The sequence below is a fragment of the Notamacropus eugenii genome, chromosome 5 (assembly GCF_028372415.1).
Source record: "Notamacropus eugenii isolate mMacEug1 chromosome 5, mMacEug1.pri_v2, whole genome shotgun sequence".
NCBI lineage: Eukaryota > Metazoa > Chordata > Mammalia > Diprotodontia > Macropodidae > Notamacropus > Notamacropus eugenii.
This window is the reverse complement of record NC_092876.1, coordinates 416,412,448-416,533,179: the sequence shown is the minus strand read 5'-3', so window position 1 is coordinate 416,533,179 and position 120,732 is coordinate 416,412,448. Positions and strand designations below refer to the sequence as shown.

The 120,732-nt window shown below is 36.3% G+C and overlaps 1 protein-coding gene and 3 pseudogenes across 1 annotated transcript; all 4 read left to right on the top strand.

The window, feature by feature from the left end:
* The first annotated feature begins 6,446 nt into the window (after positions 1-6,446).
* On the top strand, positions 6,447-114,450 carry UBASH3A (ubiquitin associated and SH3 domain containing A). Its single transcript, XM_072614879.1, has 14 exons — positions 6,447-6,680; positions 10,606-10,659; positions 30,356-30,542; positions 36,893-37,091; positions 62,499-62,668; positions 70,290-70,498; positions 80,939-81,062; positions 85,010-85,109; positions 93,235-93,357; positions 95,394-95,486; positions 102,370-102,514; positions 107,706-107,806; positions 108,591-108,700; positions 112,994-114,450. Exons 1-14 carry the CDS (start codon positions 6,568-6,570, stop codon positions 113,126-113,128), a joined length of 1,863 nt encoding a protein of 620 aa, XP_072470980.1. The 5' UTR covers positions 6,447-6,567; the 3' UTR covers positions 113,129-114,450.
* Positions 37,157-39,416, top strand: LOC140507025 (ubiquitin-associated protein 2-like pseudogene; annotated as a pseudogene).
* On the top strand, positions 39,276-40,199 carry LOC140503908 (ubiquitin-associated protein 2-like pseudogene; annotated as a pseudogene).
* Positions 114,451-119,622: 5,172 nt separating the features above from the next.
* LOC140503083 (iron-sulfur clusters transporter ABCB7, mitochondrial pseudogene) overlaps positions 119,623-120,732 on the top strand; it is a 2,057-nt pseudogene continuing 947 nt past the window's right edge.

Below are 120,732 nucleotides of genomic sequence, written 5' to 3'. Positions count from 1 at the left end.
TATGTGAAACTTGATAAAGCAAATTACGTGCAGGTATGGTTCAATCTCTTGCCTCATATAGGCTTAAGTTCCTCTTGATTTAGTCTTCCCTATCTGTGACTATATTGGAAAGAGGTGGTGTTTTGAACTGGAAAGAATATCAGACTAAGAATAAAGAGACTCAAACTTGATGTTCAGCCTCCTGTTGGATTGTGAAATGGAGAGGTGAGTCCCTTATGACCATATTCTGTCTCCTACTTTGTATGAATCCTCCTGTGGGAAAGAGAAGAACCATCATTCCATCATCAAGTTTCTGGCCTGGTCTATTGCCTTTGGGAAGGAGAATATCATCCCTCTTTCTGTTCCAAGTTTTTATTTCCTTTACTTGAAATGCCCATGACTCTGAAAGGAGTCCATCCTGAGGTCATAATGTCTTTGACTGTAAAAATCTCTTTAATGTTTCACTTAAAGATTGACCAATAACATCTCTACAGCCTTTCTTGACATCTCTGCAGGCTTTGAAACTTTCAATCATCCTCTTCTCCTTGATACTTTCTTCTGACCGGTTTTCATGACATTTCTCTCTCCTAGTTCTTCACCTACCTATTTCATAACTCTTCAGTCTTGTTTGTTCACGTTATTCTTAATAATCATATATGTCACACAGGGTTAAGTCCTGGACCCTCTGTATTATTTCACTTGATCTCATTGGCTCCTATCGATTCAATTATGACTTCTGTGCCAATTATTGTCAAATCTATTTTTCTATTCCCAACCTCTCTGCTGACCTCCAGTCTCACACTTCCTTTCAGATACCTTGAACCATATGTCCAGCAGACATCTTAAACTCACCATGTCCCAAATGTAACTGATTATCTTTTCCCCTAACCTATCTACCTTAAATGCCCTATTACACCTTAGGGTACCAAAATTCTCAGACTCACAATCTTTTTGTCATCCTCTTCTCACTCTCTCTCACTCTTCTCCCCATATCCAATCTGTTGCCATTGCCTGTTAATTTCACCTTTGCAACATCTCTCAAATATACCCTCTTCTCTTCTCCAATACTGCCACTACTCTATTATAGACCCTTATCCCTTCATGTCTAGACTACTACAATAACCAGTTAGTTGGGGCCTGCCACAAGTGTCTTCCCATGATAGTCTATCCTCCATTAAGCCACCAAAGTGATTTTGCTAAAGCATGGGTCAACAGATTCCAGTGGTCAGACCTGCATTTTAGGAAAAATCATTTTGGCAGCTGAATAGCCAGGCAATAGGTGCTTGAAGCAAGATGGTAAGACACATCTCTACTTCCTACTCCTAATAGAATCCTACTGGTGGATAGTCTGACACTTATGATGCCTCACCTCAGATGTTTTTTCCCCTCATCTGGTAGGATTCTGAGTGCCTAGCATGTAGCATGTGGTACCTACAAAAATGCTTATTGATTGACTGATTCTGTCTTTGTGGCATATTAAGAGCAGTGGGCCTTTTCTTTATCTAGAGGTAGTCATTAGCCTCTCTCAACTTGGTATTGGGTAAAATACTGATTCTTCATAGAGATTAACTTTCATAACACATTCACATAGTTCTGACCACCATAGAAGAGGATAAAATTGGACTCTCACTTGTTCTTATAGCTATTTCTTGTTCCATTATTATAACTGATCACAATTACACAGCAGCTAAAAAAATTCACTTGGCATTCATTAACACATCATTTTTTAATTTAATTTTTACAATCACATACTCTTTTTTCCTACCAAAAATCAAATTAGGATCAAGTGCAATATTCGTAAAAGTATTTAGTACAATACCTCGCACATAGTAGGTACATAATAGATGTCCTCTCTCCTTTCTTCTCTTACTCTTCTCTTTCTCTCCTCTTTCCTTCCCTTCCCCTTCCTTTCCTTTTCCCAGAAGCAATTACAGGCACATGGTAGTATGGTTTTCAGAGCTATAATGCATGCCTTATCCTTTCCCCATTGGTTCATCTGTAGTTTATATCCAACATAATTATTTAAATACGATGAAGTGGTAGTTCTTGCTTTAAGAGTGAAAAATAGAATATAATTATTTTAATAATAATAACTAGCTGATTTATAAATATGGTCTTATTTTACTCTCACAACAACCCTGTGAGATGGATGCTACTTTGATCCCAATTTTACAGGTGAAAGAGACTAAGGTAGGCAGAGATTAAAATGACCTGCCAAGGGTCACACAGCCAATAAATATCCAAGGTTAGATATGAACACAGGTCAATCCTGACTGCAACTCTACTGCTTTATCCACTATGCCACCTAGTTGCTCAGTGATGTTTTATCTGTATGTAATTTACCATCATGCAAGCTGCAATTGTGGGAATGGGAGAGGAGTGGGAGCAGCCCAGATGGAAGGCTCTCTTCAGGAGACAAACTTTAAGCCAAAGATTTTTCCCTGGCTAGATAAAGGTAAGGTCATTTTAACAGCTTCCTAAGTTTGTGTTTTTGCTATATATGGAGAGGAAGAGAAACCTGTGAAAAAGCTAAATTTAACTGGATGTAAGATCACTCTCCTGGCTTGTCAACCAACAAATTGCCTGGGGGATAGAAGCATTTTCTATTTGTATGTTCAAGTATTTGAGGTTTTGTTGCTGTTAGTTGTGTGTGTATGTGTGTGTGTATGTGTGTATGTGTGTGTGTGTGTGTGTGTGGGTGTGTGTTTCAAGTTTTACCCAAAAAAAGAAGCCGGAGAAGAACTAGGACTTAGATTGAAACCACCACCTGAACTAGTTTCATTTTCTCCTAGATGACAGCTGGCTTTGCACTAGGAACCTTTGGGTTTTCCTCTACCAACCTAAGAAGGGGTAAAGGGAGTAGAGATCTCAAGCAAAGGTCACACCCTGGACAATCACAATGACTTCTGATGGTAAACATTCTATCAGGAGGAAGTATCTATAGAAAGGAAAAAGTACAAAATTTATGCAAAGTATATAAAAGTAAATTCCAGAGAATGGGGAAGGCACTAGAAAGGAAGGAAGGCGATATCAAGATAGGCTTCCTGTAAGAGATGCAGCAAAGTTAAGCTTTGAAGGAAACTAGAGTTTCTCTAACAGAACTAAGTATGAAGGGTCTATCAGGCACTAGGGATGCCTGTACAAAAGTCCATTAGGTATGAGGTTTGTGTACAGGGAACAAGGAAGTAAGTTTTGCTGTAAATAGGGTGCTAGAAGGAGGAATTTAGTGTATCTAAATCTGAAGGAGAGCTGAAGAAGTCCACTGCTACACTTGTTTTCCATAGGATGAATGAAATGTTTTGGGATGAAGTGGCTGGGAAAGAGCAAACATCGAGCTTTAGGACAGGAATTTTTAAAAGGGGGGGGGCAAAAAATTGAATGAGCAGAATGAAGTAATATCCCTTATACAAATTAATTTTTTGGTATCATTTTCCAAAGAAATAAACAGAATTTTAACCCCTTTAGAAACAATTTCATATATAATTTTTTTGGTCATCGAAAATCTGTCTTCTTTTCTTCCCAACACCCCACCTCCAAGTGAGAATGAAAGAAAATCCCTGTTGTAGATATGTATAGGTAAGCAAAACAAATCTTCACATGACACATTCACGTCTCACTCTACGTACTTTCACCTCTCTCTAAGACCGTGGGTAGCATGTTGTTGAATCAGCACTCCAGAAAGTTATGCTCATTAGAGTTCCTAATTCTTTCATGTTGTCTTTAAAATATTTTGGTTATATAACTCTTTTCTTTCCCTCCAGTTCCCTTTTCCTCTTCAACCTTTTCTCTACTATTTCTATGTGAAGTAAAATGTATTTCTGTACCCAACTGTGTGTGCATTTCCTTTTTCCCTTTAAACAGTTCAGATGAGAGTGCAGTTCAAAAGGCAGTCACTTCCCCAACCCCTTCCTCATTGTTAGTACAGACTTCTACCTGTGCACCCATCGTGGGTGAGAAAATTTTCCTTAATCTTTCTTTTCCTTCTTTCTTTAGCGTATTCCTCTTCCTTCCCCATTCTTCTCTTAATGTCATTAAGATATAATCAATTGCCTCTTAAGTCTGTTCTAATTAGACTCTCACTATGACCCCTGATGATAATAGGGTTCAGGGGAGACATATTATGTTCTTCTCATAATTGAATATAAGCAGTTATGCCTTGTTCAATCTCTTATTACTGTTCATTCATGTTTACCTTTTTATTTTTCTCTTCACTCCTGTGTTTGAACTTCAAAGTTTCTGTGCATCTCTTATCTTTTCATCAAGAGTGCTTGGAAGAACTCTATTTCATTAAAAATCTATTTTCCCCTGTGGCGTTATACTCCATTTTTCTGGAAAGATTTGTTTTTGCTGTTGTTGTTTTAACCGTGAACCTCCTTTCCCCATATTCCAAACTCTTTGTTCCTTCATTATGGGGGCTGCAAAATCATACATGTTTCTGAATGGCTTCTCAGTGCTTAAACTCTTTCTGTTTGCTTGCAGTATTTTATCTCTGAACTGGAAGCTCTGGACTTTGACTATAATGTTCTTAGAAGTTTTCATTTTGGTATTTCTTTCAGCAGGTAACCGGTGGATTCTTTCTATTTCCCACTTTGCCCTCTGGCTCTAAGACATCTGGGCAGTTTTATGATCCTTTGAAATACAATGTTTAAATTCTGGTTTTGGTCAGGATATTCAGATAATCCAATAATTCTTATTTTTTTTTCTCCTTGATCTGTTTTCTAGGTCATTGGTTTTGCTCTAATATATGTTAAATATTCCTTTTCTTGTCAGTCTTTTGTCTTTATTTTAGTGTTTCTTGTTGATTGACTTCTTATTTCGTCCATTCTAATTTTCAGGGAGTTTGTTTCTTGCTTAAGTCTTTGTATTTCTTACGTCAAGCTGTTAATTCCCTTTCTGATTCTTTCTTCCATGGAAATGCTTTTTTTCTTCAACTCTGTTGTTTCATTTATATTTTTTAAAAATTTGACTTTTTTTAACTCTTGCTTCATCTCTTTCAAGAACTCTTGTTTAATTTGTGCACACATGGTATTTTCCTTTGAGACTTCGCTTGTAGAAGATTTAGAGTCATTGTCTTCTCATTTTGTGTCTGGAGGATTTTTGTCATTTTTTTGTCTGTTTGTTCATTCTTTTTTATAATTCTTTTTTGTCTGTTTAATTCTTTTTTGTGTAATTCATTTTTGTCTGTTTATTTGTTCATTTTTCCAACCTACCTGACTTTCAACTTGATGTTAAGACTGGGCTCTGCAGCACTTCAAGATCCGTGTCGTTCCTGCTGCTGTTTTCTTTTAGTCTGATCCAGGGCAAAGTATAATTGCTACACACCCTGGTTTGAGCACTGCAAGTCCTTAAACTGTAGTTAGGTCTGAGAGACAGTAGAGTGCTAAAGAATTCAGCCACTATCATCTAGCTGGAAAGCTCTGCTGGTTCACAGTGACAGATCTCTTGTCTTCTGTTTTGTTTGGGATCCCTGCCCTGCTTAATCTTCTGTGGGTTTCAGGCAGGGCAGAATCTGGACTGAAAATACTGCTAAGCTCCTGGAGTCGGTCATCCAGCTGCTTCTTGGCTCTAAAATTATTCCTTTTAGGACACAGTTTAAGGCTTGCAACTGTTCTTTACCCCAGAATACCACCCATGGGTGATGCCTCCTCCTCAATCTGCCCTGGGTCTTTGACCTAGAACTGTGTAGGAGATGATACATTAGTCAGTTAGCAAGTGTTCTCACACCCTCCATAGGTTTCAGACCCTGCATCTGGGGACGCTTTTTGGCCTGGTACATTGCCTCACCCTGTACTACAACGCTCTGTACATTTTGGTTCTGACCAAACTTTGTCACCAGAGACCACAGACCTCTCTGGATATCTTCTATGCTGCCCTGAAAAGTAGAAATGGCCCACTGTAATTTTTTCTAGAATTTCCTAATCAAGACTTTGCCTGGTGCATTTTCTTGATCTGTTTGGAGGAGGTTGGGGAGGAGGTAGCTCACTGTACTTCTTTTTACTACTCTGCCATCTTGGATCCACTCCAGAATCTTAACTTCTAAGGTGAAATGCAATGTACATTAATTCAATCTCTCTTAAAGGTGAAAGTACTTCGTTAACAAAAGAAAATATATTTAATAAAAGATTGAATCTTAGACCTCAAATTTGTTTCATGCTGTGGGGAACTGACATTTATTTTCATTGTAGCAAGGCCAATTTAAAGCAACTGGCTATGAGATGATTTCCAAAAAATAAAAAATAAAAGTCATACCATAAACATGCAAGAAACAAATCTGGAGACGATTACTGCAGTCATTCAGTTTTCTTCCTTCCACATAGCGTTCCCTGACATGAGTGTGACTTAATAGCGAGAGTCTCTATAGACTTGTTCAAGTAAAAGCATGTAGTGGGAAGAAAAAAAAAAATGAGAATTCATGTTACTTAAATGCCTAGAGGAAACCACCATCCTGCAAACAGGATGTCAGCTTTGTCAGAGAGATCACAAGTAGATGTAAGGTTGGGACTTAACCTCAATCTCTCTCCTCTTATAAAACTAAATATACTGATTTTAGTCTCCCAGGCATACCTATTTAATTTGAGGTAGCAAAGTATGGCTGCTAGAGAAACTCAGGTCTACACAAAGATCTCTAAGAAGCCTAAGGACCAAACCACCTTCACTTTTTTGGAAGCACTTCTGGCCATGGGGTTCCCAGCACATACAGCGTGAGTACTCTTTTCTAGAAATTTTGTTTTTGATACGCCTGCAAGTTTGCCTTGGAGAACCTGTAACTTTGAGCTCTTTGAAATTCAAGCCACAGGCATCTGTTACTAGCACTGTCTCTTTCTTGGCTTATATCTAAGGCTTGAAACTCTTCCCCCAGAAGTTTAACTGAATGTTAGACTCTTCGTTTTCTTTAAAAAGAAAACAATATTCTTTAACTTTTTTTGGAGGTAAATATTTTCAATATGTATTCCAGGTAGCTCAGAACCTTAGAGAAATACTTTGCTTAATGAAGATCATCACATGGAAATTTTTCTGTCAAGAAGTGCTCCATCAATCAATAAACAATAATTTATTCATTATGCCTTAGTAGTTTTGGAAATGCTAACTCTTTTTACCTACCAAGGTAAAGTAGGAAATAAGTTTTTATAGAGCTATGTTCTCTTGTGAATGGATCTATCGCATGTTTTTTGGGTTCCTCCTTTACCATCTGCCATGTTAACATATTTTCTGTCAAAAAGTTATAAATGATTAACTCTCATTTTACAGGAAAGAAAACTGAAGCACTATTATCATTGATAATTCATTATTTAATGTGAATCATTTAAATTAAGGCTTCTCTGTTAAGCTGACTTCAGAACTTGTTAGAAAGAATATGCTTCAGATTCATAACTACCAAGATAAAAGTTCTACAAATTGTATTACTAGGGTACAAGGAGGTTTTGAGGTTTGGGTTAGAGGCAAATTTTTTTTAAATTAAATCTTGACATTAAAACAGGGTAAGTTGAATGAAATAACCTTTGGTGCTCACACTTTTCTCTGTAAACTGGATTATCATCATTATCAACTCAATCATCCAAAAACTGTTTTCTGTTTAAGTATGGATAGATGCTAGAAAGCATGCTAAAAAAAAAAAAAAAGTAATTCATTTCAACAACATTTCCCATTTGGACCACAAATAAGCCTCCTATTTTCGTTTTGGTTTGTAGTTGGGGTAATGTAATTTGGCAAAGAATGGTTTCCAACATGGATGATCTTTTTCTGTACCTCAGTAACAAATATCCTGACTTCTGCCTTAGAAAGAAGCAACATTATATGTAGTACACAGAATGTTGACTTGGAGTAAGAAAGACCTCGGGTTCAAATTCTGCCTGATTTCCAGAAGCTGTTTGACCTCAGGCAAGAGTTACCTAACTTCAATGAATAAACGAATTAGCTAGGTAGGTAGGTTGTTGTCCTTCATTCTCAAAGAGGACCAAAATGGTATCACTACGTTAGAGTTGTTACAGTGTGTTCAACTGTGGCCAATCAGACCAATATGGACTCAGAATGTTCTACCACAGGTCAAGCACAAAAAGTCCATGTGATCATTTGGGGTGGATTCTCTAAATTTGTGCATCTTGTATTTTTTTGAGCGGCTTCAAATCTGCTTTGCTCATAAAGTACAGGACCTTCTCTGATGAGGGCATGCCATACTGAGTGATCTTGTGCCAGTATGTATCATGTCATACAATCAATTCCAAAGTTCTTAAGAGAGACCTTGAGAGTATTCTTGTATCACTTCTGACCACCATGTGAACACTTGCCCTGTGTGAATTCCCATAAAATAGTCTTTTGGCAATCAGCATTTATTTATATGCACGTTTATCTTTCCATCCCACTGTACCTTCTCTCCCTATCTCCAGCAAAACAAATTCACATATTGGCCAGGACCAGAAATGCATGTCTTATTTATTATTTTAAGTCAGTGCTAATAAACACTTAATAAGCATCTACTGGTGTGGAGTTCAAAGTATTTCTTACAGAAAATATTAAAATAAACACAATATTTCAAACTCAACTTGCCCAAAATAAAACTTTTTTTAATTAATTAACTAATATGTTTTCAGTTTTCAACAATCACTTCCATAAGTCTTGAATTCTCTCCCCCTCCCTGAGATGAGATGCAATCTTACATGAGTTCTACACATACATTCTTATTAAACACATTTTCACATTAGTCATGTTGCATAGAAGGAAATAATATGAATGGGAGAAACCATGAGAAAAAAACAAAACATAACACGAGAGAAAATAGTCTGCTTCATTCTGCGTTCCAAGTTCTTTCTCTGGAAGTAGACGGCATTTTGCCTCAAGTCCTTTAGGAATGTTTCAGGTCCTTGCATTGCTGTGAAGTACTAAGTCTATTCAGAACAGTCCTCACACACTGTGGCTAATAAAACTCATCTTTCCCCCTCCCACAAAAAAATGCCTTCTCTGAAATTTCTTCTTTCTGCCAAGATCACCACCATTCTTCTAGTTTTCTTCGGTGTTATTCCTTATTCCATTTTCTTTTATCCCTCCCCTCTCCTAACTCTTTCACTCCATCCAGTTAATTGCAAAACATTGTCCCTTTGAGCTCCCCAGGGATTCTCACATATATCCCTTTATCTCTGCTCTCATAGGCAATACCCTAATGCAGACTTTCATCATCTCTGACCTAGACGAAATTATTATTAATTATTGAATTAAATAATTAATAATATAATATAATCATTAAATTAAATAATTAATAAAATGATTATTGAATTGAATAATTAACAAATTAATTAATTATTATCTCTCCCCAGTCCTATGCATTCTCTAACCAGTTGTCAAAGTGATTTTCTGACAGCACAAATTCAACCATGTCACACTTATGATTAATAAATTCCAGGGCCTTTAGGATAAAGCATAGACTCCTCTGATTGGCCTTTAGAGCACTTCACAACCAGAATCCAACCACCAACATTTTCCCATCTTGTATACATTATCCTCCTTCTCTCACCACATATTCTAGCCACACTTTGGAAAAAATGATTTGAAATAACTAAAGATTAATTCTAAACTAAATCTAACTCCAAATCTCCAAGAAATATGGTCTAACATAATTCAGAAGGCATTAGTGCCATTCTAGACCCATATCCACATCCATCCCTATGACTAGAAGAAAATTATATAAGTTTCCAGAGGAAAAAAAAGGAAGGTTTTTGTAATTCACTCAGCAACTGAGTTTCCTAAAGAAAAACTCTTCTTGGAATATTTATTAGCACAAGTCCTACTTGCTTTTGAAGAGATGTTGGTGTCAGATCAAAATGTTATTAAGGATGGCTATATGTTGTTATTTGTGAAGCAATATTCCCTCTTTGAACAAAATATTTCTATAGATATAATAAACACATTTTCATGAGTTTTTATGAAAAAGAGTTGGGTCAAAAATCAACGAGTCCTTGGTATCATAATTGTATAGACTTTTATAATAGTATGAACATTATAGATTTTGTGATCTTTATAATAAAAAAATTCATTACTTATCATCATTTATACACCACCTTCACTCTACCATCTGCCTCACAGTTATTACATCTGCATTATATAGATTATTCTAATACTATATGCATTATAAAACATGTATACATATATATGGGTGAGTATAGATGTATTTTCATGAGTAATCATACCATTTTTTAACTTATGATTCTTCATCTCATGTTACTCTCAATTTTTGTGACATATTTTATAATGCTTACTAATTTGATTTGTTCAAGAATTTGGTGAAATATTAGAATTTCTATGAAATTCCAATAACTAATGGGAATGATTATAGAATATTTGAAAGCTAGATTGTTCTGGAAAATGCATAACATATAGACTATGTAAGTCTAAATGTGGTCATGGTTTCCATTTAGTTCTATCTCATTTTCTGAATTTTTAAACTTAGTTCTTAAAAAAAAAAAACCTTGGATTGGGGCCAAGATTTGATAAATATGTGACTTTCTGGTTCCATTTTGTTTATGTCTTTAAAAGACTTAGTGACAACTGTAAAACATCATTAGGATGTTCCTTAATGTCCTTTTCAGTGGTGTGGCTTTAAGTCTTTAGCTATATTCTATGTTACATTTTCCACAGACAAAAAGCACTGGCAGCTACAGGAAGAAAGACAGTAGAAGAGGCATCAGAATGGTGAGTAATCTGGGTTTTGTGCTGAATTTATGACAGTTCAAATGATTCTTCTCGCCCCCCTCAGAACTCCTGTCTTTCAACATAGTATTATTATCTCAGTTACATATGGTGCTAGTATATGGTATTCAGAGGTAAAAATAAAATAAACTACCTATCCACTAAGAGGTAATACATTATTAAATAGTAGATAGGTTAGAAAAAAAATTAAGTCACTGTATTTTTTAAAGAACAGTCACTTATATAGCAAAAGGAATATTTAACACATATTAGAGCAAAACCAATGACCTAGAAAACAGATCAAGGAGAAAAAAAATAAGAATTATTGGATTATCTGAATATCCTGACCAAAACCAGAATTTAAACATTGTATTTCAAAGGATCATAAAACTGCCCAGATGTCTTAGAGCCAGAGGGCAAAGTGGGAAATAGAAAGAATCCACCGGTTACCTGCTGAAAGAAATACCAAAATGAAAACTTCTAAGAACATTATAGTCAAAGTCCAGAGCTTCCAGTTCAGAGATAAAATACTGCAAGCAAACAGAAAGAGTTTAAGCACTGAGAAGCCATTCAGAAACATGTATGATTTTGCAGCCCCCATAATGAAGGAACAAAGAGTTTGGAATATGGGGAAAGGAGGTTCACGGTTAAAACAACAACAGCAAAAACAAATCTTTCCAGAAAAATGGAGTATAATGCCACAGGGGAAAATAGATTTTTAATGAAATAGAGTTCTTCCAAGCACTCTTGATGAAAAGATAAGAGATGCACAGAAACTTTGAAGTTCAAACACAGCAGTGAAGAGAAAATTATATTCAACTTTTATTCTATAAGGAAGGAAAATGTTTATATGTTTCTTTTAGAATAGTTTTTTTTACATCTAAATACATTAAAAGATGTAGAGTTGTAGTTTTCTTGCTAAAGCTAATCAGCTTCAAGAAGATTTATATATCCTAAATTGCGCCCTCACTGCTATTTTAAGCATTTGTGAAAAATTACTTTCTGTCATTTTTATTATGCAATTTTATTATTAAAAAAGCATATGTGTGCCTACATACATGCTTTTAATCATAATAAAGAAGAGTACATAAATGTTTATTATACATATATGTATGTGTATATGTTATACATATGTGTGTATACATGTATGTGTGTGTATATATATTCTTTTTGTGAATTTTTCTCTCTCATTTCTATTCTGAAGCTATTAATCAGTTCAATTAGTTCATTTGCTGATTCTCTAGTATTTTCTAAATATGCCACCACATTGCCTGAAAGCGGGAATAATTTTGTTCTTGCTTTACTCATGTCTTCATTGAAAAAACTTCTAGCTTCTAGTATCTTTATCACAAATAGTGCTAGGAACATAAACATATACATATACGTATGTATATATTATGCATATAATGTATATATATACATATGTTGGTGCATATATGCATAAACACTTATTGATTGATTTGGAAGTAATATCTTCAAAAGGATGAGGATAAAAATTTTCACAGAGTTTATTTGGTATTGTATTATTAATAGCATTATTTACAAATGGGAAATACTAGAAATTTTCCTATTATATGCACAGAAAAATAAGTATATCCCCTCTCCTGTCTTTTATTAAAAGTTCTAGAAATGTTAATTATAGTAATAAGACGAGAGTTGAAATTAAAAGTATAAACATGAATATGGAGATAAAATTGTCTCTATCTAGAGAATCAGCAAAGAAACTAATTGACATAATTAATAGATTCAGAATAGAAGCAGAATACAAAATAAATCCACAAAAACATTCGCATACAATTTTAATATTAGCTGGGAGGAAATGATGCTAAGAAAAATCAGTCCCCAAAAATACAGAATTCATAAAATACCATGAAAGATTCTTATAAGTGCAACTGTAAAGAAATAAAGAAAAACTAAAATAGTTGAAATAATAGCCAATGCTTGTAGTTGAGACATATCAATATCATAAAATGATGATAATACAGTACCTAGATTAATTTACGGATTTTTTGCCATGGCAATCAAGTTACAGTATAGGATTAGATAAATTGAGAACAAAATTCATTTGGAAGAAAAATAGGTTGAGATTCTACAGTGGAATGATAAAAAGTGAGAATGAAGGGAGCATTCCCTTACCGAGTTTCACACTATGCCATAAAGTAGTGATCATTGAAACAATTTGATATTTAGGTTTCAATCCATACTACAAATACACAGTCATCAAAACAATTTGGTACTGGGTAAGAAATAGAGAGGCTGATCAACAAAATGTATTAGGTACAAAATATATGGAAGCAAATGTGCACAGTAACTTAGAGTTTGAAAACTCAAAGATGTCAGCTGTTGGGACAAGTACTTACTGTCTGACAAAAACTATTGAGAAAACTAGAAAGCAGTCTGGCAGAAACTGGATATAGACTAACATCACATAAAATGTAACAAAATAGGCTTCAAATGGGCACATGATTTAGTTATATAGGGTGACATCATAAACAAATTAGAGAATGGAAGAAATTAATTTTCAGATGTATGGATAGGAGAAAAGTTCATGACCAAACAAAGGACAGAGGGGTCACAGGAGATAACATGGACAATTGTGATTACATAAAATTAAAAAACTTTTAGATAAATAAAAATAATTAGAAGAGAAGCAGGAAAAAAATATTTGAAGCAAGCTTATCTAACAAAGGTCTCATTTCTAAGATATACAGGGAACTGATTCAAATTTATAAGAATAAGAGTCATTCCCCAATTGAAAAATGGTCAAAGGATACAAATAGGCAGTTTTCAGAGGAAGAAATTCAAATTATGAAAGACCATATGAAAAATGTTCTAAATTATTTATCATTAGAAAGTTGAAAATTAAAGTAACTCTAAGGTACCATATCATGCTCATCAGATTGACAAAGAAGACAGAAAAAGAAAATGACAAATGTTAGAGGGTCTGTGGGAAAACAGGTATATTAATGCAATGTTGGTGGAGTTGTGAACTGATCTGTCTTTTTGTGGAAAACAATTTGCAACTATACTCTAAATGTTATGAAATGGCACCTACCATTTGACCCAGTTATACTACCTCTGTACCCAAAAGAGATGAAAGCAAGAGGAAAAGAACCCATATGTACAAACGTATTTATAGCAGTTCTTTTGTGGTAGCAAAGAATTGGAAACTCTGGTTTCCCCCTAAATAAGGAAGTGACTGAATGAGTTATGATAGAAAGTTGATGAAATACTATCGTTCTGTAGAGAAATGATGAAGGGGATAGTTTCAAAGAAAGCTGGGAACATTTGTTTGAAGTGATAGAAGCGAAGTGAGCAGAACCAGGAGAATGCTTTTTACAATAATAACAATATTGTAAAGACAAATTTTAAACAATTAAGAACTCCATCCCTTTGTTTGACTATACATGGATGGTGTTTTATTTTTCTTGTTTAATCAATAGTTGGAGAAGAAGGAGAGAGAATCTGAAGCTGAAAATAAAATAAAATAAATTTTAAAAATATTCAATCCTATTTTAAAAAATAGAAAAATCAAGGAACAGGCTAGATAATAAGAACTGGGGGTGGAGGTGGAGAGGCTTAAAGCACACTAATCCAGTGACTGATGAACTCCAAAAGTTAATTTATTGAGAAATTTAGCTTGAATTTCTGAGGAAGCTGGAAAGCAGTTTGGCGAAAATTGTATACCACATACCACAATAAGCTCTGAGGAGTGCAACCTTAATATAAATGGTTATATTAGAAAACAGGAGGAGATATGTTCATATATACATGTATGTGTGTATATACGTATATGTACATATGTATATGGCAGGTTTGCTTTCTTCAGAGATGATTAAGACAAACTCTTATGAAGGCTTTGAAAAGATTAAGGAGTGGTACTTTGTTTTTTACTGATATATACGAAGCAAAATTGTCTTTTCAAAACTTGTTATGGGGATGGGTATTTGAGAAAGGAAACCTGTCAATTAAGAGGCAGTGAAAGCATTTAAATTGGACATTATAGAGAACATTTTGATTCTACTGGTTACCAATTCATATGAGTGAGGGAAATTTCCCTGTGATACTCCCACTTAGTATTCCCTGGCTAATCAGGTATTCTCTTTAAATACACGGCAGGATGATAACAGGATATGAAATATGACAGGATATGAAATCTATTTCCTGACAGACCTCTGAGAGATCCCCTCTGTCTTCTGTGAGAACTGAGTAGAAAAGTTCACTTTTCCCCTTGCTACCAAATAACAAGTCTCTCCAAACAATGGCATCCATTGTTTCCTTCCAGTCTTCACTGGGTATTCTGTTGGCAGTAATGTGGAGAGGCCAATCAGTGCTAGATTACAATAAGCCATAACAGACAGCTGATCTGCCTTTTGCTACTATCCACATGAGTGCTAATTCTTCTGTTGAGGTACTGTTGGCACTGGCACCAATTTTGCTCTCCACTCTCCTGGAACCTGCTTCTCTCAGTAAAGCCTTCATCTCTGCCTGCCAGCTGCTGCTGCTGGGGTCCATAGCAGACTGGGACCTAATCTTCCAGAATTAACTGCTGCTCCTCTGTACCATGGCCCTTATGCTGTCTTGGGTACAGCTAGCGTTCCCCTTGAGTCTTTCATCCTACACTGGGGTCAGAAGCTACAGAACAGAATGTCACTGTGACTTTCTAGTCCTCCATAGTTGGAGTATATTATAAAATGTATGGCCTCTTCCTCTAATTGGCTGATTCCTCTAAGAACTTTCATTTTGAGAAAAAAATCCCTGGTCAGAAATGCTTTTACTCCTCTCCAGGATCTACTCCTGACTCCTTAATCCTGGAAGTGCTCTCAGCTCCTGGACTTCACACTGGAAGTATACTGCCTGCAGCCCTTTGTTTTGATTGGCTGGTTCCTATCAGAATCTCCATTTTAAGGAAAAAGCCCAACTATGTCATCATTCCTCTCTAGGCTCCACTCTTCACTCTCCAGGCTTTCTCTACCATGCCCATATAAGTATCTCTCTCTCTCTCAGTTTCTCAGTCTTTGTCCGTCTCTGTCTGTTTTTCTCTATCTCTGTCTCTCTGTCCATTTATGGTAAGAAAGGACTTCCTAATAATTAAGAGTTCTCCAAGAAATAAAACAGGATATCTCAGGAGACAGGGTATCTCTTTTAACTTGAGGTTTTAAGTGAAAGCTGGATTACCTTTTGTTATAGATTCTTTAGTGGAGATTCCTGGTTTGATTAGATGACCTCTGAGGTTCCCTTCAGCTGTAGGAGGCCCAGTCACGTATCCAGGAGAGATTCTTAATCTTATTCCTGTGAATTAGGGAATGGTTTTGCTGTTCACATATATCTTCTCAAAAGAAACACTTTTTTAGCTCAATTGTCTTGAATTCACAAAAGTAAGTTTACTGTTGTCATCATGTGTGATCAAGAATCAACCCATCTACAAAATAGCAAATGAGAGTCTACTTGGTTGAGTGGGAAGAGCCAGGGACACTGAGCCAGGAGACCTGGAGATGAGTCGCATTACTGCCACTAATGAGATACATAATGGCCTCTATGGGCTTCAGTTTCCTTTTCTATACAAACGAGGAGACTGGACTTGGTAGTGTCTAAGGACTCTTCCAGCTGTTAAATGTGTGTATGCACTCCCACATACACTCACAGAAATCTTGGTCAGGTACGGGTTGGGCTGGTAGGCTACTGAAGGATTTTCTTGACTCTTAAATTCTCTACTTCTCTTGCCTTCAAATAGAGCTCTTCTCAATATTTTCTGGCCATTGAGATCATTAGTATTCTGCCCCAACTCAAGCAGAGCAGCCTTGTAAGTCTGAGTTCTCCTGTCTTTGCAAGTCCCAGGTTTTTAATTGGACCCCCTTCTGATAGCTCTAACCCTCAGCACTTGCCTCTCTTACTTAATCCATTTCTGTTTTCTTCCTTATCTTAATGTACATATCTATCTTCTTCCTCCTTATTGATCAGCTGGGGCCTCAATCCTCTGAAGGAAGTCACTAAACTCCTCTTATTCCCAGAACTACTGAAGGAATATCACAGAATGTTAAAGCCGGAAAGAACTTTAAACATCTGCAGGCAGCCCAGTGGATATAGCACTGGACACTTACTAGCTTTGTTACCCTAGGCAAGTCACTCAACCTCTTTCTAGGACAAATGTTATTATCCCCTTTTCATAGAGGATAGTGATGCTTGGAGATATGAAATGACTCACCTAAGATTACATAGTTAATGACAATCAGGATACAGACCTGGATCTCTTGACTCCAAGCTGAGTATGCTTATCATATCAAGGATGTTGTAGAGTATATAAATTCATGTTACAGAAGTTAGACTAAATTGCTTCTAAGATCCTTTAGACTTCTAAGAACCTACGATTCTATATTTAAACCAAAATCATTATTATCAAATTATTATTAAAATCCAGTACAATTCACAGAGTTACTGAAACTTTAAATTTTAAGGGATCTCAAAAGTCATAGAATCTTAATTTATTCCTGATTAGGAATTCCTTCAATTTAAGCATCCCTGACAAGTAAGCATTGAAAACCTCTGGCAATAGGTGTCAGTGAGTTAGGGGAATGTCAACCCCAAGCCTGTGAAGACTTTCCCTAGTGGGAAATGGGCAGATAAGAACAATTTGTTCCAACAGCTATGAAGGCAGCTGAAACAGACACTGTGTAGTGCTTAGAGTTTGGTCAAGCATCGAAGACTCTACAGTCATCCACTGCATCCTGGGCCATCACCAGTCACCCTGACTCACTCAAAACAAAGTCAAGTGCAAGTCATATCATCACTTCTCCAATGGTATGGTCCTCTTCAGCAAGGAAGGACAAACACGATCCAGTGATAAAAACCTTTCTAATGCAAAAAATTCTTCTTCCTACCAGTAGGTGGTCCCTAGTGCACCCAGGAACACCTGATATATGGATGTTGAAAGTAGACTTCCAAAACTAGGAATATCTAGCTCAATATTACCTATATAGGAAACAAAAAAGGCACAAAACTAGAGATTTCTCTAGGCCAGGGTTGGCAAACTAATTCTTGGGGACCAAATTCAGTCCATTGCCTATTATTGTATTGTCCCATGAGCTAAGAATAGTTGTTACATTTTAAAATAAAATTTTATTGGAACATAGCCATGTTCATCCACTTAGGTATTATTTGCTTTCCTGAAACAATAGTGAAGTTGAGTATCACAGGTGGTGGTCTCTTCACTTATGTTCAGCTCATTACAAATTAGAGTGACACAATTATAATTGAACATATCACATATATTGTTATATCATACCATTTTGGTTTTTTATTACCAATTTATACCTATCATAGCAAAACAAGAAAAGCAGAGAGAAAATGTTTTATTATGATTTTTTGAGCTCAGAGTCAATACTGGAATTTTGGACAAAGAATGACTTTGGAAACTAGCTTTTGCTGCAGAGTTGATAAAGTTTCTTAATGAGTTTAACCCAAAATTACAAGGCAAATCAATGCTTGTGTGTAAAATTTACATTGCAATAAAGGTATTTCAATGACAACTAAGTCTTTGAATCACAAGTAATATTAAGTTGCTTTATACTCATCTTTTGCTATAAAAAGCAGAATCAAGAAGCAAGATTTCTATTCCTACACAAATCTGTAGTGGATATATATTCTGATGTCAAAATTTCCAAGAGCAAATTTTTTGGACCTCACTCCAAGTGAAAAACAAATTTTCATATATCAAAATCCATTAGCTGTGCGTTTGAGAAATTTCCATCCAACCGTCAATTGAAAGTGATTAATCTGCAATGTAATGACATGCTAAAAGGCAAACATCAAAATAAGAATCTAATTAAATTCTATAAATGAATATTGTACTCATTTTGACATTAGGAAACATTAACTTTAAATTAAGCAAAATGTTATTCCCTCCCCAGAAAAAGAATCGAATTCTTTTCTTTACCAGATGAGTGGCAAAAAAAGTCTAATAATTATTCTTATTATATTTTGACTTTTGCAAATTTGTGGAAATTTGTTTTTTCTCTGGTTATATGAGTACTTATATGATAACTTTAATTTTGTCTCAACTCACAAAACCACCATATGAACTATATGAACCTATTTACTATCTGGCCCTTTACAGAAAACTTTACTGACTTTTGCTCTAGAATAATATATGTACTCTGTTTATGATGTGCAAACATTAGCTATTTCTGTTAAGATAGGGGAGGGAACATAGGACCCAAATCCTGGAGGTGCTGTCCACTGGAAGTTCTTGAGATAGATTAAAAAATCAGAGTTCACAGTTCAGAGTGAGTGAGTCAATTAACAAATATTCCCAAGTGCCTCCTATGTGTCAGATGCTGGAGTAAAAATAGAAATTTTTTTCTTTTAAAAATATTTTATTTGCTTTGATTAAGTAAAATCTGCCTTCTTACCCTCCATACCAAACCCTCCCAAATAAGAACCCAAAAAATCCCAAACCCATTACAAACTTGTATTGTTAATCAAAGCAAATTTTCACTTTGGCCATGTCTTAAAAAAAAAAAATGTCTCACTGTGTGTTCTTCACTTACTCTGTCAGGAGCTGGATAGCATGTTTCATCATTAATCTTCTGGCTTCATGGTTGATCATTATGCTAAAAGAGTTCAGCATAACAGTATTCCATCATATTTATATACCATAACTTTTTCATTCTCCAATTTCTGGACACTCCTCCAGATTCCCATTATTTGCCACTTCAAAAAAGAGCTATAAATATTTTTGCTTGCTTAGAATTTTTTTTTGCTTAAAACTAATCTCCTTTAATCTACCTTTACTCCTCCCCCTTCCCATTTCCCCTTTCCATCCAGTTTTTCTATTATTTCTTTACCCAGTTCTGTTTGTGCAAGTATATTCTTCCTTCTTTTGACCAGTTCATATAAGAATGAGGTTAAAGTATCAGCTGCTTCCTCCTCCTCTCTTTCTTGTATGTCTAGATGTCCACTCGTACGCTCTGATTATGTGAGATTATTTTCTCTAACATTCCTTTCACTTCCCCTTCTCTCCCCACCTCCCCACCATGTGTTCTCTTCTCTTTCAACTCTTAAGATCATCAGGACATAATAGAACCACTCCCTTTGTTCAATTTTCAGTTCTGTCCAATTCTTCATGACCCCATTTGGGGTTTTCTTGCTAGGATACTGGAGTGGTTTGCCCTTTCCTTCTCCAGATCCTTTTATAGATGAGAAAGCTGAAGAAAATTGATTTAGGTGAGTGTCTGCGGTCAGATTTGAATTCATGAAAATGAGTCTCCTTCATTCTATCCACTGACCCAACTAACTGGCCCTTCAACTTTGTTAAGGTACTACTCCATGTCTAACTCCATGAAATCAGGGACAATGTCAAAATATCTTTTCTTTAAATAGGAGGTGCTTAGCAAATATTTATTGAATTTGTTGATATCAGTTTATTAGGCAGAAAGTTTCCTGGCTTCCATAGGCATTATACTACTTAAATTAACCCCTCAAGTTTCTGGGAAAATACAGTTGCCTGAGTTATTGTGTCTAGTTTCTAATGCTCACATACTCAAATGTCATTTAACTGATGTAGATGTTCTCTCCAGTAATACTGACTGACCATCTCTTCTCATACGTTCATCAAAAAGAAAGTAGTCTGAGTGATTTTAGGGACCAAATAAATGTTTTTAAAAAGAAGACAAACTTTTCTATACTCTAAAAGAGCTTGGTCCAGTAGGTTGGCATTCTGGAGTTTTGAATAAATACTGTACCCTTGAGGGTGCTTAAACACTTAGTACTTAGTTTTTACTTAATTAATAATAGGCACTTAAGCATGAAACCTCTATTTGCTTTGATGGTCCTAATGTGCATGTAATCAGTTTCTAGCTCAAATTATTCACATCTACCTCTCTTCATTTCTAGATTTCAAAATCCTTGAGCATTTTATTCATCTTTATACTCTCCTACAGCTGTAGTAAGTGCTTCATCAATATTTGTTCAATCAAAATCCTATGCCTAAATTTTATATTTTAAATGCCAGTTACAGGCTACGTTTAGATTTTGTACATCAGATGTGGAGAACAAAATAGGGCTTCAAATGGAATCAATATGTACAAAAATATTGGGGGGTTTTTTTTCAAAGAATTATCCTTTCCCTAAGATTTGTTACCACTGTTGATCATCCAGCTGCCAGCCAATCAGATAGCAAGCCAGAGAAAGTTAGTGATAAGATAGGAAGATATGGAAAGATTGCCTTCAAAAAGCCAGAGAATGTTGGCTCTGGAACCATTCCTTTAAGAATATAATCTTGTCAGCCAAGATGGCACAGTAGAAAGACACATATATGCACAGAAAGACACATATATGTGGGGGTCTCCCCACACAGGCCATAAAATACCTGTAGAGAGGGACTCGCAACAAATTTTGGGCAAGCAGAAGTGGAGAGCAACAGAGTGGAGGAGATTTCCAGCCCAGGGTGAGCTGAAAGACTCACAGGAAACATCAGTTGCACCAGACACGGAGCAGAGCCCAGCCCAGCCCTGGCCTAGCAGCTCATGGCTCATGAACAGCCCTCCAGGGCAGAATCTCCAGTCTCAGAATCCCTAGTTGCAGCAGCAGAGGGTCCACAGATCCCTCAACCCACAGGGGCCAAAGGTGAGTGATGGGGGTTTTTCAGCTGGTCAGGAAGGGAGAATGGCCTTCACATCAGGCAGCTGGCAGGAGTTCTCATGGCAGCCCCTACAGCAGCCTGAAACCATTGCTGAATCGTAAAAACCCCTGGGGGCTCTGAGAGAGCTGGTCTTTGTCTCAAACTGAATGGTGGCCCTGCCCCCACAGCTTGACTGAATCCCACCACCACCACCCCCAGTGCTAGCTTGGCAGAACTGGAGGTCAGATGCCTGTGGAGAGGAAAAGCTGCTAAGATTCTGGGCACAAAAATCCTTCTATGCACCCAGAGCAGTACACACTTGATTGTGCCACCTTGGAGGAACTGACATCTTACAGGTCCCCAGAGTATACCCTACTCTTGACAAAGGACCCAAAAGTCAAGTAACTGGTTGGGAAAATGCCCAAAAAAGGGGAAAAAAATAAGACAATAGAAAGTTACTTTCTTGGTGAACAGATATCTCCTCCCATCCTTTCAGATGAGGAAGAACAATGCTTACCATCAGGGAAAGACATAAGAGTCAAGGCTTCTGTATCCCAAACATCCAAAATAAATATTCAATGGTCTCAGGCCATGGAAGAGCTCAAAAAGGATTTTGAAAATCAAATAAAAGAGGTGGAGGAAAAACTGGGAAGAGAAATGAGAGAGATGCAAGAAAAGCATGAAAAGCAGGTCAACATCTTGCTAAAGGAGACCCAAAAAAATGCTGAAGAAAATAACACCTTTAAAAATAGTCTAACTCGATTGGCAAAAGAGGTTCAAAAAGCCAATGAGAAGAATGCTTTCAAAAGCAGAATTAGCCAAATGGAAAAGGAGGTTCAAAAGCTCACTGAAGAAAATGATTCTTTCAAAATTAGAATGGAACAGATGGAGACTAATGACTTTATGAGAAACCAAGAAATCACAAAACAAAACCAAAAGAATGAAAAAATGGAAGGTAATGTGAAATATCTCATTGGAAAAACAATTGACCTGGAAAATAGATTCAGGAGAGACAATTTAAAAATTATGGGCCTACCTGGAAGCCATGATCAAAAAAAGAGCCTAGACATCATCTTTCATGAAATTATCAAGGAAAAGTGCCCTAATATTCTAGAACCAGAGGACAAAATAAATATTGAAAGAATCCACTGATCACCACCTGAAAGAGATCCAAAAAGAGAAACTCCTAGGAACATTGTGACCAAATTCCAGAGTTCCCAGGTCAAGGAAAAAATATTGCAAGCAGCTAGAAAGAAACAATTCAAGTATTGTGGAAATACAATCAGGATAACACAAGATCTAGCAGCTTCCACATTAAGGGATCGAAGGGCGTGGAATAGGATATTCCAGAAGTCAAAGGAACTAGGACTAAAACCAAGAATCACCTACCCAGCAAAACTCAGTATAATACTTCAGGGGAAAAAATGGTCTTTCAATGAAATAGAGGATTTTCAAACATTCTTGATGAAAAGACCAGAGTTGAAAAGAAAATTTGACCTTCACAAGAATCAAGAGAAGCATGAAAAGGTAAACAGCAAAGAGAAATCATAAGGGACTTACTAAAGTTGAATTGTTTTCATTCCTACATGGAAAGACAATATTTGTAACTCTTGAAACTTTTTTCAGTATCTGGGTAGTTGGTGGGATTACACACACACACACACACACACACACACACACACACACACACACACACACAGCTCAGGGTGAATTGAATAGGATGGCATCATATCTTTAAAAAAATGAAATTAAGTGGTGAGAGAGAAATATCTTAGGAGAAGAAAGGGAGAAATGGAATGGGGCAGGTCATCTCTCATAAAAGAGGCAAATAAAAGTGGAGGGAAAAAGAGAGGAGGTGAGAGAAAAAACGAAGCTTACTCTCATCACATTCGACTAAAGGAAAGAATAAAATGCACACTCATTGTGGTATGAAAACCTATCTTACTATACAGGAAAGTGGGGGAGAAGGGGATAAGCAGAGTTGGGGGGAAGATGGAAGGGAGGGCAATGGGAGGAGGGAGCAATTTGAAGTCAACACTCTTGGGGAGGGACAGGGTCAAAAGAGAGAACAGAAGCAATGGGGGGCAGGATAGGATGGAGGGAAATATAGTTAGTCTTATACAATACGGTTATTATGGAAGCCATTTGCAAAACTACACAGATATGGCCCGAATTGAATTGCTTGCTTCCCAAAGGGAATGGGTGGGGAGGGAGGGATGAAGGGAAGTTGGAAGTCAAAGTTTTAGGAACAACTGTCAAGTACTGTTCTTACTACTAGCAAATAAGAAATACAGGTAATGGGGTATAGAAAGTTATCTGTCACTACAGGACAAAAGAGAAGATGGGGACAAGGGAAGGGAGGGATGTTAGAAGAGAGGGCAGTTTGGTGATAGGGGTACTTAGAACGCTCCACGTTTTGGGGTGGGGGAGGGGAGAAATGGGGAGAAAATTTGCAACCCAAAATTTGGTGGAAATGAATGCTGAAAAGTTAAATAAATTAATTAATTAAATATATATGTCTATCTAATTAATTAATTATATATATACATATATGTGTGTGTGTGTGTATACATATATATATATGTCTATCTAGAAAATTGGGGCCAAAATAGGTGAAATCACTTTCCAGAGTTGTCTAGTGAGTTCATTTGGAAATGAAGGTGCCAAAGTAACCATCTTCCACATTTTTGCATAGGACTGTTGAGCAAATCAGACTCTGATAAATGTTAAGGGACAGGAAACTGATTCTGGTAAAGGAAGAGTTCAAGCCCTGCCTCAGAAATGTATTGGCTGTGTGACCTTGAGCAAATCATTTCATCTTTTATACCCCAGGAAATTCTTTATGTCTTTAAATTGAGAAACAGTTATTGATTTTGCATTGGTAGAAAAAATTTAGGAAACTGAGAGTTGCTCAATAAAATCAGAAATCCAGGCCAAAAAAAGGAGTAGAAAGCTAGTTAACATTATCCTTCCTAGTCTCAGTAGCAGTTTCCTGTTACCTATTACTTGACCCTTCCATTCCTTACAGGTAGGGTTGGGCAGAAGTATTTGTCTGTAAATATTTGGTTTGGTAACTCACTATACAAACAGGCAGGTCACTTCATGATTCTGAAATTTAGCTTCCTTATTTGCCTAATGAGAGGAATGAATTAGATGATATTTAAAGTCCCACTTCTAAATTATGTGATCTTACAACATTCCATAGTTATATAATCTAAGTTGCTCTTATAGAGGACTGGGTGGAGAAGGTATTTATATCATGCCAAATGTGAAAACTCTTGGCCTGGTTTCATGGGAGTTTGCTAAGTCTGCTTTGTGAGGGCCATCTTGCTTTGCTCTAGTGATGAATTTATTTTCAAAACAAAGAGAAAAAAAGTGTTACATTTGAGTCATGAATCACTTTTCAGGGATTGCTGCCTCCTCTCTGGATAAAAGAGAAAATGTCTGAGTTAAATCTGCTTTAAATTTAAACTCTCAAGATAGAAGTAAACATACTGTTTAGATACAGTTTACTCAAAAATTATTTTCGTATGTCATATGAACAAGATGGAAGAGTAAACATTTTCTCTAATTCTCTACAACCTATCAAACTTCAAACAAATTTCCTGTCAAAGATAAAGCAACTTCAGCTGTCTCCATGTTCTAAGACATCCAGAAAATCCAAAATCCAAAAAAAATCCAAATTGGATTCCAAAAAAGAATCCAAAAAAAAATCTAAAAAAAAAAAAATAAACTGATACCTACTGACCCTCTTCCATATCCCATGCTACTGATAGTGCGGATGCACAAGGACAGACACAGACTTACAATAAAAACCCACACCTACATTCTAGTCCCTCCTTTTTTCTTTCAAATGCAGCGAAGATCCTGACCATGGAAATCTGCCCTAGCCATGACAGACAGAGGTGGTCACAGCTCCTTAAAAGTAAATGGCAGCTAAAGCTCAAAACCCTGTAACACTAGTGCTGCAAAGCTCTTGAACTTTGGTGTGGGAGCCAACAAGTCTGTAAAACCAGCAGAGTCTGAAGCAGGGCCAACCACCTTGTAAAGACAGGAGAGTCAGTGCCAGAACAGATAATCCTGTAGCAATAACATTGTAAATATCTGAATTTCTGGTACCAGGCCAGAAAGCTAAGGAATAGAGGGAGTAGGACAGGACAACAAGACAGGACATCACGTGTGGGAGGGTCTACACAGCACTCCATCAAGCCTGAGGGAAAGAGCACAGCATGGGACTGGAGTCAGCTATGGGGCAAAGCTGGGGCAAAGACCTAGGTTGGTGAACCTTGAATTACTTAGTATGAGAAAAAATTAAGATACTTTGAGATCCAGGCCCCAAGGAAGCCACATTTAGAGAGTCAGAAAATGAGTGACAGGGGAAATAAGCAGGGGTGGAGGAGAAGGAAGAGACAGAAATACCAAAGATATCAGGAAAAAAAGAAAACTCGAAGACCTTAAACATAAACAGATACATCAAGAGGAAAAGCAATATTAATAGAAGGATATAAATATGGCCTCCAGATCTAATAAAAAAAAAAGGTTTAGGCATATATTAATGGCATATGCACAATAAAGGAAAATGATTCAACACTTGTGACCCTGTAGAATTTGAGAAAAATACCGAACCATAATATGCTGTTCCTGAGTGGTTCAAAAGAGAAATGAGAATGATGAAACAGAATTTATGACACACACAACAATAACAAAAAGTGGACAGAGTGGAAAAATGAAATCTGCCATGGCAATTCTCAACAAAGAAATAAAAGAGAAAACAATCAATTTTGACCATAAATACATAGAAGTGAAGGACAATCTAGAAGAAAAGCAAAAAGCAGTAACATTAAAAAGAAAATTTTCTCCCTATGAAAGCACAAAAGTAGTGATCTCAAATATAGGATGTCTAGAGACAACCTAAGTTTCATAGGTTCTCTCATAATAACACAAAAGGACAAAAAAAAAAAACCTTAACACAATAATCCAGGAAATAATAGAAGAGAGCAATCCAGAACTTCTGAATATAGAAAATGAAATACCAATTGAAAGAATTCATAGATCATCTCCAGGGGAAAATAAAGGCTGCAAACTCTGAGACATACAGTGGATCAATTTAACAATTCAATTCAGAAATAAGTGCTGTGAGAGATCAGAGTGATCTTCAAATGCAAAGGAAATAACATTTGAAAAATGCAATTTTGCACCCCTTAGACAATGTAAGAAGAAGTAGAAAAATTTGTTCCAAAGAGTAAAGGAGCTCAGTATGCAGCCCAGAGTGAACTACCCCCCAAATCTGAGCTTAACTATACAGGAAAAACAAAAGATGGACATTCAAAAATAAAGAATTTGAAATATTTTTAGAAAGAAAACCAGAACTGAGGAGATTATTTGTGACTAGAACACCACAAGCAACAGAAATGCAGGAGAAGTGAATATATGAATAAGGCAAGGGCAGCAATAACAGCAGAAAGACAGTAGAGAGACAAGTAAGAGACTTCTTTCTAAAATATACACAAGAAGTCAGGGGTGAAGGTGGAAATCTGGTATAGGTAATAATGAAGAAGCATTCAAGGGGCATCAGAGATAGAACCTGGTGACACCCTGAGTACAGGTAAATTCATGTATTTCTGTGGGACTAAGATGAAACATGGAAGAGTACATGCAAGGAAAGTGCTGAGGGGGGGAGAGAAACAAGGGGTTAGAGAGGAGTGTGATGTGCTTGCTTCAAATTAAAGGCTAATAATGAAGGAAAATTCTCCTATGGTTTCGGAAAGAGAAGAGCCTGCCAGATTAAAAAGAAAGGAAGTATTGCAAGAATAGGAGAAGGAAAGGAGGCCTTAATTTGGAGGTGGGAAGGGATTTTACTGATGAATCTATGTAAATGATCTGTGATCACAGATGATCTGTGTAGGGAAGTGAGAACCTTACACTGAGTACAGTCTAAGGAATTTTATACTTGAAAAGTTTACTCACCCCATATTGGTAGAGGGAGGATTTAGAATGAGTGGGGACAACTGACACCTGGAAGAAATGGGAGGGCATAGACCCAGAGCCAAAATTTTGAGGTAAATGACAAAAAAAAATAACCAGAAGCAACATAGATCAGTGGTGGTATATATATATATATATATATATACATATATATATATATATATATATATACATATATATATAATTAGGGATTTGGTAGGGGAAAGGCCCTACCATGGAGCAATGTCCTCTCTAACAGCTACACTAATTGGGATTATTCTAGGGGTGAGTAAAATGGAACAGGGAAATCTACAGGGCAAATCCTTCAAGGCAGTGACAGAAAGTGCCTAGAGGGGACAGCTTAGAAGGAATACCTGGAAAGCTCTGATTACATGAGGAAAGTAGGAAAAAAAAAGAGGCAGACTAGGTAATTATAGGGGTCATGACTCAAAGAATGATGGTTTAGAGTAGATAGAATGGATAATGAAGACAGTAAAGACAGGAAGAGAGAATCAACTTAACTTGAAAGGAAAAAAAGACTGGGAGAGGAGAATATATAACCAGATAAAAGCAGAATAAAAGAATTAATAAACAAAATCCCAAAGGGGTAACAAATGAGAAGAGAAGAGAAAGGATAAAGGGAAGAGAGGCAATGGGAATGGAGCCATTTTAAAAACAAGATTAAAATAATAGAACAAAATACTGTATTTACAACAAAAGAAAGAAAAATCATAACTTTAAAAATAACCCCATAATAGAGACAGATGGAGGAAAATATAAACCTAACAGATAGCTTTCAATATGGATGGATTAAACACTTTAATACAATTTTTAAAAAAAGGAAGTGACCGAATGGATAAAAATAAAAATCTGTAATCTGTTACACACAAGAAAATCACACAAGAAACAAAGACATACACAAAACAAAATGGAGAGGATGGGGGGAAATTGCCATGTATCAAGTGAATCCAAAAAAAGCAGAAGTTGCCTTCTTGATATCAGATGATCAAAAATAAACATTCACAGAAAAATAAATAAACAAGGAAGCTATATCATGATGAAAAGAACCACAGGCAACAAACCATCATCAGTAATAACTGTAAGGTTTCAAATGTTTTAGCATTCAGTTCATAAAAGAAATATTATCTGAGCATCAAGAACACATAGTAACACAATGGTGTGTGTGTGTGTGGGTGTGTGTGTATGTGTTTGTCCTTTTTTGCCAAAGAAGACCATGCCATCAGAGAAATGATGACATGACTTGCACTTGACTTCGTTTTGAGTGAGGGAGGGCTGTGCCAGTCACGAGCCTCACTTCTCCTCCAGAGCCATCTGAATCCAGTAACCAGATATTCATCAGCATGACTGGAGATGACCCAGGATAAGGCAAATTGGGGTTAAGTGACTTGCCCAAGGTCACACAACTAGTGAGTGTCAAGTGTCTGAGGTGAGATTTGAACTCAGGTTCTCCTGACTCCTGCACTGATGCTCTATTCACTGCACCACCTAGATGCCCTAACACAATGGTGACAGAAGACTTCAATATCCCTCTCCCAGTTTTGCATGTCTAACAGAAAGGTAAAAGAAAAGGAAAAATATGGAATTGAGAGTCTACAGTTTCAAATTTTACACCATCTAATGCAACAACAAAGGATTATACATATTTCTCAGCACCATGTGGAACTTTTACAAAAATGGACCATGTATTAGGGTCCTAGAGATTTTATTATTAGAGATTTATAATATTTTTATTTGTAATTACAATGTTTATAATATTTATTTATTTATAATATTAGAGATGTTATAAACAAATGTAAAAAGATGGACAAGAAGTAGAGGTAATTACAAAAGATAAAACAGATTAAGTCTGATTACTTGAAACTGGAAAAACTTTTGCGCTGACAACATTAATACATCTAGGAGAAGAAAGGAAGTGATTGAATAGAGGGGAAAAATTTTCTCTAATAAGGATTTGGTGCCCAAGATATGTAAACAATAAATATATGCATAACTAATGGCATTTCTCATTCGATAAATGGCCAAGGATATGAACAGTTTTCAAAAGGATTGTAAATTATCCACAACCACACCAAAAAAATCCAATCACAAAGGGGAAATGAAAATTAAAACAACCCAGAGGTTTCATCTCATTCCCTGAAAACTGGAAAAATGACGCCCAAATGGCAATAGTTGTATCAGAAGAGTTATGGGGGTGGAGGAGGTACATGAATACAATGTTGGTAGAACTGTGAATTGGTACCATTTTGGGAAGCATCTAAGATTATATAAATAAAGTGACTAAAATGCCCATACCCTTTAAATCAGAGGCTCCATTACGAGGCTAATTGATAAGAAAGCCCTAGGTACCCCAAGATATTTATAGCAGTACTTTTGTGAGAGCTAAGAATTGGAAATAAAGTAGTTGCCCAGCTAAACAAATTGTGGTATATGAATATAATGGAATATGATTGTGCTGTAAGGAATCATATGTGTGATGAACACAGAAAAGCATGGAGATATATGTGTGTACGCGTGTGTGTGTGTGTGTGTGTGTGTGTGTGTGTGTGTGTGTGTGGAGAGAGAGCAAGAGAGATGCAAAATAGAGTGAAGTTAACAGACTCAAGAAAACAATGGAAAAGGAAAGAAAACAACAGAAAAATCAAAAATAAATGTAACAAAATTATGAAGTTCAAACACAACTCTAATGAAGAGATATAAGATGATACCACCAACATACCACTTCATGGAAGTAGGAGGTCCACACGTGTTACACGTTGCTTTTTCGGACTTTTTCAATGTATTGATTAGTTGTGCTGACTTTTTATTCCCTCAGACGAAAAATACTATTTGTAACGTAGGGTGGTTCTCTGGGAGAGAGGAGAAAGATCTGCAGAAGTTATAGCAAACTAAGAAACAAAATATCAGGAAAATGTTTTGTTAAAAAATAACTTTCAAATAGGACCTCAAAGGATTAAGGATGGAAAGCAACTATTAGAGCATTTAGAGACAATTTCAGAGTCAAATTTTGCTTTCTTTTCTTCTGATTTTGCATCAGACTGAATGAAAAGATCTCTCTCTGACTTGTAAATGACCAAATTATCCAATTCTTCCTTGTAGGTTGCATTTTCATTACAATGACCCTTCTTTAGATGACCCAATCCCTCAAGAATATGCCCTCTACCTATGTCCCACTGGACCTCTACTGGAAGAACTACAGGACTTTTGGAGAGAAAGTAAACGCCAGTGTGGCAAGAACAGAGCACACGAAATTTTCCCACATGTGACCCTCTGTGATTTCTTCACGGTAAGACAATTTCTTTTATTTCTTAAAATACAAACTCCCTAACTTGACGTTCAAGGTCTTCTATGGTATGTTTCTAACTTCCTTTTTTTGTGCCTTTTGTCTTATTACTTCCCTTTATGTAATTTGTGTACTAGCCAAGCTGGAATGCTACCAATACTAAATGCTCTATGACCTTCCTCCTACCTATGTGTATTTGTACACATTGCCCAACATTCCGAGGAATCCCTCCATATTATCCTTCAAGACGCAGATGAGGTGTCCCTTTCATCATGAAATCTCTAATGAGAAATGATTCTCTCCCTCCTTAAGTTGCTACTGACAGTTTGTTAGACTTCTTTTATTCACTAGATCATAGAATTATACCTATTTGTACATTCCCCTGATCTGCACGCTATTCTCATTCAACTATAACCTCAAGAGCAGTGATTGCATTGTTTACATCTCTAAATATTACTTGAATAAAAAAATAGGAACAGCCTCATGACAAATGAGCATGTCAAGGTTATGGTTTTAGTATTCCTTCAGTTGACAGGACCACAAGTCTTCTCTATTATAGAAAGAATCATAATAGGGTTAGGTTTAGGTTAGCTAGAGCTTTGTCCCAGTGTGCCATCATGTAGGGGGTGAACCTCTTCTCCATTTGGCAACTTTCCCTGAATCCATACCTTGGGTTCCTCTTTTGAGGTATCACTTCAAATGGTACCAACCCTTTCCAAGAGCCCACCTTATATTTTCTTCTGCTGCCTCTTTCTCAGAGGTTTCCATTGAAGTCAGGGAGCCCTCCATCTGACCATGCTTCTTCCAGTGTGCTATGAGCATCTCCTGTTGGAAGAAAAAAGGCTACCAGACTTCTAGCTCACAGAGTCTATTTCCTGCCTGATCTCCAGACTTCTGCAGAAGCCTAATTAAAAGAGGCAGTTGGCCTTACTTTTAGCCATGTGCATTCTATCATGCTGTATACATCTCCTGTCTGATCTCTAGCCTCCTCTGAAATTGTGAAGTGAAGAGGTGGACACCTTAGCATGGTGCCCACACATAACCTGCCTAATCTCCAGTCTCCTAGGGAAGAGAAATATTCCAGTCTCTTGTTTCTGAGATATTGGGAGAGACACCATTCCATCAAGTTTGCAGCCTTGTCTCTTGCCTTGGGGAAAGAGAGTATCATTTAAGTTATAATGCTTTTTACATTAATTGGTTTTTATTTTGCTACTGAAAAAAGTTTTAAGGAAAATATTTTCCAGTATTTTCTCTTTGTGATGCATAGAGTTCAGAGTAGGGGGCAGTTAGAAATTGAGAGAAGGGGAAAAAACCATCATAGCTTTTGATGTGGGGAAAATGAATGTGTGGTAAAATATAACAAATATGTGTAATGTTAAAAACAATGTATAGTATTCTTTTAGATCTCTCTGTATCCATTACATAGTCACCATAAGTTTAACTATAGTTTAGCGTAAGCTTGATGTGACTTAAGACCCTTTTTATTTCATATAGTTTTAGTGCCTGTGGGAACTCCATCTGTGAGAAGAAAGGATTCTCAGTCTTCTATTGTATGGGCCTCCAAGGAGGAAAAATCGTTTTCCTAGTTCTTGTGAACATGAATAAAACCCAAGCTTTCTAGTATTTTAGCTGATAAGACAAAAGATATAGTTTCTTTAAAGGAACTTTGCTGTCAAGGCATAAGATATTCCTTTCTCCTTTATATTATAAGCTTTGAAAATCAGTAATAACGAAAAGATAAATAGCATTTCCTTTGGACCATTCTGATGCATAGAACCCCACAAATAAATGAAACTGCAATTTCCTTCATTTTAATTTGTATAACTTGGACATTTTGGTTTGTATTCAGGGGATAGAGAGAGAGAGAAAGAGAGAGAGAGAGAGAGAGAGAGGGAATCAAAGGAGGGAAAATTAATAGATTACTTCACTCAGACTTTTTTGAGGTATTTTGAAATCGTGCTATATTGACTTGGTCATTTTTCTTCAAATACCCTCACTATGCATGTGCGGTCTTTGTTTACAGAGAAACAGTTAAAATGTGATTCTGTATAGTGAAATTTCATATATTTCCTCTCTGATATTCTGGCATCAGGAGATGCAGCTCACCCACCCTGTCCTCTAAGAAGGCAGATGTAATTCTGTCTTGGCTGACATTGCCTTTCGAAGTGCTACTAGGAAGTAGGGATATTCATTCACCATTCCCCCCCTACCTACTTCTTTATTCTTATCTATGTGCGTGTTCATCCTTTGTTGCCAAAGAAGACCACGCCTTCAGAGAAATAATGACATGACTTACACTTGACTTTGTTTTGAGTGAGGGAGGGCTGTGCAGGTCACCAGCCTCACTTCTCCTCCAGAAACATCTGAATCCAGTGACCAGATATTCATCAGGATGACTAGAGATGACCCAAGATGATCTGGATGAGGCAATTGGGGTTAAGTGACTTGCCCAAGGTGCAGTAGATAGAGCACCAGTGCAGCAGTCAGGAGGACCTGAGTTCAAATCTCACCTCAGACACTTGACACTCACTAGCTATGTGACCTTGGGCAAGTCACTTAACCCCAATTTGCCTTATCCTGGGTCATCTCCATTTTAATCTAATCTCAATTATATCTCAATGAAATATAGCAATTCTTGTATTCTTTCTTGATTCTCAAATCCCCAAAATCACTTCTTGCTGTTGATCAGTCATTTCAGTTGTATCCAACTCTTCATAACCCCATTTGGGGTTTTCTTGGCACAGATACTGGAGTGGTTTGTCATTTCCTTTCCAGATTATTTTATAGATGAGGAAACTGACACAGACGAGATTAAATGACTTCCTTAGATTCATACAGCTAGTAAGCATCTGAAGTCAAATTTGAACTCAGGTCTTCCTGACCCCAAGCCTTGTACTCTATCTACTACACCACCTAGTTGATCCCCCAACATCACTCCATGTCTCTTAATCTCAGCAAGTGTCCAATCAAGAACATCTGATATGAGTTCCCTAAACCTTTCTATTCTGTATCCCCAAATCTTTCACCTTCAATCATCCTCTCATCCTTTACTCTAAATCTGTGGAAGAGATGGCCCTTCTCTTTGTCAAGGTCAACCTCTCTATTTGTACCATTAACTCTGTCCACCTCTTTGCCTTCTAGAGATTGCTTCTTATCATTTCTCCTCTATCTTTTGTCTTCGGTCTTTCTCTATCTTTCTATTCCTTCCTTTCTCATTGCCTACAAATAATCGCAGGTAGACACCCACCTTAACAACTTTCACTTGGTTCTACCCTCTCCTCAAGGTATTATCCTACCCCTTTTACTATAAGCAGCAATGAGGGGGTGGATAGGGTAGGTGGAACAGGATCTGGAGTCAGGTAGGAATTCAGACATTTGCTAGCTGTGTGACTTGGGGCAAGTCACAACCCCTGTCTGCTTTAATTTCATTATTGGTAAAGCAAGGATAATAATACTTCTCAGGGATCAAATTATGCAATATTTCTAAAAGTCTTAGCACCATACTTGGAACATAATAGATACTATACAAATGTGAGCTGTTGTTATGATTTAGATTATGAAGGACATTATTATCTTGAGTACTTCTTTGGTATCCAGGTGAATCTTTGACCCACATATGAGAAAACTTAGGTTCTAAGTTATTCAGATATTTATCTAGAATAAACTTTGGATGAGTCCATAACAAGGCAAATTAAGGCATTTGGGGAGGGGAGTGGGAATTCATTCATAAAATGTAATCTGCGATCCAGCACTTTTGGTTAGCTAGCAGATCAATCAGGAAATAAGTATTCATTAAATGCCTATTATATTCCAGGCATTGTGCTAAGCACTAAAGATACAAAGGGAGAAACAGTTGTTGCCCTCAAGGAGCTTACAATTGAATGGCCAGAAGAGGCTAAGGTCCCACTATCCTAGGACTATCTATCCTATTACACAACCCCTGTATGATCGGAACTTAATCTGAATGATCTAGTTAGAATTGTCAGCTGAAAATCTTCTGCAAGCTGTTGACATGGGATTATTGTGTTTACACCTTCCTTATCCCAAGAAGGCCTTTGTAGTTCATTTTTTTTTTATCCTTCTCCCATTTTGTTACTAGTTCATCTACCTTGATCCCATAACTCCCAGCATCAGCATGGCAGCTACCATGGCAGACTTTTTGTCAGAAAATCCTGTGTAAATCTAGACTCCCAGCAACTCTGTGCATTTGACCAAAGAGCACATCTCACTCCTCATTTGGACCACATTCAACTCTCTTATTCACTGAATTACCGTACTTTCCCAGGCTGCACTCTAGTTTGAGTATCCATAAATCATTCTCACCTATCTCAGCATCACTTTGTGCCTTTCACCTTAACTCTGCCCTAAATTTTCATGACAGCATTCTAATGAGGAAGATAATATGAAAATAACTAGGTACAAACAAGATATATGTAGAGGAGATAGAGGGTAATCTCAAAAAGGAAAGCACTATTAGGTGGAAAATTGCAAAAGGCTATTGACAGAAAGTAAAATTTGATGTGAGTCTTGAAAGAAGCCAATAGAAGGCTTAAATGAGTAAGCAGATCACTCTAAACATGTCAGTTAGCCCATACAGAGACATCAGTGTAATGTTTTATGAATAGTAAGTAGGCAAATTTGCCTGGATCTTAGAGTGTGAAGGGAAGGAGAGAGAGGTTATTCAGAATTTTCAGTACCAAACAGAACACTTCATATTTTATCCAGGAGCTAATACAGACCTACTGTAGCTTACAGAGTGAGGAAGTCAGGTCTATGCTTTAGGAAACTCACTGAGAGCAGAATAGAGGAAGAAATGCAATGAGCAGAGACTTGAGATGGAATTAAGAAGCCTGTTGTAACAGTCCAGGTGATAAGAGCCTGAATTCAGGTGATAGTTGTATGGGTGGAGAGAAGGCAAATACAGTCTTGCAGTATAGCAAATTGATCAAGAAGTTCTCCAGGCAACCTCCTATGTTTGTTAAGGGAAAAATGCATTTCTTCTTTCAGCTGTAAGCTCTGTGAATACAGGGTCTATTTGATATATGTCTTTAAACCCCTAAAACCTAGTGTAGTGCTTAGTATGTATCAGGCATAGCACAAATGCTTGCTGAATTGAGTTGAGTATATAATAAAGAAATCTTGTCTATAAATTATTTATAAATAGTTGTTTGCCTATTTTTTCCCTCATTAAACTGGGAGCTCCTGGAGAGCGGAGACTGATTTTGTTAGTTTGATTACTTATTTTGCCTTTTTCTGTACCTCCAGGGTTTAGCCCTGAGCCTAGACTATAATAGGCATTTAATAAATTCCAGTTGACTAAAGGAGCAATGCGTACCAGGGGACTGAGGTCTTCCATTATCATCTCTTCTAGCTCAACTTTATTTTGATGCTAAGCAGGGAGAATGTTGTTTGCAAAGTGCACTCTGTAGCCTAATTCTCCGCACAGCTCTTATGACTATTTCATTGGAGTTCATGGAATATTCATGTTTTAGGGGCACAGAATCCCTGTTGAGGTTAAACAGAATTTCCAAAGAGATTTCTCAGCCTAGTCACTTAATTGCTATGGACCACGGACTTTGAATCAATATTAGATACAGACATTGAATTGAATAAACTTAATTGTAGCTGGGGATATACTGGCTGGCTTTTGTTGGCTGCCCTAAGATAGATGAAGGGGCATTTAACCTAAGGTAGGGACTAAAGACTTCTTTGCCTGCCTTTGCCAGGGAGAGATTTTCTAGTCACTCCACTGCAGTAGATGGGAACAAAGATCCCAGAAAATTTTCCTGAAGAGCTAAAGCACTTAAGGTGGAAGAAACTTGTCAGTGCAGATACCCAATAGAGATGACAGGAGATGCCATACTCAGTAAAGAACAAAGATGAAACACTGATAATGGATAACAGTAAAAAGTGTAATGGTACTGCCAGAAAACATTGGAAGTCTGGAAACACTAGAGGTGTATTACACTGGCCATACATCCTCATCTTTTTACATATGTGCACTCCAGGCATGTTTTATGGTCATTTGTATTCTTTACACATGAATTAACCTATGGGATAATATACTCAATAAAAAATAGCTTTTCTGGAAGCTAATATGTGAGAAGGAATGCTCCAGGTGCTCAAAATGAAAATTTAAAAAAAGAAAGGATCCTGACTTGTGGTATAAGGAAAATGGGTGGAAAGAGGAGCAGCTGCTTGTACTCCAAACTGTAAAATGAATCCACAGATGAAAGATTATTTAATAAGGGTCTCACTTTGATGGGAAACACCATACTTATCTATTAATTATATTCATAGCTTGTATGATTCCTCTCAGGGACAGTGCATTTTTTACTTGTTTTTTTTCTTAGTGTGAAGACCAGAAAGTGGAATATTTATATGAGGCCCTGAAGAGAGCTGGTGAAAAAATTTTGAGTTCTTTCCCTTCTACTATCCCTTTGAGCCTCCACTCTTCTATCAGTTACCTTGGATTCTTCATTAGTGATAGCTCCGCCGATGTTATTCGAGAATTTGCCATGAGTTTTGCAACGGAAGCATCTGTATTGTCAGGTAGGCCACCATTGTCCATTGAAACTACAGAGATTGTTCAATAAGAAAATTGTTCATTTGTGATATGAAGATGAACCATAGCCATGAAAAGGAATTCTAAAATCCAGAGGAAATTCACTTAATGGCAAAGGGGGAAGGGAGAATCTAAAGTATGAGTAATTCGGTTCAAGTGTATGGTTGAAGTAAACTGGAGACAGAGAGCAGTAGGGTGCGCTCAGGGTGATCGAAGCTGAAGGTAGTTAAAAAAAAACAAACTATGAGGCCAGGATGTTAAAAGAATAAGAAGGTAGGGGCAAAAAAAAAAAAAAGACAAATGTGAGACAGGTGCTGAATTTATTTTTGGAAGAAAAAATGACATGGAGGTCCATGAGGACAGCAATTAGAATCTGAACAGAATATACAGATTTAATTTTTAAAGAAAGAAAGCCGGCTAAGTGATGGTGGCAGGACTAACTGAATCAGAGAGAGGACAGCTACTAAATTATCATTTTGTTTCTGTTTTCCCTACTAAGGAGAATGACCTTTCCACTGGAAATGCAAAAAATAGCTAATAGGGAGTTGATACCCAAGATAATTGAGGAGATAACATGAGAGCCCCTACTTGCCCTAAATGAATTCAAGTGACTTGGCTCAGATAAAGTACATCCTCAGGTAGTAAAAGAGCTGGTTGAATATAATGACTGAACCATTATCAGTACTGTTCATGTGATTATGGAGAATGGGTGAGGCATTGTATGACCGAAGAAGGATAAATGTTTTCATGATTTTCAAAAAATGAAAAAGGATAAAGTTTGCAAACTAAATACTGGTGGGCTTAACTTTGATGCCTGGAAAAATTATATAATCGATTGTTGAAGAAATGGTTACTGAGCATCTAGCAAAGAGCCATCATGGTTTCATTAAGAAAGTGTCGTACCACACTAGCCCCATTTTCTCTTTTCGCAGATTACAGCTCTAGGAAACCCAAAACAATGCTCTAGATGTAGTTTAGCGTGCAATGTATAGCACAAAATGTGTATGGTAGCATAAATTTCTAGTACTCTGGGTAGGATCAGTTTTAGTCTAGTACTACATTCCATTGCACAGCTATAGTAAAATTCAGTAATTGCACAGCTCCAACTTCTGCCATTTTCTTAACAGCAAAAAGAGCAAGTGTCAAACTCAGAAGCTTGCTTTTAAACACTGTCCAAACCAGATTAAAGTACAATTGGGAAGGAGATTTGTGTGACAGAGCTAGTGTGGCTCAGGATGTCAGTGTGGAGGAAACTGAGCATTCTACCTTGCAAACACTGTTATTTGTATGTACTATAAAATGTTGACATCAGTGAGCACTGAGTCCAGGGAAACTGGGAGGAGACAAAGATGGAGAAGCAGATGTGGCACAAGAAGAGGCTACAAGTCACTGCAGAACAGATCAGACTTGCACACGTGATTTTGAACCTCAACAATGCTGACTTTGAGAAAGCGAGACAACTGATTGATACCACAGGCAAAATCCAGGATGAATATGTGATTGTTTTGTATGACTGTAATGGAAATGTCAATGGAATTATCAATGTCCTGCTGGAAGAGAGCCCAGATATGCATTCCTGGGAAATGGTTGGGAGAAAGAAGGGAGTTTGGGGCAGAAAGTGGTGCACAGATGGAAAGGCTAAGATAATCAAGACTGAAACAGAGACTCTAGTAGGAGACTTAGCTAGTCACCAAGCAGGGAAGAGGTATCAGTCACTGATGAGGGTTTTAGGGTCAGGAAAATGGACTAGATGGTGCTAAGACTGAAGGTCCATGTGGAAGAGGCACAGAAAGAGATCAAAGTGGACACAGATGAGGCATAGGTGACTCTGATAGGAGGGAAGGTTGGTCTTCTGCTCAACATATGGGAACTTTTCACCCAGTCAGTTATGCAGAATCAACCACACCAAAAGACAGCTAGGTATTACAGTGGATAAAGTGCCAGGCCTGAAGTCAGAAGACTCATCGTCATGAGTTCAAATGTGACCTCAGACACTTTCTATCTGTGCGACCCTCAGTAAATCACTTAACCCTGTTTGCCTCAGTTTCCTCATTTGTAAAATTGAGCTGGAAAAGGAAATAGCAAACCACTCCAGTATCTTTGCCAAGAAAACCCCAAATCAGGTTGCAAAGAGTAAAAATGACTAAAAAAATGACTAAACAATTAAAAAAAAACCCAACACCAATGAAAACTATGGCCATAGTAGTGGCAATATGGGGAACAATACTGGTCTTTTTGAGTCAAACGATGAGAGGAGCTGATGGAGCACTGTGACAGAGGAATAGAGGACAGAAGATTGGAAGGACTATCATCCTGAGACCAAGATCTTTACTAATATGTTTGCAGAGTCTCTGCCTGCAGAAAATGTGACAACCACCACTGGTCTGAAGAATGACCATGCTGACTTATTAGGGAAGCCATCTTTAATGGAGAATGAAAGGACCAACCAATCTGAATCCATCTCAGGCTCCTTCCTTTGCCCAGTCTCTGGTATTTGGTAACTTAGGAGAGAGCACCATGTCACAACTTGTAGAGGAAAGCACTTTCTTCCATTATAGCATGGTGAGCATGGTAGGAAAGGGGTCTAGTAATGTAACCAAAGCTAAAGTTGGTAGCCCCACAGGCTCTCAATTCTTGGAGCAGCCCAGCATTGTCAGGTGGGAGCACTACCACTTTCTTTTGCAACATGGACTCTACAACACAATTTCCAATGCTAATACAGCGTGATTTGAAGAACCCAACAGATTCAGTAGTCCACAGCCCTTTCACAAAGCACTAGGGCTTCATCTCATCTTCAGCCATGATGGAGGTGTTCCTGCAGGAAGAGCCACCTGCTATAACCACCTCCACAGCTGCATCTCTGCCACATTCCTCTCCATTGCCAAGCAAGTCCACCTCAGCTCCACTGATGTCCCCAGGGCCTTAAGACAACCATATCTCTTGCCTTCAGCCAGTTCAAAACCAGTGGCAAATGAAAAAGGCCTCTGACTTCAAAGATTCCTGCTCTGGCAGAGGAGATGCCTGGCTCAACAGATATATTAAATCTGGGTCATTATAGTTTGAGTTGGAGTCTATTCTCCTTTTTACTTCACTAAGACCACCCCTCAAGTCTAACTACAAGCAAACTACAACTACAAATCAACCATAATACTATCACTCCAGGTAAGTCTATATCCACAATTTCATCCAAAAAGAGTCAGACCTCTAGCTACTAGAGTAGCCCAATTCAGTCAACAAACCATACCTCCCAAAATAGATTCACACAGACTTAGAGATATCCCGAATCCATCTCCTCATCTCCTCAGAATAATCTGACTCACACCAAAAAAATAAAAAGGAAGAAGAAGAAGAAGAAGAAGAAGAAGAAGTCAGTTCTATGCAGGCCACAGAGTTATAGATCACAAAATCTATTGAAGGTGCTATTGGTTATGCAGTGAAATGTGATTCACCCTCTGCTCCCAGCACAACCCCTCTCGATGACACAACATCTACAGCTTTCTTGCTAACAGCCAATCAGCACACATATTCATTGGGTGATAAATACTACCACCTGTCCACACAGCGGCACGTTATCAACCCAATGGAACACGCTTGTCCTTCTCATCTTCTGGACACACTTCAACACCAATTCTTTTGCACACAAGCATTGAAAATGAGATTAGTCTTCATTCTTCCTCTAGCACAGATCTACACCAAAATGTAGAGGACCATTTTTCATGCGCCACCTGAAATCCTTTGGTATAAGCAGACTTCAGGCCACAGGTTGTACAGGTCTGCTCTAGCACTTTCTCTAGTGCATGCAGCAGATTCTCAGTCCCTCTTCCATGATCCATATTTCATTCTGCCTAAACAATGACAGTAGTCAAAATTTTGACACAAATATCCCACATTTCTTTCCTGTGGGTACAAGGACTTTTAAAGAAAAGTCCTATTACCACTATGAAGTAATATTATTTTCTATGAACTAGGGAAAATATATTAGCATATGTATCTTTTTCTGGTGTTTTAAAAGGCTTTTTTTATCCAAGTTATTTATTTTTAACATTTTTTTTTAAATTTTGATATTCAAATTCTCTCCCTCCCTTAAACTACTCTCTTATTCATTGAGAAGTCAAAAAATTTGATACCCATTGTACACATGTACATATTTCCATTTTACCCATGTTGCAAAGAACACAAAGGCAAGAAAAATAAAGTGAAAAAATATCCTCCAGGGTGCACTCAGAGTCTATGGAAATTGTTAACATGTTTACCACAAGTGCTTCGCAATGTCTTGGTTCATTGTACTGATGTGAATAACCAATCACAGCTGATCATCATGACAACATTGTAATTACCGGTTCTGCTCACTCACTTCAGTTTACATTAGTTCACACAAGTCTTCCTAGGCTTTTCTGAAACTATCTTCATCATTGTTTCTTATATTACAACAGTATTCCATCATCATTTGTTCAGATGTTCCCCAGTTGATGGGCATCCCTCAATTTCCATTTCTTTGCCATTATTAAAGGAGATTCTATAAATATTTTTGTATATTAAAAAGACTTTTTCTTATCTCTGGGACATAGATCTAGAAGTGATATTTCTGGGTCAAAGAGTATGCACAATTTGATATCCTTTTTTACCTATTTCCACATTGTTCTCCAAAATGATTGGACCAGTTCACAACTCCACCAGCAGTACATTAGTGTTCTACTTTTGCCATGTCTCCTCCAGTATTTATCATTTTTTCTATCATGTTTACCATTCTGATGGGTATTTAATGATACCTTGGAGTTGTTTTAATTTGCATTTCTTTAGTTATGAGTGATTAAAGCATTTTATTTGACTATGAATAATCTTGATTTCTTCTTCTAAAAACTGCCTGTTCATATCTTTTGATCATTTATCAAATGGGGGATAGCTATTCTTCTATTCTTGTGAAAGAGATGGATTTAGGCTAAATTACTTCAAATCTTCAATGTTGCAATATCAAATTGACAGTAAAAGTGTCCCAGGAATTTATGGTTGACCCTGTCTCATTTTTGTTCCAGTCTTCCACATTTTCAAACTTAGCTTTACTGTAAATTTTTCATTTTCTCTTACTCTATGTATTCAAACAGTTGTGAATTTTTTTATACACACACATTTCCTTTATTTTACACACATTGTTTGCCTGCCTTAATTCTCTCCCTACTCCAAATAACTCCCAAAGTGAGTTTCCTGAAACACAGATCTGATCTTATCAATCCCCTATTCAATAACCTCGAGTGTCCCGTTTCCCTCTAGGAGAAAATATAAATATAGGCATCACATGTGGCTAAATCCTTTCTCTCCTGATGGATTTTTCACAAAGCTCATCCCTGGATTTAGCATATCAGCTGGGTGGGTTGCTTGGCTTGTCTCCCAGAGTATACCCCTCTTCATGACTTGACTCTCAACTTTCAGGGCTAGCATTCTCTTGACTTCATAGCAGGCTCTTTCCTGCTACCAGATGTGCCCATGTCTTACTCCTAGAAACTGCTTTCGTCCTTAAGTGATTGACTCTGTATCTGTGTATACCTGGAGTGTGTGCTTGTGCTCTATCAATTATGTCTGGGATTCTTTTGAACTGACTTTTCACTGCTGTATGTGACTCTCCTTTTGAGAAAATAGCTCTGGGAAACTGCTCAAGTTTGTCTTTGATGTATAATATCTGTTTTGGAGAGGTTTTTGAAAAGTTGAGGAGATCAGACAAAATGTCTAGTCCTCCATCTTGTTTATCCTGTAACTAGACTGATTATTATATTTCCCTAGCACCTAGCACAGAGCTAGTTATAGAGCAAGCACTTAATATAAACTTCCTGATTGATTGATCTCAACATGTTGGACCACTATACTCCATATCTGGAGTATTGAATTCAGTCCTAGTTGTCAATGTTTTAGATGAACATTGATAACAATAGCTAACAATATCTATCATTTATATAGCACCTTAAGTTTGCAAAGTACTTTATAAATATTATCTCATTTTATTCTCACTACAATCCTTGGAGGTAGGTCCTATTATCATCCTTATCTTTGAAATGAAGACACAAAGAGGTGAAATGACTTGCATAAGATCACGTAGCTAGTAGGTGTCTGAGACTGCATTTGAAATCAAGTCTTCCTGACTCCAAGTCCAGTGGAATCACTGTGCCATCTAACTACCTAAAAAGCTAGAGGACAATCAGGGTGCACTGGCAAGTATTTAATAATCAACTCTCCAAAAACACATTACATACTTTTAAGCTTAACCTACAGTATTAACATTTTCTCCACCACTTTTTAAAGTCTAGACAATTGAAAAAATTATAGCCTTTACTGATTTCTAAGGTGTATAGGCCCACACTAAAAATTTAACAATAAAGAGTGAGTTTAAGCACAGCCTTTCAGCATAACCCTGAACATCCAAAGGAGGGCAACCAAGATGTAGTGGTACCTGTCTTCTCATGTTTAAAGGTGATATAGAAGAGGGTTTTCATTTAACCTCAGAAGGCAGATCCAGGAAAAAAGAGTAGAAGTTGTGAAGAGGCAAATTTGAGCTTAATATAAAGAACATTTTCCTAATAATTAGAACTATCCAAAAGTGGAATGAAAATAATGGGTTCACTCACATTGGAGAACTTCAAGTAGAATTTGGATGATCACTTGTGAATGTTGTAGTTGGGATTCTATTTGTACAAGGCTTAGAATAGATGATTGCTAAGATCCCCTCTACTCTAAAATTGTATGATTCTATGAAAACGGCAGCGGGAATCAAGACTTATCTGACAACCCCTCTTTCTCTTGTACCTGTTTATCAAAGAATCTGAAAAAGCAACCTATATTAAAGATGCTACTAAGAGATGGAGTGTTTTCAGGAACAATCTAAGCTACAGTGGAAACCAGAAGACAGAAATATTGTAAGAAGAAAATATATTGAACCATAAATTTATAGCTAGAAGAGATCTTAGAGTTTATCCAGTCTAATTCCTTTATTTTAAATATAAGAAAACTGAGGCTTAGAGAGGTGAAGTAATTTTCTACGGTCATACAGTAGTAGTATTTGAAATTGTAACTTCTAGACCAGTGGTCTTCATTTTTTTATTGTATACTTAATTTTTTTTATTGAATGCATCCCAATGTGTTTATTTATTTTAAAATTATATGTGTAATGCATGTGCTACTGTACTACTACATTAGGTTCATAATAAAAAATATCAAAAATAGAAGTTAAAAGAATAAGATAAAATTTAAAGAAATATCTTAAATTTAATAATATTTTAATGAGAACAATGTAGTTGAATATACTTTATTATTTTTTAAATCTTGGTATAATACTTTGTGTTACAGAGACGTGAAGTTCTAGTTTTAATTTCATTTCATTATGATGCTTCCCAAAGGAGAAAGAGCAGGGGTGGGAGGGGGGATTGAACAAAACTGATCAATACATTGAAAACTCAGACACTATATGTGATACCTTAAATACAAGGAATCCTGTCCCTACCCCAGTGTCTGCAAAGGAATAAGAGGAAGTGCCTCCACATAGCTCTTCTTTGGGGCCAACTTGTTCTTTATAATTTTACAATAGTCATTTTTGGTTATTTTCAGGAGTTTTTTCTACTTGCACAGCTATATTATGTGTATTATTTTCCTGGCTCTGCTTACTTCACTTTCATTCATGTAAGTTATTTTATACTTCTCTGTATTCATCATGTTTGTCTTACAGTAATATTCCATTACATTCACGTTCCACATTATTTAGAAGTGTTTCACATTTGAACCAGAAGCTTCAGTGTCTTGTATACATACTTTTAGCCTATAGAACCTGATAGTTGAAATTTTAAGTACAACTTCCTTCCAAAAATGTGAACCATTTTTGGTTCACAAAATGTCCAAAAAAAGGAACAATTCTCAGATTTAGTGGTGGTATATTTTAGGAATTTTAGGTTTTTTCATGTGTATTTTAAGAACTGATAGATATAGTATAAAAACCCAGGAAAAGTTGAAAATACATGTGCCCTAAGATCATATTTTGTGTCGGTTCTTGAATGGAAACAAGGTTGTTTTAGACAAATGAAATTGCAAGTGGATCAGACATTGTCTGGTCTCATGCCTTATCCTGGCATAATCTTCCACATCAGCTACTTGATTATATAGAGCAGCATTTTACATAAAAATGGAAACAAAACTTGTTTTATTTTTAATGTTTTTAAAAATAGAACTCAGGTCTTCTTAATGTGATTTCACATAGGAAATAAAGAGGTAGGAAGTAAAGAGGTAGACCTAGCTGTGGTGTAATGAAATGAGAACTGGATTTCAAGTCAAAAGAGTCACTTGAACGTATCTGTGTGACATCAGGCAAGTCACTTAATTTCTCTGACTCTTAGCTGCCTCGTTTGTATAATATGGAATAATCCTTAAATGACCTACTTCACAAGTTTGTTATGAAGTTTAAAAAATTTTTAGTGTTCTTGATATAGAGGTCAACAATTGTTGCTAATAATAAAGTGAATTATCATTTTCTATATAATATGACTCTGAGATTCTGTGCTTTCCCAAATTCAGTATAGGGTCTTCTGGGTAATCACAATTATGTAAAACCTCCATCCAGTACTCTACCTAGTAGAAACCACAAAGCAAATAGTAAAACATGTAATTGGAACTTACAAATAAATTAAATAACAAGAGAAAATCAAGTAGTATGATCATTCTCATCATTCTCTCCCTCCCTACATGAAGCAGTACAGTATTCCATAGATGTCCAGCCCTTTGAAAGATGGTACATTCCCCATATGCTTAATGGCCCCAGGGTCATATTATAGTGAGCCTGTTCTTTCTGCTTTGGTTTCTGTTTCACTCTATCTTTGCAGATGCTGTTTCTCTCTGCCTCCCACTAAGCTACTGCGCCATCTGCTGCTACTATCCTTTTATCCCTCAAAAGAAGTGTGTATCTATGTATCTCTATGTGTGTGTGTGAGAGAGACAGAGAGACAGATAGACAGAGACAGAAACAGAGAGAGAGGCAGAGAGACAGACAGACTAGGATACATGGAGAAAGAGACAGAGAGGATATGACTAGAAACTAATCAACATCTTTTTCTCTTTTGTTAATCATTCCCACATCCATGTTCAGCACCCATTTAAAATAAGCTCCTCATAGACTGTCTAGACCTTTTCCTAATTTTACTAGAGTCCCCTCAATAGAATTTTCCTAACCTCCTGTTTTCCATTCCCAGTTAAATTAGACCAAATGAAATTCCTGTCAACTCTCTTTATTCCCCTGGATATTAGGTCACATCCATACAAATAACGTCAAATTCAACAGCCTGTACTACTAAACCAAAGAGATCACAGAGAAAAAGGATGTGTGTGCATAAGTGTATGAAAAAAATATATTTATAACAGCTTCTTTTCCATACTAGCCTCAAACTGGAAACAAAGGGGGTGCCCACCTATGAGGGAATAATTAAACAAATTATAGTATATAATTGTAATGGAATATTATTGTACCACAAGAAATGTCAAAGTGAATAGTTTCAAAGGAAACTGGAAAGGGTTCTATGAACTGATGCAAAGTAAAGAGAATAGGGAGAACAATTTATACAATGAAGATATGATTATAGAGAAAAATAGCTTTGAACTATTTCAGAAATCTGATCAATTCAATGATAAATCACAACTCCAGAGGATCAAGATAAAACATACCACCCACCTTTTACCAGAGATATGATAGACTTAAAGACAGAATAAGTTATCTATTTTTGCAGATAACCAATGTGAGAATTTGTTTTTCACGGGTCATACATATTTGTTTTGGGGATTTTCTTTATTTTTTTTCTTTTTTGTTGTTTTATGGGGAGGTGAAAGGGAAAACTAAGTGTAAAAAAATAGATTTCATTTTTAAAGGAAATGAAGAGTTTAAAAATAAAAGCTACTGATAAAAAATAAAAACAAAAGATATTTTAAAACTCCACCCCCCACACCCCAAAAAAGAAAGATCAAGTAGTCACAAAGGGGCTTTAGTTGCATTTAGCAACACTAGAGGGCAGCTAAGTAGCACAGTAGATAAAATTGAGTCAGGAAGACTCATCTTCAGACACTTTATTGGCTGTGTGACCCTGAGCAAGTCGCTTAATTCTGTTTGCCTCAGTTTTCTTATCTGGAGAAGGAAATGTCAAACCACTCTAGTTTCTTTACCAAGATAGCCCCAAATAGGGTCATGAATAGTCAGTAACACTAAAAGGGTCAAAACAGTAGAACTGGACTGCATTCTTGCTCTAGCAGAGCTCCATGTTCCCCTTTACAAGCAGTGACCTATGACTTTCATTTATGATTCAAAGGCAAAGATCCCTCCTTTCCTTAAGTCTGCTAAACAGGAATTGTTTGGTTCATACCTTCCAAATAACTACAATGGAGAAAATTTTCTTGTTAAGTCCTGAATTCCTTGGTGCAACTATCAATGTGAATTAAATTTAATGGGTAATTATTCAGCAAAACAAAAAGTGTGCTTAAACTATAACTTAGAGTGTTAGAGCTCTTTAATCTAAAATGAATAGGTATAATAGGAGTGACCTTAGACTTTACACACCCACACCCCCAATCCTGAAGCATGTTCTTTCACATTCCCTTGTGAGACTCTTGATCCTGACCTAATTTAGAGTGAATTACTGGGCTTAGGGGCCATAGACCTTAGTATCCTTCCAGGGACCTAGCCTTTTCAATTTAAATAGCTTACCATTAGTCCAGTAGCTGACCTGGATGTCATTTTCATCCTCACTGAAGGTATCTGACATCATTGTGGAAAACATTATGGGAGCAAGCACATAGCCCTGGTTTATTCCATTGGTAACTGGAAAAGCATTAGAGCATTGTCCTTAAGACAGAGCCTGTGTGAGCATGCCATCATGAAACTGGCATACAGCACTGATGCACTTCTCCAGGCAATGAAATTTCACTATGATTTTCTAGGACTTGCTATGCAGAGCAAATTATTATACTGGTCTTGCCTCTTTCCTAGCTGTGATAGCAATGTCATCACTGGTTTGTTTAACTTAATTTAATTTTTTTTTAATCCTCAACTTTTATTTTTTCCAAAAATTTATATCCTTTTTTTAAAAATTTCAAGATTCACTTTATAAGATTTTGATTTCCAAATTTTTCCCCTCCTTACCTTCCCTCTCCCCTCCCCAAGACAGTAAGCAATCCAATATAGGCTATACATGTACAACCATATTTAACATATTTCTGCATCAGTCATGTTCTGAAAGAAGAATCAGAACACAAGGAAAAAAAATCGCAAAAAAGAAAATAATTTTAAAAGTAAAAATAGTACGCTTTGATCTGCATTCAAATTCCAGAGTTCTTTCTCTTTATATGGATAGCATTTTCCATTATGAGTCTTTTGGAATTGACTACCATTGCACTGCCAAGAAGAGCCAAGTCTATCATAGTCAGTCATCACATGATGTTGCTGCCATGGTGTACAATGCCCTCCTGGTTCTGCTCACTTCATTTAGCATCAGTTTATGTCTTTCCAGGTTTTTCTGAAATCTGCCTACTCATTATTTCTTATAGCACAACAGTACTCCACCACATTCACACACCACAACCTGCTCAGCCATTCTCCAACCAATAGGCATCCCCTCATCCTCCAATTCCTTGCCACCACAAAAAGAGTTGCCATAAATATCCTTATACATGTGGGTCTTTTTTCATTCTTCATGATTTCTTTAGAATATGTACCCAGCAGTGGCACTACTGGATCAAAGCCCCATAGCCTTTTGGACACAACTCCTAATTGCTCTCCAGAATGAACAGAGCATCCCACAACTCCACCAACAATGCACCAGCATTCCAATTTTCCCACACCTTCTCCAACATCCACCACTCTCCTTTTCTGTCATATTAGTCAATTTCATAGATGTGAGGTGGTACCTCAGAGTTGTTTTAACCTGGACTTCTCCAATTAATAGTGATTCAGAGCATTTTTTCACCTGACTATAAATAGCCTTAATTTCTTCATCTGAAAACTGCCTGTTCATATCCCCTGACCATTTATCAATTGGAGAATAACTTGTATTTTTGTAAATTTGATGCAGTTCATGCCCAAAGGGCTACAAAAATGTGCATACCCTTTGACCCAGCAATATCGCTACTAGGACTATATCCCCAAGAGATCATAAAAATGGGAAAGGGTCCCACATGTACAAAAATATTTATAGCAGCACTCTATGTAGTTGCCAAAAACTGGAAGTCAAGGGGATGTCCATCAATTGGGGAATGGCTGAATAAATTATGGTATATGAATGTAATGGAGTACTATTGTGCCATAAGAAATGATGAACAAGAAGACTTCAGAGAGGCCTGGAAGGACTTATATGACCTGATGCTGAGCGAAAGGAGCAGAACCAGGAGAACTTTATGCACAGCAACAACCACAGTGTGTGAGAGTTTTTTCTGGTAGACTTAGATTTTTGTAATAACACAAGAACTTCTTACCAAAAAAAAAAAAAAAAAAAATCCCAATGGAGGATCTCAAGGCAAAATGCCTGCCACACTCAGAGAGAGAAATATGGAAGTCACTCACATATTGTAGCAGATCATGTTTGTGTATGTGTATGTGTTTGTGTATCATGTTCTGATTTGTTATACGATTTCTTTCATTTATCTTAGTCTGACTACATAGCATGACTATAGTGAAAATATACTCAATAGGAAAGTATATGTAGAATCTATACAGAATTGTATGCAGTCGTGGGGAGGGAGGGGGGGAGTGGGGGGCAGGTGGGGGGGATAAAATCACAATTGTATGGCAGTGATTGTTAAACATTACAAAATAAAAAAAAAATTTGATGTAGTTCTCTACACATTTTAGAAATGAGATCTTTATCAGAAACACTGGCCATAAAAATTATTTCCCAGCTTTCTGCTTTTTTTCCAATCTTGGATGCATTGGTTCTGTCTATGCAAAAACTTCTCAATTTGATATAATCAAAATTATCCATTTTACATTTTACAAAGTTCTCTATCTCTTGTTTGGTCATAAATTCTTCCCTTCTCCATAGATCTGACAGCTACAATATTGCTTCCCCTCCTAATCTGCTTATGGTATCACCCTTTATGTCTAAATCATATACCCATTTTGGTCTTATCTTGGTATGTGGTATGAGATGTTGGTCTATGCTTAGTTTCTGCCGTACTATTTTCCAGTTTTCCCAGTAGTTTTTGTCAAATCATGAGTTCTTATTACAGAAGCTGGAGTCTTTGGTGTAGTCATTGTTTAAAAGAAGAAAAGCAAGAAAAAAAAGAGCTTAAGATTGATTCAGAAATCAAAGGTTTTCTCCTGTATAATAACTATCAAGGGAAATCTGTCCTTTCCCAAGTGTACTGATTTCTAATGTCTTACAGCCACCCCACCTTCATGGTTAGTGAATTATCATTTGGGATGTCTCCCAAAACTATAGTATTTTAATGGGTTGTATTTCTCACCTCTGGTGGTTCAGAGATTGCGCATAAACACTTGATATTTTCATACGTGACATTTATAGTGTATATATCTGACTCAGCTGTAGTGCTGTCTAATCTCTAAGTTGTTCAGTTGGATATTATTGTCATTCTTACTCCTTTACAGTTGGAGTTTGATTATGCAACCAAAAGGTGCCCTTCATAGGGCCATAGACCAGCCAACTTAAAAGTAAACTGTGAAATGCTAACTCACTCTCAAAACCCAATTCACTCTGATTATCAGGTAAATGCTGCCATCAAGACTTACTTTGTTAAAGGAGCCTCATGGGAAACTGTCTTAGGTCTCTTCATGTCAGATATTAAAGAGGGTTGACAGGAAAGTCAGCATAGTATACTAGCTAGAGAGCCAGTCTCAGATCAGGAACACCTGAGTCTAAGTCCTGCCTTTGAAGGAGCCAATCCTTAGTAGGAGTTTCCTCAACCTGGATTTCCAACTGTCAATAAAATGGTAAATACAATCCTTTTCCCAATCTCTATCACTGTGTGTTAATAGGAAAGTATCATAGCATAGTAAAAATACTCAAGGATTCAGATTCAGACAACGTAGGTTTGAATTCCACCTGAAAGACTTTGAGCAAGTCACTTAATCTCTGTTGTGTTTTGGCAATTTATTCATGCTTAGCTTCAAAAGCAACAGATGTGCTGAAACTACTTCAAAATAGATTCAAAACCATTCTAGATTTATTAGTGTAAAAATACAGCGAATAACCCCTCCACTCAGAGAAGAGCTGTCACCACTTCCTTCTCAGGTAAGGGAGTTCTCTCTTAAATCTGAACTCATTAACAAAAATAAGACAAGTTTTGTCCTGGGGAGACTAACCTCCAAAGAGAAAGGACTGTTTTTGTCTTATTGTTTGTGGTTTTTTATGCCCTTCACCTAAACCCCAGGGAGAATTATTTACTGTGAAATTTAGCTTATGTCTTCATTTTCCCCAAAAAACAAGGAGTAGAAAAGTATATAGTATTTAAGACAGATCAGTTTGTACATTCAGCAGTTAGAGACACATAGGAATGAGGATTTGGGGTTGTTGGGTTTTTTTAATATAATTATACCTGAAGGGCAGAGGGGCAGATTATGAATTTAGTCATAGCGTAGGTGAAAAGATGTTATTGATGCAAATAGAAGTCAATAGGATACATATGGGAAGCATGGTTTCTGGCCCAGAGTTCCCAGTGAAGAATGATAAGACCAGGGTTATAAAGCAATAGAATAAGAGCCAAAGTGTGAATGAGAATTGAGAATAGCCAGTGGTAAAATGGTCTTGGACTTCTCCTATCACTGTCTTCTAAGGGATGACGCCCTCCACTGGAAGGTCAGGTAGTGGGAAGACTTTCTCTAAGAGAAACTTTAGATTGATATAGAGAAAGGATTAAATAACAACTTACATTACACAGCAATCATTTTAACAATGATTAGTGAGCATGGTTTGATTCTACCGCCTGCAGAGTTCTATCAGTTAAATAAGTGTCTCAAATAAAGATCTTGTTTCCAAGAAATATAAGAAACTGAGTCAAATGTGAAGAAATGAGTCATTTCATGTATTTCTGCAAAGATTTTTCCCCCAGATATCTGGGAATTGCCTTCTAATTATCAACTGAATAGATCTGCTTCTTTCATTCATTCATGTGTGCTTCTTCGTCACTCCATGGATCACAGCATACTGAGCCCTTCTATCCACCACTATCTCAAAGTCTGTCCAAGTTCATGTTTATTGCTTCCATAACACTGTCTATCCATCTCATCCTGTGCCGTGCCCTTTTTCTATTGCCTTCAATATTTCCTTAGATGAGAGTCTTTTCCAATGAGTCCCATCTTCTTATCAGTTATCAAAAGTATTTCATCTTTAGCTTCAATATATGACTTTCTAGCCAATATCCTGAATTAATTTCTTTAAATATTGACTGATTTGATCTTCCTGCTGTCCAAGGGACTCTCAAAAGTCTTCTCCAACACCACAATTTAAAAGCATAGATTTCACAGTTCTCAGCTTTTCCTATAGCCCAACTCTCACAGGCATATATAGCTACTGGAAAAACCATGGCTTGGACTATAAAGACCTCTGTCAGCAAGGTGATATCTCTTCTTTTTAGTATACTGTCCAGATTCACCATAGCTTTCTTTTCCAGGAACAAGCATTGTCTGCAGTGATCTTTGAGCCCAAGAATATAAAATCTGATACTGCTTCACTTTCTTCTTCCTCTATTTGCCACGAAGTAATGGGACAAGTTGGCATAGTTGTTTTTTTTAATGATAAACTTCGTCAGCTTTTACACTGTCCTCTTTCACACTCATAAATAGATTCCTTAATTTCTCTTCACTTTCTGCTTCAAAATGATACTAACTGCATATCTGAGATAGTTTATATTTCTCCCAGCAACTTTAATTCCAGCTTTTAAATTATCCAGCCTGTCATTTTGCATGATGTACTCTGCATACAAATTAAATAAATAAGGTAACAATATACAGCCTTGTCATATCCCCTTTCCAATTTTAAACTAATTAGTTATTCTATGTTTGGTTCTAACTATTGCTTCCTACTGGATCTTCAAGAGATAAGTAAAATGACCTGATACTCCCATCTCTTTGAGGACTTGCCATATTTTGATGTGATCCACACAATCAAAGGCTTTAGTACAGTCAATGAAGCAGAAGTACATGTTTTTTTTTTTTTCTAGAAATCTCTTTTTTTCTCTATAATCCAGTGAATGTTGGCAATTTAGTCTTTATTGGTTGGCCAATAATGGGTCCCATCCCAAGCTTGACTTGCTCATTGTTTGGCTTTTGATGGCACAAGGTCAGTATAAATAGCAATTATTTCTATTCTAGCCAGAAACTCTGAGAGTCTTCCCTAACCAAACTGATTCTTTTATGATGGCAAACAAGGTCATCTTTTGCCTCAATTCTTACCTAGCCTTTAATTACTAAATGGGTATTGCCTCAGACAAACTGAGATCTGGGAAAGACCTTAGTATAAAAAGATAAAGGTCTCCTATTGCATCTGAGGTCATTGCCAGTTGCCTTGACCTCTTGGGGACAGAATGAGGCTGAGGACTTTGCACAATTCTGCCTCACTTAAATCAAATTCATTTGCAAGTCAAGACACCATCTTACTAAAGTCATTGGTCCTCTTCAGGAATGAAGGATGGACAAAATCAAGATGATCTTGCACTCCCTTTTCTTTGAGAATTTGACATATTTTGTTGTGATCTATACAAAGATTTGACTCTAGTCAATGAAACCGTAGATTACTTTTTCCTAGAATTCCCTTGCTTTTTCCATAATCCAGTGTATGTTGGCAATTTGGTCTCTAGTTCTTCTGCCTCTTGGAAAACCAACTTTCCCTTCCAGTAATTATTAGTTCACATATTGTTGAAGCCTACCTTGCAAAATCTTAAGCATAATGTTACTGGAATGTGAAATGAGTGCAATTGTTATGTAATTTGAACTTTCTGTGGCATTGCCCTTCTTTAGGATGAGGGTGTAAACTGATCTTTTCCAATCTGACGGCCACTGTATTTTTTTATTTTATCTGATCAAAATTGTCCATGTTATTTTCCGTGATTTTCTCTTTCCTGCATTTGGTCATGCATTCTTCTTCTATCCACAGATTTTAAAGATCACTTCTTCCTTGCGCCTTTGATTTGCTTGTGATGTTACCTTTTATGTCTATGTATTTGGAGTTTTATCTTTTTATACTATGAAATGTTGCCTAATTTCTGGCAAACTGCTTTCTAGTTTTTCCAGAAATTTTTTCAAATATTTAAGCCTTAACCTAGCCCACACCCCACCCCAAGAAATGAAATGGAGTTTATTGAACACAACACTTATTTTCTTCATTTTCTTCTTTATATTGAATATTGAATCTGTTCCACTGATCAGTCTCACTGATTCTTAACTAATATGACATCATTTTGATGATTACTTCTCTGTAATGTCTATCATTTGAGATCAGATACTATAAGGTCCCCTTCCTTCCTACTTTTTTTTTCATTATTTCCTTAAGATTTGTGAATTTTAATTCCTCCAGGTGAATTTCATTACTATTCTTCCAGTTCTATAAATTAGTGCTTTGGTATACGACTTTCCAGTTTTATAAAAGAATAACTAGTATTTGCATCAGTAAGCACCCCAGCATACATAGGAGGGCCTACTGCCCAGATTCTTAGATTTGCTTCTCTAAAAGAAAAGCAACTTTTGAGGGGTCAGCAATCGTCTTTAATTACATGCCAACACGGATAATACAAACAGAGAAATAAAGACCAACAGACAGGGCTTCTAACTGTCTGACCATAAGCAATACATACATCACAGATCAATAGACAGATCCAACTGTCTGACCATTATATACATACTTAGGTACCAGAGAGAGAAGCACCAACATCTGGGTTTTCAAAGCCAGGGGGCACATGAACCTTCCTCCAAAGAGGAATAATCCCCAAAGTAAAACCTCATCTCAGAGTACATATATATGGGTGTGTATGTGTGTGTGTGTGTGTGTGTGTGTATATGTGTATGTATGTGTATATATGTGTGTGTATATATGTATATATACATGTATATATATACATATGTATATATACATACACACACACTTTTCAGAGCTGGAGGGCATGACTTTGACCCATGACTAAGTGCCTCATTAAAAATTAACAAAAGGTATCTGAGGCCTATTAATGAGCAGGGAAGATCTTTAGCTTTCCCCCACCCATCATTAACCTTACATCAGTATTACGTTGGGCCCCAAGATCTTTCACCTCCATTACATAGGCAACAGACATTAACATTTCTTAAATAAATACAATATAATTCCCACGTCATGAACTTCACATTTGCAGAATAAATAACATAACATAACGTCATTCTTTGGGGGTTGATCTTTGAGGAATGAGCTACCAGCTCCTCCTTCCTCAATCCAAAACAAAATGTCCAAATAAAGTCCTTATTGGGGGTGTGTCCTCCCCACACTACCCTTTCAGGCTTCCTCCTGTCACTCTCAGGTGCAGACTCTAATGAGCCAAGGCCCAGTCTTACCACTGCTCCAGTCCCCACTTCCAAGTCCTGAGGGATGGCTGGGCAACAGGGTGGGGTCATTGGGAGTACACAGTATTTCTGCTCCACCCACCTTAGGTAACTCCACCCCACTGGGTCCCAACCCATCCCAAGAGAAGGCAACCAAAAGTACACTCAGCTCTCCTGCCTTGCTGCTCCATTTTCATCCTGCCCTTTGCTGAGAATTCAGCACCACGTTTCCTCCTCCTCCAGCAGGAGCCAGCCTCTCCTGGCTCTTTCCTGGGTCTGCTCCAGGGCTCTGCAGAACCATAGCCACCACAACTGGGAAACAATGAACAATTATCCCAGCCCCTACACTTTCCTTTTAGTTTGCAGATCCTGCCTGACTAGACCACTCCATAATGTAACAGCAAGGACTCTGGCATACACAGGAGGGCCTGTTGTATAGGTTCTTAGATCTGCTTTTCTAAAAGGAAAGCAACTTTTGAGGGGTCAACAGTCACTTTAATCAAGCACACATATCATTCACTTAGTTCAGGGAGAAAAGTCAGCACCCTGAACTTCAGAACAACTAGAAATTAGACAGGGCTTCCAACTGTCTGACCACAGACAATACACAAATACTTAGCAGAAAGAGAAGTATCAACCTCTGGATTTTCAAAACCAGAGAGATCCTTAGCTACCCAGAGTCTCCTCTGGCATACCACTCATCTGCTCCCAAAGTAAAACCTCACCTCAAAGTACATAAGCACTTTTCAGAGCTGAAGGACATGACTCTCATAATCCAGTGTCTCATTAGAAGTTAACAAAAGATATCTGAGGCCTATTAAGGGCAGAGAAGATCTTTAACTCTTCCCCCTACCTACCATTAACCTTATATTAGCATTACAGTATTCCATTGAATAAGTAAAATAATTTAGGTAGCATTGTCATTTTTTCTTATTGATTTGACCTTCGAATGAACAACTAAAATTACTCCAATTATTAAGATCTAGCTTTATTTGTACTAGGAATGTTCTTTAGTTGTACCCCTCTATTTCATATGTGTGTCTTGATAGGCACACTGCCCAAGTATTTTGTACATTCTCTAGTTATTTTAAATGAAATGTCTTTATCCGTTCATGCTAGCTTTTATTGGAGATGCTAATGATTTGTGTCGGTTAATTTTATATTCTGCAACTTGACTGAAGTTATCTCAATAAAGTTTTTTATCATCGTATCACATGCCCCAAAGTGATAATTTTGCTGTCTCTTGACTTATGCTTAGCACCTCTATCTTGTCATCATGGAGCAACAAGGAGCTTGGAAGGCATTATTCTGGATGATCTTTTGGACACTGTTCATATTAAATCTCATTTCTGTTTGCTTCTATCCCAAATTTATACCATTTTTATAAAACAGCAAAAAGCTTTATTTAAGGAAACTAAAAATTAAAAATAAAAAAAAATCTTGGCAAGCTTCCCATATGCCATGATGGTAAGGTAATCCCATCAATTACTTTTTCTTGTCATTGTTGTAACTAGAATTTTAATACTATATCAAATATTAATTGTGATACTGCATATCCCTGATTTATGACAGCTTATTGGAAAAGCTTTTAGTTAATTCTCATTACCTGTTATGTTTGTTCTTGGTTTTAAATATTGTAATGGCATCTTAACAATCTCCTTTTTAATAAAACTGAAAATATTAAGAAATATTTTTCTTCAAAGATCTTTGCAGACTTCAGGGGAAAGATAAGGAATAAGTTACAGACTAAGTTTTTTTCTTAAACAATTGGATTGAGTGACAGCCTAACATTTAACAAAGAGTAAGTCTGTTCTTATTTACTTCATAGCCTCCCCACCCACCTGGAGCAAACTGAATCCCTGACCCACCCTTTTCCATTGTGAAAGGATATTGACTTTTATGAAAGGGAGGCAAAGCCTTTATTTACTCTAAGAATGAGGGGAGTGGTGGAAAAAGGGAATAGGGTAATAGCCAACTACTCTATAACTTTAACTTCAATTGTATTTCTGCATATTGGGATTTTCCCTTGTTCAAGATTCCTATAAAGGTTTCCTGAAATAATCTTAGAACAAAGAGTCATGTTATAGGGCATGGGGAACTTTACCAATTTGGTAAATTTCTCTCTCCAAGATAGAAATATTTGAATACTAGATTAATGTTAAGTTAAAGTAAATTAAATTAATGTTTTCTTTGACAATAGATACTAATCATTTTAAGTAAAGATCTATTTGTTCTTAGGTTCTATAGTATATATTTTTAGAAACAGAAATGGATGTTTTATCTTATCAAAAGCTTTTTCTGTATCAATCACTATAGTCATGTTTTGGGGGTTTTTTATTAATATAATTGTCTTTTATATTTTTCTTAATATTGAACCAATCCTGAATTGCTGGTCACAGTGTAAAATCTTTGTTATATGTTGTTAATATTTTGTTTACTATTCTTTTTAATGTTAATTAGAGTTTATGGTTTTCTTTCTGTTTTGACTCTCACTGGTTTGGGTATTAAGAAAATATTTACATGAGAGGAGGAACTTGGTAGTATCATGTCTTCCTATTTTTTAAGCAAATGTAATGCTAGAATTAATTATTGTTTGCATGTTTGCTATAATTCACTTGTAAATTCATCAGGTCCTAATGTTGAGATTTAGGGGTGCTAGGGACCCCAAAATGCCAATACATCAGGTCCTGCCCAAATGAATTCAATCCAAGCCTCCTATCAGCCAAAGAAAATCAAAGTTTATTTATGATTCACCATATTGAATAGACTTAAGGAATCTGAGCACTTGTGATACTTGTACTGACAAGCAGACCAGAATGACTGAGCACCTTCAAGGAAATAGGATGGGTCTTATATACAGAAAGATTGTGGGAGGGCTCTAGGAGTGGTCTAGTGGTGACTTGAGAAAGGGATCCAGGGAGGATCTTGATAGGAACAGACAATGGAGGGCTAGTTTAAGGGTAACAAATTTGGGCATAGATATTTTGATAGGATCAAGGGTGAGAAATGAGGGGGGGAGGGACACAACTGGACAAAGCTCTAATGAAAGACTTATGGCCGCAGGCAAATGCTAGATCAAGTGGGAAGATTCAAGGAGAGTTCAAGGGGGTTCCCAGAGCCTGTACCCCATCACTAGTTTGTTTTTTTTTTTTACATTGAAAGCTCAAGATTAGCTTAATTTCCTTTTCTGAAGTAGGGTTATGAAAGTCTTCTATTTCTTATACTGTTAATGTGAGTGTTTTATAAATTTTATAAATATTCCTGAATTTTATTGATTTCTAATTTCCGTTATGTCTTCTTTATTTATGCACTCTTTCATTTTAAATGACTCACCATTGAGTTGTTCTCTTTTTAATCAAATTAGGCTAATAGTTTATCTCTTTTATTGGTTTTTGTTTTTGAAAATCAGCTCCTAGTTTTATTAATTCAATGAGGTTTTCAATTTTGTTAATTCCTTATTTTTCAGAATTTCTCTTTTGGTATTTAATTGAGAGTTTTAAATTAGTTGATTTTCTAGGTTTTTTTTTTTTCAGTTGAATCTCAGTTCATTAATCTATTCTTTTTCTCTTTTACTGATGAACATATTTAGAAAAACAAAATATCCCCCATGAACTACTTTGGCTATATCCCCAAAATTTTGTTAGATTTTCTCACTATTATCATCTTTAAAGAAATTATCCATTATTTGCATGATTTTTCCTTTGACCCACACACTCTTTAGGATTAAGCTATTCAGTCTCTAATTTTGAATCATTTATTCTATCATCCTTTATTGAATATAATTGTCACTGCATTGTGGTCTGTAAAATATTTGTTTAATATTTCTCCTTTCTGCATTTGTTTAGGAGATTTGCATGCCCTAATATTAGTGGGAGATTATGGGTGAGGTACTGAAAAGAAACACAAGTGTTCAAAGGATCACAAGTCAGTCATATTCATAAGCATGAAATCATATGATTCCCCAGTCATTCAATCCCAGAGGCAAGTTTGAAGTGGTAACAAAGAAATGTAGTGGGACACATACCCAGGTTGAGAACACCAAGCTCTAGCTTCCTCTCTTTTTATTTGATTCTTGTTGCTGAAAAGATTCACAAGGACTGAGAGGGAGGAGAATCTTATGGGGGTAAGAAGGGGAGTCATTTGGTGGCCCAGACTGAGACCTGCCTTATCCATCACAAGGGTATTATGATTAGGAAAGTTTGCTAAGTTTGTACATATGGATTAGATGAAATTTACGAAAATGAAATTTATTAACCTTGTATACATGAAGTAAATAAAGTTTGCTAAACTGATTATAATCAGAAAAAACTTGCACTACTTGCTGAAATAATGCTGGCTAGTCCAATATTAGATAGATAAAAGCTTCTGAGTACATAGGCAGATCAATGAGTGGTTAAACCTAGAGTCATTTCTGTTACCTTGGGTCATCAGTAGGACAATTCTCACAAATATATGGTCAATTTTTGTAAAGTTGCATGAATAATTAAGAATATGTATACTGCTTTCAATCCCTACTCAATAATCACCAGCAATCTATCATGTCGAACTTCTACTGAGGACCTAAGCCTCTTTATCATTCATATTTTGCTTAAATTTATGCAAAATGGATATATTGAAATTCTCAGAACTATATAGTTTTCTGTAGTTTTTTTTTCTATTTTCACTTTGCCCTTTGGTTTTAAGAGAGCTGCAAAGTTTTCTACCATGATTTTTTTTAAAAATATGTCTAGGTTCTTTTTTTGTTTTTAGCTTTCAGTTGCACCACTGATTCTTAAATAATCTCTCTTTGCCCTGGTTTCCAGGTCAATTTTTTTTTGTATTAAATATCTTACATTTTGGTCTAATTTTTCAATATTTAAACTTGTTTTTAATATTTCTTGTTTTCATGGAATGACTAGCATTTACTTTTAATATATTTTATTTTCATGGAACGATTAGCATCTATTCTATTTTTCAAGGAGTTTGTTGCTTGGGTGAAGTTATGTATACTTCTTGTACTAAACTGCTCATTTTAATTTCTAAGTCTTTCCTTCATAATTCTCACTTAATACTTTCCTTGAATTTTTCATTTCATTAATATCATTTTATACTTTTTTATATTTACTTCATTTCTTCAAGGAATTATGATTGAACTTGTGTATAAACTGTAATTTCCTTTGAGATATTTCCTTATACATATTTTAGAGTCCCCATCTGGGTTTGTGTCTTGGGTGTCTCTATCAATATTATAACTTTTAACTGTGGAATTCTTTTTTGTCTACTCATGCTTCCAAATTTAATTTCAGACTTCAGACTGATGTTATTGCCAGACTTTGTGCAGTTCTGACTCATTCTTCTTTTAATTCCTTGTCCTGATTGTTCCGCTTCAGATTTCAGAATGACCTGAGAGCTGGATCTGAAGTCCCATTCCACTCCCAGTGTCACAGCCTCACACGTGGTGTTTGATATATTTTCTACTTCTTTTCCTATACATCGCCTCTGGTCCATGATCACCCCTCTCTATTTCCACTCAGTTATCTCCAGAGATCTATTCTACCTAATTTTTCTAAAATTCTATACAGGTCCTAAATTTCTTTGGTGATTTTTGTTATTGCTGTTGTTAGATTTATCTAGGGTCAATGGGTTAAATTGAAGTTCATCATTATTATGGTTTTATTATCTACTTCTTCTTGTAATTCATTTAATTTCTCCTTTATGTTATGCCACTCTGAATGTACATACTGAGAAATAAAATCAATTTATTATCTATGTTACCTTTCAGCAAAAAGTAATTTCTCCCTTTGGCTCTTCAAATTAATTTTATTTTTGTTGTTGCCTTGTCTGAAATCATAATTACTACTCCTGCTTTTTGATGTAAAAACAAACAACTTTTAACCCATCAGAGCTGTGATCAATACAATCACCTACCATTCTAGACGATGAATGATGATTCTATCTATTACAGAGAAGTGATGAATTTAAGGTGAAGAATAAAATATATGTGATAAAATTTGCCTTGATTGATTATACAAATTTATTGTAAGAAAATTTTTTTTCAGTGAGTGGCAGATAAAAGAAAAAATAGATTTTTATTAATTTTAAAATAGGTGGGGATTCTACAGAAATAAGATGTTAACATTTGTTTTACCTTACTGTTTTACTTTGTTATGATAAACTTTTCAGAAAGTAGGAGTGTAAAATGTGTGCAATATAAAAACAAAATAAATCAATAAAGCTGAAAATGACCTGAAAAAGGATGTTGCCACTAAGTGACAGCATATAGCACTGCTTATATGTAGACTGAGATAGTTTTTCTTTAAGATGACAAGGAGGGTATCCTTAGGATATTTCTGGTTTGGTAGATTAGGATTTGAACCACTGGTGTTACTTTTTTGCTACCTAAGGCATAAAAAGCCCATCCCAAATGCATAGATATAGAGGAACAGCCTGCATTTAGATTAATAGAAATCATATCCTTTTAATCTTTAATAATACATATTTTTATTTTCATTAAATGTTATTATTCATTTTTTCATTTTATTGGTTTCCAATCCCCAGACTGAATTATTATACTGGACTGAGTTAGTTCTCTCTAAAACACCTGTAAAATGAAGGTCTTTGACTAGATAATCTCTAATACCCTATTAGTCTACAACTCTACGTGCAGTGCAATGTACATTGCAAGGGACACCAAGAAGTGTAAGACAGAATTTTTGCCCTCAAGAAGCTTATAGTTGAATTGAGTGGAACTGAGAAATGCAAAAAATGACATAACAGTTTAAGGATTCAATAGGAGTGCAATACTACAATATGAGATATCATTATCTTACTACTTTTTAAATATAGGAAACCTCTAAAATAACTTTATGATATTTAAATTTTTTTATAGATTGCATTGTCAAGCCATGTACCAAACAACTCCATCTTACCCTTGCTCATAAATTTTCTCCTCATCATCAAAAGACTCTGGAACAGTTGGCAAAATCCATCGACCAACTACAGAGCTGTCAATGGACTGCAACTCTGTATTCTAGGGATATGCGCTTTGTGCATTACCAGGTAAGATATAAACTTCTTCTCCATAAGGCTTCAATGTCTATGAGAAGACTTTATCTTTAATATGTTGAGAGAGAGGCAAGAAGAGAAAAGGGTATCATATTGCCCAAGAGAACTCATGTCAAAATGTGTATGTTGTTCCTTGTATGGATCCTCATACCATACTGATTGGGTCACGGACTGAACACTCACTGGTTGGACTAGCTCATTCCCCTCAATATACTATTTCATTGACAAGTCTCAGTTCCCAGAGAAGGTCTACTATCAAGATGCTAGATGAAATATGTTCCTTCTATAAATTATTATGATATTTGAAAATGCTAGTGGGAATATACTCTTCTAATTCATTGCTATAACACCTATTGTGGAGAAATATATACCTGATACTCATTATTATTATAACACTTGAGCCCCCATTGTGATAGATCTCGTATGTTTCCATTTACACAAAATCAGCTACTCACAATGATAATACCATCAGTTCTTAAACATAACCATTTATTTAACAATAAAATAAAAATACTAATAGTACAAAGGTACTTAATATACGGAAGTGGAAGAATAATTAACTACGTAATAATAATCAACACTGACATAGCATCTAATATGTGCCAGGTACTATACCAAGTGCTTTTGGAAATATTTCATTTCATAATCTCAAAAATTCTGGGAGGTAAGTGCTATTAACGTATCTATTTTACAGATGAGGAAAGTGAGGCAAAAAGAGGTTAAATGACTTATCCAAAGTCACGCATCTAATAAGTATCTGAGGACAGACTTAAGAATAGAAACCTGGGTCCTATCCTCCCATCAATGCACTCAGTATCTATGGGGAGAGAAGACATATTTAAAGAAATGTAAACACAAGTCAAAAAAGGCACATGCTCAGGGTAACACAACTTAACACTGCATGCAGGCTTTATTCTCATAAGTTCATTTGGGAACATCTATACCACACAAAGCTTGCTCCTCCAATAACTGTTGTCCTTCTGGTCTTCACAACTCTCTTATTAGGCAAACCCAATCATGGCTGTGACATGTTGGGAATTTGTACCAGTTGAACTTACGGATGCAATCTGCACATGTATCTATCCCTCATTACCCAGGCAATGGAAGCAAGTCCAGTCAGTTCTTTATTCTCCTGGATTCTACTTCTTCTAGTCATCTGTCAGCTAGCCTATTTAGCAATAAATCTGCTGCAAAGCTTGTCTTTGCCATTTCTGATTTTTCTCTACTTAACCAGTAGAGTCAGGCAGTAGAAAGCAATAGACATTGTAAGAGACTTCACCTCTCTCACATTGTAGGTGCCATTAAAAGGCAATTCATCAGTTTTCTAATAAGAATTAGGCTTTCTCCAGTCAATAGGAACCAGCAACTGAAGCCTTTTGTGTCATCTGATCTTTCTACTGCCATTTCCTTCACACAGTTCAACCAGGAACTGGTTTTTTCCTTTCCTTTCAGTTTTCACTGCCTTGCTTAGTACCCTTTTGCCCATTCTTGATCACTCCATCCAGGTTCTTCACCATCTTCAAAGGCTCAAATCAGTACCTTCTATAATTCAGTAACTCATCTTTCCCTTATGAGGTACAAAAAATGAGTAACTCCCCTTTTGGTGTGTTCATGGAGGACCAGAACCTTTAGTGTGTTGACTGCCGAGGCCTTTTGGGGGCTCTTTCCATCTTTGGTGTCCACCTGTTCCATCTAACTCACTTGTGCCTCCAAGAAACTGCAGAATGCTCAGAGGCCACACCCCAGTAAACCATTTCAGCAGAGGGGCCAAACCAGGTTGATGGTAACCAAGGGATCTCAAACCCATTGGTGAGTTGGAGAATGTCTACCCCAAGCATGTGAAGACTTCCTCTGGTGGAATGAGCAAATGAGAACAGTTTGTTTCAATAGCCATGAAGGCAGCTGAAGCAGGCAACGTGGAGTGCTTAGAGCTTGGTTAGACACCAAAGACGTGATGCCAAGGTCATCCACTGCATCCTGAGCCATCACCAGCCATCTTGACTCTATCCTGCCACTGGACTATGATGACTCTGGAGGAGCCAGTGAGACTGATGAAACATGCAACTTTGCCTCATTTAAATCCAATTTACATATGAGTCAAAAGACATCACCCATACCATTTTAGTCATAAAAGCCAACAGCCTCATTTAATTATCCCATAGTCTTCAGTTACCAGATCTGACATTTCTGTGACATTTTGTGACACAGTGGCACAAAAATGAACTTCAGGAGCACAATGCTATGCAGCTTTACCTATTTCTTAGTCCTCAAACCAGCCTTCTTAATATTCAGTGCCTCTAAACACTTTATTTCTTCACACTTGCATTTTAAAACTTTTAGTACATAAAAGTTTATTTTCTACCACTTTTCAGCTAGCAAACTGTTTACATACTAAAGAACGTAATCTTACATTCTTTACAACGATGCAAGAAACAAGAATAAAATAAACCTTTTTACTTATTCAAAAGTCCATTTCCTGCCTCTTTTGGCAAACAAATTTCTTCCATCTTTTCTGAAAGCTATTTGTTCACTAATGGATTTTAGCCATTTTTATTAAACAAAAGGTTTTTTTCTGACCCTGTTCAGCCCCCTTACTGTCCATCTCCTAGAAAAATTTGACATTTTCCTCAAGTTGATTTCATTTTTGTTTCTGGAAAAGTATTTTTTCTTCTCTTGTCAGAAACTAAACTGCTCACATCTTAAAGGATTAGAACTCACAGTTCTATCAAGTAAGTTATCCTTCAAGTTGTTCTTTCAAGTAAAAGACTGCATTTTCTTCATCTAAATGCAATGAAAACCATTTTGTTTCTTGTGCATTAAGGGTGTTGGGCCTTCATACTATATTCATGTATGTCCTGAGGCAGTCGAGCCAAAAAAGAGAAAGATTTCTCTCCTACAAAAAAAAAAAACTGCAATGTGACATGATAAAGATTTGAGTGCTAATTGGTATCTTGAGATTTGTAGTTCACAGGGAAAAACATTTCCCTTAGCCTGGAGAACACTCATGATCTTCGAGTCGTGGCACAGTTTTTAAAGAGCTATAAAATATGTAACAAACTCTGCGGAATAAATGAGACCTCAAGAGCTGACCCAGAAGAAGTTAGTAGCACAGAGGCAATACGGAAAGGGGAAAGAGAAAGGAAACCTCAATCATGACGGAGAAAGAAGAGATCAAGAAGGGCCATTAACCTATACAGAATTTTGTAGTGGATTTGGATTGAAGCTACTTATGTATCCACATCCTCAAGGACTGAGGGAGCTCTAAGGAATGATTTCGTCTTCCTCCCAACTTACCCTCTTTACCCATTAATAGACACTGTGACAAACTTTATTTCTTAGTTAATTCTAGAATTTTGGGTGATCTAAATTTTTCCTTCAATCATCAAGAGGCCAAAGGTTAGCTAGAGATAAAGACTAAATTCAAACAAGGCAAGAGAGTCTCTTGTCTAAATATTAGGAGTTTTCCTAAATAGGGATAATGAGCTATTGTGATTATACTCCTAATTTGTATTTAATATAAACTCCATAAAGCAGAAGAGCAGATGATCATGTCAATCTGATAGTCTTTTATATTTCCTTTAGCCTAAAAAATTATATAAATAAAGCTAATATTTCCAACAGAGTGTAGTTGATTAAATTAAAAGAGTCAAAGAGGAGAGGGAGGTGACAAGGGTCCGTAGTATCATACTCTGGTCAACTGACCCTTCAACAACCACCAATATTATAGTTTTATTGCTTATTTTGTTTTGTTTTCATCCTGCAATGAATTTTCACTGAGGTCTCTGCATGCACAGTACAGAGACATTAGTACCTTTTTGCCATATGCCAACTGATTTAGTAGGAAAGCATGCTACATAAAACGATGCTATTAAATTGTGGGATTCAAAAAGACTCAGCAGGAATGAAACTCATTGAGCTGGATACTAAATAAATATATGGTATGATGCAACATTTTTCCTCCAGTTTTTCTTAAACAGAACAATATATAACTCTAGAACCCCCATTCCTAACATATAGAAATTTCTTACCTCCGTCTTGACCCTCTGTGTTGATACTGATATTTATCAAGTCCACTCTGCTTCCTTCTCTCAAGTCTCAGGATGCATCTCCTCCTCAGGGCTCTAGAGTTCCCTGAGGGTTTGGAGGTTCTCTAATTTCATTGGCTTGAATCCCCACAACTATGTTTCCCCATTTTGTTGCCCCAGTTTAATTTAACTGGTTAATATCAATTAGTTTCTAAAAAGATATTCTCTTCAAAGATATGAAAAGGATAAACGTGCAAACACTTCTCCACAATTCCTCAGGGACACATTCAGCTCAGTACCTATGTGCCGTGGGTCACACCAAGTTTATGTCCAGATGTGGCCTGATCGTTGACAGCCCTTGTTTCAGCTACCCTAGTCTGGTTACTGAAGGCCACTCCCCAAAGGTCACTTCTTGTTACTGGGGGTATCAGTGCTGCCTTGGCTGCAAAATTTGGTCTTGATTCAATCTCTTCCTAACCACACTTGACCTCAAAATCTGGTCTTCACCTAAAATGGAACAAAGAAATGCAGAGGCCAACAATCAAGTCCCTTTCACAAGACTTCCCTCTTAATAGCGTGGTCTCTCACTGGACATCACAAACGTAGGATTCACTATGGTCTACCAAGAACACAGCTGGGGATAATGAGGACAGAGGTGACTAATGCCTTTTGAATGCCACTTCAGCCAAAGAAAGAACCTCCCACAGACTGTTATAGAATATCTGTGCATTCCACAATCTCTCTGATGCACTTCCCTTACATGGGAGTCTCTTTGAAGGAAAGTTCACAGTTTTCTCATAGGAGGAGATGTTTTCCCAGACACTCAGCATACACTACAGATGCTCAATACAGATATTACACACATCAAATTTCCTGTGACTGTGTGGTTTACTAAGCTTGGTAAAACCACAAATGAGCTGTCTCAATAAGAGTAGAATATAGACATTGGTCTCCAAACCTCCTCCCACTTATCTTCTTAAAGGTATTGGGGGAAGATTCCTATACCACCTACTACCACAAAATCATGGAAGGAAGGGAAAGAGGGTTGTGGGTCTGAGATCCCAGGCTCTTCAAAAGGATATGAGCTCCTAGACCAACCACTGCAGTTTTCTCTACTATCAAGCCCTGAATGGTCACTAAGAAGTCTATCTCAGATTGTGGCCCCACCAACACATTTCCCAAAATCAGTTGCCACTAGCTTGGATAGTTTGACTTCCCCTGATAGCAGGTAAACAAGTCTATGCTTCTACATGTCATGGAATGAAGAGTCTAAATCTCATGGGTAAACAGGATTATCCAATCTGGTAAACTCATGTGCAGATTTATCACTACTCTTCTCTTCTCTCATGACCTCCTCTGTTCCAAAGCAAGCATTCAAATATTATTGTGTTACCGTCATCCTTATGTGTTACCTTATTCCTGCTCTGAGCAGTGCTGATTCTGAGGCTTTCCTTTTAAAAAAATTATAATTGTCAACAGTACTCCATCATCTTTCTTTATGCTGCAAATACTGTGAGCCCTAGGGCAAGTAATAATTTGGGAGAGGGGGAAATGGCACTGGCTTACACAAGAACTGAGAAATAAGTCAATGAAATTTGTCCAAATCACAGGTACAGCAGAAGTGTCAAATGTGCCACCTGAATCAAATGAAAACATAATTGGGAAATATTTAATGAAATAAATAAAAATGCAATAAAATATAGGCAGTGTTAACGGTGGAGGGGTTGCAGTCTTCAGGAATCCTTATGTATGGTTTAGTGGCCCCTATTTCTATTTGTTTGACACCATTGATGTACAGCACAGCATGGCAGAGTCAGGAAGACCTGACTTCAAGTCTACTTCTGATTCTACACTTACAAAGAATTTAACAAATTAGAAGAAATTTAAGCCCTCTGAGCCTCAGTATCCTCACCTGTGAAATGGAGGGTAATAATACTTTAGTCTTAGATAATTCGGGGGAGATGGTTGAAATTATACTATCTCAAAAAAGTCACAGGCAAAGGGCACTGAGAAGTTAAGTGACTTGACCAACGTCATACAGCTAATTTGTTTCAGACTTAAATCCAAGTTTTTTTGGTTTATTAATTCATTTACCTTTAGCTTTCAACCTGACTTTCACAAGATTTTGAGCTCCAAATTTTCTCCCCATCTAAACCCAAGTCTTCTTAAATCTGAGTTCAACTTCATATCTATCATGTCATGGTGCCTCTGCAAGTGCCAATTAAATTACAAGTTGTAAAGAAGTGGCCAATCTATATTAGCAAAGGAAGTCTCCTTCCTGACAGTTAATTTCTTTTACCAGTGAAATCACAAAACTAAGTATGAGATGACTGTGAGGATAAAAAGAGATCATATATATATATATATATATATATATATATATATATATATATATATAAAGTACTCTGGAAACTTTAAAGTAAATATAAATCTTATTTACTATTGTAGTCTGGATATCTTTATAATTTACCTTTCTCCATGTCAAGTAGCTGTCCATGGTTGAATGGCATATGAAAATCTTCTAAGACATTTCATATTAGAGGGAGGTAGCTGTCAAGGTGTGGTTACCAACATTTATTTTGGAACTCCCATTTGAATTATGGTTTATCAGCTATGGAAAGAATAATTTGTTAGATTTTTTGATAGTTGAAGCAAGTTTTTTGTTTAAATCTTATCCAGACTTTGGAATGATCTTGGAGGGGTCAGTCTGTATCCTAGTGTGTAGGAATTCATAGCAGCACTTCATTATTTACTTAGGGGGTAAATTTTTTTATTCTATACTTAGCAGCTAGTCATTAACAAAAACAAATCCAACAAACATTTTAAAAATTGAAATCATACATAAAACTACAAACCTTGAATTATTTTAAACTACTTTATAAAGTACATATTAACTTAAATAAAATAATTACAAAAGCTTGTTTGTTCTCATGGCCCCTTCTGATCTTTTTATTCTGTATATTTTGTTTTGTTTTATTGCTTCTTCCGCACACAATCATTTATGCAAACATTCTGCACACAATACTCCTGAGTGGGGTTGAAACTAGACTAGACGTAATTGGGAAATATTTATTAAAATAAATAAAAACACAATAAAACAGACGATATTACATTTTAAAATGAAGTCTAAATGCAGTCTGTAGGGATCCATATGTGTAGTTTATGACCCTCATATGTATTTGAATTTGACTTTGTTTAGTCCTTTTTTTTAATTGTGTCCTACTCTTCATGAACCCTTTTGGGATTTTGTTAGCAAAGATATTGGAGCACATTGCCATTTCCTTCTCCAGCTCATTTTGCAGATGAAGAAACTGAGGCAAACAGAATTATACGACTTGCCTAGGATCACACAGATAGTAAGTGTCTGAGGTTGTATTTGAACTTATGAAAATGTGTCTTCTTGACTACAGGCAGGGCACCACTCAGCTGCCTATGTTTTAAATTTGACACTGCTGATTTACACCATATTATTATTGTTTTGATTCTGGATATAGGCATTTTAAAGAAGGCTTCTTGATTTGTATATGCTGTAAATGTTCCCTAATGCAAACTCTTTTGCAAGTCCTTAAAAGAATTTCCTACTTTTCTAGACACTAAGAGCAGTCTTCCAGTACAAACCTCAAAACTTGGATGAGCTGATGCTCACTGCAGGCGACTACATCTTTGTTGATCCAACGCAGCAAGCTGAAGCCAGTGAGGGCTGGGTGATTGGGATCTCCCACCGAACAGGCTGCAGGGGCTTTGTGCCTGAGAATTACACAGAGAGAGCCAATGAGTCTGACACTTGGGTTAAACACAGGTTAGTGTAAATGCTGCCTTGGCGTGGCAGTTATAGCTCAAGTTAGAGCATGTATGTGTATGTTTATGAGAGGGAGAATATATATGTGTGTGTGTGTGTGTGTGTGTGTGTGTGTGTGTGTGTGTGTATATAACTTAACTCCCAAATATACTCCCATATGTGGGCTAAATATGTGTGTGTGTGCATACATGTATTGGCTTTAGAATCATCTCATTGTTATTAAATGATTTGTGTTTCCTTATTGGCTCGTATAAGTTTATAGTAAATTTTCTGGTTCGCTCATGAGATTTTGCAACAAAACACAAATTTTCTTGTTTGAAAAATGTCACCACCTAAGTTTTAGGAGCATTAAAGAAAACAAGATAAGTGAAAGCACTTACTAAATTGGAAAATGTTATCCAAATTAAAGATGCCTCCACACTTCAATGCATTTGTGATTTCATCAAGGTGAGTATTCCTTCAAATAATGAAGATTGTTAAGTCTCTGTATTGGTCTATCCTATGTGACTCCTATATATCTTCTCATAAATCCTTCTGAGTGGGTCCATCAAAATTGCTAGGGGCCTTCCTCTAATTCTCTTATTGTTGTGCCAGTGGTATATGAGGGTTATGTATCAGTTATGCTCCTATTTTTACCACCTGATCAACCCACCTTCCTTTGCCATCTCTCTGATGATGTTCTTAATACCACTTTCTTTAATAAGATTTAGTTAGTAATACGTAGCAGTATACTTATGCCAGCAATGCTATTGACTTTTGGTTAACCCTAAATTTTAATTCTTTGAAGATTTTTGTATAGCATGATTTGAATTCATAAAACACCATCAGAAGATTACTTTCATCTAAAAAAACAGGTAGACTTTTGTTTCAGGGAAAAGTTTGTTTTAGTGTCACAAAAGCACTGTAAAGTTTCCCAACGATAATCCTGATCACTGTCTTATTGTTAAATTTTGGACCAGTTAGTTGTGTATGTATAACATCTGTCTAAGTTGTATACCCAGTTCCTTCTGGACCAGTAGTAGTGAGAACATGCCCCACAAGTGCAGGGAGGACCATATGTGGCAAAGGTCTATCCTTGTATATCTCTAGCCTCTTCTCCCCCAACCATTCTTCAAAGAGATTTTTATTCCTGCCAGGAGGGAAAGCACGAACTTGAGATTGGAGGCCACCCCTCTGCTCTCCTCAGAGGGAGAGGGGAAGTCAGACAAGAATTATAACTATCTGCTCCCCTAAATATTATTAGTCTAGGGAATACAGTCAGGTTCCATCTAATTTTTGATAGCTTTGTCATTTAGGGGATAAGGAAACCCAAAGCTCTATATCCAAGCCTTGACACCTTCCCCACCTAATACCAGTTCCATAATGAACATATATGATGAATAACAAAGAATCTCTCTAAATCATAACAAAACAGAAATTAGAGAGAATCATAGAATATTTGCCAAACAATACAAAGTGAAGGAGTTTTCCTGTTGGAAGCAAAATAACTCAGTTCAGCCAATAGAATATCGTGGATGTCCCCCAATGGGAAATTCTCCAAAGTCTCTAGAGTGGCAAGTTAAGGATGGGGAGAATATGGAGACTGCCAGATCCTCTCATGATGCCTAGACGCAGAGTCAACCTGAAGAAGGGTTGGCCTCTTCCATGTTCTTTTTCCAAACTGGAAACCAACTTAAAGGAGTCCCACAAGGTGGGACTGGCAAAGGCTGGAGATTGGGACAGGGGTTACACTGCAAATGCATATCATAATCTGCACAGTAAACATTCTTCATCTTTTGGTTCTTCATTCAATTGGTCGGTTGTTGGGCCGAGCTCCTTTTGAGCAATAATAGATCCTTTTTAGGAGACTTTGTAATATGGAGTTTGATTACAGTCAATATAAAGTCAACCAAAAACAGCAACATCTAGAGAACCTCACCATCTACAAGAATTCTTTGCTCCATTTGGACTCTCTTCTTTGACGGTAACCTACTTTTAGCAAGTATCATTTTCCTCATTTTATATTTCATTTGATATTAATAACTAGAGGGCCATTGAACCAAGTTGTCTCTTGTTTTTTCTGTCAAGAAATTTTAAATGACATATGCATTGTTTGAAGAGAAAATTTAAGGTGATGTTTTGATTTATTGATTCAAATGTGTGTTTTTAATAGTCAATAAACTATACTTAATTGACAAAATAAAGGTAGAAGAAGTCAGGCAGCTAGTTGACATAGTGGATATAGTTCCAAACTTGGAATCTGGAAGACATGAATTCAAATCCTGCCTCAGATATTCATTAGATGTTTGACTCTAGGGAAATTACTAAATCTCTCTGTGCCTCAGTTTTCTCATCCATGAAATGGAGAGAATAATGAAGCCTACCACCCAAGGTTGTGAGGATGGCACTGTGCAAAAGCATAAATACTAAATACTTTAAAGTATAAATACTATCTATAATTATTATTGGGCAATGGGGCTATTGATACAGTTGTTACTGTGGCAGTGGTAGTGTTATACAGTAGTGGCAGCAATCCAGATTGGCTTATCTTCCACTTTCTTTAAGCTTACAGAAAGACAAGATTTCATTATATTAATTATCTAGCCAGGAAATGCAGTATCTAAATGACCAACCAGATAGTGTTTGCCTACAACCACCAGACCAACAGCAAGCCACCTTTGTCGTCTCTGGTACATACATAAGTTTACCTCCAAAAGAATGAAGGTATATCTATATAGAGATATACTATCTATACTGGTCATAAGAGGGATTTAGCTTGACCACTCCCATCTTCTGTAATAGAACCACAATTTTTTAAGTAACAGTTCAGAGTTTAATCAGCATATGACATGGAATGTTGTTGAAAATATCAGGAAAATAAAATCTGTGACTATACCATGCCTGGTATCCTCCCCAAATGAACAATTCCTCACATTCACAGGGACACAACTATTCAATATACTGTGGAAACATAGTTTATTGAACATAACAAAAATGGAGGGAAAAAATTAAGAGCTTCTAAATGGGGAAGGGAATGAGCATTTCTATAGCAAGGACTGTACTGAGTGCTTGACAGAAATTATTTCAATTGATCCTCATAGCCACCCTACAGTTGAGAAAACTGAGGCAAACAGAATTTAAATGATTTGCCCAGGGTCAGGTAGCTGTTAAGTGTTTGAAATCAGATCTGAATTCAGATCTTCCCAACTCCAGACTAACCACTGCACCTAAGCTGCTTCTAAAATGCCTCCAATTATTGTCTCAAAATTTTTTCTGCCTCCAATACATTGGAAGCCTGGATTGCTAGATGGTAGTGCCCTTGACAGAAATAGAAAAGTTCAGAGGAGAAGCAGGTTGCAGGAGAAAGTCAACAAGTGCAGTTTTGAACATGGATCTCTATGGCACAATCAGTTTGACATGTCCAATAGGCAGTTGGAGCTATGACACTGAAGGTCAAGGAGAGAGGTTAGGCCTAGACAAATAAATTTGGGGATTATCTTCAGAGATATCATAATTGAATCCATGGGAGATGACAGGATCAACATCTGAAATATTGCATAGCAATAGTGAGTAAACTATGGTCCCTTGGACCGTAATTTGCCAACCTCTCATAAAAAGCAACAAAACATTTTAATGCTGATTAGAGTCATGGTTAATATGTTTTAAGTGCCTACTATGCGCCAGGCACTGTGCTAAGTGATAGTCATACAAAGAAAGGCCTCAGACAGTACATTCCCTCAAAGAATTCCCAAAGGGGAAAGGCAACATGTGAAAAGAAACTGAAAGAAGTGGAAATAGAAAACAGCATCCAGTTCAGGAACATGATGAAATACTGAAGCTGGGCTGGGAAATGTTCTGAGGAAGTATGAGTTACCGAGTATCTAGATTACAGGAGAGCAACTGCATGGAAAATGATGAGGTGAGTGCCCTGGGCACCATCCTTAAATGGCTAAGGATCTTGAAGTAACTCCCCCATGTCCATGACCACCCCTTCACCTTCTCCAGTGACAGAACTGCAGGGCAGGAGGTACTAAAAAGATGTGAGTTTCAGAATGGTGAGTTTCTGGAAAGGAAGTCCAGTTAAGCAGCCAGCTGAGAAATAGAGGAAATGTTAGTATTGGAGATCATCAAGATTGTTATTAGTCTATATAATTTTTGTTTTCAATTTTGACTCTTCCTGGTTTATATATCAGGACCCTATCTGAGTTATAGAAGGAAGCCTTTTGTCCCGTCTTTACAAGCAGTTTATGTATATCGTTATTTGAACTTTGAATGTTTGATAATATTCACTTGTAATTTAGTGATCATTTTTTTCTTTTCTGAATAATTAAATTACTTCCTCTCAGATTGGGTTGTTAAATTCCTGATTTGTTGTTCTGTTGAGTTGGGCATTTTATATTTTTTAAGTGTTCATTTATTTCCTATGAGTTATTGATTTTATTGGCTTATAGTGGGCAAAATAGTCTCTAATAACATCATTTATTTCATTTGTTGTGAATTTTCCCTTTTCATTTTTATAGTAGCAATTTAATTTTTTATCTTTTTAAATCAAATTAATAAATAATAAGTAATTATATTTATGAATTAATAGTTATTATATATAATAATTATGTTAATAACAATTAATTATTTGGATTTTTTAAATAGTTCTTAGGGACTTTTAAGTTTTTAATTTATGGAATAAACCAAGCATTTCCATAATAGTACAATATAAAAGATGATTGTATATGAAATTGCAAATCTACTATGTACAAGTTACTATTCCTTTAAAATATACAACAAAATTATCATGAAAATTTCTCTTTTTTCTTCGCCCTCACCCCTGCCCTGGAGATTAAACCTAAATAGGCATTTATATGTAAAATTATTCTATACATACTTCTATTTATCAGTTCTTTCTCATGGATATAGATAGCATCTTTCATCTTATGTCTTCTATAGTTAATTAGGGTATTTATAATATTCAAAATAACTTATTCACTCAAAGTTCTTAAAACAATATTGCTGTTACTGTATATAATATTCTCTTGGTTCTGCTCATTTCACTCTTCATTATTTCATGCAAGTCTTTTCATGTTCTTCTAAAATCATTGAACTCATCATTTTTTATAGTGCAGTAATATTCATCACAATCATATATCACAACTTATTAGTAAGGTATTTATGTCCTAATAAATGATTAATTTTAAGAAAATGATGTACAAATAGGAAATATGTAAACTCCTTTCTATTTCCATTTAATAGTTACCAAAAGGTTTGTCATAACTAACTTTTCTAGAATTTTATTCAAGTCCTTAAATTTCCTTCACTTTCCTTTAAAAAAAAAAATTAAGACATATCTAGAGCATAAAGGAGTACATTGAGGTTCCCAGTATTTCAACTTTAATGTCTGTTTCTCTTTGTAACTCATTTAATTTTTCCTGTTAGTTTTTAGCTGTTTGTACACTAAGAGCTATTAGTGATGAGCTTAATGACAGGCCTCTCTTAGGCCAGAATTGCTGAGGAATATTGAGGCATTCTTATGTTATTGAATAGTTGGAAATAGGAGGTTTTGTGGCGGAAATTAGGCATAGACCCATACCTGACACCGTACACAAGAATAAAGTCCAAATAGGTACATGATTTAGGTATAAAGATTGATACCATGAATAAACTGGAGAAGCAAGGAATAGTGTATTTATCAGATCTATGGAGAAGGGAAGAATTCTTTACTAAAGGAGAGATAGAATGCATTATGAAATGCAAAATGGATAACTTTGATTACATTAAACTGAGAAGTTTTTGCACAACCAAACCCAATGCAACCAAAATCCGGAGGGATGTAGTAAATTGGGAAAGAATTTTTACAGCTAAGCTCGGGGATAAAGGCCTCATTTCTAGAATATATAGAGAACTGATCCAAATGTATAATCATACAAGTCATTCCCCAATTGATAAATGGTCAAAGGATATGAACAGGCAATTTTCAGAGGAAGAGGTTAAGGCTATCTATAATCATATGAAAAAATGCTCTAAATCACTATTGGTTAGAGAGATGCAAATCAAAACAACTCTGAGGTACCACATCACACCTATAAGATTGGCAAACATGACAGAACAAGAAAATGATAAATGCTGGAGAGGATGTGGGAAAGTTGGAACACTAATTCATTGTTGGTGGAGCTGCGAGTGCATCCAACCATTCTGGAGAGCAATTTGGAACTATGCCCAAAGGGCTACAAAAATGTGCATACCCTTTGACCCAGCAATATCGCTACTAGGACTATATCCCCAAGAGATCATAAAAATGGGAAAGGGTCCCACATGTACAAAAATATTTATAGCAGCACTCTATGTAGTTGCCAAAAACTGGAAGTCAAGGGGATGTCCATCAATTGGGGAATGGCTGAATAAATTATGGTATATGAATGTAATGGAGTACTATTGTGCCATAAGAAATGATGAACAAGAAGACTTCAGAGAGGCCTGGAAGGACTTATATGACCTGATGCTGAGTGAAAGGAGCAGAACCAGGAGAACTTTATGCACAGCAACAACCACAGTGTGTGAGAGTTTTTTCTGGTAGACTTAGATTTTTGTAATAACACAAGAACTTCTTACCAAAAAAAAAAAAAAAAATCCCAATGGAGGATCTCAAGGCAAAATGCCTGCCACACTCAGAGAGAGAAATATGGAAGTCACTCACATATTGTAGCAGATCATGTTTGTGTATGTGTATGTGTTTGTGTATCATGTTCTGATTTGTTATACGATTTCTTTCATTTATCTTAGTCTGACTACATAGCATGACTATAGTGAAAATATACTCAATAGGAAAGTATATGTAGAATCTATACAGAATTGTATGCAGTCGTGGGGAGGGAGGGGGGGAGTGGGGGGTAGGTGGGGGGGATAAAATCACAATTGTATGGCAGTGATTGTTAAACATTACAAAATAAAAAAAAAAAATAGGAGGTTTCTTTTGCCCTAGCACAAGAATATGTTACAAGGATGTCACTTTGCTCCTTTTGACACAGGCTCCATTTTCTCTATATAGAAATGCATCTGGTCATGAACAGTAACTCATGTAGTTTTCAAATTTCTGTCAAGTCAGAAGTGCCCCAACTCCTTATGGGTCAGACTGATTAGACCTTGAGGTCACCAGAAAGCAGAGTCAAAGGAAGTAAGAGTCAACTGAGTCCCAGAGACTTACTGTCCTTTAGGGAAAACTAATCCCTGCTATAGGGAAATGAGGGAATATTGGTCTTATCACATACCATCTCCATGATGGTGAGGTCCCAATAATCTTGAAGACTGTTCAACATTTAAATGATTGCAGGGCTTTTACTGTACAATCCTCCTCTTATGGGTAGTACTAAGGAGAAAAGAAGAAGAAGAAAGTATGCTTCTTCCCACTCCATCAAGTGACCGTGAAGAAAAAGAAGAAAGAAACTGAAAACATCTTAGCTTCTTATCTTCTTATTCCCCTGCCCCCACCCTTCAAACGGTCCAAATTTCAGGTGACAACAATCTCAGTTAGGTGCATGGTGCCACATCTTGGTAGTTCATAGTAGGTTTCAATGCAAGGTCATGACAATGTGATGACAAAGCAGAGTCAGAGCAGCACCAGGGACAATGCAGAGATATAACACTTCCGGTATAGACATAGCATCTTCTGATGTGAGGGGAAATAGAAGTAGTATCAGGGTCATCATAGAACAGATGATAAACTACCAAGCACTCAGAAGAAATCAAGCAATATTGAGAATAGCCCCATGTTAATGCCATACAAGAATCAGCTGAAGGAGCTGGAGGGGTTTGTTCTAAAGGAGAAAAGACAGGGAATGCAAAATAAGTGTCTTCAATTATTGAAAGAATTGATTCATTAAAGAGGGATTGGACTTTCCTGCTTAACCACACAGGACAGAACTCAAATAAGTGGGCAAAATTTCAACTCCCATCAACATTGAAACAATGAAAACTGGGTTTGAGAAGTAGAAATGCTTATTCATTCTCTCTACAAATCACCAATATTTGAATAAGTACAACCGCTAGCATTTATACAGTGCTTACTGTGCTAAGTGCTTTCCAAATATTATATCATTTGATCCTCACAACAACCCTGCAAGGTAGGTGCTATTATTATTTTAGTTTTATAGAGAAAAAACTGAGCCATTGATCAGAATTGCATAGTTAATAAATGTCTGAGTTCAAATTTGAACTCAGATCTTCTGACTTCAGACCCAGGACTGTATCAACTGCATTCAATTGCCTGTCTATTGGAAACCAAAATATTAACTGACTGCTTCCCCCACCTCACTGTACTGACCAGTTGTTTAATAGCCTAAGAACACACTCCTCCGTCTTATTTGCAATTATCATAGGACATAAGTCTCAATGTTTTTATGATCTTTTGGACTTACACTGCTACACATTAAAAAACTATCACTCTAGTTCAACAAAATTTCTTCCCCATGTCTACTCATGCTCCCTTTGTTGTTACATAGAGTTGTCATTCCCTCTCATACCCTCAACTGACCAAGTCCTTTACCTGTGACCATTTGAGAAGTTCCTAAACTTTATCTTCTTTGTATCACTTCCCCTCAAATATCCTATTCTCATGACTCACTCTTCATTTACTACCATCAAAGAAAAAAATTATGTTCTGTGATGTAGGCATAAGCCTTTCAGAAACAATTTCTATTGATTTTGGTACATTCTAAATGTAAGCATTTTTCTTTTTAGAAAGAAATGTCCAGACTGAGAGTGTTTCCTTATGCCCTCAAACATCTTTTTTAAAGCAAATCGCTTTAAAATGAAATTACAAGCTATAAGATTGTCAAATAAGGAAAGTTTTATAACATGATAAAATACAGTTACAGAGAATAGGGTAAAAGTTTAGTCAACAATTTATGCCATCAAATACATCAAGACTCACTTAATGTTTAGCACACTCTTCAATAATTTTCCTAAAATTATTGAATCCCTTTTTGATCACACTCTTCAAGGGTTCTCCTCTGTAACTACTAAATAAAGTTTTACTAAATAAAGTAATTAAGAGATTTATTCTATCTAATTATTACTCTAATCCCTTCAGGGCATGAATGAATAAATGAATGAATGAACAAAAGAATGAACAAATGAATGAGCAAATGAAAAAGTTATGTACTAAGCACTGGGGAGAAAAATAAAAAAGGCAGACAGTCACTGTTCTCAAGGAGCTCACAGTCTAATGGAGGAGACAGTACTTAGAAAATTTTAGCTTCATGTCAGAAAGGAAAGAGCCATGGTCCTTAGGGTACAAGAGCAAAGCACTTGATAAGGCCTTTTCTTTAATATTGTTTCCACTGATAAAATCATAGTAGTTTCTGCTTTTGAACCGTTTGACAGAGCCAAGTTTGTTATCAAGAACTTTCTTTTTGGGGTCTTCAGTAGCTGTGGCTATAGCACCTGCAGGAAAACGTGCCAGACCGTATCTCCAGAGGAGTTGCTTCACTAAATAATGACTGTGAGGTTTAGGGGGTGCTGCCATTGCCCAGTGCTCTTGCGCTAAGCATAGGGAAAGGCATGCCTTAAAATATTTCTGTCCTATGTCTGATTATCACCCCTAATCCATTTTCTAGGACTTTAGCTTTCTTTCATTCTCTTAGGAAAAGAATTTAATGGAAGGCATTGTTTCCTGAGAATTTGAATAAATACTGATAAGATTTCCTTCTTTCAGATAAGTCCTTTTAGCTGAATGAAAAAAAGTCTTTTTAATGTTTCCAAAGCACCTGACTAGATGTTTCTATCCCTTTCCTTATGCATATGATAAATGCTTTTCTTAGCTATTTGCTACATTTGTTCGTCAATTGTCTTTAGGCCCCAAATCGAATATTTTCTCTGTGATAGTCTTTCCTACCTCCCTGTGGGAATGGATTTCTCTCTCACCTAAACTTCTATAATATGTCACATCTCAATGCATTTTCATATTCCTAATCTTATTTCATGGATGCTATGGCCAAAGAATTTCTTACTTAATGGTCTAGCTACTAGTGAGGAGGCAAGCAAGAAAGTGGGCAAAATCCATCACTAGGACCAAACTTCAGAGCCTCTCTACCTTAGAAAAATCTTCCAGAACTTGCACTCTGATTTCCTAGACTTCAAAACCCCAAGGTCAATTCCACCTTATGAGTCAATGGAATAGTACTCTCTACCTTTTATCAGTTACAATGTTTTATCCTTTTTGGATCCCTCACAGTATACATACTGAGCACTTGACAAAATGCCTTGTTGAATGAATTAACTAACGATCATCTAAGATTTCTAGATAGCAGACTTTATTAAACACCGAACATATAGCAATGCGCAAGCATGCTTCATTTTTGCCATATTTTTGATGCTGATACGTTTAAAATGTTATCATAAATGCTACTTTTTGAGACCCAAACCCCAGACCTCTGACTGATTTTCTCAATATCTCTGTTTCTATATTTCTAACAGAACTTATACATTTAGTCTAGCCATTGGTCTAGACTCCAAGGACAGTGAACACAGTACCATGATGAACTCTAAATTCCATCATCCGTTAATGACTACGAAAGCAAACAAAATACAGGCTCTGCAGGTAATCAGAATTTTCATATTAAAACTATGTATATATTGTCAGCCACACATTTGAAGGAAATGTTATTCTTGTAAGGAAAATTCATATAAAATATGCTCTATTAAATCCATCTCATTTTTTTTTACCATTAATAGATTCTCTGTTTTCAAATATTACTTTAAAAATTTCACTATATCAGCAATGGAAACTTTACACTTTTGATGGAACATAAAGTTTAATTACGTATCACCTGTCCTGTATCCTTCGGGTCTCAGTTGAAAGGGATCTTCTTTATATTTGGACTTTTTTCCAAATAATAATACCTAGTACTTTTATGCCTGAGCTGCCAACAAGAATTGTAACAGAGAAGTAAATTTGGCATAAGATTCTGCAATTAGGGATTCTTGGCTAGGGAAAGGGTACATATAAAGTGAGTCATGGAGAATGCTTGTATCTAAAAGTTTCTTGATCTTATTAAAATCTCTTTAAATTGGAAATGGAAGGAGAAGAAAAAAAGTGCCTCAAGACAGATACTTCATAGGCACTTAAACACTAAGCTGAATACATCAAAGAACAGCAGACATAACATAGGAAAAAATAGCAGCTTTGCAGAAGTAGTGTGCTGCGTTGAATTAACCCAGAATATTAGAGTTGGAAGGATCCTTCTAAGACATTTCAGTCTGAACAAGAATACTCGCAATAACATATTACAGAAGCCTTTTCTTACAGACCTCTAGGGAAAGGGAATTTTTAGAGACAGCCCAATCCACTTTGAAAAAACTGTAATGGTATAGTGAGATGACTATTTATTTACTTTAACAATCTTCACTCATTTTAGCAGTTTGGCTTCCCAGATTATCACTTTCCCTCCCCCTCAGGGTTCTAGGAATATACCTTAAGGGTGGTGGCAACATCTTCTCTAATGCTACTAGCTTAAGTTCCCATTCTAGTATATTCCCCCCAATGTTAACCACTGGTACCACTTACATCCCTAAAGAGAGGGGGCTCACATTTAAAATAGTATCTACAAAGCATTTTGCAACTGCAGGTTTACTCTCAACTGTGGCATAACTGATGAATAAGTCTGTCCCTCTTTTAAGACTCCCTATCTTGGTTGAAGGGTCAGTGCACTGCTCAGCTGGGTCCTGGATCTATCTCATAGCTGTGCTGGTTGACCTCAAATTCAGGCTCCTGGACTTCTGGTGCTTTACTCTCCTGACTTTTCAAAGCACACAATAGTATATAGTACAATACTCTTTCACTTAAGATCAGAAAAGAATAGACACCACAGAAAAGCCATGCACATATGGGTCATGTAGTAGCAGTACCACTGGTGAGATAAGGACCCAAGGCCTTAGTGCCTTTTGAAGTCATTTCAATTCTAGTTTGGTAGTCAATAGAAAAGCTCCTCTTATTCATGGGATAGCAGGATGAAACCAATACTTGCACAAGTCCTAAAGTCCATATGGAGAGTACATTGGCTCATTGGCCAATGGTTACATTAGGAAATTGAGAAATGGTATCCCCTAATTATATATACCAATCAAATTGCTGAGGGAACACTTTTTTTTAAAATAGACAAAATAGCAATAAATTGATCTGAAAGAATATAAAAATTAGAAACTGAAAAAGAAGACATCCAGTTAAGAAGGCAATGTAAAATGGCACAGAAAAGTCTATTTCTTCTACATTAACTTGAGCAAATACCTGAAAAGGACCCCAGAAACACCAGTTTTAAAGAAAACCAAAAAGATGTAGAAATAAGTTCTTTAATCCAGCCCAGTAACAAATAAAACAACGAGCAGAAGCTGGCACATATCGGAAGGGAATTCACACCAGGGAAGCCTGTGCTCTGGTTAACAGAAAAGAGCAAAGAACTGGGAACAGAGGTCACATTAGGGAAAACAGGAAGAGCTCTACCAAATAGACCTGAAGTTAGTGTACTGAAAAGGGAAATTGCAAGACAATAAGTAGTTACCTATGGCCAGATCTTAGCCCTAGCCGAGGGGAGGGGAACCTGTGGCCTCGAGGCCACATGTGGCCCTCTAGGTCTTCACGTGTGGCCTTTTGACTGAATCCAAAGGGCTGAAGACCTAGAGGGCCACGTATATCTTTGAGGACACAGGTTCCCCACTCCTGCTAGACTATTAGAAGAGGATAGAACCAGACCCCATTGATGACCGCACAAAATAAAAAGGCCTGACAATATTCTCCCTGAAACACAGGAAGCCATAGCAGAAGACAAGGCCAAGTCAACAACAAAGAATTAGTACCCATAGAGCTGTGCACGAGATCTGAGACAAGTGGGATCCTTAACACTATACTGGAACAAGTCAGATACCCAGAAGGTCATGGAATCACCTCCTGATTAGGGAAGGAGAAGGCAAAGACCAGCTGACACAAGAACCCTTAGTAGATCACTTGAAACTGAAACCAAAGTCAAGGAATTAGGCCGACACCAGTTACCCTATCTAAAATGGCGTCACTAAAGGCATCCAGATGAACCCAAACAAGGTTTAATCAATCCATTCAAGAACACCAGACAAGGCACAAAATCCCCCCGAAAAGACAAAAAATGAGCAAAAAGAATAAAAAAACACAGTGAAGTGCTAAGCCTTAAGTGAAGACCAAGATAAAACCCAAATAAGAGAGTAACCCAATAACAAGCAGTGTTACAGAAAGGAAAAACATAAAACCTGAAGATTCACAAAAACACAAAATGAGCCACTGAAACATAATGTCATATGCTTTATCATAATTCAGAACATCAGAGGTAGTATGCATGATCTCAAGCAAGGCAATAGTAAAAAATAAATATGGCTAAAAGAAATAAGCAGGAAAAGTATGTTCATACTTAAAAGTACCAGAGAAAATTAAATAAAACCAGTCCTTAATATATAAATACCAGATAGCATAAAGTTAAGTTCTTGGCTTGAAGGGAAAGTTTATTGAATTACTGGGACAAATAGAAAGTAAAACTATAACTGTTGGTGTCCTTAATGTGACCCTTAAAAACTTGAATTCTAGCACAATCCATAGAGAAATAATCTTGGATAATTCTCAAAATCGTGCTTGAAGTAAAAAATTTTCTCTGAGGAAGTAAAAGAAAAGAGTCCCAGGAGGAAGAGGCAGAAAATGCACAATTCAGTATCTTGCTAAGAGATCACAATTTTCAATACTATTGTTAATATTTCCAAATACTTGTCTATTCTATGGGATCTGTGAAAAGTATCATCTTGGAAGCAAAGACCTAAAGCAGAACTTACCATTAGTTATAGAGGAAAAGTCCCTATGAAGGTAAAGTCTTATTTTTTTGTCAATATGCTACATTATTAGAAGTAATGATCCATAGGGCAGTTTGGTTTCAGAAAGAATAGTGTTTGAAATCAGAAGACCTGTGTCCAAATCCCAACTGCTAGTTGTGTGATATCATATAAGCCACAATCTTTAGGTTTTCACTTTCTCTCCTGTAAAAAGGAGTTAATAATACTTGTCTTATCTCCCTCACGGAGGAAATTTGAGGATGAAAAATGTAAAAAGCATTTGATAGTCTGTAAAAGCATGATACAAATGTATGTGTGTGTTCGTCCTTCGTTGCCGAAGAAGACCATGCCGTCAGAGAAATAATAACATGACTTGCACTTGACTTTGTTTTGAGTAAGGGAGGGCTGTGCAGGTCACCAGCCTCACTTCTCCTCCTGAGCCATCTGTATCCAGGGACTAGATATTCATCAGGATGACTGGAGATGACCCAGGATGAGGCAGCTGGGGTTAAGTGACTTGCTCAAGGTCACACAGCTAGTGAGTATCAAGTGTCTGAGGTGAGATTTGAACTCAGGTCCTCCTGATTCCTGCACTGGTGCTGTATCCACTGCACCACCTAGCTGCGCCTATACAAATGTAAGGCTTAAATTATTATAGCAAATGTTTGATGTTGAAATACTCACTTTTTTCTTCTCATTTCTCAGGGACTAACACATAGAAGAAGCCTTTTGGTGATGCGTCATGGGGAAAGGGTGGATCAAATCTTTGGGAAGTCTTGGTTGCAGCAATGTTCAACTATTGATGGTAGGTTAAGTCAAACCCTGGATCCAAATTAGGTTGATATGTTGAAATCAATTCTCCAGCTTCTCTCTACCATTCCTTGGTACACATTGTACATTATATGGCAAGTGCCCAAAAATGTCACCGTTAGAATCTAATTACTTTTAGGTTCAAAATATTTACAAAATACTCTGTGTCTTCCTTCCCCACTCTGGATGCATCATGTTCCACCCCACCGCAAAAAATGCACAACAAAAACAGAAACAACCAAGGCGTTAATTTCACTGTTAACTATACAACACAAAATTATAATGAAAACAAGAACAATTTACTTAGTATTGCAGGCTTACTCCCTAAGAGCAATGCTTACCATCAACCAGATTTACTTGCTCTTCCTCACCAAAAGAATCAGGCATAGGGAGGGCCATCTCATGCTCACCACAGCAGCATTCATTCCACGCAACATTTGAGAGAGCTCCAGAGGAAAGACAAAGTCTTTATGATTCTCAGAAGGTTGGCAGCATTTGCCAGTTTTACCTCTTTCTGGGGGTCCAGTGCTTTTCTCATTAATCTAATACAGGGATGGGGAACCTGTGGCCCTCTAGGTCCTCAAGTGTGGTCTTTTGACTGTCCAAACTTTATGAAACAAATCCCCTTAGTAAAAGGATTTGTTCAAGGATCTAGAAGGCCACTGTGGTGTTGAGGTTACAGATCCCCCTTCCCTTGGACAGATATAATTAGAGAGAATTTACCCAATCATTATAGATCCAAATCTCCACCACACCAAGAAAATCCCTTCTCCCTCCATCAATTTGCTGTTATCTCTAAGAAGAACCTAATTACGTGAACTTAGTAAAATGACATGTACCACACATGCCACAGTTTTCACTCTACTCAGGCACTGGATCAATAAAAGGAACAAAACTAATAAATGGAACATCTACTGCACATTAATTATAATATTAATGACAATATTTATATCTCTAAGGTTTACAAAGGACTTTACAAACATTATCTCATATTATCCTCACAAAAACCCTGAGAGATAGATGCTAGATAGATAGATGAGAGATAGATCTCATTTGACAGAATAGGAAACCAAGGCAAGCAGAGGATAAATGACTTATCCAGGGTCACACAACTAGTAAATGTCCAAGAATGGATTTTAGCTCATGTCTTCCTGACTCCAAGTCCAGCACAGTATGACACGATTGCTTCTCCCAGACATAGGAACTCTTTAGACCAGTATTAAGATACGACCTTGATCTAGCCTACAGTTTAAGTGCTTAAGTTTGAGGCAGTTAAGTGATACAGTGTGTAGAACACAGGTCTTAGGAGTCAGGAAGACCTGAGTTTGAATCCTTCCTCAGACACTTACTCTATGGCTCTGGTCTTTACCTCTCTGTCTCCTCATCTTTAAAACAGGAGTAATATTGGTACCTACCTCACCGAGTTGTTGATAGGATCAAATGAGATAATATATGTAAAGTGCTTAGAAATCTTAAAGTGCTTTGTAAACATAAGTTATCATTTTTAGGCTCAGGCTCACATGTTTCTGCCAGAATTTCTACCTATCCCCAACGCAGAAACTGACCAGCTCCCTCAGAGCAGGTATCAATAAATCTTCCTTATCAGTGCAGGTAAGGTAATATCTCTCTGGATTCCGATGTTGATTCCTCCAATGGTCTTATCCTAGGCTAACTGAGCACTATATGGGACAGCTGTCAAAGCTGGAGCTTTTCTGTTCTCTGTCCTGCTCCTGAGGGTGGTTCCAACTACCAGTTCTTCAGTAATGTGATGATGAAAAGTCAAAAGCAGGCATGGACAGAGTTTCTTTTGACCTTCATTCTCTTTGCCTCTCCCCATTCTCTGTATCTCTTAAAACTTAGAGGATCTGCTATGATACTCCTTCTGTTCTTTGTCAAGTGGGATATGGCTATAACCATACTCCATGACTTAGGAGCAACCAGAGATCTTTTGAATGGATTAGGTTTGATCGCAGGGCCTGACCCCAAAGAAGTCTCATTCATTTTGACTTGTCAATCCCCAACTGGGATATCTCCAGAGAAATCTCCAGAGAAAACTTGTATGACTCATGTCTAAGATTTCCCCTAAAGAGCACAGCAGTTTGCTCCCACATATGTGTATTTGGTACAGGACCAAAAATAAAAGAAAACAAAAATGTTCAAAATGTGTTTATAGAAATAAATGAACAAAAGTTACATAATGTTACAATTTGTAAATGTTAACCAATAAAGAGGTAGAGTGAAAGGGGTATTGGATTTAGAGTCACTCCTACTTTTGAATGCTGCCTCAATTTCTTATACTCTCAGTGTGGCTTTGACCAAGTCGTAACTTCTCTTAGTCCTCAGTTTCCTCATGTGTAAAATTAATAGGGGATGCATTGGGTCATTTCAAAGCTCTAAATTTATCAAAATTATCACAGCGCAGATAAAAAATCTATGGATACTTCTTAGGAAGGCTGAGTTTCTGGTGAATTTATTGTGTATGAGTCAGTAACAGCTCTAAGGCTAAAGGATATTTTCAAACTAAAGGATCACTTAAGGAATAAATCCCAGGTTTAGCATAAAAGGTTCTGTTCTTCTTCAGAAACAAGACCTAGGAAAGACCTTTAACGTAGTATAACTGATCCAGTAATTATGCTTATTGAGGTAGCTAGTAGATAAGAGCCCTGGCAACATATTGGGGGTCAGGAAGACCTGAATTCAAAACTACCTTTCTACACATACTAGCTGTGTAATTCTATTTGTGTCACTTGATTTCTCTGCCTCAGTTTCCTTATCTGAAAAATGAAGGTAATAATAGCACCTGCCTCCCAGGTTGTTGTGAGGATTAAATCCTTAAACTGTAATATAAATACTGGTTATTGTTGTTGAGGACTGGAGAGAAACCCTGCTTCATCTATGTTTTTCAAATAAAGAAAATGGTGCCCAAAGAGGTGGTTTGTCATTGGGCTAGTGACTGGCTAGGCAGAGTTGCAATCCCAGTCATCTGACTTGTAGTTCATTGTATTTTATACTATATATATATTTCAATAAACTAGAATGTTCATTTTAATTTATTTTCTGTACACTATATTATAGACAGAAATTTGGGGAACTTAATCTGAGCATTTATAAAGTCATTATAAAATGTGTACTATGTATATGAAGCATAGAAGGAAGAGAAATTTTTGAAACTGAGAAACATGGTTATCAGAAGTATTCTGAGCATCTCAGATGAAGAATATTATGTTTTACTGTACATTAAAATCCATAATACACATAAATTCCTTTGAATAACCTATCACCTCTTTTATCAAGTCTATTAGCATTTTGTAGTAAACAGAAAATAACTCCTAAAAGAGCTAGATCAATTGCTAACTTTCAATCTGTATAAGACCACAGTGAAATATTCGTTCAAACAAAAATTCAGTATATTTATTGATCACTTCCTGTGTTTTAGTCACTTAGCTAAATACTAAAGAGGATACAAAGAGTAGAGCCTTTAGAAGGGTAATGAGATTACAGCTGGACACACTTCAGGAAAAAATAACCAGTGAAATTAAAAAGGTTGAAGAAAGATCTCAGATATTTTCCATCCTAATAGCAACTTTAGTATCTTACAACCAACTATCCTCCACACAAAATTCAACTATTATTTGTGTTGTTCTAAGCACTGCACTTTTCTGGAGAACTGACTCTTTTCTTAGAGCCTCATATTTTAAAAACCAATTAATCAAGAGCCACATGAGGAAGGTTCAGCTAGAAGACAGCTTACATGAAAAAGGTCTCTAAGTTTTAACTGACTACAAACTTGATACATGTCAATAGTATCAGAAAATAATCAAAAAGAGCTACTGTGGTCCTAGGCTAAGGTATATCCACAACAAGGAAGATGATGACCTTGCCATACTCTGTCTTGGTCAGACAACATCTGCAGTATTTATCATATCCTGCTATAGTTACCACATTTCAGTAAGATAATTGAAAAGCTAGAGGAGGTCAGGCAAGATGGTTAGGGGACTCATAATTAGTTTACTTGAAGATCTACTGAAAGAATTGACATTGTGGAAGAAAAGACTTGAGAAAGGCATCACATAGTGTGTGATCCTGGTGCTTAAGACATATTTGGTTTGATCACCCAATTGAACTGTTTCAAAGACTGTCATTTGGGAGAAGAAATGTTAATACTTGATCCCTTAAACAGGAATAGGTGCTAGCTAATGGGCAAAAGTTGCACAGAAGATGATTTTCAATTAAATTAATATCAACAAACAATCTGTTAAATGCCTACTATAAATGCTAGACAAAATGCAAAGACAAAAAGGAAACAGTCCATTCAAGGAGCTTACTTGAGAAAATAACATGTACTCCAATAAAGAAATGCATATGTACATATTGTGTGTATGTATACACACATATAACTAACATTAACACCTTGGGACATCAGAAAAGACCTTCCATAAGAGAAAATACTTAAGCTGAGTCTTAAGGGGAACTAGAGATCCCAAATGCCAGAAGGAAAGAGAGAAAATATTCCATGTTGGAGAACAGCCTATGAAAAGGCATGGAGACAACAGATGGGGTGTCACATTTGGGGACTAGCAAGTAGACTAGTTTGGCTGAAATGTAAAGTATATGAGGGGAAGTAACATGAAAATAGTATAGATTCTAGACTCTAGAAAGACAGTTTGGAGGCAGACCGTGAAAGGTTTTCCTTTGAATTTTTCCTATATTCAGTAGGGAGTAGGTAAAATCTCATGCAAGGGACTATTATAGTCAGACCTGTACTTTAGGAAGATTATTTTGGCACCTGTGTAGAAAATAAAAGGAGAAACTAAAGGAAGGAAGACCAGTTAGAAGAATAATGAAGTTGTCTAGTTCCGAATTGATTGAAGTAGTAGTAATTTAAGGAAAGGGAGTTGGATTCAAGAGATATTGTGGAAGAAGATCTGAAAAAAAATTGGTAACTAGTTTGGATAGGGGTAGGTGTGGGAGTGATTAGTGATATGGAAGAAGTCAAGATGCCTGAGTCAGGAAAACCTGAGTTCAAATCTGACCTCAAACACATACTAAATGTGTGACTCTGGACAAGTCACTTATGGAGAAGGAAACGGCAAGTCAATCCATTAATTCTGCCAAGAAAACCCCAAGCAGGATCACAAAGAGCTGAACATGACTGAAATGACTAAACATGGTATTGACCATGACCCCATGAGATCACTAAGAAAGTGTAAAGAAAGAAAAGGATCTGAGGGAAATGCAGATTCACGTTCACAGTTAGGGGGTATGGTCCAGCAACAGTGACTAAGAAGAGACTGACCAGGATGAAAAGAATGAGGAGTAAGTAGCATCATAAAAACCTGAAGTTAGTATCCAGGAGGAGGGGTTGATTGTTTGCAGTGTTATATGCTGCAGGGAGATCAAAAAGGTTGAATATTAAGAAAAGGATGAATATTGGGGAGAAAGGGAAAGCATTGGATTGAATAATTAAAATAGGATTATCAACCTGGAGAGGGGGCAGTTTCAACTGAAGGATGAGACAGATTGCAAAAGGTTAAGGAGTAAGGAAATGGAGATTAGCGTAGATAGCTTTTTAATAGAGTATGACGGTGGTAAGGATAGACAATAAACTTAATGCAGCTAGTATGAAGTCAGTAAGGAAGATGACATAAGATAAATACCACAGAGATGATATAAGATGAATACTGGACCTTTGAGCAAGTGATAGATTCCCATCTGAGAGGGAAGACCCTCTCCAGTAGTATATAAGGGCAACTCTTTGGCTTTAAAGACCTATCAGAAGCCTTAGCTTTGTGCAGGCTGCCTTGGCCTGGGATCACTGAGGACATATACAGAGGGGGAGAAGACTGGCAAGAAACCACTCATGCTATAATTATTCTTGTGCTGCTGCTTGATGGTTATACCTTTTGCCCTCAATAAAATAGGTGATTGTTTGCGTACCTAGAGATAAATAGTCCCCATGTTTCATAGCAGCAGCAAAGGAAAAGGTCCAGTTTGAATAGTGTTTTCAAGTTATATGAGATCTTCTCCTTTGGGCTACATAGATAGACTTCATACAAGTGTCTCTCCTGATCTGAGTGAACACAATTATCTCCATCTCTTATCAAAAGCTCTGAATCTCCTTTCTGTCTTTGTATGACTCAACTTCTTTGTGGCACCAACATAGTGTCAGTGGTTCCTTGCAGGGCCACATGTTAAAGCCTCTTTCTAGTCTGAGGATTGCTGTATCTGTATTCTTCCTTTAGTCTATGTATTACCTGGACAAGACCAAGGGCCAGTTCAGGTTTGTGAACCCTCTGTATTCTTAAATGTCAACTCAGAAATCACCACTGTTGCTATAGTCAAGCTGAAACATTAAATTAACGTCAAAATACAAAGACAGGAAGATTTTAGCTTTGTGTAAGTTAAAACTTTCTAGCTGTTACAGTGGAATGGCCTGCCTGAGGAAGTAATGAAGGACTTCAAAGGAGATCTTCAGTGAAAAGCTAAATGAGAGGGGCAAAGTCAAGATGGAGGAGAAGAGGCAGTGACTCGCCTGAGCTCTCCCCTAAACTCCTGCCAAAAACCCTTTAAATAATGCCATAAAGAAGTCTCCCAAAAGCATTTGCCTTCCTCTTCCCTTGAACCAGTCTAGGTAATCATTTCAAATGGTGAGGTACTCTCTTGATCCAGAGAACCCCCAAAAATCATGCAAATCAAGGAGTTAAAATATCTGGGTCTATTTCAAGAACACCCATGAAATAGCCCAAGCTGTCAAAAGCAAGCATATTCAAAGAGCTACCAAGTACTTTAAAGACGCCATATTGAAGAAACAATGTGTTCCCTTCCATCAATATAATGGCAGAGTTGGCAGGTGTGACCAGGCTAAGCAATGGGGTTGGACACAGGGTCATTGGCCCAGAAAGAGGGGGACTGAATTCCTGTTGCATGTGCTTAAAAATGCAGAGGGTAACATGGAACTGAATGGGTTTGGATGTACATTCCTTTGTCGTTGAGCCTATCCAGGTTAACAAGGTGCCCAAAATGAGACGTTACAGGGCTCATGGTTGAAACAACCCATACATGAGTTCTCCTTGCCATATTAATATGATACTTACTGAAAATGAACAAATTCTTCCTAGACTAGAGAAGGAGGTTGTTCCAAAGGAAAAAATAATCCAAAAGAAACTGAACAAAAGCTTATGGAACTGGTGGGAAAATGGCATTAGAGTGTAAATGAAATGAAAACCAAAAAAATGCCTTAAACTATTCCTAGAACAGTAGAACCCACAAAAGGACAGGGTAAAATAATTTTCCTGCCAAAAATAACTTAGGACAGCAGGAAAGGGATCTATATATACAAAAATATTTATAGCAACTCTTTTCTGGGAGCAGAGAATTGGAAATTGAAGCTGTGGTATGTGATAATGGTGGAATACTATTGTGCTGTAAGAAATGATGAATGGATGCTCTCAGGAGGGCCTTGAAAGACTTACAGGAGCTGATACAAAGTGAAATGTACTGTGTATGAAGTAAAAGCAATATTGTAAGATGATCAGCTATGAATGAATTAGCTATTATCAGTAGTACAGTGATCCAAAACAACTATGAAGGACTTATGACGAAAAATGCTATCCATCTCCAAAGAAAGAACTGAAGGTGTCTGAGTACAGATTGAAGTACAGTTTTTTAAACTTTAATTTTCTTGAGGCTTTTTGGTTTTCCTTTGTCTTTTGTCTACGTTTTCTTTCACAATATGACTAATATGAAAGTGTTTTGCATGACTACATATATATGACCTATATCAAATCAACATATAACCTGTTATCAAATTCTTGGTGGGGGGTGGAGGTGGGGGGGGGGGAGGGAGAGAATTTGGAATTCAGAGTTTTAAAAACAAATGTTAAAAATTGTTTTTATGAGTAACTGGGGAAACTAAAATACTAAATAAATTTTAAAAAAAGAGAAGTTAAATGACTACATGTTGGTGATATTGTAGAGAAAATTCTGCACTGGCAGATTTTGATTAGATGACCATTGGAGCCATATGGAATCTAGAGTTTAGATGGTGAGATGTTTTAAAATATAAATTTTCACCAACTTGATGGAATTAATTGTAATTAACACATTAATTCATACCTTAGGAAAATATTATAGACCAGATATGAACTTCCCTTCTAATCTGCCAGAAAGAAAGAATGGGCTCAGAAATTTTGAAAATGATCCACCTTTATCTTCCTGTGGTATTTTCCAGTCCAGACTTACAGGTATGTATCAGGCATTTTCTTTAACTAGGCATTAACAAACACCAAGAACTGAAATAAACTATCTATGTAAGAAGTACAAGAAGGTGAAGGAGATTCATCACTTTGTATACAATTAATATTTTTTAAATAAAATTATGCCTTAAATTTATTTTTTTTGGAATTCATCACTTCTTTTCCCTCTAGTTTTAGTCATCAATTAAATGATTTATTGCTTTCAATTTAGTTAATTTCTTCTTTATTTTCAGTATTTGTACTTTGGTGTGTAATTTTTTTATTATTGGCCTTCTGGTATTTTTAGTTGCATTTCCAATGCATTGACTTGCTCTTTTTTTTTTTTTTTTTTGATAATCTATTAGGTCTTCCATTCAATATTATGTCCAAAGTTTACTTTCTCCATTACAGACTTTTAGACCTTAGAGAGATCTTAGGGAAGATCAGGTTCAATATCCTTATTTAAAAGATGAGGAAAATTAATAATACCAAAGACTGGGGAATGACTCATTTAATAACCAAAATTCCAAGGAAAAATGCTTAGTAGTCTGGCAGAAATTAGGTTTAGACCAACTTCTTATCACACACCAAGATTAGCACCAAATAGATAAAAAACTGAGAAATAAAAAGACCAGATTTTAAACAAGTTAGAGAAGCAAGGAAGAAATTAATTTTTGAACCCATGGTTGTGAAAATGCTTCATGTCTAATCAAGTGACAAAGAGGAATATAGAATGTAAAAATGAAAATTTTATTGATAATATAAAATATTAAGTTTTTTGCACAAATAGTTCTAATGTAACAAAATTAGAAGGAAAACAGGTAGCTGGGGGGGAAGTCTTTGTAGCAAGTTTTCTGATAAAGGTCTTTTTTCCAAAATATATTAGGAACTGACTCAAATAAATAAGAATACGACCAATTCCCTACTAGGCAAATGGTCAATGGATATGAATAGGCAGTTTTATAAATGAAGATATCTAAGTTATATGAAAAAATGGAACTATTCCCAAACTAAGTATTTTATTTGATGCAGCTATATTACAAAGCCTGTAACCTCCCCCCCAAAAAAATCGAATAAAGAGAAAAATTCTGCATACAGAAGTATCTGTAGCAGTTCTTATTGTAGTAGCCAAAAATTAGAAACTAAGGTGAGTCTACTATTGGACTAAATTGCACTATATGGGTGTAATGGAATATTGTTGTGCCATTAAAAAAATGATGATATGGACAGTTTCAGAGGACAGTTAGAAAACCTCTATGAACTAGTAAAAAATGAAGTAAGCAGAACTAGAAGAACCATTTATACAATGATGGCACCATTATAGAGAGGGGGATAATTTTTTGAAAGGTTCTAGAGCTGATAAAAGCAAAAATAAACCACAAGTCCAAAAGTATGAAGATGACACAAGTCACTTACCTCCTAAAGACAGACGTAATGAAGTTAAGATATGTAAAGAAATACACATTTTTGCACATGGCTTATGTGTTTTTGCTGAACTATGTAGCTATGTATTGAGGACTTTCTATTTTGAGAGGTTTTTTTTATTATCTGTTAAATAGGGAGAAGACAAAGTAGAAGAAATAAATAAATTTTTAAAAGCTCATGAACTGAAATTTTTGAGTCACACAAGAAATGAAATATCTTGTTACAGGTCACAGAGCTAACGAGTGTCAAAACTGGAGCTAGAACATAGATATCCTTAAACTCTGATAATCTTCTCTTTCTACAGTATATCAAGCTATTGCTTGACATCTTTGTGTCTATACATGTGTCTGTGTAGATGAATGTGTAGATGAGCACAAATTTCCACTGACAAATCAGTTCTACTGCCCTATACTCATTCTATACATATTTTTGTAGTAATAAAAAAAAAATGTCAAAAGAAGGGAATCTATAGCAAGAGCTAATCCTGTTCTCCATTTTACTGAAGGGGAATTTGGTTAAGTGCATTTCTGTTCCCTATACATTAGGAAGGAAAAATACTCTAACCCATCTGTGGTTAAATTTAGATTAAAAGGAGGAATTTAATGTCTTTTGCTTTCTAGGAGAAGCTCTACTAGATAGTGGCATCAAAATTAGCTATGTGTACTGTTCACCAGCATTGCGATGTATACAGACAGCAAAACACATCATAGAAGGTAAGTTAAATACTTAAATGAGTTTTCATCATTTCATTGTTAAAATTATGACTATTCACAGAATTTTATAATGTTAGTACTAGAATGGACCTTAGAGTTCATCTAATACATTCTTTCTTTCAACAATTTAGGAAACTGAGGTCCAATGAGGCCAATATCTCACTCGGTGTTGCATAACTAATAAATGGTAGACAGTTAAGTCAGGAAACCCAGGCTTCTTGACTTATATATAGGCAAATGATCTTTCACCTGTCCTGCACTACTTCTTTCCAATGATCCAAGACAATTGAGCATAGCTGAGAACTTAACTGAAAATTCAGAGAGGTCTCTACAACTATTATCTGAGAGTAATCAGAAAACTATACAACATACTTCTAAAAACTGTGAGATGTCATCCTGATCAAAATTTCTCAATAGATCAAGACTGTAAGAAAAGCAAGATCTTCCACTGAAGGAGAAAATAAGGCTAACATATCTGTTTCATCCTTCACACTTTAGCTCATTTCTGTTCTGCTGTGCTTATAGAAAGAGAGGAAATTGCTTTATTGAGTAGAAAGTTGGATTAGATGAACTGTGGGATCATTTCCATCTCCAGAGTCCAACTCTGGAGCTCCCCATCAGACGATGAGGAAATTGACAATAGGCACATCTCCCCTGAAAAAAATTAAAACCACTACTAAGAATGGAGCAGAGCAATATACTTGTCCATTAAAAGCTGAGGCTTTGAAGATATATCTTTCTCCTGTGTAGGAAGAGAAAAGAAAAGCACTATTTAATAGCAAAAATAGTTATCTCGTAGTCAAAAGTACCAAGTTCTATTACTTTACCCACTAAGTGATTAACTGTGTTAGCTTAATCTAGTCATATTGCTGACTTTGGATAGTTTTCCATCTGTGTAAGATAGATTTGTCTTAAAAATAAGTAATAAATGTTTTCATTTCTCTGATGGAAATGTCTAATGAGACAGCATTGTTGGACAATTCTCATAGATGGAGAGCTTTTTTTTCTCTTCTGGTAAACAGAAGTTGGTCTGCCTATATTAATCGTCCATTGGCCCCCCAGTGTTTTCATGCTTTCTATGTGTTTCAACACTTCCCTGTACTACCATATCCCAAACTTCCAATTCCCTCCACCTCTTCTTTCAATATGCTTATCTCAGTTAACAAAGAAGAAAGTCAGGGGAACAATTAATTCTCACTACATTGTTGATGTTTTTGTGATAAATCTTACCATCATACTTCTAAAAAGAGAAAACAAAATCAAATGTACAAATTAAATATATTCCCACTTTGTTAGAGGATATAGTGTCTTGGTATGGCTGGGTCAATACTATTTTAAAATGGATATTGAGCATACACATACACATTTTTGCCCTGTTGAGTGCTTCTAGATGAGGAGCACACTTCTTTTGACCTATAGAGTTCCTGGTTCTATATATATTAATGATATAACAATAAAAGAAACAGCAACCAATGAAGATCATAGAACAAATTTTCATCAGCAATGCTATGTTAGACCAGAGTGTTCTTTCTTAAATAGAGGTGGAAAGTTCTTTTTGATATAATTTTCAGAAAAGTTTCATTTCTTCTTCTAACTTTGACAGTTTGAATAAATTGGTTACCTAATATATGAAGCTGAACTCCTGGATAAATATTCCTTCACAGGTTAGATCTAGCAGTCTCTGAAATGTGGTATCTCTGAAATTCAAGACTCCTTTGCCTGGGAACACTGAAACTTTTGGTGCGTGCTCAAAAGCCCCACCAATGTTTGCAAAACTCTGTAACCCTACTTTTCTTGCAGCGACAACCCTCTTTTCCTAGGTCCCATCCACTCTATTTCTTACTCCTACAAATGAAAAAGGTAGAAAGAGCCAGCTTTGGAATCAAAATAAAAAATCAAAGCCTCTGACTGAAGAAGAAAGTACCTCCTCCCAAGTTTCTTGAGTCTCTGCCATTTTGCAGTCCATAAAAAATTCAGTTCTGGTATACAGGAAATGTGCAAGCAAATATCATAAACATTGAACTAAGCATCAAGACTAATCAGGACAGGTAAAATAAACACACTATTCCAGGCAATTATGTCAGGGTGCCATTCACAATAAATCTACATCAAAAATGCATGTAATGGATACATCATAACATAAAATACTGTTTGACAAGCTATTTTAGCAAACAACTCTATGTGTAAATTACATGCAGAGCATATTATAGGAACATACCTTAGTTGAACACATACAGCCATAGAAGACCAGTAAGCAAACATAAAAGCAAAGCAAAATAATAATATCGGTCACCATATAAAATTAGAAAACATGTACAAACATTGAACTGGTAGAAACAGACCCATCGTTTTATCTTTATAGTAATATATGATGTCAGCACATAAGCAGATAAACATGATGAGCAAAATAATAAAACAGAAGTATTCTCAAAGGATGTAGTAATTAATACACGCATCAATGAATATATGTAATTATATGTAAGGCACACATTAGGGTAACCACATCTACATTTTTCACGTGCAATATAATAAATTAATATGAGCAGAGATCAAATAGATCCAGCTTTCTTATGACCTATGGATCTATTTACTCTCAAACTTACTGTTGGTATGGGCTGATCACAGACCAATCAGAACTATACTCTTTCATTCCTAAAGCGGAACTTAGGGAGGTCCAAGGCTAACTATTAGTTTTACTGGGATCTTTGGGGATATCACTTCAACCGAGGAATCTCTATGGCCCAGTTTTACTAACCAAGAAAATTACTGTCTTTGGGTTCAGTGTTTATCAGAACTGAAGCTAGGCAAGGCTGTTGAGTCTTAGTTTAGAGTGTCCCTCTTCTCTGGAAATTTTTTTTAGCCAGTGTCTAGTTTAGGCTGTCTAGTGGGCAGTACTTTTTAAACTAGAGCCCCCTAAGAAAAGTGTCCTTCAGTCATCACTACTTACTCATTAGGGATTCCAATTAACCCTTCTATGAATATTAAATGGTGGAGATTGCCTTTATTTTTTAAAATTTGTATATTTTATTTTTTCAAATTATGTATAAAAATAAATTTTAACAGTCTTTGAATTTGCAAATTCTTTCCCTCCTTCTCACCTCTCCCCCATCCTAGTAAAGACAAGCAATTTGACATAGATTATAGATGCGCAGACATGCAAAACATATTTCTACATTAACCATGTTGCAAAGGAAAACACAGACAAAAAGAAAGTTTTTAAAAAGTATGCTTCAAACTGAATTCATACTCTACCATTCTTTCTCTGGAGGTGGATAGCATTTTTCATATCATAAGACTTTCATAATTGTCTTAGATCATTGTAATGCTGAGGATAGATAAATCCTTCACAGTTGATCATTGTACCATATTGTTCTTATTGTGTAAAATGTTCTCCTGGTTCTTCTCACTTAATTTTGCTTCAGTTCATTTAAGTCTTTTCAGATTTTTCTGAAACTATCTTGCTCCTCATTTCTTATAGCACAAATCATATTTCATCACAGTCATAATACAGGTTGTTCAACCATCCCCTAATTGATAGACATCACCTCAATTTTCAATTCTTTGTCACCACCAAAAGAGCTATTATAAATATTTTTGTATATAGGTCTTTTTTTCTTATTTCTTTGAGATATAGAGCTAGAAGTGGTATGGTTCCAAATTGCTCTCCAGAATAGTTGGATGAGTTCACAACTCCACCAACATTGCAGTCCCAGTTTTTCTACTTTCCCCCAAATATTTGTCATTTTCTTTTTCTATCATATTAATCACTCTGGTAGGTATAAAGTTGTACCTCAGAGTTGTTTTAATTTGCATTGTTTAATCAACAGTGACTTAGAGCATTGTTTCATATGAATATAAGCAGCTTTGATTCTTCTTCTGAAAACTGCCTGTTCATATCCTTTGACTATCATATTCTTATGTATTTGACACATTTGCCTACATATTTGAGAAATGAGCCCTTTATCAGAGAAATTTGCTGTAAAAATTTCCCCCATTTTCTGCTTTCCTTCTAATCTTGGCTGCATTGGATTTTTTGTGCAAAACTTTTTAATTTCATGTAACCAAAATAATTTTATTTCCCACAATGCTTTCTGTCTCTAGTATAAACTCTTTCCTTATCCACAGATCTCATAGGAAAACTATTCTATGCTCCCTTAATTTGCCTATGGTAACACATTTCATGTCTAAATCATGTACCCATTTTGACCTTATTTTGGCATACAATGTGAGAAGTTGGTTTATGCCTAGTTTCTGCCAAACTGCTATTAGGTTTTCCCAGTAATTTTTGTCAAATAGTGAGCTCTTGTCCCATCAGCTATGGTTTTTTCTGTTCATCAAACTATGATTACTATGATCATTAACCATGGTGTATTGTTTACCTAATCTATTCCACTGACTCACCACTCTGCTTCTTAGATATTACCAGATTGTTTTGATGATTATCATTTTGTAATAGTTTGAGATCTGATATTATTGGGTCTCCATCTACATTTTTTCATTGTTTTCCTTTATATTCTTGACTTTTTGTTCTTCTAGATGAATTTTGGTATAATTTTTTTATCTCTATAAAATAACATTTTTGGTACTGTAGTAACTTTCTATACTCAAGCTCTTTTTTGTTTCTTTCTCATTTTTCTAGCCTATTTCTTTTCACTTTATGTTGAAAGTTGGGCTTTGCTCCTGGGGTGAGGGGGTGGATGGGACTGTCCCAAGCTTCAGGTAATTTTTGTCCTCCTATTTTCAGAGCTAGTTCTGGGAGTCTATAGGTTTTCAGTTCTTCCAAGATGTTATGATCTAAGGAGGGGTCATTACTCTCCTGGTCTATGCTCTGGTCTACAAATGACCACAAACACTCTTTTCTACCTTGGAATTGTGACCAAGTTCCCCAGTCCTCTATAAACCCATGTTCTAGTGTTCTAGTGCTCCTCCTTGCCCTGGGACTGGGGCTCAGAACTAGGTATGGGCAATACAACAGAGTCCTGCATGCAATGCCAGCAAAGGGTAACCTGTAATCTCCTTCTGACCAATTGTCCTTACCATTTGTGGGTAAAGAGATCTAGAAGCCATCACCACTTATCAGTCCCACTCCTCCCCCAAGGCATACTGATGACTTTCCAGAGTGGGTTTGCACTAGATGGTGCTCTGCTCTCACCCCAGTGAGAAAGACCTTTCCTGCCAACCTTCTAAGTTGTCTTGGGCTGGAAAATTGTTTCACTTCATCCCTTTGTCAGTTCTAGCACTCCAGAATTCCCTTTGAGGAAATATTTTAAAGTCATTTAGAAGGGAATTTGAGAGAGCTCAGATGAATCTCTGCCTTAACCCCACCATCTCAGCTCTGCCTCCAGGTTAATTGTCTTTATAAGGTCCTCAACCAGTCTCTGGGACTATTTGGTAAAGAAAGAAAGTTACCCAGTTTCCCAATAATATGCATCAGATGTTCACAAATTAGATCTACTCCAATTCTGGAATTGCCCAAACCCGTGTTTATTATCTCTGCAACTCAACAGGCTCTTAAATTTGACTAGTCTGTCAATTGACATAAGTTTATTAAATGTTTACTGTGTGTCAAGCATAGAAGATATAAAGAAAGACAAAAGCATATTCCCTAACCTCCAGAAAAATGGGTGGTCATCCAAAAGAGAAGGCACTTGACATTGAGAAAAGACCATTAGATTTGGTAATTAAGAGATCATTGGCTGGCTAATATAGAAATAAATCTTTCACATGAGTTCACATGTATATATTACTTGCCTTCTCAATGAGTGAGGGAGGTACTGGAAGGGGGTGATAAAATTCAGGACTCGATTTTTTAATGAATGTTTATAAAAAATAAATTATTTTATTTTAAAAATATAACATAGGAAAAAAAAGACATCATTGGTAGTTTTGGAGAAAGTGATCTCAATTGAATGATGAGTTTGAAAGCTAAATTCCAGAGGGATTTGAAAAGAATCAGAAGAAAACTAGTGGAGGCTCCTGATTGTACATGGAGTTTTTTTGAAGGAGTTTAGCCATGAAAGGGAGAGGAGTTATATGACAATAGGTAGCAAGATGGGCAGGGGAAGCTGTATCTCTCTGACATTGCTCAACACCATATTCTCTGTTATTATGGCAATGGTGATCCTCTTCCCTTAGTCCCATCTGCCAGGAGACCTCTGTTTCTTGCTTTCATAAGAACAAAGGCAAGAAGATCCAGTTTAGAAGTCAAGCCATCTCCTTCAACAGAAAGGGTTGCCTTCTCCCATTGCTGTCGCTGCAGCATGCTACAGACCTATTAGATCCACATGAAAACCCAATTACCACGGACAGCTCTTGAGTGCTACTCTCCCATGTGCCATTGTATTATTCAAGTATTCAATTGTGAAAGAAATTCTGCCCTACAGAGTACTAAGGCACCTTCTTGAAGATGTTCAATAAATACTTGGCTAATAGTTGGTCATTTGTACATCGATCAAGTTGCATCATTTCTTAGTTTAGATAATGTTTTCATTTTTTCTTTGGGGCAATTTTCATGCTTATATCAATGACATTTAGTTTACCTATATAATTGTACTGACTTAGCTTTGCCATGATTCCATTTACATAGTTAATATCCTGTGCTGTCTATGATTTTACTAGGCACACTAATGACACTGATATTTACTGGGTATACAATCATGGCAACAAACAAAGAGCTTATGTGGTCATTCACTATCTTCACAGTGATGTGGTTTGTTGTGTAGCTGTTTTTTTTTCAGCAATATTTTCTTCATAGCATCACATTTTTCACTTTATCTTCTTTAGAATAAGATATGTAGGCATGTTTATGTGCTAGTTGCTGGAATCTAAGGTTCAATTACATATAATCCACATCACCACCAACTGTGTTTTCTTTTGAACCCAGAACTCAAACAGGAGAAATCATTAAAAATAAGAGTGGAACCTGGACTCTTTGAATGGACTAAATGGGAAATACGTGAAGCAATCCCTGCCCTCATGACACTGGGTGAACTGACCAAAGCAAATTTTAATGTTGATGTTGATTACAGGTATGCAAGTCATATTTATTCCAGTTTAATTTTCTGTACTCCCAAGTTTCACATCATTTCACCTGCAGAAAATTCTTCTAAGGTTGAATTAATTAAGCACACAAGTACTATGCTTAACCTACTATAATACATACTACACTGTAAGTGATGTGCTTACTAGGTCCTGGGGATACAAAGACCAAAGTATAACAGTCTATGCTCTACAGGAACTTACTTTCTAACATGTACATCAATTTATTGTTTTGTGAATCAGTCATGTTCGACTTTTCATGACCCCATGTTGGGTTTCTTGGCAAAAATACTGGAGTGGTCTACCATTTCCTTCTTCCACTCACTTTACAGTTGAGAAAACTTAGACAAACAAGGTTAAGGAATTTGCCTAGCATCGCACAGCTATTAAGTGTCTCAGGAAAGATTTTAACTCAGGTCCAAAACTCCAGGGCTGGCACTCTATCCATTTAACTGCCTATGTACATCAATCAATATGTACAATTATATATAAAAGACACATACAAGGTAACTTTGGAAGGGGAGAGCTTTAGTAGCACTTACAGGATCAGAAAAGGCCTCATTTGAAAGGGATTTAGAGAGGGTTTTGAATTGTGGCCTGCATGTGATATTCACCCACTGACTATAACAGGAAAGAGTATGCAGGAAAGAGAGATTGGAGTTTTAAAGATACAGTCTTATCTAGTTATGCAGCCAATCAAAAGAAGCTGCTTCTCTCAAATGATAAAAGAACACAGGATGTCTCCCTCTAAAATCAGAGTGCCTTCATGTTATGAGATCTGGCCATGCTCCAAGCTTCTATTACATTAAGATCACCTTGGCAGTTTTATGAATGCTAGATTTTAGAGAGATAAGACTGGAAAGCAGAAGACTAATTAAGAGGCTATTGCAATACTTCAAAAGAGATGCAATAAGTGTTGGAATAGGATATTGACTGAGTCAGTGGAGATGGAAGAAATATATCATGAATGTAGAAATGACATAATTTGACAACTTATCAGATATGTTCAGTGAGTCTGAGGAGATAAAGACGGTGTCTTTATGAAAGAAAGTGAATGTCTGAAACTAGATTTTCAACTCTTTCAATTGACAAGTCTTCTTAAATAATAGCATTGCATTGTGTAAGATACAAAATAAACAAAAAACATGGTTTGTGCTAAATCAATTCAAAATTTGTTAAATATTTATAGATAATGTTCTAAGTCCTATACATATGAAGATAAAAACAAGACCCTCCCCATGAAGGAGAGGGAAGTTAGAGAACTACAGTATATACAGTATATACTACAGTATATAAGAAATAACTGAAAGAACAAAGCAAGTTTTATAGTGGAGGTAACATCTGAACTGAATTTTGAGGGAAGACAAGAATTCTTGGGAGGTGTGAATGATGAAGCCATGCATTCTGGGCATGGGGAGACAGCTTATACAAATGTAGAGAGGCAGGACACAGAATGTTGAGTTTTTTCCCCAGGGAAAAACCAAGCACCAAAGGTGTTTATGTCTCTCTGTGGTCCTGAGTATAAAGGGCAAGGGAAGCAGAAAGGAAAATGAATACTCCAAACTCCTGATCCTTTCCCAGAGGCAAAGTCAGAGGGGAAAAAATAGAAGAGCATCTAATTTCCCACTGCCTTTCCTCAGGGGTAAACCAAGAGCCAAAGAAGGTGCAGAGCAAGGCTCTGACAACCTCAATAAACCATAGTCTAGAAGGCCAAGTCAAGAGACTCCAGTAGACTGATCCCACTTTTTCAGGGTTTGAATTGGGAAGAAGAAGAACATACAGGTGCTGGAAAAGGCATTGCCTTAAAGGAGCCAGGAAAAACTCAGGGAAATAGCTCTGAAGGCCACAGAAACACTGACCAAAGATGAGAGGATGCAGAAAACCACAGGGCCCTGGCCAAGGAAGCATAGGGGATAGAAAGACCATAAGGCCCAGATTAGAGATACCCCAGGAAGGTCAGAAACCCACAGGTTAGCTCCAGAGTGAAGTGAGCAGAGGTAGGAGAAGAATTTACATAATGATTCCAATACTGTGGCCAGTTAAGACCACGGAAGACGGATGATGAATTGTACTTCCAACTTCTTGTCACAAATTTAATGACTCAGAAGCATGATTTTCAGACACAGCCAATATATGCATTTGTTTTACATCACTATATTTGTTATAAGACAAAAGTTTTTTAAAGGGCAGTAGATTTAGGAAGAGCAAGATCATTTTTAAAAAATTAAAAAATAGGACATTCAGAAGAGAATATTGACAAGCAGGTCAGTGCTGAAATTATCAAATAAAATTGGAATAATAAAAAATCAAGCTGTAAAAAGCAAGGAGAAAAGACAAAATAAATATAGTTCCATATGCAATCTTCGCCTTTTCCAGTAAAAATTTATTAAGTGATTACTATGTGCTAGGCACTGCACTAAATACTGGGGATAAAAAGAAAGGAATCCAAGGATCCCCAGTCTCAAGGTCAATAGACAAGGCAACATGCAAACTACTGTGTACAAACACACTATATACAAGGTAAATTGGAAATAATCAACAGAAGGAAAGCACTGAAAATAAGGGGGAACAGGAAAGGATTTCTATAGAATGTGGGATTTTAGGTGATACCTGAAGGAAGCCAGAAAAACCAGGAGGTAGGGACTAAAGAGAGAGGGCATTTGAGGCATAGGGAACAGCCAGAGAAAATTCTTTAAGCCAAGAGATAAAATGGCTTGTTCAAGGAACTGCAAGGAGGCTAGCATCACTGAATCACAGAGAAGGGAATATAATGTATAAGAAAACTAAAAATTGGGTCAGGCAGGTTATAAAAAACTTTGAGTCCGATCCGTTCGGTGACAGGGAGCCACTAGAGTTTATTGGATATGGGGGTTTGGGGGTGGGGGGACATGGTCAGACCTGAACTTTAAGAGGCACACGTTAGCAGCTGACTGAAGGATGGACTGATGTGGGAAAAGGCGAAGTAGAGACCAACCATCAGGCTATTGTATCATTCCAGATGGGGAGTGCTCGCACCAGGGTGGTAGCAGTGTCAGAGGAGAGAAGGAGGCATAGACAACAGACCTTGCCAAGGTAGAAATGACAAGATTTGACAACTGATTGGTGGAGGTGAAAGTGAGGATTTGAGGGTGATACACCTATTAGGGAACTGGAATGTTGGTGGTATACTCAATAGCAACAGGAAAGTTAAGAAGAAGAAAGAATTTCAGAGGAAAGACAATTCAATTTGGGACATGTTGAGCTTAAAATGTCTATGGGATCATTTGAGATGTCTCATAGGGAGCTGGAGATTAGAAGTCAGCAGAGAGCTTAGGGTTGGTCAAGTAGTTCTGAAAGTCCTCTGTGGAGATGACAATTGAATCCAGGGGGGATGATGAGATCACCAAATGAAATAGTATAAAAGATGAAGAGAATTGATCAAACACATATTCATGTGTGATAGGGTCTTCCCATGGAAATCTTCCCATGGAAACTTACATGAAGGGATAGCTGTAACTTTCAACTGTGAAAGGCTACGGATGTCTTCATACTACTCCTGTTTCATAGTCTATACTGGATGTCCTTCTGTTGGTTACTAATAAACTTCTCTTGAGGCTGCTCTTGTGCACTCTGGTAGATAATCCTTGAGTCAGAACCCAGACAGATTGCTGCAATTTCCACCAACTCCAGTTCTAAATCAACTACAATCTTTGGTTAACAGATTGAAATGCTGTCTCAGAAAGAATAGGCTGGCTCTGAATAGGATACATTGTAGGAATCATAGGAATCAAGTGGAATGTCTTCTTTCTGCAAGAAAGGTCAAATCATTAGACCTAGGAAGGGCAAGGAATCATAGCATCTAGTGCTCGAAGGGATCTCAATTATCATTCATCATCATCATCATCTCTCTCTCTCTCTCTCTCTCTCTCTCTCTCTCTCTCTCTCTCTCTGTCCTGAAAATCCATTGCCTAAAGTGCTCAAATTCAGGAAATCCTAAACTTGAAATTACCCAGGAGGCAATTTTCTAAGTTTGTGCTATCCCAAAAACTTCCTTCTAGAAGGCTGGACTCTAGAATCATGATCTTTGGGAAATTCAGAACACTGGAGTCTAGAGTTCAGGAAGTATCATCTTTGAATCATCTCAGGTTGCATATACGTGCATGTTTCCTATGGACATTTGCTTCTGCCACAAGTTGCCATGACTCTTTCCAAATTAATTTTTTTAAATGAACAGAAATCCATTTTTCTGTCTCCACACATACCTCACTGGAAAAAGAAAACCAAATTACTTGTAATAAGTGTCCATAATCAGGCAAAGTAAATCCCCTCATTTTCTGTGTTCAAAAACATATGTCTCATTCTGCACCCTAAATCTACTTCTATGTTGGGAAATAGATAGTATGGTCCATCATTGGTCTACCAAAATCATGGATAGTCATTGTACCTCAAAATTCATGACTTTTATAATATTAGTGTTATAGTATAAATAGTTCTTCATGGTTTGATCACTTCACTCTGTATCAGTTCATACAAGTCTTCTGATAAACAATTTGAAATTATACTGTTACTATGCAATGTATGTGCCTTGACCCAGATATACCACCATTAAACCTATACCCAGAAGAGATCAAAGAAAGAGGACAAGGTCGAACTTAGACAAAAATGCTAAGAGTAGCTCTTTTGTCCTGTCAAAAAAATGGAAATGAAAAGGATGCCCATCTATTGGGGAATGGCTAAGAACATTATGCTACATGAATGTAATGAATAGTATTGTATTATAAAAAATATTTTCATTTGTGATTCTGGTGGAGGTCCAGAGAAGAGAGGCAGGATGAATTCTTGCAACACTCTGGAAGAATCACAAAAGAAGAAAATGAAAATCATATTTTCAAGAATTTAGAGATTCTTTAAGCAGTCAATTCCTTTTCTGAAACTGATTCAAGCCAACTTCAAAATAAGAACAGTTTGCTTTTCTAAAAAATGACCAAAGACCTGGTTGATCCTCAGCCACTGAAGTTTCCTGTATTCTATCAGTTGCCTTCACCCAAGGGTCAACATGTTATCTGGTTTTTTGTTTTTGTCTTTTTAGGAAACTGCTTTACACTTGGTTATGGTAATTAGGGAAAACAACCCAATTTTTTCTAGAACAGCCCTGATTCACCATAAGATCTGACTGACTATTCCCTTTATCCTCTTTTTTAGATCTGCATTCCCACTTTCCTCCCTGAAGCCATCGGAAAGTTATGATGACTACATACAAAGGTGCTCTATGACTGTGAAGCAGATTGTTGCTGCCTGCCCAGGTGAAAGCAAATATTTTTGGCTATGTATATGACTAGAGTCATTTCCTCTACCTTCAGGATCTTGCTTCTGTATTAGAAACTAGCCAAGATAACTATTATCTAATAAGTTAGTATCTTTTTCTTACAATAGAATTGGAGTACAGCAACTTTAGGGTTAACTCAGTGTAATGATTGCATGGTTTTTTCTCTCTGAAGTTATAGTCTATTTTTCTCTTACTCTCCTTCACTATATCTAATTCTGTTTTAAGTCAGAGCAAAGGCATTAGAGCAAATACAAGTAAATGTGTCAAGTCAAAATCAAATCATCTTAACACTTTTTAAATTTAATTTAATTTAAAAAAGAGAAAATATAGTAGCTACTGTTAATAGTGGGTATTATGACTAAATTTGGTGTGGTAGCCTTGCCATTCCTAGGCATGCATTGATTTGCCTATGAAGGTCCACCATTATGCTGATATATTCCTCACAAGGGGCTTTCAAGAGGCAAGTGTTAGTGTGGACATTTGTACACCTTGGAAATGAGTAAATACTAAAAATTAGAGATAGTTTATTGTTTTGTTGAAAAGAAAGTGGTATAGAAAATGTTAAGAAGGTAGATTAAAAGTGTTTCATCATGATTCCCATAATTAACAGTAGCTGCTGAATCTTCTGAAGATTCATATTTTCAGAAAACTGTCAGCACACTCCTGACTTTACCCTACAAAATATTTGGGGAACTCTAAACTAAACCTTGGGTAATTTCAGTAGTCATTATTTTGGCTATCTTTTCCTTTTTATTTTTCAGGTGGTGTAATCTCAATTGTAAGCCATGGTTCAGCTCTGGACTCCTGCACTAGACCACTACTTGACCTCCCACCCAGAGACATCAGTGATTTTGCTCAATTAGTCAGAAAGGTAAATGGATTCTCCAGGAGAAAATTTCATATGAATGCTATTTTCTCTTTGGGCTGTCCTGTGCACCCATCTCAATGATCAGTGAGTCAGTGAAGAGCTAAGTCAAGAGGTGGTATAATATTATCGAAAAATTAATGAATGGGGAGTTAAGAGAAATCTAGTCTTGAGTACTAAGAGTCACATGATCTGGATTAAATCACTTTACATCCCTTAACCTTGCTCTCTTCATAAAGAAAATTAGAGGGTGAGAATGAATGATGATCCCTCCCAGCAATAGATGCTATGATTCCTTGCCCTTCCTAGGTCTAATGATTTGATGATTCAATTGGCTTTCTGTGGAGGAGAAGGATTATTACTCTGTTTCCTTTATGGAATAAATGTAAGAGGGTTTTTTTTGGCTCAATCATTGTAACACCAATATGATATTCATAGCAGCTGCTATGAATATACATATATATTTCTAGGATTGAACCACAAAATATAATAAGATCTCTTCATTCAAAACCAAACCAAAGCATTTATTCAGAACATCACCATTGAGATACCAGAAGGCAAAATTTAATAAAGTCACAGAAATATTTGTACACATCAGCAGTTCAGGCAGCACCAACATTTTAAATGTTCTTTCCATCCAGCCTCTCCACAAACAAGCTTCCCCACTAACAAGTCCCCTAGGCAAGGTCCCCCCTCCACCAGTTCCTTCCTTCCAAGCAACATAATATATGCAATTTTTCAAGCAAAGACTCAGTACCTGATTGGTTTAGCACAGAGAAGCTTTACATGCCTCAGCACTTAATTGGAAAGGCATGCAAACCCTGTGGCCCAGAGCTTGATTGGCTCTGCATCAGGACTCTATGTGACTCAGGATGTGTTACAGCTATGAACTAGGTTGGAGTTCAAAACAGCAAGACATCCATGATTGAAATACCTGTGTACCTTTAGACTTGGGAACATGGCCCATGTTCCAAAAGAGAAAAGGAACACATTTGGTCACATAGGCCTATTAATGCACAGAGAAGTTCTTATATTCCATTAACCCTACACTCATGTAAAGAATATAGATGGTAGACTTAAGTATTCAGGAACACCTTGTGGAAAGTATGTATTTAGATATATAAAATCTGGAATCTGTACATCTCCATTATACATCTGCAAAGGACACTGTTATTTCCATCTTTGAGCAGAGCAGGAGGGCACTTACTATCCACTCTATCTTCAAGCAGGACACTGGGCTAAAATTATATCCATATCAGATATATACAGTTTTTTTGAAGTCAGAATAAAAACTACTTTCCCTGGTCACTCTGGGTGGAAAGTAGTCCTGCCTCAGACTAAGAGGATAATAATTAACTTATTCAATAATAACTAACTTAGTTCTAACTAACCAAAAATTTATTACACACACACACACACACACACACACACACACACACACACACACAAAACAATAACCACAAATAGCTAGCAAACATTTATCTAAGCAAGCAGTAAGACAGAAATCAGAGAAGTTATACAAATTAGAATAAGTGAGATTAAATGCATTCTTTGGCCAAAGAACGATGAAAGTTATCTAGGGTTGCTAGTGATGGGAATCAAGGAATATATTTAGGGGTTAGCTTTCTCCACATATCTGATTTCTTTCTCTACCCATATGTCTCTCAAACCTCACTTTTCTCTCCTTCAATTTATGGAGTCTGAATACAGATTGAAACATACAATTTTTTTTAAAAATTATCTAGTTTTCATGGGGCTTTTTTTTTTTTTTTTTGGTCTTTTACAACATGACTGATATGGAATTGCTTTCCATGACTACACACATATAACCTATATCAAATGCTTCCTTTCTCATTGGGGGACAATTGGAAGGAAGGAGAATTTGGGACTCAAAAATTTTTAAATGAATGTTAAAAATTGTTTTACACGTAATTGGAAAAAATCACAAAGAAAGATGAAGGTAATTGTAAGAAAAAAGCTTCTCTAGGATGTGGGTGGTGAGTGAAGTTTATAAGTGGAAGGAACTTCAAAAGGGAATATTAAATCTAGTTTGATTAAACTTTAGCAAAGTAAAATTAAAATAAATTTTTGATTTTGCAATGTTATACCAATAAAAATTCAGTTTATATCCTCAAAATATGTGTAATTATTTATAGATACAGGTAATGCACATGTGTATGCATAATATATTATATACATTATATGACATACATAAAACAGACATTTTAAAGAATCTTACAAACTTAAATATTTAAGTTTTTATTTAATGGCAATATTAAAACCAAAGACTTATATGAACTGATACTGAGCGAAAGGAGCAGAACCAGGAGAACTTTATACACAGCAACAAACACAGTGTGTGAAGATTTTTTCTGGTAGACTTAGAACTTCATTGCAATGCAAGGATTTAAAATATTCCCACTGGGCTCTTAAGGCAAAATGCCTTCCACATCCAGAGAAAGAACTATGGAATTTCATCACAGAATGTAGCAGATCATTTTCTTTTATATTATATTTTGATTTGTTTTATGATTCTTCCCATTCATTTTAATTCTTCTATGCAACATGACTAAGGTAAAAATGTATTTAATAGGAATGTATGTATATAATATAGGAATATATATAATATATAATAGGAATATATGTATTTAGAATTGTATGATAACTCAGAGAGGGGGGTAGGAAGGGGGCAAGGAAGGGCAGGGAGGGGGAAAAAAATCTAAGTTATATGGAATTAATTGTAAAACACTGAAAACAAGTAAAACAATAAAAAAAATATTAAAACCTTTTGCTTCCACTAAAATATTTTACTAATAATAATATTAAATAATAATTCTTAGTATACCAGTTTCAGTGTGAGCAGTATGACTTAATCTGTTTCATTATTTTCTAAATATCCTTATTTATAATGAGGGGGAATAACATAAATGGTTAATTAACATTTTTCTGCTAGCGACTAATTAGTCCATTTTTTGTTTCTTTATTTTTAAGCTCAGCAGTTGAACTACTTTTAAAATTTTTTTGCATAGCACAATAATGAAATAATAGATCATAACTGTCAGTGAACATAACAGCTTTTCACAAATCATGTTTTTCAGTGTATAGATAATTACCATATACAATGTTAAAACAAGCATACATGAATTATCTCTAATCTCAATTCAGCAGAAAGTTTTCAACATAAATCCAAGTTCTTTTCTTTTTAACGTTACTTTGCTTAATGGGTATTATCACACCTTAATTTCCTATTCACATTTAAATATTTCATTTTTTTTAAGAAGACCAGCTTAGCTGGATCAAATGATTACAAAAAGGACAAAAATGTATCATAAGGAAATAAAGGTTAAGTTGGAACCAGGTTGTGAAGGGCTTTTAAATTACAAACAAAGGGATTTCTATTTGGTCCTAGAATCAATAGAGCTCATATGGAGTGCTGACATGATCAGATATATGCTTTAGGAGTATCATTTTGTAGCTTTATGGAAGATGGTTTGGAAGTGGGAGCGACTTGAGGCAGAGAAACCAATTGGGAAGCCATTGTAATTGTCCAGAAAAGGTGAGATAAAGACCTGAACTAGGGTCATGATTTTGTGACTGGAAAGGAAGGGAGAAATGAGAAAGATGTTTTATAGATAAAGATGACAAGATTTGGCAAGAAATTGGATAAGTGGAGTGAACAAAAATGAGGAGTCCTAAATAACATCAAAATTGACAACCTAAGTGAATGGAGAGATGGTAGTGCCCTCAATAGAAACAGGGAAATCCAGAAGAAAGGTGAATTTGAGGAGGAAAAGTTAATGCAATGAGCTTTGCTAAGCAGATCACAACTCACTCATCCCACTCTCTTTAGCAGCTCACTCTATCCAAAAGAAAAGGGGTAAGGGGATGAGTGGAGTTTTTAGTCACATGTCACACTTTGGAATGCAGAATCCACCCTCTAAATGACACCTGATAAATCTACATGATGATGGGAGCAGGTATCCTGGAGGTGAGTGGGAGGAGAGAATATGAGTATCCAAGTAATAATTAGATTGTATGTTGTGTGCCTTAAAAGCACAATATAGGAGCAGGGTGAGAGTGGGAGAAAGGGGGAAGGATGGAAGATACAGGAAAATGTTGAAGGGTAAATGTAGTTTTATGAAGATAAGCCTCGTGATTGACTGTTATTATCCTGCTCTGTATGAATTTAAGGTTTTTGCTGAAGTGAGCATATGGGAGCTCGGTGTTGCTCCGCCTCCATTTAGGCAGAAATCTTGGCCAAAAGTCCTCACTAACAAACTACTAAAATCTCTTTTCTAGATCCCTTCACTTGGCATGTGTTTCTGTGAAGAAGTGGGAGAGAACAAATGGCAGCTCAACCACCCACCAGTTAAAACACTAACTCATGGGTCCAATTCAGCATTTAACTGGAGAAACTGGATACAGGATGGTTAAGGGCTCCCTATATTATTCAATGGAGCTTCATAATGAAAAGATGAAAAATATTTCCTCATGATTTAGCACCTTATAGGACTGTAAAATATTATATATATGAAGGATTTTTTGTCTCTCTTGGCATGAAATGTATAAGTAATGTAAGGTATAAGTAATACACTTTTGGATTGTGGTGAATCTGGTAGTGATTTGATGTGCTCCAGGGAACTCCAGTCTGAGAATACATTGATCCATCAGAGGTCACATATTGTATGTAGGATCTAAGCATGACTTATACTGACATGTATCTTTAATGTATTATAAGCATTGAAAATTTGAAAATAAAATTTGCCACTTTTCAAAAAAAAAAATGGTGAAGTATAGCAATATTTTCCAGTTATCTAAGGCCCATAGTAAAGATGTGAGTATTTTATTCTGTATACAGTGAGTATTCTTTGGCCTCACTCTCTTAGAATTAGAGCAAATACATCTACCCTTCTAGGAAAATACTGCTGAGATGCTGGGAATAGCACCCATTCTGTAACAGACTAAATTTATTGAGTGCTACTTAATCTATTGTTTTAAAAAATGACTTCATATGCTATTTCACATGCAGCAACCAAGCTAAAGAAAGCTTATGGACCTAGAGATACCCAACATACAAATTCAAAAGAAGAGAATCACTCGGAAACAACAGAGACTCAGAGAGATAAATGGTTAAGGCATGAGTACTACAAGAGTTCTAGGAAAGAATGAAGCAAGAAATTTTTCAAAGACAAAATCAAAATGAAAATAAACAGCTTAGTATGGGTGGTGGTCAACCTTACCCAAGTAATGGACCACCTTAAAAACAGAATGGACAAAACAGAGATCAAACACTTCAAGAAAAAAAGGAATATTAGAATATACTCCAAAGACTGAAAAAATAGAAGAAAATGCAAGCTATGTATTGTCAAAAACAAGTGACTAGTAAAATAGAGGAAGAAAAAATAAATTAAGAATCACTAATCTGCATGACAACCATCCCCCCCCAAAAAAACCTGGATACCATAGTTCAAGAAATCACAAATGGAAACCATCCAGGTCTACTAGAAGGAAAATGAAAATAAAACAAAATTTACTGGTCACCTTATAAAAGAAATCCCCAAATGAAAACTCTTAGAAGTATCATAGGCAAAATTGAGACGCCCAAAATTAAAAACAGAATACTGCAAGTAGTCACAATGAAAGAGTTCAAGCACCAAAGTATCAGTTATAATCACACAAGACTCGGTAGGTACTACAATAAAGAAAAGGAGATCCTGGATTAAGGTATTCCAAAAGGCAAAAGATAAAAGCTTACAACTAAGAATAAAAATCTGAATATAATATTATAGGAGAAAAATAATAGGTCTTTAATGAAATAATTAATTTCCATGCATTTCTAATAGAAGTATGAGAGTTGAGCAGATACTTTGAAATTCAAACACAGGAGTCAGGAGCAACACAGAAAGGTCAATACATTTGAACAAAATAAAGGCACTAAACAATGAAGATTTGTTTACATTCTAATAGAGGGAAAAGAAAAAAAAATCTCCATAGCTCTTCAAGGGCCACAAAGGAAGTTAAATGAGACAAATAAAGGGATGACACTTTTTTTCTGTTTGAATGGCCTAAAGAAAAGAAATAAAATAGAGAGGGGATAGATTTCATTAGAAAAGAAGAGGACAAAAATAGTATCTCACAGAATCAAAGTGAATAAGAATATACAACATAGTGAAGGATTGATTGGGTTGAAGGTCATCACTTTGATGACCTTGTTAGTTTCATCAAAACTAAACAAAGAAATACAGAGTTCAGGTAGTGATAGGGAAGTGAAAGTGATTAGATGGATGGTAGAATTGGGAAGGAAATAGTCATGAGAAAAACAAACTCCAGTTTGGGAGATGGATCATAAATAGGGGATTGAAGGGAAAATAATGATAAGAATGTGAAAAGGAGCTGCAAAAGTATAGCTGAATGTGTAAGAAAGTGCGTTCCAATAATATGTTGTTTACATGAAAAACATTTGAAATATAAAAATTCAAAAATATTTAAACTAAGACATGAAGCATAATTTGTTTTGATTCAGGTCAACTCAGAAAAGCAAGGGAAACAACAATCCTGGAAGAAGTAATAAAAATATACATACTTAAAAGAGATAAACAGGACAATGAAGTGTTGCTTAAAACTGTTATAAACAGTTAGTTGATATAAATACTTAACATATAGACACAAAATATGGCATCTAAGAATTCAAATGAAAGGTCTAACAAGTTATGGAGAGATAAATAATAAAATCATAATAGCTAGAAACCATAATGTATGTCCTTTGATAATGTTTAATATAAAATTTTGGAATAATCTCTTTGTTCTCTCTGAAGCAAACTCAGAGAATGCCTCTTCCTATGTCAACAAAGCCAGCCAAGGCTGACTCTACATTCCTTAGGAGACCTTTAACCTAAGACACTATCTTGAATAATGGGACGTTTTCCATATCTTAATATTTATAGACATATACTATGTTATGGCATATTAATGGTAAAGAAAATATAGACATCTTAGGTCGTAATTTTTATTGAACTTTGTTTGCCCTTTCCTATGTCAGTTATCTGTTTAGGGCAGGAAGCCTGCCACTCACTACTGGTGGGATTTCCTTATCACCGAGACATATGTTTATCCAGCCTGGAATCCCAAGGCCTGACCAACATTGCTTTGTTAATTGTCCAGTCTTACTGAATTTATGGTTTGCTCAATTAGGAGAGTTCCTTTCTCACGGCAAAATGTATATAAGCCAGAAGATTTCTGCACTGGGTAGCCAGAACATTTTTCTGGCTCCATAATGCATTATGTTACCATTGTCTTTAATAGGGAATTGATTAATTAATTATATCATAAAATGTATGCATTCAGCCTGTTGCCTTTCTTTAACCAAGTTTTCAGGTTAACACTTTCAGAGAGAAATAAATCTAACAAAGATAAATAAGAAATAAACTAAGGCCTTTAATATTTTTAAAGACAAAATTTTTAAATAACTTTCTGGAAGTTACTGAAAAGGAATAAGAAAAGAGTATATATGTTTATCTGCTGTGAATGGTACCTTTATTGTTAACTGTATTTGGAGTTAAGAATCCTCATAGATTCAGAAAAACAGAAATATTAAACATATCTTGTATTGACTGCAATAAATATATGTATATTCATAGGATGATATAGAGTTAGAATAAACTTAAGAAACTCTCTACTCCAATATCCACATTTTACGTATGAGGAATCAGAAGCCCTTTTGAAAGTAATCACTTGACCATTGTCACAGGCTATTTAAGCATAAAATATGAGATTTTCATTAAGCCTTCTGACTCCAGAGTTAGTCAATATTCAATGAAGGATCTTTGAAAAAGAGATTCAGTATCAGGTGTAGATTAAAAAATTTAATCCTAAAGAGTTGGCAAATGGAAAGACAAATATAGAAAGAAACAATTCTATCAAAGTTAATTTTACCAATAGGAAAATAAAATTTTTTTTGGCATATAGACAAAGCAATCCTTAGATATTTTATATCTTTAAACAGTTTCACTAACAAGAGAAAAGAACCGATCAATGAATTTGACAAGCAACAAAGAAAAGAAAATTAGAAAAATCAGTCAGTTAAAAAACTCCAACTAAATACCAAAATAGAAATTTTCAAGATCAAAAAAAAGATTAACAAAATTGAAAGCAAAAAAAAAGAATTTTTTTAAAAGCCTAAGATTTGTTTTTTGAAAAAAAACTAAAAATTTAAGTGAGCTACCTAGTCAAATTTGGAGAGAAGAAAATAGAATTATTAGAATGAAGCATTTATAAGAATTCACCAAAAAATAAAGAAAACATAAAGAAAATTATCATAAGTGTTTTACGAAAATGTAAGCCAACAAACCTGAAAACTTATATGAAACTGAGGTATATGAACAAAAATATAAAAATTTAATCTAACAGAATGAAAATTAGAGAACTCAACCAGATTTTACAAAAAATAAAATAAAATAAGCAATAAATAAACACCAAAAAGAAGAAGTCCATGACCAGACAGATTTACAAATGAATTATATCAAAGGTTCAAGGAAAAAATTAATTCAAACATTATTTAAGCTATAAGGAAAAATATGAAAAAAAAAATGGACCAAACTCCTATGATGCAAATGTAGTCTTGATGCCTAAACCAGGGAAAGACAATGCAGAGATAGAAAACTATATAACAGGAATGAGGAACCTGCAATCTCAAGGCCACATGTGGTCTTCTAGGTCCTTGGGTGTGGTCTTCTGACTGATTCCAAGTATTACAGAAAAAATCCTTTTATTTAGAGGGTGTGTTCTATGAAGTTTGAATTCAGTCAAAGGTATATGTGTGTGTGTGTGTGTGTGTGTGTGTGTGTGTGTGTGTGTGTGGTGCACATATATATTTGTGTGTGTGTGTGTACACATACACTATGTGGCAAAACGTATACATATATATACATATATGTAGTATAGTCCAACTACACTTGGTACAGTATAGTATGCTATAGTATATAGTATAGACCAGCATCCCTAATGAACAAAATATTACATACAATGTTAGCAAAAGGGCTGCAACTGTTAAATAGATTAATCAATTAAACAAAAAATTATTTTAAAAATTATACCTATGATCAGTTTCATTTAGGTAAGAATGTAGGGGGTAGTCCAATATAAACTCAATTGTAAATAGTAATAAAACATTAAGTAACAAGAATGACAAAATAATATATTTACAGCAATAGACGCACAAAAAGCTTTTGACAAATACAACGCTCATTTGTTTTTTTCATAAAAATTACTGAAATAAGTGGCCCTTTCTTAATATAAGTAGTTTCTATCTAAAACCAAGAGCCAGCATTAGATATAATGAATCATTGCTAGAGACCTTTCCAATAAGATCAAAGATAAAGAAAGATTCCACTGTCACCACCATTATTTGCTACAGTACTAGGACTGCTAGCTATAGAAGTATAACAAGAAAAAGCAATTGAAGGAATAAGTATAGGCAAAGAAGGAATAAATCTTTTTTTTTCCAAATGGTATGATGGTCTATCTTTAGAAGCCTAAAAATTTAAAATTAGTTGAAAAAACTGAAACTTTAGAAAAGTGTCAGGATATAGAATTAAACCACATAAACCATCAGCTTTTCTATATATTAAGACCAATGCCCAGCAAGAAGAGATAAATTCGGTTTTTAAAAAAAACACATTGCAAAAATTTGTGTGATCCACTTATTCAGATGCATAAGAGTTATGCAAGTGCAAATAGAAAACACAGAAATAGAGCCAGACAACTAATTTGAGAAGTATTAATTTCATTTCCGAGTCTATGCTAATATAATAAAAATTATATTACCTAAATTAATTTATTGGTTTGGAACCATAACAATCAAATTACTTTCTAGAACTAGAAAAAAATAATAAAATCCATACTGAGGAACAAAAGATTGAGAATCTGTAGGGAAATAATGAAAAATAGGGGGGATGATAGCAGAGAGCTTAGAATTGTCAAACTATACTAGAAAGTATCAATCACCAAAATTATTTGATACTGGCTTAAAAAAATTGAAGTCAATCAGCAGAACAGATTGGGTACATAATATAATATGATACGATATAGACAATTACTAGCTGTGTGAATCGGAATAAAGTTTCCTCATCCACAGGGACAATAATATATGTCATCAGCCTCCCAAAACTGTTGTGAGGATCAAGTGAGTTAATCTATATAGATTACTATGAAAACTTTGAAGCACCATATAAACGCTAGCTATTATTATTAATAAGTTAAAAAGACAAATTAGAATGACTTTGGGTTTCTATCTCACACTCAACAGATTAACAAAAACAGCCAAAAGAAAAACCCAGGAAAATGATAACTGTTATGTGGGAGGACAGGCATGTTAATGAGTTGTTGGTGGAATTGTGAAATAGTTTGGCCTTTCTGGAAAGCGATTTCCAAGTGTGGATGATGAGAAAAGAGGAGGAAAGAAAAGGGGATGGGGACAGAATAAACATTTATTTGGAACTTACTATGTGCCCTGTATTGGGCTACAATATACAAAAATATTTGTGGTAGTATTTTTTGCTATAGAAAAAAGTGAAAAATAAAGGGGTGCTCCTCAGCTGTGGAATGGCTAAGCAAATTACAGCACATGAAGAGAGTGAAATATCACTGTGCTGTAAGAAACAGCCAAAACAAAGAATTCTCAGCCTGGGAAGAGTTTTATGAACTTATTTATAGTAAAGTAAGTAGAACCCGAAAAACTTATAATTTTTAACAATAAAAAAAGTTTTGGGGACCGCTCAAGATGGCATGCCTGGTGAGGGGCTCCTTGGCCATGGCTTTAGGCCTTTTTGATCCTGCCCCGGGCTTGGTCCTTGGCATTGGCTCCTGCATGACCCGGTCATGGAAGCTAGGTGACTCAGCCAGAGACTTGGGGAGCCGCCAAGCCTGTCGGATTTCAGAAACAGTCAGACAAATTTCATGGAATCGTTTGGTACATATCATTCAAGAAACTTATCTGAGTTTACAAAGGCTTGCCAGGCATGGCCCTCGATAGAAAAGAGAACATGTTGGCACAATCATGCAGGAGGAGGACTTCACACAGATCCAAAAGAAGGGCTAAAAGATGTCAATACCCACAAAGTCTTCAAAGTAATGCTTTCCTGTGTATGGCCGGAGGATAGACCTGATCTAGGAATGAGTTGCCATTTCTTTGGGCTTATTAGCAAGTGCTAATGCCATGAATATCGTAGTACCCTTCATGTTTAAATATGCAGTCGACAACCTCAACCAGATGTCAGGAGATATGTTAAACTTGAGTGATGCACCAAATACAGTTACAACCATGGCAACAGCAGTTCTGATTGGCTATGGTGTGCCCTTTTTAATGAAATTGGAAATGCAGTGTTTGGTAAAGTGGCCCAAAATTCCATCCGAAGGATAGTCAGTCATGTCTTTCTTCACCTTCACAAGTTGGATCTGAGTTTCCACCTGAGCAGACAGACCCGAGCTCTGTCAAAGGCAATTGGCAGGGGAACAAGAGGAATCAGTTTTGTCCTCATCACTTTATTATTTAATCTTCTTCCCATCATGTTTGGAGTGACCCTTGTCAGTTGGATTTTGTACTACAAATGTGGTGCCCAGTTTGCACTTGTCACCTGGGGAACGCTGAGTGCATAGGCAGCTTACCGCAGTTGCAGTCACCAGCTGGAGAACTAAATTTAGAATAGAAATGAACAAGGCAGATAATGATGCAGGTAATGCTGCCATAGGTTCAGTGCTGAACTATGAAACTGTGAAGTATTTTAATAACAAAAAGTATAAAACACAGAGATATGATGGATTCTTAAAGTCTTATGAGGTGATCTCCCTGAAGAGTACTTCTACCCTGGCTATGCTCAACTTTGGACAAAATGCTATTTTCAGTGCTGGCCTAACAACAACAATGGTTCTTGCCAGTCATGGAGTTATGGCAGCGGCCCTTACTGTTGGAGATCTAGTCATGGTGAACAAGATCTAGTCATGATATCAGCTTTCACTGCCTCTGAACTTTCTGAGAACTGTGT

Excerpts from the sequence above, each read along its gene's own strand:
- UBASH3A (XM_072614879.1), top strand. The coding sequence starts at position 6,568 with ATGGCTGCTAGAGAAACTCAGGTCTACACAAAGATCTCTAAGAAGCCT. Across the intron at positions 6,681-10,605 it reads GGGTTCCCAGCACATACAGC|ACAAAAAGCACTGGCAGCTA; the intron begins GTGAGTACTCTT and ends CATTTTCCACAG. Across the intron at positions 62,669-70,289 it reads TGCGCTTTGTGCATTACCAG|ACACTAAGAGCAGTCTTCCA; the intron begins GTAAGATATAAA and ends CTACTTTTCTAG.